Source organism: Rattus norvegicus, chromosome 6, assembly GCF_036323735.1.
Source record: "Rattus norvegicus strain BN/NHsdMcwi chromosome 6, GRCr8, whole genome shotgun sequence".
Lineage (NCBI taxonomy): Eukaryota > Metazoa > Chordata > Mammalia > Rodentia > Muridae > Rattus > Rattus norvegicus.
Genome location: NC_086024.1, coordinates 146,484,807 through 146,628,985, shown reverse-complemented (window position 1 = coordinate 146,628,985; position 144,179 = coordinate 146,484,807). Strand labels below are relative to the sequence as shown.

Sequence of the window (144,179 nt, the reverse complement as noted above, 5' to 3'; positions counted from 1 at the left end):
CCTCCAGTCACACAGCTTTCTGGCACCCACAGAAAGTAATCTATATATCAGACTTTGGTCACTGAGACAAGTCTGAAAATAGCGAATCTTTGCTTTGATCTACTTGGCTTTGTTCTCTAGAAAGCCTAGATGACTAACAGATTATAAGCTACATTTTAAAGAGAGATTATGTGAAAAGAAATTGAACAATTTTGAGAATGGCATCCAACTGCTGAGACAAGTGAGAGGAATTAAATAACACAAGTGTAAAGAAGCATCACTGTTGAAGTTTTCAGAAGCATTTACCAAAATGTAGCTTATGTTATGAGAAAATCGACTCAGAAAGGAGCAACCAGATACATTTGTACATTTTTACTACTCGGAACACTTTTATTTCTTTTTACTTTATACAAAATACAAAAAAAAAATGCCAATCCAAAGAGTACAGACCAGTAGTGACAGGCACGTGGCTTGACAGCAAATTGTGTCCAGCGAGACGTTAGTTTTCCAACTTTATTTTAGTGAACACATGCAGTATATAAAACAGCGATAGCAACAGCAACGGAAACAACACACGAAGAGGCTACAGCTTTTCTAGCTCCACCCCTCACCACCTCACCACCTTCCGGCCTTCGGGTGGAAGTGAGAGAAAAGGAATTAAAAAGGCAAATGATACTGTTTTCCATAAAAACATAAAAACTACTATAGTGAGATGGTTCCATTGACAGTCAGTTGCAATGAAAGGGCTAGCTTAAGGGTGCAAGCAGCACTAGGATTTGCCTGACTGATCAGCAAAGTGTTATACTCAGTTTTAGTTTCTCAGCTTGGATTTAATAGTTGTGTGACCTTGGACAGATGTTTATCAATGTATATCTCTAATTACTCATCTTTAAAATTGAATAACATCTTCCCGATGGCATTAATTGAAATGATATATAAATATACTTCTTTTTAAGTTAATTAATTATATTACAAATGGCCCCTCCTGGTCCCCTTTATAAATATACTTATTTAAAATTTAAATAAGTTTTATGTTAATGGTTTGTAATTATACCTGACAGTTAATACTGTGTTTTTACGAATAAATATAATTATTAATAAACAACCAATGCCAAAGAACTAAAGGGATGAACACTAGGCCAGCGTCCAAAATAAACAACAGGCAAATCTACAGGGAGGAAGTGTTTAAGAACAAGTAAGATAAAGTCAACACTGTGTGTGCTGTGTGTGCTTTGAACGGTCTTCTAGTTGCAGAAAATACAACAGTGGAATAAAGAACAATAGCAAGAAATTATCCTGTCAAGAACAAGAGTTCAGAGGAGGGCTTCAAAGCCTGCCTCCCTCCCTGTCTTTTTTCTCCCTCCTTTACCCCCTCCCTTCCTTCTTTCCTTCCTGTTTTAGTCTTTCCCCTTTCTGTTTTAGAAGGCTTTACTTTTAATGATGCGATATCTGACAACATTCTCTTTGTTTTAAGTTATGCATAGATGTATTGTGAACCTTTTTCTCTTCAGATTTTACTATACAGGGTATTTTCTTGGAAACTGCAGGAATGAATCCCTTAACAGCTGATTCTTTTGTAAAAGAATCATTTTGGGTTACCACACTCAGGATGATATTTTCTAATTCCATCCATTTGCCTAAGAATTTCATGAAGTCATTGTTTTTAATAGCTGAGCAATTCTCCATTGTGTAAATGTATCACAGTTTATGTATCCATTCCTCTGTTGAGGGACATCTGGGTTCTTTCCAGCTTCTGGCTATTATAAATAAAGCTGCCATGAACATAGTGGAGCATGTGTCTTTGTTGTATGTTGAAGCATCTTTTGGGTATATGCCCAGGAGTTACAGCCTAGCTGGTCCTCAGGTAACACTATGTCTAATTTTCTGAGGAAGCATCAAACTAATTTCCAGAGTGTTTGTACCAGCAATCCAACCAACAATGGAGGAATGTTCTTCTTTCTCCACATCCTTGCCAGTATCTACTGTCTCCTGAGTTTTTTGTCTTATCCATTCTGACCAGTATGAAGTAGAATCTCAGGGTTGTTTTGATTTGCATTTCCCTGATGACTAAGAATGTTGAACATTTCTTTAGGTGCTTCTCAGTCATTCGATATTCCTCAGCTGAGAATTCTTTGTTTAGCTGTGTACCCCATTTTTAAATAGGATTATTTGATTAAATGGAGTCTAATTTCTTGAGTTCTTTGTGTATATTAGATATTAGCCCTCTGTCAGATGTAGGATTACAGTGAGCCTCGGAAACAATAGTAGATTGGAATAGATCAATAAACTTGTAATATGATCAGAAATGCCTGTGTAGTTACAGCTAAAGAAGCTTCTGAAGAGCCTGTTACCATTAAGAAGAAACTATCTACTTTGATTTAAAACAATGGAAAATATGCCTTAGTATCATTCAGAAATTATTCATGCTTCAGCCAAGGTAGGCTCACAGGTACAAAAGAGTAAAGTCACTTAAAAGACTTTCCCTTGGGAAAAGAATACCTTAGGATACCTTGCTCCTGCAGATTTACCTACTAAGTCATTTCCCAGGCACTCATTTCCCTGTATTCAACCATTTAGGCACTGAAAAGCTAATGTGCCTACAGTTCATATGGATCCCGTAATTGCTCCAGCTGCCAGAAGACCATAACATTGTCTACACAATACTAGTTTTTCAGGAATATAGAATTTGAGAGTTGGATCATGAAGGTTTCCACTCACATCTCAGGGAACAGATAGGAAGATAGACAATATATGACAGGGTTGGAGTTCCTACAGACAGTTCTATGGGCTAGGTATGAAGCTTTGAGGTACATTCTAGGCTGCAGTGGAGGTCCCGAAATGATAGAGAAACTGTAAATGTGGATTACTGCCCACTAAAGGCACAGACAAGATGCTGAACCAAAATGGAACCTGAAATAGTAAGTTAAAACAAAACTCTTCTTCATTTCAGTTGTTTTGTGAGGGTGTTTCATCAGACCCAGAGAAACAAAACTAAGGAGGAAAGTAGGTTGATGTCCAAATGTGTGTGAGGGCTGGCACAAATTAGGTCAAGGCCCATGATTAAATAGTAAAAAGTAAGGCAGGAACAAAGATTTTGTAAGGCAGGAGAGAAGGGGAGGAAAATCAAGATGGAGACGGAAAAGGACAACCCAGATCCAGGTGGTCCTGAATGACCCTAGGTAGTTATGTATATTTCTTAAAGGATAGATTTCTATAGGTCAATTTATCTTATCTAGGTGGGGGGTTATATCCTTATCAACTGGTTGTGAGTTTATCGCGTGGATGTATTGTGGATTGAGAATTTAATATATAAATATGATTGTTGTGCTGCAGTTTGTTGAGTCTTGATTTTACCAGATAGCCGCCAGGAGAGATACTAACCAGAGATAAATTATGGTTAATAGTATATGGCCCCACAGGTGCTGAAACTAACTCTAGGGACCAGCGTGGCACCATGGCTTACAGATTGCCTGGGTCTGAGTACTTGGGGGCAGCGTGGAGCTGCTGAGATAAAAGTACCCCACAGTGCCATGTTGCTAGTGTAGAATAAAAAAGTTTAGCCATTTTTAAAAAATATTTACTGCAACAGAGGAAGTGGGTCATTGGGCCATGGCTTCCAAGATTATTCCTACTCTCTAGGTCTATACTCATTATTTCCTTATTTATCATGAGTTGAAGACTATTCTTCCATTAAATTCTCCTATACCATGGTTTTCTCAATGTTAATAGAGCTGAGAACTGTGAACTGAAATCTCTGAAGTCATGGGCCAAAATAAATTATTTCTCTCTATGTTGTTCTTATAGGGATGTTTGCCATAGCTATGCAGAAGTAACAGAAATAGTTAATAAGTGTTAGTCTTGTAATACAGAATTAAGCCTGTATGCTCTTAGGAGTGTATATCAGGAAGCCATTCTACATAGTGAGACCATCATTCCCAATTATTCCTTGGATGACCTTTGCCATGTTTCAAGGAACTTTACCTCAATGCATCTACTTGCATCGCCTCTCTTTTTCCCAAGCACCCATTCAGTACTCAGTTCAGTAAATGTTCAAGGGCACCCAGGTCTATTTTTACCTAAGGTTGAATGGATGTCAGTGAATCTGAAATCCTTCTCAGGAATTATGATCTTTTCAGGGGAGTCCTTTGATAGAAAGCACAATAAACTCTTCATAGAATTCCCAATCAGTGTCCGTATTCACCAGATCAGTTCAATGAAGTTCAAGGTTAACATTAACAAATAGAATTCCTTAGGTATAACATTCAATTTTCTCAGCATGGCATTTAAGACTTGCTATATTTTGCATATAGTTCAAATACCTCCTCTCAAGTTTCATGTATTATAATTCCAACTCATTGAAAAAGAAATTGGTATTCCAGTGCATATTAACAGAGATTAGGTTTTTTTCATAGTACAAATTGACTTAATTGTGTAAGAAAAAGGAAAAATTAAAAAAAATAACTCATAAAGAAACCAGACGTTAATTATTTTATATTTATCCTTCTTTCTCTGGACCACTACATATCCATAGGATGAGGTTAAGCTGTCATTTAGCTATTGCAGTGTCCCAAATTAATATGTACTAAATCCAGAGCTTCACTGTAGTTTCTCTATCCAGTTAATTTCTTGGTAATATCTATGAAATAAGCTAGGCGAACATGTAGTCTAAAAGAACAAAGTTGCACACTGACTTAATGAAAGGATTTCTTATAAAATAATTCCTTTTATTTCATATGAAGAATTGAAGACAAAAATACGTTTTAAGAAGATTATCTCAGTGGGTGGGACTCTTACTGCCAAGCCCAAGTACATGAGCTTGATCCCAGGGACCATATAATGGAAGGAAAGTACTAACTCCTACGGTTGTCCTCTGGCCTTTAGGCAAGCACCATAGAATTCTTGTGTTCATGAATATATAAGCAAATAAATGCTATGCATATATGTGTAAATTTTAAGAGGTGCTGAAGACACGGATCAGCAGTTAAGAGCATGAACTGCTTTTACAAAGGACCAGAGTTCAGTTCTTAGGACTCACATCATTCAGCTCACAAACGCCTATAATTCCACTTTCCATGAGAATTCAGCACCCTTCTCTGGCTTCTACAAAAAAGCATTGCACTTTCCTGTATAACCCACACTCAGGCACACATATAAACACATAATTTAAATTAATAATTGAAGATAATAATAAAGATTATTTGAAGAAGTTAAGAAGACTCAGTGGATAAGAGTGCTTGTTTTGTTAGCACAAGTACTAGAGTTTGAATCCACATAAATAGCAGAGCAGGGCTGCAGGTGCCTGTGATCCCAGCACTAAACATAGAGGTAGGTGCCAGCCCAGCCAAAATCTCCAGCTTGCATTTCAGTAAGAAACTGTCTCAGAGCTGAAAAGATGGTTCAGTGGTTAAAAGTGCTTACTGCTCTTGCAGAGGACTTAGGTTTAGGTTCCAGAATCCACATGGTGGCTCATGAGCTCCTTTTACTCCAGCTCTGGAATCTGTTGCCTTCCTCTGACTTTCAGACTCATACTCATAAATAAAAAAAATGAAATATAGATTATGAACATCCTGTTCTACCATTCACATGATGGCTCATGCCTTGCACTAATGTGTACACAATACACACACATTGGGGTGGGGGGAGAGGGGGAGAGGGAGAAGAAGAGGGGACTGTTGGGTGTTGTAGAATTTTTTTTCTACCCTACCTTTCACCACTCAGTTCCTGAATAAAAGACACACACAACCTCTATATTAACAATAGGCTTTAAACAGCACAAGAACTGGGCAGATATTGACCCTCTATGCTAGTAGAAACTACTTTCCTATCAATAACCCAGTGTTATTATTTACTATTTTTCATCTGGGATGCTCTTAACTCCAATTGGTCGGCTCTCAGAGCCATGTTTTCTTAAACTCACCTAAATTGTGGTGACTTCTTCATCCTCCTGGTTCTCCTCTGACCTTAAGTTGGGGAATTCTTAATCTCACCTATGTCTCTTCTGCTTAGCTATTGGCTGCTGGCATCTATATCTACCAATCAGAAATAACTTGGGGGCAAGGTCACATGTTGTCACTTGGGTCTACATGCTGACTCCAAATCTTGGGGGACTACACTTAGCATTACAATGCATAGCAAGACCAAACCTAAAGAGAGTGGGGAGAGGGAGAGAGAAAGATTGTTTGAATATCATTTCAGTAATAGATTATTATGTTCTTTTACATGTTGATACAAATAAGTGACTAGACTGTTATTCTGCTTTGTGTAATTCTGAAACAAAATGGTTCCACATGACATTTTAGCATGTTCTCCTATAAAATTATGTTTCTTTAATTCATTAAGTAATAAACACAGAATCTAGTGGTTAAACTGAATGTAAGTGTACCAAATTACAGCATCATCATAATAAAGTTTCTCTGAAAGGATATAACATACTTTATTAAACCTGGATGTATTGTGTCTATGGTTCACAACTGAACTGTCCAGTAATTCATAAAGACAGAATGTTCTCACTAACTTAACCTCATGTCCTTGACAATGAATACATTTAGTGTGCTATGTAGGTATGGATGGTACCATATTAGGCAAGAACTTTGAGCCAGTCACATTTTAAAGTGAACAAGTTTGCCACCCATAGTTATGTCAAGCTGAAGACGTGTTATGTGTGTGTGTATGTGTGTGTGTGTGTGTGTGTCTACACACATGTATATGTATATGTTACTAAAAAGAACCATAAGTGGTAAAACTGGAACTTTGGGGCAATTATGCTGCAGCCCTTACCTTAGCAGAATGGTATAAGCTTATAAGTTGGGAATATGAGAGACAGAAGACTTTGAGCAAAGAAATTGGGGATCTTCATGCACCCTTCAGAAACAAATATTGAAAGCTGACAGGTTCTAACCCATAGAATCCCTTCTCCTTGTACTGCCACTCTATTATAGCTAGATCCAGGAGAAGGGTAAATAGGCAAGTAACTAGTGTCAAACCTGCTTTGAAACTCAAAGAGCCGATGCCAACAATCTCTGGACAGGAAACAATATGCAAAATGCAAGCCTTTCCCCATCTCCTGTGAATGAGTAGTAGAAATAACTGTCCTCTTTCCCCTTTGGTTGATAAGAATAAATATAGAAGTGATCCAATTCCATGTCAATATCTATTAATAGAAAAATCCCACTCAGCACTCTGTTTTCATTGGCTTGAAATGGATGCTCAGAAACATATGGCTAGAATTAAAGTTCAGCTTCTCAGCTGTAAGTTTGGTAACTTTAAAATTATAATCAAAGGACTGAAGAAGTTAATTTATATCCATTTTTGTAGTCGAAGATGTGCATTTTAAAATGTATTTTATATTTATTACAAAGAAATATGCATGCATACATGTCATTTTGTTTGTAGCATATTGGAACACTTGTTTTTTATTCAGCATTTTGCCTTTGCAGATGGTTCCTAATTCACAATGGGAAGGGGGAAAAATTCATCTGTTTTCTTTTCAATTTGGCTTCTTTATATATCTTGAGGACACATAACATTTCCAAATGGCTCAGGATGAAGAATCAGTATTGTTGGCCTTTTTCTTTCTCAGCTGCTCATTTTATTTTTAATACCTCAGTTCTCAGTCATTGCATCTTCTTCAGTGGAACAGAACTTCCTTGCTTCACCTGCCTTGTCTGAAATATTTGAGTAAATGCAAAGTTGCTTCTTGAGGCAATATTGACTTTTTAAATTTTGAATGGTGGTGACCTTCCTTTCATAATCATAACTCACTGTTTCCCAAGTCATTCCATTTGAATGTTGAGCCATTCAGACTGTTGGGTCTTTATCAAGCCCAAACCCAGGTATCAAATTGTTGACCTCATTTTAATTTCTAAAACCAAATAGTAACAGTAAAATGTCTGGTCATGTACAAATTCAGTCTTGTGTTAACTAAGGTTTGTAAGAATGTTTTTATTTTATGTGTATATGTGTACCATGTAAGTGGTATGTGTCCCAGGAATAGAGTTATAGGTGTTTGTGACCTAACATGTGGGTGGTGGAGACTGAACCCAGTTCTTTTATAAGAACTTTTAATCAATGAACCATTTCCCTAGCACCTTGTATAACATTTTCATCAGTGATGGGTTATATACATGAAAGTGGATCTCACAAGGCTATAGCGATAAACCATCTTTGCTTGCATAAATATACTATAAATAAATGGCCTAGTCACATGTTTCTCAGAGTCTATCCATTTAATAAAATAATTTATGTTTTTATACAATCCTTCTGAATGTTAGAAGTTTTAAATTTACTAGTTTGATATTTTGACCTGGTTTATTAATTAAAATGTTTGGATAAAATAATGTTTCTTTGTATAGATAAAAATGCCAACTTTTTTCTAGTTTGTCATTGAATTATCTTTTGACTCAAGTTCTCCATTTGAAAAAAATAAGAATGTCTACTTATAATTCTGATCTTCAAAGATACATACAAAATAGGGTGCATATGCTTTAAAAACCAATTTAATTATTAATTAATTCTTTACCAAATGAAGAAGTTTATACATCAAGAAATCTTGTCAGTGAAAAAGAAATGATATGTATTATTCAAAAAATTAATGAACTTTTTTTCAGATTATAGGAAAAGAGAAGTTTAATTTATCTGGTTTTAATGAAAGTCTCCCCTCCCTCCAGCCTTAACCAACTTTTAGCTATCCTGCATGTTCCTATGTTTATCTAATGATAATACTTAAATTTTATGTTAAGATTTGATATGTACTGTTTGGCTTCCTATCAAGTAGGTTACCAGAATGTCTTAGTTGGGGTTTTACTACTGTGAACAAACACCATGACCCAGGCAGTTCTTATAAGGGCAACATTTTATTGGGGCTGGCTTACAGGTTCAGAAGTTGAGTCCATTATCAAGGAGGGAACATGGCAGCATCCGGCCAGATGTGAGGTAGGAAGAGCTGAGAGTTCCACCTCTTGTTCCAAAGACCACTAGGAAAAGACTGGCTCCCAGGGAGCTAGGATGAGGGTCTTAAAGCCCACACCATGACACACTTCCTTCAACAAGGCCACAACTACACCAACAAGGTCATATCCCCTAATAGTGCTACTGCCTGGGCCAAGCATATTCAAACTGTAACACAGAGGGAAATAAAGTTAGCCACTCCTGTCCCAAAAACATGGTGAAGGATCAATTCATACAGATTGACATGAATTAGAAAGTTGAATTAACTACATTTCCCAAAGATGATCTGAACAACCTCTATCGATTTGTTCCAGGTCATAGACAATGAAAATTTAGAATGAAGCTGATTCAGCGTTCTTGGTTTCCACTTGGAATGTTGCTTCTAAACATTCAGGCATCTTCTAAAAACATACTCCTAAGAAAATCTTACAAGTCTTCATATGCAGAGCATACGTAAGTCTTTCATGTTGCAGTTTTTAATATTGTGTGTACTGCTTTCTGAAGTAAGAGGATTTTTTTACCACCATTGTTCTCAGATGATTTCCATAGATATTCATTCATTTTTACTTTGAGTCATATTCTGTAGAATCTCAAACACAGCCTAACTATTTTGCAATTTTCAGAAAACATATTATTTAATTATCTATGTATTTTCAGGGGATGTTTTTATTAGTCCAGAAAAGAGCATACTCCAAGCTTATTAAAATAAAACAAGTTAATTCTGTTAGAAAAAAATAGTTCAATAATACACAGAAAGCAAGTTCCATTATTAACTAAAAATGAACAGGCTAATAAAAAAATACAGCTAAAAGAGAAAAAGTAGATATTTTTATATCAGATGACTGACCCCAACCCCAAAAAATCTGAGTCTAGGACATTGACACAGACCACTATTATTATAGAGTAATCAAACTTAAAGAACATCTGAGACTTGATGATACCTAGACAAATCATGATATCATCTACAGAAATACTTGGGAGAATGTAGATTGGTAGCACTGGGTAGTCCTGGGTGTTTGAACTGTGCCTTGTCATCATAATGGTGGAGCAGAAATAGAGTTGTTTTGCTGAAACTAGATTTTTTGCCCCTCTAAAGATGATTGATACTGCCTCACCTCAGCCTGCTTCTGTTGATATCAAAGAAGCAATCAACTTAGGAGTGAATGCCCGTGATATTGAAACACTTCAGTTCTACTTCATCTCACTGTCCCCATTTATTTAGGAACTGAGCTCCAAGAGCCTGGTTACTTTAAGAGTCCACTATATGAAAAATATGCTGAATTCTAAAGCACTGAATTCTAAGTGCACTCCATGTACATCCTTGCAACTCCATCAACATAAATTGATTTGACTTCAGAACTTCAGTTCCTTATCACTCACATTAAAAGTGTAGGATTAGGTATTTTCCTCAAGTTTTATAAATAGTTAACAGACTGAAATAAACATCTTATACTTCATCTTTCCTATACTTTGTTTACCAAGATTTATTAATGCTAGAAAACAGAGATGCAGAACTACTACTGAGGTATGAAAATCATAACTATCACCACCATCATTGGGGTTACAAAATATAGAAGAATCTGTCTCACAACAGGGTGTTTGGCATACTTGAGGTTAGTCTCTGACAGTCCTAAGGAAACAGCTCAACTCTGATGCTAAATTGATATGAATATCATTTGGTTTGAATTGGAAAATAGTCACCCATCTCCATCTGCATTGGTGTGGGTTTGAACAGTTGCTTGTGGGTTTGAACAGTTGGTTCACTGTTTAGAAAGACTACGGGACCTTTGAGGTGAGAAACATGGTGGGCAGAAGTGGGTCACTAGGTGTGCGCCTTTGGCAATTATAATTTGACCCCATTCTCCATCTAAATCTTCTGCTTCCTGTCTAAATTCAAGTGTGAGGAGCATCAGCGCAATGCTCTATAAGCATGTTATTGTGCACTGCGTACACAATTTTCCTTGTATTATTCTGATTTCTCTGTCCCCACGCCTGGTTGCAATCCAGACATGGCACTATAGTGCTTATTCTAAGTATCTTCTGCCTCAGTGTTGTGTAAACACTGTTCTCCATTTATTCTCTGATTTATAATAAAAGCAAGTCAGCCAATGGCTAAGCAGAGGAGAGAATAGGGCTGGACTTTGTAGGATGGTATCACAGGTGAGGTAGGCACAAGATAAAAGGAGGCCTGTCATTGGATGAGAAGGAAGGATGGGCAGGAGAAAAGTTTGAAGGAAGAGGAGGAGACTGGAACAGAGAAAGGTAGAGAGAGGAGAGAGGAGAGGGTGAGAAGCCATGGCAGGTGATGTTAAGATTCTGCTCTGTGTATTTACAGGTTGTTATTAATGTTCCTAAGGGATGGATGGTACCGGGCTTTGTATGTTTAAGTGGGCAATTATATCTTATCAATTGGGTCAAAGATTATTGTGTTGTGTGTTCTTTTATGTGATGGTTTGAGTGTAGGAAAGTGTGCTGCCACAGAGTCAGGATGTGATTCCGCCAAGATATCTAGCAGTGCGGACCTAGCGAAGTAAAAGACCACCATATTTTTATTTTTATATTTTTACAACAACAGACTTCCCTTCGTTTTCATTCTCAGTCAACATGGTAGCATGTTGTGAAGATCCCTGACCTGTCTCCAAGCTCTCCTGCTGTAGATAGCAGAGGACTCTAGAGTTGTCTGAAGAGGACATGGGTAATGCTTTTCTCTGTGTCCCATGTCAAAGATGAGCTATTATGGGCATATATGTGTTACAACTAATTGTCATTTTTCAGAGATAAAATGAGAAATCATATTCAAAAACTAAACAGACCCCATTTTTACTGTTTTTACCTTTGAAACTAATAAGATGGAGCATAAAAATGGGCTCCTTCTGGGTCTAGCATGTGAAAGTGGTGTGTAAAGAATGTTGCTTGCGAAGTACCTGTACCAGGAACACAAGTTTGATCACCATGTTCTGACTTCTAAGTGCCAACGACAATCTCCAGCTCAAAAACACCACAGAGTAAAATATAAGAGCTTTTGCTGTTTTCAGCTGCTTGTTATTGTACTCCTTAGACATTGAGGCTGTACCCCATCATCTTTTCTGTCTTCAGTTGAAGCCACAGTTTTGCCAATTGATTTGTGGTTTTCATGACACACTTCCTGTAACACCCATGCTTATTCCTATTCATGTTTCTTAGGTCATGTGAAAACCTCATCTCTACCTTTTCTCCTCTTCTACTTGCTCTTTCAAAATCAGAAGAGTTATGTCTGCAAATACCAACCATGAAGAATATTGACTGAAGAACAACTTGAAATATATCCCCCCAAAAACTAAAATCAATGTCACTAAAAAAGACTTAACTTACAGTTCATTGGCCCTAATTTGAGAACTATTATTTGATTTTTGTTTATTATAAATTAGAAAGAATGACTTAGGAAAAGGGTAGTTTGCTAGAGAAGCCCTGGTTGTCAGCGAGTGTTGAAAGAAGACACAACACAACAGGGAAGAGTCAAAACCATTTAAAACTTCAAAGAAAAGTTCAAACAACCTAAATTTTCAGAATTGGCTTTATTATGTGTAGAGCAAACATAGTATTCATAGGTAGGAAACTTTATAATATTTTCTTAAAGGCTGGGATAAAATGTTTAAACCATGAAAGGGATGATATATGAAAAGTAGGAAATGGTTTTTATTGGTTATTTTATTTATTTACATTTCAAATGTTGTCACCTTTCCTGGTTTCCTCTCCACAATGTTTTATTTGAACAGAACAAGCTTATATGAAACAATTGCACAATTCTAGACAAAACAATACTATTTTATTATATACGTATATATATATATGTGTGTGTGTGTGTGTGTGTGTGTGTGTGTGCTTTTTGCACCCATGAAATATTTTAAATAATACATCTCAATACAGTTCACCCTTACAATGCATTTTGACAATTTGTCAAAGAAAATATTTGGGTCATTTATAAATTCTGTACCTTAGCTGCACCCACTTATGAAATTTATGTTCAAAGAAAGCAGTTCTCCATACATAATAGCAGTTTATCTAACATATATTCTAAAATCTTCAGGTAAGTGTATAATGTGTTAAGAATATTTGTAATGTCATTAAGCAAGAACATCAGAAGCAAGGACTTTCCAGTGCCTGACGGTTCTACCATAGTCTATAGACCATTCTGTGTCCTGTCAAAACTCTTCAGCAAATTTAGAAAAAAGAACATTTGTTCTCACTATAAATACATTTCAGTTAAATACACAAACACATACACACATACACACACACACACACACACACACGCACGCGCACACACACACACATCGCCCTATATTGTCACAAGAAAAAGTATGCCCAACAATGAAGTCATGCTCTCCGTCCCCTATCACATCGGTGTTCACCTCCTTTGAGCTGAAAAAATGCTTTTTGTTTCACTACTTATTATTAAATAGTGATGGAAATTAGTTTTTCCTAGTACATCTGAATCACACTCTCTTTTTTAAGCTTATCCAATATGATCTACTTACCTACAACATATATCTCTGAATTAAGGCTTTACTTGTTCATCTTTAACACCAGAAACAAAGACAAGCATTTGTCTATATTTTCCACATACAATAAATCTATACATTAAAAACAATATAAAATACATACTTTCCATAGAAACTTGCTTTATCTTTTCCCAAACCTCTAAAAATTAAGAGAGCATTTCAGTAGCACACATTATCTAGCACAGGCTATGGAGATTCATAGTACATTAAGAGAATAATCTTATTGTGGTCCTTAGTCAAAAAATCTAACATTGACTGTGTTTTTTTCTAAAAGTCACTCCATCATTGTAAAGTATAAAGAATACTGAGATGATCAGTTATGCATTAGAACAAGTGAAGTGCTCAAAGCTAAGGCAATGATATACAAAAATGGAACCTATATCTTGTGTGTAGACCCTTTCCAGTCTATCCTGCTTACTGAGATGATCAGTTATGCATTAGAACAAGTGAAGTGCTCAAAGCTAAGGCAGTGATATACAAAAATGGAACCTATATCTTGTGTGTAGACCCTTTCCAATCTATCCTGCCTACATTCCCAGAAAATACCAACTAAAACTCACATTTTTAACAAAACCCATTTCCTCATTATTATACTCTCCAAGTGTGGTTCTGATGGTGTTTCACACATGCATTCAAAGTTGACCAAACACTTCACCTTACAAGCTATGTCACCATGAGCTATCTGCTTATAAAAGTTCTTGGTACAAAGAACCTGACTACAGATAATTTCAACAAACCAATTACTTCTCTGATTTTGTGTATGTAAGACAAGGCATGAGGAAAATGGAAAATCCCCATGGAATCTGTTCTCATTTCACTTAGCTGATAACAACAAATGGAGATCACATAATTACATCCCCTTTTTCCTTAGCTATATATGGTCTTGTCTGGGTCATTTTAGAAAGCAGTCCAGAAATTTGATGTTTTCTTAAGCCAAGTAAGGAAAAAAAGAAGAAGAAAATGCAGTTCCGGAAATGCCATCACTAACAGGAAAGCTATAGGGGTGCAGAGCTGTCTTGGAAAAGCTTTTTGCAGCCCTCTCTTCTCAGACTCACTGATGATATAGACAGATTCACAATGTAAAAACAGAGGTCATTGTTAGCCCCCTGCTGTGACTTACTTTCCGTCAAAAATAGCACTCTTTGTTTCTGATTGCTTATGAGACAACACACAAAGAGTTTCAATTATTTGATTGGTATTGTGATTAGAGATGCAGCTGAAGTGAGATAAAAGACAGTATGAACCAAAAAGGAACATGGTAACTCAGTATGGGTTCTGAATCTGATTTCTAAGATCACCTGATGCAACAGAAAAAAAAAAAGGTTCTACACTCAGAGAATCCTTTTACAACAATAACACAAGAAATTTGAATAAAAACAAAAGGCTGGTAGGGGATTAGCAGTTGGAAAATGTCCTATCTAGGGTTACAATTGTTGCCATAAAACACTATCACCAAAGCAATTTGTGTAAGAGAGGATTTATTTGGCTTACCATGAGTTGGGACCACTGAGGGAAGCCAAGATAGGAACTCAAACCAAGTGGGAACCTGGAATCTGGAACTGATGCAGAGGCCATGGAGTGATGCTGTTTACTGGTTTATTCCCCTGGTCTTGTTAAACCTACTTTCTTTTAGAATCCAGGACCAACTGCCGAGGGATGGTCCCACCTACAATGGGCTGGGCTGTCCCCCATACATCACTAATAAAAAAAATGCCCTACAGGCCTTCGTACAGTCCCATCTTAGAGAGGCATTTTTCTCGATCAAGTCTCCCTCTACTCAGATGACTCTAGCTTATGTCAAGTTGACATTAAACTAGTCAGAACAGAAGATGTGTTAGGGAAGCATGATCCACTCAGAGATGGAATATTGATAAATGAAATGATGGAGCCTGTGTTGGGTGTGGCTATGTAGAACCACTACTGAGCTCTTTGTGCAATGACTCCATTCTCTCATAATGAACTAGAGTCTTAGTGTCATTTCAATTGTTGAAGAGCCAAGTAACCTCTGTTATGTTTGGGAGACAGTAAAATGAAAGCATTAATATCATTATTTTAAAATGTTGTGGTTTTATGAAAAATGAAGAAAAGAAAACAGAGATGGGAACCAACAGAGATATATTCACTTCTGTGTCCCACACATGACTGCCCCATCTTTGAGTGGTTAATTTGCAAAGTATTTTTATTACTTTTACTTTTTTACAGTCCAATCATTATCCCTCTCCTGGTCCTCTCTCACACAGTTCCTCATCCCATTCCTCTTTCCCCCTGTCAGCAAGAGGATGTCCCCACACTCTCCATCCCCACCAGACCTCCCCACTCCCTGGGGCCTCAAGTCTCTCACTGAGGCCAGACCAGGCAGTCCTCTATTTGCAGAGTACTTTATATGAACTATTCTATTAACCTTCATAATAACTTGAAAAGGTCTGTTTGTTATTATCTGTAATTAATAAGGAAATGGTCCCAGAGAAGTTATATAATTTAGCAAAATAGTCTATGTCAGAGTTTAGTGGTCAACCAAGGTCTACTTGCCCTTAGGAAACTCCCTTCCCAAGGGGGAGGATCTCGGCATTCTAGAGAGTGGTGGGTACCAAGAGAATTTTAAATTCGATGAAGTGGAAATTTCTGGTTTCTTTGGAGACTCAGTAGTGTCATGTGATATTTTTCTGGAAACTGTCTTGTGAGAGGATGTCTTGCTGAGAACAGAAACGTGGTGTTTGTCAGGAAGCTGTCTTGTGAAAGGGCATGTGATGTTTTGCTGGAGCAGACACTTGAGAGGCCTCATGATGTTTAGAAGGAATATAAATATAACCCTACACTCAGTGAACCAACGCCGTCGCCTTAGTTAATCTTGCAACGCTTTATTGGTCTTTGCTGATCTTTGCTTGTCATGACTTCATGAAAAGAAAAGAGTCAAAGAACTTCTCATGCTATTCTGGATGCTTCTTGCTGCTTCTGCAGACTCATGACAATTCAGCAGAGCATCGAGGTTCCTTCTGGATTGATCCCCTGCTACTGATTTGTGTTTGGTGCTTGCAGTTGGACTGGAGTGCTGCTACTGATTCGTGTTTGGAATTGCCCCAAAGAACTACTTCTACACAGATCCACATCCCCATTTCCTGTTAACCTTTCTTCTTCCTTAACTTTAGTGAGTGGGTTAGAAGGGAGATTGAAGTGTTTAAGAACCCTTATTAAAGTACATTTTGAAAAATTAAGCCTACAGTTTGACTTTTTTACTTTAATTAGGCTGACTTGTCTTTCAAGCCTGAGTTGTTCTTCCTAAAAAGCAGACGAGTCTCACTGTTGCACTGAGTATTTGTAGAGGTTTCTGGCACAGAGAAATAAAGAATAACTAGCTTGTTTGGAAAGAATAGTTGAGCTTCAAAAATAAATGGAATTGATATTTTTAAATGCTTTAGGTGGTAAATAAATAAGTCAAATTCTTCTCATACCCAAGAACCCACCTTGTTAGTAAGGAAACCACTCATGCTTTTATTATTTCATCTTTTTAATTAATACTGACAATGTCTGAGAAGAGCCTAAGACAATAATAGCCCCTGAGATTTATCTGGGTTCCCATAGAGTTCACAGAATCATTTTGATGCAGCTACAAGCCCAGCTTGGCCATGCCTATCTTTGAATAAAAAGAGCTAAGACTATCATGTTGTCTTATCATCCAAGTGAGCATCATATCAGACCATGACTACCACTTCTCTCATACCTTCATCTGACTTTATAATAAAACTTCTTAATACTTTGTTGTTTTACATTGACAGAGTGGACTCACATGGAAAGTTTTCCTTTGACACTAAAGGGTTAAAGGGTTACAGACACAGAGAGACCATCTGCTTCACCACTAGTTAAAGTGAACTGAGTTAGAAGCCAGCTTTCCAATCCTTACTCCAGAATACTTTGACTGAATGTGCCTTCTTGTATGAGATAATCCCTCTTAAAAATTTAGTGCAATTTTTAATATTTTATAGAAAACCTATAGTGACTTCAATTTTCATTCCACACTATATTCTTGGCAAAAAGTCATCCTTTATAAAATATTTTACATGTAGCATGTTAAAAATGTTGTATCCTTGTAACTTAATATTAGGTGAAAAATATTTTCAACTACTAAACGGCGAGATTAGTTAGAAATTAGCAAATGATTTGACTTTTTCTTTTTTTTCATGAGGGATAAAATAGATGTGAACATTTCTAGTAGAATCAGAGTATAGACTCTTATGACATAACTTATTTATTCTTTTTAAAGCAAAGCATATTAAATATACAGGATATATTGTTCTTCCTAAGACTCATTTGCAAAAATATCACTAAACAAATAATAATATCTGGTGCAAATGTCTCTTCAATTTAGAAAAGAAATACAAAAACATTAGAAAGCTAGTAAATGCCCCACTATACCCTCCAAGAATATGAAGTTACAGTGTATTTATGGAACACATGTCTTTCATACCTTTGCAACATATGCATGCTGTGATCATTGGTAATATATAATTATTTTGAGTGCTCAAACAGATTCATGAAAGGTTATCATGTGACCATGTTCACTTGACATTCTTACTCTCCATTATGCTTTTGATGTAATTTTTAGTTATTAATTTCTGTCTTTGGGTACATTATTAGTTACATCTGTAGGCTGTTGAGGCCTGTGACAGTATAAGATACAAGAACAAAGGAGAATATAGGTAACAGACTTTTTAAGGCAGTCTTTTGTATATTTTAAGACACCTATTTTATCATCTTTAATGTAGATAATATATTTCTTAACAATGAAAAGCTGATAAAATGAGCTACAAACAATGTCATGTATTAGAAACTGAATACCAGGCTGTAGAATATTGGGAATCTGGAACAAGGGACAAGGCAAAGCTTTTGCTCATGCCCTTACTAGAGAAATAGAGAGCCCGAAACATCCTTATCCCTGATCCTGCTCAGTCAGTGTAACTGCACATTTTCTGCTTCATGTCCATGCTTATAAAACCTCATCTAAGACTCATAGCTCAGTCCCACTGGAGTTCTGGCAGAAGACACTGCCATCCTTTCTCTTGAAATGTTGCAGCCCAAGAAGTCTCTTTGAACCTCTATACCTACCTCAGAAGCTCTCTTGTGGAGCACTCTACCTTTAAAGACAAATGACTCTGCACTGTGGTTCGCTGAATTAAACATGCTGCTAGCTGAGAAAGTAGCTCCCAAGGCATCTAGGGCATGTTATTCCTTTTGACACAAAATTCTTATTCCTGTACTTTGTGTGTGTGTGCGTGTGTGTGCGTGTGTGTGTGTGTGTGTGTGTAGTGTGTAGTGTGTGTGTGTAGTGTGTAGTGTGTGTGTGTAGTGTGTGTGTGTGTAGTGTGTGTGTGTGTAGTGTGTGTGTGTAGTGTGTGTGTGTAGTGTGTAGTGTGTGTAGTGTATAGTCTGTGTATGTGCGTGTGTAGTGTATAGTGTGTGTGTAGTGTGTGTGTAGTGTGTAGTGTGTGTGTAGTGTGTAGTGTGTGTGTAGTGTGTAGTGTGTGTAGTGTGTGTGTGTAGTGTGTGTGTAGTGTGTAGTGTGTGTGTGCAGTGTGTAGTGTGTGTGTAGTGTGTAGTGTGTGTGTAGTGCGTAGTGTGTGTAGTGTGTAGTGTGTGTGTGTAGTGTGTGTGTGTGTGTGTGTGTGTGTGTGTGTGACTAGAACAAAAGCAATCATAAGTAATTCTAATAGCTCCTTAGCTTCTCTTGTGCTGTTTCTTCAGGTCTCTACCACCACTTCATATAAAAATGTCTGCTACTTGAATCTTTCAAATAGAAATACTAAGCCAAAGTCTAAGGTGGACCAGTAATGCTCCTGATCCCTAATTAAATTTCAGATGCTCCAACAGCACCTTTAGGACTAAGGACACTACAAAGGAATGGTCTGACTGTGTGTATCACATAATGGTTTTACAAATAACTTTTATTTACATTACATTAACTCTTTTGATATTCCTGAGAATGAAAAGATAAAAACAGCACCACATTTAAAGTTGCAGACTACTGTTCCTAATTTTGCTTCCATATTCACTAGCAGCATTCATTATTGAATACTGAGACAAAAAACCTAAACAGAAGCTAGCCTTTCATAGTGCCAAGTAAAAGAGTAAAACATCCTAAACACTCTGAGAGACAAAAGACCCATAGCTATAGCCTTCTCTCCAGGGAGATGTTCACCATCTAATGTGATCTAAGTGGCTAATGTTTTTATTAAATATTAAAATTAGGCTCAACCAACCCAGATATTTATAATGTTACCTAGAAAAACTTATAATTCAAAAGCATGTGGAATGAAAGAGGAGGTAAGTTTGTCATAAGCCATGCTTGGAGCTTGTAGTGCTGTGTCCTCTTTTGTTTGGCTTCACAGAGCATCAGAACAATCATTCTTGTCAATCATGCTTTATACCATGGACCTTGATAATAGATAAGAGCCTGGGAGCTTTAATTCTTGAATAGTGTAAAGAAATATCTGTATAGTCATGATGGTTAATATTGATGGTCAACTTGACAGGATCTAGAATCTTCTTAGAGACAAGCTTCAGGAACACCTATGAAGCATTATTTAAATTAGATTAGCTTTGGGCATCCTTGTGGGTGATTATCAAGATTAGATTAATTGAGGTAGGAAGACCCCCTTTAACTGTGGGCAGCACCATATCATGAGGTAGGAGTCCTATTTTTATGTTCTCTCCAGTCTTCTCTAACAATATTGACCAAAACCCAGAGACTATTATTTTGGGAATAGGGACACATGAAAGGGGTCTGAGGCACAGTACCTGGGAGGAGTGGGAGAAACAAGAAGGGAAAGGGGAAAGTGATGCAATTTTTTTTCTTTGTTTGTTTGTTTTTCTTTAGGGAAGAGGTTGCAAGGGCAGGGGGAGATGGGAAGATGGGATTAGAATACATGATGTGCAATTCACAAAAAATCTATAAAAATTAAGATATACATATATGTGTATATAAATTGCATATCATATATGTGATATATGATATATGATACCATATATATGGTATATAGTATTAGCATCTATCACTCACTGCCTTCTGACTATGGAATCAATGTGAGCGTCTGCCTGCTCAAGCTCCTGCAACTATGCCTTCCTCACATTGATGAGTTATACCTTGGAAGCCTTCTGGAACCCTTCCTTACATTGCTTTTGTTAGAATATTTTATCCCAACAACAGGAAAGTAACTCATGAGCATAATATTTAAAGGGTATTCAACCATTCAACATAAAATTTAGCTTCTCTTCTAACATTTTCAATGTTTCATTATGTACTGTGCTTATTATAAAGTACTGATTTATATGTTAGAACAGCTCCATGGAGTTATTAGAACTTTGACCCACAGCACATTTAAGTTGCAGTTTCTTCAAGAAGTTTGAGGCACTTTTCCCTATCACCCTCACAGGACCATAAAGTTCAATTTGACCAAGAAATATATACTTACAGCAAGTTTCTGAAATTACTCTGCCTTCAGTTCCACCTCACCACAGCACTGTAGAGAAGCAGGAAAGCTTTTATCTCAGTCGTCTCTCTATTGTCTTCCCTTGGTTTCTGTTTTCCACATCGCATTTACCCTGGTGATTGATCACTTCCCTAACTGGACCTTCTCAATCATTGCTTATGGAAGTTCCACAGAAAGTATCCAAGAACACTTAGCAATGGATCTTATAAGTACTTTTAATCATACAAAATAGGAAATATGCTTATTATCATTCTGGAAATGTCACCTGCCTATTTTATCAGACTGACAACACTGCTCACCAACCTGCACACCTGTGACTTTTATTCTATCATGGTAAGACTTCAGGGTCCCAATAAACTTCTACCAGGTAGAAACATTCTGAAATGATAGATGAGTTTAAATATGATCTCAGAGAGGTAGGGTTTATATTTAAAATATTTGATAACCAATAAAAAAAGTCATGGTAATGAAATACCTTCAAAATGAGCATGAACTAGACTCAAAAGAACACTGACATTCACCCAGTATCCTTCTGAAGCCCGGGCTTTCTCTTGCTAACTACTTGAGGCCAGAAGCACAACAGGCACAGTGGACAGATAAAGTACTGGACGTCCATCCTCTTACACTGTTGAAATTATCTTCCCATCAGATACTAGTGATTCATCTAACTACAATTATCCCAATCATCTTCCTGCCTGTGAAGCAATGAATAATCTAATCTATGGAGAAGTGAGATTAGTTGATTAGGCCCTGACCTATCTATTCATTCAACCTACAAAAGTTAATTCCAAGGGTAATCTAAGCACTAAATTTATTTCAGAAGCTTAATGAATATATAAAATGAGTAGATGTATGAGTAAGCAAATAGCTAAAGCTATTTCGATCATTAATTCCCTTTTGTATTAGTGCCTTTGTTTCTGTGATAACCTTGACCAAAAGAAGCTTCAGAAAGGAAGGATTTACTTTGGCTTAAGGTTCCAGCAGGATAAATTCCATTACCACAATGGAGAGATGTGTAGTGTCAGAAGCCAGAAGCTGGTGATAACATTGTCATTCCAACACAGAAACCAGAGGGAGAGAAGACAGCAAGTCAGGAGGGAAGCTATAAACCCCTAAAACTCCTTCAGTAATGCACTTTCACCAGCAAAGCTCTACCTCCTAAAGGCTCTATAGCCACCCAAGCAGTGCCATCAACAGGGGACAAAGTGTTGAAATATGTGAGCATATGGGGGAACTTTCCCATTTGAATTACACCTTTGTAGCAGAAATGTGAGCTGTTCTCAAAGTAAGATGCTCTAGCACAGAGCACAGGAGCGGACAGAGGCATCTCAGGTGAGATTAAAATGACAGAGAAGTGATGTTTGTTTCTAAGATGTTTTTGAGAGGACTGAGTCACAGTCACTGAAGCTGACACTTCTGAACTGAGGAGAAAGAAACAAAGCACTATTATTTCGTAAAGCTGACAACATGTAAACCACTTGCTTATGCCACACTTATTTTCACCTTTTCAATCTGATAGTGATTAGAAACATGGCAGTGTGCTCTAGCTCACCTCTGTCCTGTAATGGTTTGTGTTGCAAGCATCCTATATCTTCTGTTTGTTGCTTTTGTTGTTGTTTGTTTGGGTTTTAAGACAGGGACCCACTGCAGAGATCTAGTCCTGGAACTGCTATGTAGTTCAGGCTGGTCTCATAGCCACAGAGATCCACCTACCTTCACTTCCCACACGCTGAATTTAGAGGTGTGTGCCATCATGCCCAGCTCTATTTTCACATGTCTGAATACTGATTTTGCTGCCTCTTGTACTGCATTCATCACACAGTGCTTGCTTAGCTCAATAAACTTGCTATATTTGGCCTGTATCTGGAGCTACAAAACAGTTAAAATGTGAAGTTAAGTCACAAACCTTTAATGATCTATTTCCTTATTTTCAGAAGAAAAATGGAAGTATCTTACCACAATTAGGGAAGCAATTGTCATTCTGAAACTTCTCGTGGATCATAAACTTCTCAGTTCAGGTAGTATTGTGTTTGGTTTACATCAGAATGCCACAAAGACTTGTGTATTAAAGCTTTGGTTGCCAAGTGATAGGTTTTTCTGGAATGGTTGGGTCATGTGACTATGACTCCATCCAATCGTTTGATGGCATTGCTGGAAGGTGATAATGAAGCACCATGATGCTCAGCCTTACCATGAGCAGAGAGACAGTAGAATCTGATGATCATCATCCATAAACTCTGACATTGTGAGACACATCTTTCTTCTCTATAAACAATTTGTCTCAAGTATTTGTCACAGAAAAAAAAATCCTGGATTCATACATACCTGCACTCATACTTGTGTAACATGTAATAAAATTCTAAATAAGATTTCTAAGTAAATGCCTGAATGGATACATGTGCTCCAGATGATGCGGCATATGCTCAAGTTCTGAGCATATACCCAAGGAGTATGAACAAGCCGCAGGAAAGTCATGTATGCAGTGGAGAATCAGAAAATACATTTGAAATAAAGAGAAATTTAGAGCACAGCTTAATGAGAAAATGTTTAAATATTTGAGAGAATAGTTATCTTCAAACGTCTGAAGGAAGCACATTCAAAGGCAACTTCTTAGCAGCTTCAAAACCCATGAAAATGGAGGAGCTATCTTGTTGGATCATTTCTCCTCTAGGACATAAGGCACACATTATACATTTTATCAATATATTTTATTTTATTTATTTTTTTATTAACTTGAGTATTTCTTATATACGTTCCGAGTGTTATTCCGTTTCCCGGTTTCCGGGCAAACATCCCCCTCCCCCCTTCCCTTCTTTATGGGTGTTCCCCTCCCCATCCTCCCCCCATTGCCGCCCTCCCCCCATAGACTAGTTCACTGTGGGTTCAGTCTTAGCAGGACCCAGGGCTTCCCCTTCCACTGGTGCTCTTACTAGTATATTCATTGCTACCTATGAGGTCAGAGTCCAGTGTCAGTCCATGTATAGTCTTTAGGTAGTGGCTTAGTCCCTGGAAGCTCTGGTTGCTTGGCATTGTTGTTCATAAGGGGTCTCGAGCCCCTTCAAGCTCTTCCAGTTCTTTCTCTGATTCCTTCAATGGGGGTCCCATTCTCAGTTCAGTAGTTTGCTGCTGGCATACGCCTCTGTGTTTGCTGTATTCTGGCTGTGTCTCTCAGGAGAGATCTACATCTGGGTCCTGTCGGCCTGCACTTCTTTGCTTCATCCATCTTGTCTAATTGGATGGCTGTATATGTATGGGCCACAGGTGGGGCAGGCTCTGAATGGGTGTTCCTTCTGTGTCTGTTTTAATCTTTGCCTCTCTATTCCTTGCCAAGGGTATTCTTGTTCCCCTTTTAGAGAAGGAGTGAGGCATTCACATTTTGATCATCTGTCTTGAGTTTCATTTGTTCTAGGCGTCTAGAGTAATTCAAGCATTTGGGCTAATAGCCACTTATCAATGAGTGCATACCATGTGTGTTTTTCTGTGATTGGGTTACCTCACACAGGATGATATTTTCCAGTTCTGACCATTTGCCTACGAATTTCATAAAGTCATTGTTTTTGATAGCTGAGTAATATTTCATTGTGTAGATGTACCACGTTTTCTGTATCCATTCCTCTGTTGAAGGGCATCTGGGTTCTTTCCAGCTTCTGGCTATTATAAATAAGGCTGCGATGAACATAGTGGAGCACGTGTCTTCTTTATATGTTGGGGCATCTTTTGGGTATATACCCAAGAGAGGTATAGCTGGATCCTCAGGCATTTCAATGTCCAATTTTCTGAGGAACCTCCAGACTGATTTCCACAATGGTTGTACCAGTCTGCAATCCCACCAAGAATGGAGGAGTCTTCCTCTTTCTCCGCATCCTCGCCAGCATCTGCTGTCACCTGAGTTTTTGATCTTAGGCATTCTCACTGGTGTGAGGTGAAATCTCAGGGTTGTTTTGATTTGCATTTCCCTTATGACTAAAGATGTTGAACATTTCTTTAGGTGTTTCTCAGCCATTCTGCATTCCTCAGCTGTGAATTCTTTGTTTAGCTCTGAACCCCATTTTTAATAGGGTTATTTGTCTCCCTGCGGTCTAACTTCTTGAGTTCTTTGTATATTTTGGATATAAGGCCTCTATCTGTTGTAGGATTGGTAAAGATCTTTTCCCAATCTGTTGGTTACCGTTTTGTCCTAACCACAGTGTCCTTTGCCTTACAAAAGCTTTGCAGTTTTATGAGATCCCATTTGTCGATTCTTGATCTTAGAGCATAAGCCATTGGTGTTTTGTTCAGGAAATGTTTTCCAGTCCTCATGTGTTCCAGATGCTTCTCTAGTTTTTCTTCTGTTAGTTTGAGTGTATCTGGTTTGATGTGGAGGTCCTTGATCTACTTGGACTTAAGCTTTATACAGTGTGATGGGCATGGATCGATCTACATTCTTCGACATGTTGACCTCCAGTTGAACCAGCACATTTGCTGAAAATGCTATCTTTTTTCCATTGGATGATTTTGGCTCCTTTGTCAAAAATCAAGTACCCATAGGTGTGTGGGTTCATTTCTGGGTCTTCAATTCTGTTCCATTGGTCTATCTGTCTGTCTCTGTACCAATACCATGCAGTTTTTATCACTATTGCTCTGTAATACAGCTTGAGTTCAGGGATAGTGATTCCCCCTGACGTCCTTTTATTGTTGAGGAGAGTTTTAGCTCTCCTGGGTTTTTTGTTATTCCAGATGAATTTGCAAATTGTTCTGTCTCACTCTTTGAAGAATTGGATTGGTATTTTGATGGGGATTGCATTGAATCTGTAGATCACTTTTGGTAAAATGGCCATTTTTACTATATTAATCCTGCCAATCCATGAGCATGGGATACCTTTCCATCTTCTGAGGTCTTCTTCAACTTCTTTCTTCAGAGTCTTGAAGTTCTTATTGTGCAGATCTTTTACTTGCTTGGTTAAAGTCACACCGAGGTACTTTATATAATTTGGGTCTATTATGAAGGGTGTCGTTTCCCTAATTTCTTTCTCGGCTTGTTTCTCTTTTGTATAGAGGAAGGCAACTGATTTATTTGAGTTAATTTTATACCCAGCCACTTTGCTGAAGTTGTTTATCAGCTTTAGTAGTTCTCTGGTGGAACTTTTGGGATCACTTAAATATACTAGCATATCATCTGCAAATAGTGATATTTTGACTTCTTCTTTTCCGATCTGTATCCCCATGACCTCCTTTTGTTGTCTGATTGCTCTGGCTAGAACTTCAAGAACTATATTGAAGAAGTAGGGAGAGATTGGGCAGCCTTGTCTAGTCCCTGATTTTAGTGGGATTGCTTCAAGTTTCTCGCCATTTAGTTTAATGTTAGCAACTGGTTTGCTGTATATGGCTTTTACTATGTTTAGGTATGGGCCTTGAATTCCTATTCTTTCCAGGACTTTTATCATGAAGGGGTGTTGAATTTTGTCAAATGCTTTCTCAGCATCTAATGAAATGATCATGTGGTTTTGTTCTTTCAGTTTGTTTATATAATGGATCACGTTGATGGTTTTCTGTATATTAAACCATCCCTGCATGCCTGGGATGAAGCCTACTTGATCACGGTGGATGATTGTTTTGATGTGCTCTTGGATTCGTTTTGCCAGAATTTTATTGAGTATTTTTGCGTCGATATTCATAAGGGAAATTGGTCTGAAGTTCTCTTTCTTTGTTGGGTCTTTGTGTGGTTTAGGTATAAGAGTAATTGTGGCTTCATAGAAGGAATTTGGTAGTGCTCCATCTGTTTCAATTTTGTGGAATAGTTTGGATAATATTGGTATGAGGTCTTCTATGAAGGTCTGATAGAATTCTGAACTAAACCTGTCTGGACCTGGGCTCTTTTTGGTTGGGAGACCTTTAATGACGGCTTCTATTTCCTTAGGAGTTATGGGTTGTTTAACTGGTTTATCTGTTCCTGATTTAACTTCGGTACCTGGTATCTGTCTAGGAAATTGTCCATTTCCTGCAGATTTTCAAGTTTTGTTGATTATAGGCTTTTATACTAAGATCTGATGATTTTTTGAATTTCCTCTGAATCTGTAGTTATGTCTCCCTTTTAATTTCTGACTTTGTTAATTTGGACACACTCTCTGTGTCCTCTCGTTAGTCTGGCTAAGGGTTTATCTATCTTGTTGATTTTCTCAAAGAACCAACTTTTGGTTCTGTTGATTCTTTCTATGGTCCTTTTTGTTTCTACTTGGTTGATTTCAGCTCTGAGTTTGATTATTTCCTGCCTTCTACTCCTCCTGGGTGTATTTGCTTCTTTTTGTTCTAGAGCTTTTAGGTGTGCTGTCAAGCTGCTGACATATGCTCTTTCCTGTTTCTTTCTGCAGGCACTCAGCGCTATGAGTTTTCCTCTTAGCACAGCTTTCATTGTGTCCCATAAGTTTGGGTATGTTGTATCTTCATTTTCATTAAATTCTAAAAAGTTTTTAATTTCTTTCTTTATTTCTTCCTTGACCAGGTTATCATTGAGTAGAGCATTGTTCAATTTCCACGTATATGTGGGCATTCTTCCCTTATTGTTATTGAAGACCAGTTTTAGGCCGTGGTGGTCTGATAGCACGCATGGGATTATTTCTATCTTTCTGTACCTGTTGAGGCCTGTTTTTTGACCAATTATATGGTCAATTTTGGAGAAAGTACCATGAGGAGCTGAGAAGAAGGTATATCCTTTTGCTTTAGGATAGAATGTTCTGTAAATATCTGTTAAGTCCATTTGGCTCATGACTTCTCTTAGTCTGTCTACGTCTCTGTTTAATTTCTGTTTCCATGATCTGTCCATTGATGAGAGTGGAGTGTTGAAGTCTCCTACTATTATTGTGTGAGGTGCAATGTGTGTTTTGAGCTTTAGTAAGGTTTCTTTTACGTATGTAGGTGCCCTTGTATTTGGGGCATAGTTATTTAGGATTGAGAGTTCATCTTGGTGGATTTTTCCTTTGATGAATATGAAGTGTCCTTCCTTATCTTTTTCGATGAGTTTTAGTTGAACATTGATTTTATTTGATATTAGAATGGCTACTCCAGCTTGCTTCTTCTGACCATTTGCTTGTAAAGGTGTTTTCCAGCCTTTCACTCTGAGGTAGTGTCTGTCTTTGTCTCTGAGGTGTGTTTCCTGTAGGCAGCAGAATGCAGGGTCCTCGTTGCGTATCTAGTTTGTTAATCTATGTCTTTTTATTGGGGAGTTGAGGCCATTGATATTGAGAGATATTAATAAATAGTGATTATTGCTTCCTGTTATATTCATATTTGGATATGAGGTTATGTTTGTGTGCTTTTCTTCTCTTTGTTTTGTTGCCAAGACAATTAGTTTCTTGTTTCTTCTAGGGTATAGCTTGCCTCCCTATGTTGGGCTTTACCATTTATTATCCTTTGTAGTGCTGGATTTGTAGAAAGATATTGTGTAAATTTGGTTTTGTCATGGAATATCTTGGTTTCTCCATCAATGTTAATTGAGAGTTTTGCAGGATACAGTAACCTGGGGTGGCATTTGTGTTCTCTTATGGTCTGTATGACATCTGTCCAGGATCTTCTGGATCTCATAGTTTCTGGCGAAAAGTCTGGTGTGATTCTGATAGGTCTGCCTTCATATGTTACTTGACCTTTTTCCCTTACTGCTTTTAATATTCTTTCTTTATTTTGTGCATTTGGTGTTTTGACTATTATGTGACGGGAGGTGTTTCTTTTCTGGTCCAATCTATTTGGAGTTCTGTAAGCTTCTTGTATGCCTATGGGTATCTTTTTTTTAGGTTAGGGAAATTTTCTTCTATGATTTTGTTGAAGATATTTACTGTTCCTTTGAGCTGGGAGTCTTCACTCTCTTCTATACCTATTATCCTTAGGTTTGATCTTCTCATTGAGTCCCGGATTTCCTGTATGTTTTGGACCAATAGCTTTTTCTGCTTTACATTATCTTTGACAGTTGAGTCAATGATTTCTATGGAATCGTCTGCTCCTGAGATTCTCTCTGCCATCTCTTGTATTCTGTTGGTGAAGCTCGTATCTACAGCTCCTTGTCTCTTCTTTTGGTTTTCTATATCCAGGGTTGTTTTCATGTGTTCTTTCTTGATTGCTTCTATTTCCATTTTTAATTCTTCAACTGTTTGATTGTGTTTTCCTGGAATTGTTTCAGGGATTTTTGTGACTCCTCTCTATGGGCTTCTACTTGTTTATTTACATTTTCCTGGAATTCTTTCAGGGATTTTTGCGATTCCTCTCTGTAGGCTTCTACTTGTTTATTAATGTTTTCCTGTGTTTCTCTAAGGGAGTTCTTCAGGTCCTTCTTGAAGTCCTCCAGCATCATGATCAAATATGATTTTAAATCTAGGTCTTGCTTTTCTGGTGTGTTTGGATATTCCGTGTTTGGTTTGGTGGGAGAATTGGGCTCCGATGATGCCATGTAGTCTTGGTTTCTGTTGCTTGGGTTCCTGTGCTTGCCTCTTGCCATCAGATTATCTCTAGTGTTACTTTGTTCTGCTATTTCTGACAGTGGCTAGACTGTCCTATAAGCTTGTGTGTCAGGAGTGCTGTAGACCTGTTTTCCTGTTTTCTTTCAGCCAGTTATGGGGACAGAGTGTTCTGCTTTCGGGCGTGTAGTTTTTCCTATCTACAGGTCTTCAGCTGTTCCTGTGGGCCTGTGTCTGGAGTTCACCAGGCAGGTCACTTGCAGCAGAAACGTTGGTCTTACCTGTGGTCCCGAGGCTCAAGTTTGCTCGTGGTGTGTTGCTTTCGAGCTCTCCGCGGCGGCAGCAACCAGAAAGATCTGCACCGCCCTTTCTGGGAGCTTCCGTGCACCAGGGTTCCAGATGGCGTTTGGTGTTTTCCTCTGCGTCAGAGATGTGTGCAGAGTGCAGTCTCTTCTGGTTTCCCAGGCGTGTCTGCCTCTCTGAAGGTTTAGCTCTCCCTCCCACGGGATTTGGGTTTAGAGAACTGTTTATCCGGTAGATCCCTTCAGGTTCTGGCAGTGTCTCAGACGCAGAGGTCCTGCTGCTCTTGGGCCCTCCTCTACGGGAGCCCAGAGGCCTTATACAGTTTCCTCTTGGGCCAGGGATGTGGGCAGGGGTGGGCAGTGTTGGTGGTCTCTTCCGCTCTGCAGCCTCAGGAGTGCCCACCTGACCAGGCGGTGAGGTCTCCCTCCCACGGGGTTTGGAAGCAGAGACTTATCAATATATTTTAAATGATGAGTTCCTGAATGAATAGGTGAAAAAGCATGTTTAGGCTAAAGTACCAGCAGATTTGTATCATAGGAGAAATGTTTAAAATCTGTGTAATCTACATTTTTAGATAATGGGTTATGTAATATGTAAGTTGTTTTTGTTTGTCTGAATGTATGTTTGTTTATCAAGACAAGGTTTCTCTTTGTAGTTCTGGTTATCCTGGAATTCACTCTGTGGATCAGACTGGGCTCAAACTCAGAGATCTGCCTACCTTTGCCTATTGAGTGATGGGATTAAAGGAAAGGACCACCATCCATTGTCTGGTATTGTATAAGTTATTAAAATAAAATCTAGATAACTATCAGATGGGTTTCTTTGGGGAGGGTGTTTTATTTTGTTTTTTAAAATGGATTATTTATTTACATTTCAAATGTTATACCCCTTCCATGTCACCATGCCCCATAAGCCTCCCACCTAGTCCCACCCAGTCTCTCCCCCTTCTTCTATGAGGGTTCTACCCCACTCATCCACTTTAACCTCACCACCCTAGCATTCCCAGCCTTCACAGGACTAAGGGCCTCTCCTCTTACTGATGCCAGATAAGGCAATCCTCTGTTACATATGTGGTTGGAGCCATGGGTTCCTCCATGTGTACTCTTTGGTTGGTAGTTAGTCCCTAGGAGCTCTGGGAGTTCTGGTTGATTGATTTTGTTGTTCTTGCTATGAGGTTGCAAACCCCTTTAGTTCCTTCAGTACTTCCCCTGACTCCTCCATTGAAATCCCTGTGCTCAGTCTGATGGTTGGCTGCGAGCATCCACATTTATATTGGTCAGGCTCTGGTAAATTCCCTCAGGAAACAGCTGTACCAGGTTCTTGTCAGCAAACATTTCTTAGCATCATCGATAAATTCTGGGTTTGGTGTCTGCAGATAGGAAGGATCCCTTGGTGGGGCAGTCTAAGGATGGGCTTTCCTTCAGTCTCTACTCCACTGTCCCTGTATTTCCTTTAGACAGAAGCAATTCTGGGTTAATATTTTGGAGTTGAGTAAGTGGCCCCAACCCTCATCCAGGAGCTGTGCCTAATCACTGGATAAGGTCTCTACAGATTCTATCTCCACTTTGTTGGATATTTCAGCTAATGTCATTGGGTCCTAGGAACCTCTTGTTTCTCTGGCATCTGGGATTTCTAGTGGCTATCCCCAGTTCTCCATTCCCCATGGCTAAACACTTCTGTTTAATTTCCTGACCGGCTGTACTTCTCCTCCAAGTATACTCCCACACCTGATCCTACCCCCACTTTCCCCTCCCCCTCCTCTGTGCCTCCCGGATCCCACCCTCCCTTTAATCCTGTGATTATTTTGTTCCCCCTACTAAATAGGACTGAAGCATCCGTACTTTGGTCTTCCTTCCTCTTGAGCTTCATATGGCCTGTGAGTTGTATTGTGGGTATTCCGAGCTTTTGGCCTAATATCCATTTATCAGCAAGTGCATGACATGTGTGTTCTTTTGTGACTGGCTTATCTCACTCAGGATGATATTTTTAGTTCCATCCATTTGCCTAAGAATTTCATGAAGTCATTGTTTTTAGTAGCTGAGTAGTATTCCACTGTGTAAATGTACCACATTTTCTGTATACATTCCTCTGTTAAAGGAAATCTGGGTTATTTCCAGCTTCTGGCCATTATAAATAAGGCTACTATTAACACAGTGGAGCATACAGAATAGAATCTAAGGCCCAGAATTAAACCCACACACCAATGGCCACCTGATCTTTGACAAAGAAGCCAAAACCATCCAGTGGAAAAAAGACAGCATATTCAACAAATGGTGCCGGTTCAACTGGAGGTCAGCATGTAGAAGAATGCAAATTGATTCATGATTATCTCCTAGTATAAAGCTCAAGTCCAAGTGGATCAAGGACTGCCACATAAAATCAGACACACTGAATTTAATAGAAGAGAAAGTGGAAAATAGCTTTGAACATATCCACACAGGGGAAATTTTCCTTAACAGAACACCAATGACTCGGGTTCTTCTAAGATCAACTGTAGACAAATGGGATCTCATATCATTGCAAAGGACACTGTCAACAGGACAGACTGGGAAATGATCTTTACCAGCTAATACCTATTGTATACAAAGAACTAAAGAAGTTATACTCCAGAGAACCAAATAACCCTATTTAAAGTGGAGTACAGAACTAAACAAAGAATTCTCAACTGAGGAATCTTGAATGGCCGAGAAACACCTACGAAATGTTCAATGTCCTTAATCATCAGGGAAATGCAAATCAAAACAATACTGAGATTCCACTTCACACTAGTCAGAATGGCTAAGATAAAAAACTCAGGTGACAGCAGATGCTGGTGAGGATGTGGAGAAAGAGGAACATTGTCGGTGGAATTGCAATCTCATACAAACACTCTGGAAATCAGTCTGGTGGTTCCTCCAAAAATCAGAAATAGTTCTACCTGAGGACCCAGCTATACCACTCCTGGGCATATACCCAAAAGAAACTCCAGCATATAACCGATGGGTTTCTTAATAGTAAGATATTTTGATTACAGAATGGAGTCGTGAGGAATTTCTATTTGATGTGCCATTTAGTTCTAAAAGTATATATCTGACATGAATGTGACATATTGCTTCACCAAAAAATTATCTAACTCTCTTGGTAATAAGTATAGGACCACCAGAAAAGAAAAAAAGATAGGCTATATCTGTCATTACTGTCAAAAACAAGTCACAATGACCACAACAGGACTCACAATAGGTATTCTATTACAAGTTAAATAAAGTACCTTTAAGGATATTTTCTTTGTTTCACACAAGACCTTTATAAAAAATAAAACATTAAAAATTCTTGTATTTTAAATTTTTCTTTAGAAATCTTGTAGTTAATGGATTGATTGAAATGGACTCTTCTATATCAAGATTCTCTTATAAATCTAATTTTAGGTAACATTTTTCATAGATTTGTCTTGATACTCTACAGATTTATGCATTGGTATGTTTTTAGGAGATGAAATTCTGCTGAAATCTTTGATGCTCCAATATGTTTCCCCATCATCTTATCTAATATCTAGATTTTTTTTATCTCCAGTCATTGAAACATTTATTATTTTAATAGCACCAAAGCAGTCTTGTCAAAGTCATATCTTCACAAATAGTCCTAATTGGGCCTCTTTCAACACCTTTTATAGCTTTAAGTACTCAGTGGTTGAGTATTGTTTAGTCAAGATTAGAGGTATTCTAAGGACTCCCTCAAACACAGGAATGCTGTGGAAATACAATCTCTTTTATTAATATAAAAGCCCAGCCCATAAACGAGCTAATTTTGTTGAGTCAGGACTTACTAATAGATTCTTGAATTTATACAGAGCTTAAATATTGTGTTCCAAGTGCCCTTTGATCCCAGGGAAATCAAGGAGTGAGCTAATGTAGTCCTTTCTGTAATATTTAATAAGGAAACTTGCATAGGATTTCAGAAACTTTCCATTTGAAGGTGTATCATGATCCTAAGTAATACAGAAGATATCAATAAACAAATAGGGGTCAGAAGACAGTAAAGCTTATAAATTGTGCTTATGCTGCATTCCCAGGAAATAGGAAAATAGAATTTAAGAAGTCCAGAGAGGAGAAACATCAGTTTTACTCTGTACTGACTGCAGACTATAGCAGTTGAACCTAACTGTCAAATGAGGTTTTAATCTACCTAAATGCAAATACGCACACACACACACACACACACACACACACACACACACACACACACCCCTCCTATTTGCCTTCAGAACAAGATGTAGAACTTATGACTCCTTTAGCCCCACATCTGCTGGATGCTACCATGCTTGCCACCTTGATGATAATGGACTGAACTACTGAACCTGTAAGCCAGTCCCAGTTAAATGTCCTTTATAAAAGCTGCCTTGGTCAAGGTATCTTTTCAGGACAAAGTAAACCCTAAGATATAACCCAGCTTACCTGTAACCTGAACATATCTACTGTTATACCACAAGGCCACAGGGCAGAAACAGAACTGAGCCACATTATGATAGCAGGTCTCAAGGCATTTCATGGTTAGTGTGTTTTATGAAGACTTGGAGATGGAACATGGATTCAGGGCCTCTCTATATATAAATTAAACCAGTCCTGAGCAATTCCTCTTTCTGTCATATCTATAATTACTTATTCAATTGTTAGTGTCTCTACTAGACTGAAGATAACTTAAAAACATAATATGTAAAATGGTCTTAAACCATGCATTGTTCTTCAAATAAGTCTAAAGAAAGTTTTTGCTCATGAGAAATAATTTCAAGTGATAATAACTTCTAATGATAATAGGTCTACCTTAGGTTTTATACTACCAACAAACAAGTAAAGGAAGGAGTAGAGGAATAGAAATGGTGGGTGCTGGGGAAGAAAACAAAAGCTGAGGTACACAGCACTCTGGAGACCAATGTAATTAAGAGGGTCTATCTTCTATCTATCTATCTATCTATCTATCTATCTATCTATCTATCTATCTATCTATCTACCTACCTATCTGCCTATCTATCTACCTACCTACTTATCTATCTATCTATCTATCTATCTATCTATCTATCTACCTACCTATCTGCCTATCTATCTATCCATCTATCTATCTATCTATCTATCTATCTATCTATCTATCTATCTATCTATCTATCTATCTACCTACCTATCTGCCTATCTATCTATCCATCCATCTATCTATCTATCTATCTATCTATCTATCTATCTATCTATCTATCTATCTATCTACTTATCTATCTATCTTCTATCTATCATCTATCAACCTACTTATCTATTGTCTATCAACTATCATCTATCTCTCACGCATGCATGCACACATGTAATACCTTACTGCACTTGATATTTCTGTTTATTTGCCTCACTACTTGCACATATGGTGACTAACTTGGCACAGTCATATTCCACAGATGGTAACAAAAGCATTTGTCATCTTAGTTTACCTTTTCTGCTTCTGTGATAAAATCTTCTGATAGAGCAACATATTTTAGCTCACAGCTCCAGGTACAGACTCTGTTGGAGAAGCTAATACATTAGGAGGCTAAAGCAGCTGGTCATGTCATATCCACAACCAGGAAACAGGAGAGGGATAAATACAAGCTAAACTGGCTTTCTTCATTTTAATTAGCCCAAGATCCCTGCCAGGGAGTGTTAGCCTTACATTGGGTGTGTCTTCTCACCTTAATGAGCAGAATCAAGTTAATAACCCACAAGCTGTTCAGAGCTTCATCTCGAAGGTTATTCTAGATTCTGTCAAATTGACAATTAAAACACTAACTAACCACCAGTTAGTGAAAGTAAAATGCATGTTAAGACACTATCAAATTTATATAATCCTGAAAAGAATTTCTTAATGCCATTTATAAATCTCTCTCTCTCTCTCTCGCTCTCTCGCTCTCTCGCTCTCTCGCTCTCTCGCTCTCTCGCTCTCTCGCTCTCACTCTCACTCTTGCTCTCTTGCTTTCAGGTGTCTCACACCGTCATCACCATTCTTTCCCCCATCATGAGCTATATCAATTCAAGTGAGAAAAAGAATATACTTTCTACTCTTTAAAATTTTCATATGCTAAAGATTATGTTTAATACTGTTTTTACAAATCAAAATAACATACTAATAATGCCCTTTCTTACTGCTAACGATGCCTTACCTTACTGTTAAGCTTATATGGAGTCATGAACTGTCTTCACAGATATGTTTGTGTGTTATTTTACTTAGTTGATAACTCTGTGTTGTATAGTCATACAAATGGGTAATTAAGCAATAAAGTCATGCTCTCTTTCTAATAAATAGCCACCTGGAAAGGCCAGATTTTCTTCACCTACAAAGACACCTCAAGCCCTTTATTCCACCAGGGGTTACTATAGTGATTATTTGGAAGTAGTGCTAGGATTTTAAGGTAACAATTTTTCCAGGTGCTCTTTGACTTCTATAATTTTGTCAGCTTGGTTTATTTGGGACTTTGGTGGTTTTCCCACAGAAAACCTCATGTTTCAAGAAACCTTTCTGTCAGCTTTCATAAAAACCCATGACTAAAAGCAACTTGGGGAGGAAAGGGTTTTATTTGGATTACATAACTTGGGCCATAATCCATTGTGGAAAGTCGAAGCAGAAACTCCAAGAAGGAAATTGGAAGAAAAAACTGAAGCAGAGGCCTTGGAGGAATACTCTTTGGTAGCTTGCTTCTAGTGGTATTCTTACCCCGCCTTCTTACACACTCAGAACACCTGCTCAGAAGTAGCACTATTCCCAGTGAACTGGGACCCTCCTGTATCAAGAAAATGCCCAACAGTTTTGCCTATAGGTCAACTTCATGGAGGCATTTTCTCAGTTACAATTCCCTCTTCTCAGATATATCTATGTTTGTGTCAAGTTGACAGACAGGACTCCCTCATTTTTTCAGGTTTTTTTACACCAATCCTATTATTAGGAGTCTACTGTGAGGGGATGCAATCTATCTCTCACATCAAAGTCCTCAGTTTGGACCTGTGCTACACCCTCTATCAAATACCTGTTCAGCTTGATCTACTAACTTCTTCTAAGACCAGTATGTCCTTTCATTGTTCATTGTGCTAAGAGATTTAAACACTCTTTACCCCATGGGCTCATTTTGCTCTAGAGATATTTTCTCCAATCTCAGTATTCACTAATTAAAAAATATATTCAAAGGGGTCCATATTCAAGTCTTAGTTTATACCCATGATACCCAGACAGTCTCTTCTCAAACTATATTCTTCCTTCTCTACTTGCCAAAACAATACTCTACATTGATGTCTGAGGTTTGAGTACAGCCTGGGCAGCATAGCAATGCCATCTTAAAACAAAGCAAAAAAAAAAAAAAGTCAATAAGACACTGTTTTTCCGTAGTACTCAGATTTTATCAGAATAATAAAGCCATTGGATATCACCTATAAACATACATTGTATTGTCTACATATATGTCTGTGGCCTGCCATTAGCTCTAATAAACAGAGTCTGACTTGACAGGATGCTGGAGGTCAAAAAATTATGCAGAAACAGTTCCAGCTGTTGCTATCATCAATCTGTGTCATCCTCGGGCTCTGAGTAACCCTTCATTCTTTAGTCCTTGTTGACTTTCATCATCATCACCATCACCATCATCATCACCATCATCATTATTATTGAGGTCATCACCATCATCACCACCACCACCACTATCATCATGCTTACTTGCAGCAAAATTCATTTGACCAAAGTAGTTAATTGCAGTAATTAAAACAAACAAATGAACAAAAGTCCTGCCAAGTCATTTTTGTTGAGCCTGAATTGTACTCTGTATTACTCATGTGGTACATTTGACTTGATTATAGGAATGTCATAGTCTCAGAGATAGATGACAGACTTTGATTAGATAATTTGATCAGGATATACAGAGTGTCAACCCAAATCCAGCACAATGGTTTCCTTTTAAAAGGAGGTCATGGCACATGCAAGGAGCAAAGGTCATAGAAAGGCATCTGAGAACGGCCCTGAGCAAATTCTTCTCTCAATCCACCACAAAAAACAAGTGTTTACACAACCTTCACTTTACTTCTCATTACTGGAATATGGGAGACATTCATTTCTGTTGTTCGATGGCCTAGTTCATGGTACTTTTGTATGATAGTTTTACCAAACTAACTCAATATTTGTATAAATGTACATAGAATTTACTAATTGGCAGAAAGAATAGATTTAGAACCTAGCTTGAGGCAGAAAACATGAATGAGAAGAGTTTCTACTTTCAGTGGAACTATAGCCCTGGGCTCAGAACTTGATTTTAGCTCACAGTAATTTATCTGAAATCCAAATGAAAAGGAATACTAAGGTTGTCTAGAGTGTAAGTTACTTGAAAATACCTTTCAAAATACAGTAGAAGTGTCTACTCCTCTTCCTCTCATGAATGACTTTGTTCACCTATTCTATTATTTTATAACATTCCACTCAACCTTGAAAAGTATAACCTTTCCTTCCTCAACAGCATTAATTTATGCACATAATATTAAACATGCACTATATAGTTAAACAAACATCCAATGGGTACTAAATGCAAAGAAAAATGACTGTGGGATTTTTAATAAGTGAATAGATGGTGGATTAAATATATAAATTATATCTTAAAGCTGGCATGCACTTAAAAGTAAACAGCACCTTTGCCTGTAATATTCCCTTCATTTTATTCTATTCTTCAATGATGTCTTAAAGCCATCTAATTCATTTCAGTCTTTATTGCTACTTGGGTGTCATTTAGGGTTATATTCATAAGAGGTGAAAAGCATCTCCAGTGAAACCTCGGAGGCTGAGAATGGTGGAAAAAACAATTGGCCTTGAACCTGCTTCCTAATTTCCTTCAGAAACTGTTCTGTGTGATCTGCGAGATGTTGCAACTTTTGTCAAGACATTTGGTCCTAAGTTTGCACTTTTCTGAAATGATCTGGGAGTCCATCCTCTCTGTGTGCTCAGCAGTTTCTTTATAACAGCAGGTGAAGTGTGTCTACATGGCGATAGGATTGAGAGGTAATATATCTACTTCTAGTCTCCTAAGGCAAAGATACCTGTAGCCTTCAAGAAGTTGCAGGTGACTGTCCTATAGTGGGTGGTTAATAAATTGGCATACAGAAGGCAGAAATAGTCTGTGGAATTCTGTTTTGTTAGCATTGATTTTCTGCAGGAGTTGACAGAAACAGGCTCATCGCCCAGTCTCAGGTACAGAACTCAGAGTATGAGTTTCTAATTTAAGAACTAAAGATTTGAAAGATAAAGTTTGCCAAGGTTAATCTCACATCACACTTTTAGAAAAAATTTTAGTTTCTAAGAAATGATCCTGTTTCCACCTTGTGAGAATGATTTCTACTCTCTGAACTGGTAGTGTAAATGGGGGACCAATGAATTAGCAGGTGATTGGGGGCAGGCCTATTACAAAAGAAAACAAAACTCCCCACTAATTGCAGCTCCCAGAGACTGGCTGAAGGATGGGTTCTAAGCCTAAAAGACCCACTGGCTCTTTGTTTCAGCTTCAGCCACAGGTCAGATTGAAGGGAAGAATGTTCTGGGATTCCTTGAGCACTGACACCAAAGCTAGTCTCCCCTTACAATAACTTTGCCGCTACGATGGGTTCACAGAAGATATATGTTAACTATATAACAGCACTCACTCCTGAATGAGGTTTGAGGAATGGGAATGTGGGATCCTGGGAAACTATTGCTGCAGGTTATTCACCCACTCCTAGTCAGCAAGCTAAAGCAGAGACTGGAATACAGCTTGACCGGTATCTACTCCCTAGGGTACAATATTTGGGGCACTACTATTACTTTACATTTAAATCTAAACCTGATTTCTATTTAAATCTAAACCTGGTTTCTAAACCAATCAGAGCAAATGAATCTGGAAAACACTCTACAGTATAGCCAAGCTATCACACTTCAAGGCCAGAGCACCTTGAAATTGAAATTTACGTTCTAGAGTACTGTTCACGTAAAGGCAATATAGAATGAGTACAGAAGTGTTGAGCAGGTTTTGGGAGCCCAAGAGTGAAACCTGTATAATAAAAACAAAGGAGGAAAAACAAATAAAAAAAACAAAAAACAAAAACAATTAAGACCAGAGTACCTGAATCATACATTGTAAGTTCAAAATGACTAGCAGACTGAAAGTTCTGGGGAAATACTTTATTTATGCTACACCAATTTGAATAAACATTTTAAGAACATTACAAGAGGAAGCATTTAATTAGGGGCTTGCTTACAGTTTCTAAGGTTTAGTCTACTATCATCATGGTGGGGAGCATGGAGGCTTGCAGGTAGGTGTTAGAGCAATAGCTGAAAGCTACATCCTGATTAGCAGGCAAAGAAAGACTCTGAGCTTGACGTGGGCTTTTGAAACCCTAAAGCCCAGCCACAGTGGCATACTTCATCTAACAAAGCCACATCATCTAATTCTTCTAATCCTTTTAGATAGTGCCACTTGCTGGTGACTCAACATTATAATGCATAAACCTTTGGGGTTCATTTATATTCAAACCATCACATAAAGTTACTTTACAATTCACAAAAGCAGTCTTAGTTGGTATCGAGTTTATCCTTGAGAAATCCAAATACTAAGTTTCTCTTTCTGAAACAAATTTTAAGTGTGAGGATGTATTGGAATTTATTAGAATGACTTGCATGTTGCAATCCATCTAATCCAACAATGTCTTGGTGATGAAAGAAAAGTCCAGAAATCTAGTAGTTGCTCAGTTCACAAAGCTGGATGTCACTGCTAGTATGTGCTAGAATCCCAAACAAATAGGCTCTAATGCCAGTGAAGAGATGGTTGTGCTAGCAAGGTGAGGAAAGGCAAGCAGACAAAGAGCAAAAGTTTCCTTCTTTCATATATTTAAAAGGCTTTCAGCAGAAGTTGTGGCTCACATTAAAGGTGTGTCTTCTGACTTCAAGATCCAGATAAAAGGTATGTGTCTTCCTAACTCACAGGTCCAGAATAGAAGTGGATTCACACATTTCAAACCAATCACAAATAATTTCTCACACGTGTTTCATCCATTTCTGGATTACAGTTCATTCCAGATAATGACAAGTTGACATCCAAGAATAGCCATCACACAAGTACAATGACTACAGGTCAAATTTACCTAATATGCATTAGATGACACAAAATTTTTAATTATCTTAAATAGTTCAATAATTAAAATTGATTTTCATGTTTTTATTAATTCAAACTATAGTTCATTTTCTGTAAATATCTGGGACTACTCCATAAAATGATTTTAGTTTTCTTCTAATATTTTGCAAAAAATTGAGAATATCCCTACACATATGCCCAGACATCTACAGCCACCTGACTTTGGTCAAATAGGCTAACAATGTATATTATAGAAAAGACAGCATCTTTAATAAACAGTGCTGGCTAAACTGGACGATACTTGCAGAAGAATGTTAGATCTTTTTCTCTTACCCTTCACAAAATTCAACTCCAAATTGATTAAAGACCTCAACAGAAGACCTGATACCCTATATCTTAGTTACTTTTCTATTGCTGTAAAGAGATACCATGACCAAGGCAGCTTATAAGAGAAATCATTAGATTTGGGACTTGCTTACAATTTCAGAGAGTGGGCCCATGACCTTTATGATAACGTTAACAGATGGGCATGCTCTATCAAGGTACTAGAGCCTAGCAGGTGATAGTTTACATCTGATCAGCAAGTTGATGGCGGGAATTGGGGGTACTGAGACTGATGAGGGATTTTGAAACCTGAAAACCCACCTGAAATGGTACACTTTCTCCAACATGGTCCCTACTTCTATTCCTTCCCAAAAAGTTCCAACAACTAGGGTCTAGGCCTTCAATTGTAAGAGCCTCTGGAAGTCATTCTCATTTAAACCAGCATGCCCTGATTCTGATAGAGGAGAAGTTAGGTAACATTCATAAATTCACAACACAGGAAAGGACTTTTGAACAGGACTCTAATAGTGTAAGCATTGGGGGGAGGGCGGCAATGGGTGGAGAATTGAGAGGGGAACACCCATAAAGAAGGGGAGTGGGAGGGGCAGGGGGATGTTGGCCCGGAAACTGGGAAAGGGAATAACACTCGAAATGTAAATACGAAATACTTACGTTAATAAAAAAAAAGACCAACAATTAGTAAATGAGACTTTGTGAAACTAAAAATTTTTTGTACAGAAAAGGCTGCCCTCATTTCCAGTGAAGAGGTAACCTAAGGAATGGGGAAAACTATCTTTATTAGCTATACATCTGATGAATAGAGAGGATTAGTATCTAGAATATACAAATAAAAAAACTAACCATAAATATATGGGAACATAGAACTAAACAGAGTTCTCAAAAGATGAAATACAAATGACTGAAATAATTTTCAAAAGCACTCAACACCCTTAACCATCAGAGAAATATACAGACTTAATGTCTGAACTACCAGGGTTCTGTTTAGAAAAGCATTTCCCTTGCCAGTCAGTTTCAGTATAATTAGTTTGAGAATCCATCTTACCTCAGTCAGAATAACAAAGATTGGGAAAAAATACTGGTCTAGATGTGGAAAAAAAGAACACATTAATTGCTTGAGGGAGTACAAACTGGTACAGACCACTATGGAAATCAATCTGGAGGCTCCTCATAAGGCTAGAAATATATCTACCAGCTTGTCCAGTTATAACACTGTTGAGCATATACTCAAAGGGATTTATTTGCTACTATAGAAATATGTACTCATTCATGTTCACTATTTCTCTATTCATAATAGCCAGAAAATGAAATGATATAGATGTCCATCAGCTGCTGTATAGATAATGAAAATGTGGTAAAATTACATAATAAAATATTGATCATCTGTTAAGAAAAATGAAACTTACAGGTAAGTGGATAGAACTAGAGACAATCATTCTGAGTGAGATAGCACAAATCCAGAAACACAAACCTATTTTTTTTTTAATTTGAGGATGTTAGCTTTAAATCTTCAAAATTGTGTATTTCACTTGAAATACAATGGAGCTGTGGTGATTTGGGTGAAAATGGCCCTTATAAGCTCATATATTTGAATGCTTAGGCCCCACTTGGTAGAAACTTTTAAGATTTAGAAGACATAACTTTATTGGAGGAGGTGTGTCACTGGGAGATATATAGACTTTGAAGTTTCAAAAGCCCAAGACAGATCCATTCTTGCTCTCTCTTTGCTTGCTTCCTATTCTTGGGTTTGGGAAGAAGCTGAGAAAATACACTTCTAAGACAGAAGCTTGAAATGAAAACTTTATTTTCAGCATGGACAGGGAATTGGTCATTTTGGGATCTGAACTGCATTCCAGAAGGGAGATTGTACAACAGTTTTAAAGGATAGGACCACAAAGTGAGGAGGGCAGGCTGTAGTATTGTCCAATCATATTTTAACACGAAGATTAAGGAGGAAGTAAACATTGGTAAATGTGCTTTATTCAGATTTCAGGATCCTTGACTCAGCTTCTACAGTTAGGTCCCCTTCTGGACATCTGGCCCAGAATTCAAAATGATAAAGGAATCATTCAAAATGATAGTGGGTAAATCCAATATAGATACTTGTGTGCCCTAGTTTATATAACACCAACTTTCCTCTTTATATTTTTTTACTGGGTAAGAGACAAACATAAAACACCTGGAGAAACAGGATAGACCTTGGTTCCTGGGTCTAAAGACAAGACCTCAGTTTTGAGCCTGATGGTAAGGTAGAGGTCATTTCTGACCTCTCAAGCTACTGTCTCCTAACACAAGAAAGATCAGAAAGTGAGCTCTTAGCTAGCTACTGCTTCAGTGCCATGCCTGCTTGCCAGCACCCACACTCCCCACTATGCGAATCAGACTAACACTTTGAAACTGTAAGCAAGCATCCCAATTAAGTGCCTTCTTTTGTAGGCTGCTTTGGTTATGGTGTCTTTTCACAGCAATAGAACAGTAAAATATGACAAAAGTTGGTACCAGGAACTGGAGTTTTGTTGTGACAGGTCTAATCATGCTGTTGTTTGGAGAAATATGGAAGTCTTTGGAACTTTTAACCAAAAAACTGGTTGAATGCTATAAGCAGGGCTTGATGTATGTTAATATGGACATGGAAGACAGTAATGCTGAGAACAGCGTAACAGTGGAGGCCCAGGTGAAGTGTTTTTAGAGAGGGAAAAATATTAGAGTCTTATGACATTTTGGCAAAGAATATGGCTGCTTTCTGCCCTGGACTTTTTTTTTTTTTTATATATATTTTTTATTAACTTGAGTATTTCTTATTTACATTTCAAGTGTTATTCCCTTTCCCAGTTTCCGGGCCAACATCCCCCTAACCCCTCCCCCTCCCCTTCTTTATGGGTGTTCCCCTCCCCATCCTCCCCCCATTACCACCCTCCCCCCAACAATCACGTTCACTGGGGGTTCAGTCTTAGCAGGACCCAGGGCTTCCCCTTCCACTGGTGCTCTTACTAGGATATTCATTGCTACCTATGAGGTCAGAGTCCAGGGTCAGTCCATGTATAGTCTTTAGGTAGTGGCTTAGTCCCTGGAAGCTCTGGTTGCTTGGCATTGTTGTACATATGGGGTCTCGAGCCCCTTCAAGCTCTTTCAGTCCTTTCTCTGATTCCTTCAATGGGGGTCCCGTTCTCAGTTCAGTGGTTTGCTGCTGGCATTCGCCTCTGTATTTGCTGTATTCTGGCTGTGTCTCTCAGGAGAGATCTACATCCGGCTCCTGTCGGCCTGCACTTCTTTGCTTCATCCATCTTGTCTAATTGGGTGGCTGTATATGTATGGGCCACAGGTGGGACAGGCTCTGAATGGGTGTTCCTTCTGTCAAGAGAAGGTCTTCTTTTTTTTTTTTTTTCTTTTTTTTTTGTATTTTTTTTTGTTTTTTGTTTTTTTTTTTTTATTAACTTGAGTATTTCTTATATACATTTCGAGTGTTACTCCCTTTCCCGGTTTCCGGGCAAACATCCCCCTCCCCCCTCCCCTTCCTTATGGGTGTTCCCCTCCCAACCCTCCCCCCATTGCCGCCCTCCCCCCATAGACTAGTTCACTGGGGGTTCAGTCTTAGCAGGACCCAGGGCTTCCCCTTCCACTGGTGCTCTTACTAGGATATTCATTGCTACCTATGGGGTCAGAGTCCAGGGTCAGTCCATGTATAGTCTTTAGGTAGTGGCTTAGTCCCTGGAAGCTCTGGTTGCTTGGCATTGTTGTACTTTTGGGGTCTCGAGCCCCTTCAAGCTCTTCCAGTTCTTTCTCTGATTCCTTCAATAGGGGACCTATTCTCAGTTCAGTGGTTTGCTGCTGGCATTCGCCTCTATATTTGCTGTATTCTGGCTGTGTCTCTCAGGAGCGATCTACATCCGGCTCCTGTCGGTCTGCACTTCTTTGCTTCATCCATCTTGTCTAATTGGGTGGCTGTATATGTATGGGCCACATGTGGGGCAGGCTCTGAATGGGTGTTCCTTCAGTCTCTGTTTTAATCTTTGCCTCTCCCTTCCCTGCCAAGGGTATTCTTTTTCCTCATTTAAAGAAGGAGTGAAGCATTCACATTTTGATCATCCGTCTTGAGTTTCGTTTGTTCTAGGGATCTAGGGTAATTCAAGCATTCGGGCTAATAGCCACTTATCAATGAGTGCATACCATGTATGTCTTTCTGTGATTGGGTTAGCTCACTCAGGATGATATTTTCCAGTTCCAACCATTTGCCTACGAATTTCATAAACTCGTTGTTTTTGATAGCTGAGTAATATTCCATTGTGTAGATGTACCACATTTTCTGTATCCATTCCTCTGTTGAAGGGCATCTGGGTTCTTTCCAGTTTCTGGCTATTATAAATAAGGCTGCGATGAACATAGTGGAGCACATGTCTCTTTTATATGTTGAGGCATCTTTTGGGTATATGCCCAAGAGAGGTATAGCTGGATCCTCAGGCAGTTCAAAGTCCAATTTTCTGAGGATCCTCCAGACTGATTTCCAGAATGGTTTTACCAGTCTGCAATCCCACCAACAATGGAGGAGTGTTCCTCTTTCTCCACATCCTCGCCAGCATCTGCTGTCACCTGAGTTTTTGATCTTAGCCAATCGCACTGGTGTGAGGTGAAATCTCAGGGTTGTTTTGATTTGCATTTCCCTTATGACTAAAGATGTTGAACATTTCTTTAGGTGTTTCTCAGCCATTCGGCATTCCTCAGCTGTGAATTCTTTGTTTAGCTCTGAACCCCATTTTTTAATAGGGTTATTTGTTTCCCTGCGGTCTAACTTCTTGAGTTCTTTGTATATTTTGGATATAAGGCCTCTATCTGTTGTAGGATTGGTAAAGATCTTTTCCCAATCTGTTGGTTGTCGTTTTGTCCTAACCACAGTGTCCTTTGCCTTACAGAAGCTTTGCAGTTTTATGAGATCCCATTTGTCGATTCTTGATCTTAGAGCATAAGCCATTGGTGTTTTGTTCAGGAAATTTTTTCCAGTGCCCATGTGTTCCAGATGCTTCCCTAGTTTTTCTTCTATTAGTTTGAGTGTGTCTGATTTGATGTGGAGGTCCTTGATCCACTTGGACTTAAGCTTTGTACAGGGTGATAAGCATGGATCGATCTGCATTCTTCTACATGTTGCCCTCCAGTTGAACCAGCACCATTTGCTGAAAATGCTATCTTTTTTCCATTGGATGGTTTTGGCTCCTTTGTCAAAAATCAAGTGACCATAGGTGTGTGGGTTCATTTCTGGGTCTTCAATTCTATTCCATTGGTCTATCTGTCTGTCTCTGTACCAATACCATGCAGTTTTTATCACTATTGCTCTGTAATACTGCTTGAGTTCAGGGATAGTGATTCCCCCTGACGTCCTTTTATTGTTGAGGATAGCTTTAGCTATCCTGGGTTTTTTGTTATTCCAGATGAATTTGCAAATTGTTCTGTCTAACTCTTTGAAGAATTGGATTGGTATTTTGATGGGGATTGCATTGAATCTGTAGATTGCTTTTGGTAAAATGGCCATTTTTACTATATTAATCCTGCCAATCCATGAGCATGGGAGATCTTTCCATCTTCTGAGGTCTTCTTCAATTTCTTTCCTCAGTGTCTTGAAATTCTTATTGTACAGATCTTTTACTTGCTTGGTTAAAGTCACACCGAGGTACTTTATATTATTTGGGTCTATTATGAAGGGTGTCGTTTCCCTAATTTCTTTCTCGGCTTGTTTCTCTTTTGTATAGAGGAAGGCAACTGATTTATTTGAGTTAATTTTATACCCAGCCACTTTGCTGAAGTTGTTTATCAGCTTTAGTAGTTCTCTGGTGGAACTTTTGGGATCACTTAAATATACTATCATGTCATCTGCAAATAGTGATATTTTGACCTCTTCTTTTCCGATCTGTATCCCTTTGATCTCCTTTTGTTGTCTGATTGCTCTGGCTAGAACTTCAAGAACTATATTGAATAAGTAGGGAGAGAGTGGGCAGCCTTGTCTAGTCCCTGATTTTAGTGGGATTGCTTCAAGTTTCTCGCCATTTAGTTTAATGTTAGCAACTGGTTTGCTGTACATGGCTTTTACTATGTTTAGGTATGGGCCTTGAATTCCTATTCTTTCCAGGACTTTTATCATGAAGGGGTGTTGAATTTTGTCAAATGCTTTCTCAGCATCTAATGAAATGATCATGTGGTTCTGTTCTTTCAGTTTGTTTATATAATGGATCACGTTGATGGTTTTCCGTATATTAAACCATCCCTGCATGCCTGGGATGAAGCCTACTTGATCATGGTGGATGATTGTTTTGATGTGCTCTTGAATTCGGTTTGCCAGAATTTTATTGAGTATTTTTGCGTCGATATTCATAAGGGAAATTGGTCTGAAGTTCTCTTTCTTTGTTTTGTCTTTGTGTGGTTTAGGTATAAGAGTAATTGTGGCTTCGTAGAAGGAATTCGGTAGGGCTCCATCTGTTTCAATTTTGTGGAATAGTTTGGATAATATTGGTATGAGGTCTTCTATGAAGGTTTGATAGAATTCTGCACTAAACCCGTCTGGACCTGGGCTCTTTTTGGTTGGGAGACCTTTAATGACTGCTTCTATTTCCTTAGGAGTTATGGGGTTGTTTAACTGGTTTATCTGTTCCTGATTTAACTTCGATACCTGGTATTTGTCTAGGAAATTGTCCATTTCCTGAAGATTTTCAAATTTTGTTGAATATAGGTTTTTATAGTAAGATCTGATGATTTTTTGAATTTCCTCCGAATCTGTAGTTATGTCTCCCTTTTCATTTCTGATTTTGTTAATTTGGACACACTCTCTGTGTCCTCTCGTTAGTCTGGCTAAGGGTTTATCTATCTTGTTGATTTTCTCAAAGAACCAACTTTTGGTTCTGTTGATTCTTTCTATGGTCCTTTTTGTCTCTACTTGGTTGATTTCAGCTCTGAGTTTGATTATTTCCTGCCTTCTACTCCTCCTGGGTGTATTTGCTTCTTTTTGTTCTACAGCTTTTAGGTGTGCTGTCAAGCTGCTGACATATGCTCTTTCCTGTTTCTTTCTGCAGGCACTCAGCGCTATGAGTTTTCCTCTTAGCACAGCTTTCATTGTGTCCCATAAGTTTGAGTATGTTGTATCTTCATTTTCATTAAATTCTAAAAAGTTTTTAATTTCTTTCTTTATTTCTTCCTTGACCAGGTTATCATTGAGTAGAGCATTGTTCAATTTCCACGTATATGTGGGCATTCTTCCCTTATTGTTATTGAAGACCAGTTTTAGGCCGTGGTGGTCCGATAGCACGCATGGGATTATTTCTATCTTTCTGTACCTGTTGAGGCCCGTTTTTTGACCAATTATATGGTCAATTTTGGAGAAAGTACCATGAGGAGCTGAGAAGAAGGTATATCCTTTTGCTTTAGGATAGAATGTTCTATAAATATCCGTTAAGTCCATTTGGCTCATGACTTCTCTTAGTCTGTCTACATCACTGTTTAATTTCTGTTTCCATGATCTGTCCATTGATGAGAGTGGGGTGTTGAAATCTCCCACTATTATTGTGTGAGGTGCAATGTGTGTTTTGAGCTTTAGTAAGGTTTCTTTTACGTATGTAGGTGCCCTTGTATTTGGGGCATAGATATTTAGGATTGAGAGTTCATCTTGGTTGATTTTTCCTTTGATGAATATGAAGTGTCCTTCCTTAACTTTTTTGATGACTTTTAGTTGGAAATTGATTTTATTTGATATTAGAATGGCTACTCCAGCTTGCTTCTTCTGACCATTTGCTTGGAAAGTTGTTTTCCAGCCTTTCACTCTGAGGTAGTGTCTGTCTTTGTCTCTGAGGTGTGTTTCCTGTAGGCAGCAGAATGCAGGGTCCTCGTTGCATATCCAGTTTGTTAATCTATGTCTTTTTATTGGGGAGTTGAGGCCATTGATATTGAGAGATATTAAGGAATAGTGATTATTGCTTCCCGTTATATTCATATTTGGATGTGAGGTTATGTTTGTGTGCTTTCATTCTCTTTGTTTTGTTGCCAAGACGATTAGTTTCTTGCTTCTTCTAGGGTATAGCTTGCCTCCTTATGTTGGGCTTTACCATTTATTATCCTTTGTAGTGCTGGATTTGTAGAAAGATATTGTGTAAATTTGGTTTTGTCATGGAATATCTTGGTTTCTCCATCAATGTTAATTGAGAGTTTTGCTGGATACAGTAACCTGGGCTGGCATTTGTGTTCTCTTAGGGTCTGTATGACATTAGTCCAGGATCTTCTGGCCTTCATAGTTTCTGGCGAGAAGTCTGGTGTGATTCTGATAGGTCTCCCTTTATATGTTACTTGACCTTTTTCCCTTACTGCTTTTAATATTCTTTCTTTATTTTGTGCGTTTGGTGTTTTGACAATTATGTGACGGGAGGTGTTTCTTTTCTGGTCCAATCTATTTGGAGTTCTGTAGGCTTCTTGTATGTCTATGGGTATCTCTTTTTTTAGGTTAGGGAAGTTTTCTTCTATGATTTTGTTGAAGATATTTACTGGTCCTTTGAGCTGGGAGTCTTCACTCTCTTCTATACCTATTATCCTTAGGTTTGATCTTCTCATTGAGTCCTGGATTTCCTGTATGTTTTGGACCAGTAGCTTTTTCCACTTTACATTATCTTTGACAGTTGAGTCAATGATTTCTATGGAATCTTCTGCTCCCGAGATTCTCTCTTCCATCTCTTGTATTCTGTTGGTGAAGCTTGTATCTACAGCTCCTTGTCTCTTCTTTTGGTTTTCTATATCCAGGGTTGTTTCCATGTGTTCTTTCTTGATTGCTTCTATTTCCATTTTTAATTCCTTCAACTGTTTGATTGTGTTTTCCTGGAATTCTTTCAGGGATTTTTGCGATTCCTCTCTGTAGGCTTTTACTTGTTTATTAATGTTTTCCTGTGCTTCCCTAAGTGTGTTCATGTCTTTCCTGAAGTCCTCCAGCATCATGATCAAATATGATTTTGAAACTAGATCTTGCTCTTCTGGTGTGTTTGGATATTCCATGTTTGTTTTGGTGGGAGAATTGGGCTCCGATGATGGCATGTAGTCTTGGTTTCTGTTGCTTGGGTTCCTGCGCTTGCCTCTCGCCATCAGATTATCTCTAGTGTTACTTTGTTCTGCTATTTCTGACAGTGGCTAGACTGTCCTATAAGCCTGTGTGTCAGGAGTGCTGTAGACCTGTTTTCCTCTCTTTCAGTCAGTTATGGGGACAGAGTGTTCCGCTTTCGGGTGTGTAGTTTTTCCTCTCTACAGGTCTTCAGCTGTTCCTGTGGGCCTGTCTTGAGTTCACCAGGCAGCTTTCTTGCAGCAGAAAATTTGGTCTTACCTGTGGTCCCGAGGCTCAGGTTCGCTCGTGGGGTGCTGCCCAGGGGCTCTCTGCAGCGGCAGCAACCAGGAAGACCTGTGCCGCCCCTTCCGGGAGCTTCAGTGCACCAGGGTTCCAGATGGTCTTTGGCTTTTTCCTCTGGCGTCCGAGATGTGTGTGCAGGGAGCAGTCTCTTCTGGTTTCCCAGGCTTGTCTGCCTCTCTGAAGGTTTAGCTCTCCCTCCCACGGGATTTGGGTGCAGATAACTGTTTATCCGGTCTGTTTCCTTCAGGGTCCGGCGGTGTCTCTGGCAGGGGTCCTGCCGCTCCCCCACGGGAGCCCAGAGGCCTTATACAGTTTCCTCTTGGGCCAGGGATGTGGGCAGGGGTGAGCAGTGTTGGTGGTCTCTTCCGCTCTGCAGCCTCAGGAGTGCCCACCTGACCAGGCGGTTGGGTCTCTCTCTCACCGGGTCTGGGAGCAGAGAGCTCTGCCCTGGACTTTTGTACTAATACCATTGGCAGAGGAAATTCCAAGATAGCCTAGTATTGACTGTGTCATAAAGTTGTTAGTGATTACTCATATGTAGATCTACAATGCAAAAGAGCAACAAGTGAAAAACAAATCAAAATGTACAGCTCGAGAAAAGGATAACCAGTGAGTGTAATGTTGGAGCAAGTCCTGTGCTCAAGGAGAGGGGAAGCTTAAAGAAAAGCCAGATGCTAGACAGAATAAAGAGAGTGGTACTCTCTGGGCAAGACCCTACCCAGTAACAAAGGAAATTACGAATAAGTCAAAGCTCATGCAAATGTAAGTCAGTGGGCAGCATAATTTGGCAGTTTTAGCCACAGGGTTCTGGCTTTATCAAGAAAGGTATAGAGGCGCTGTAAAATCTTCCTCCAGGATTATGGAAAGTTGCTAAGATCAACTGTGTAACAAAGTCATCCTTTCATGGAAGCCTCAAAGGCTACTGAGTGAAGCTGTGAAAATGGGAGTCCCATATCTCTATCCCCAGGCAGCAGAAGGATGGCCTAAATTCAACACTAGGTGGAGCTTGAGCATAAGAAACCTCAAAGCTCAGCCCAACACTGTATTTCCTTCTACTAGGCTACACCTCCTAAAAGTCCCATTCCCTGTGGACCAAGCATCCAAACACTGAGTCATAGACACCAAACCTATTGAAACCACCAGAGTCAGTGAGGTGCCATAGACCACAAATATTACAGGCTATTTTACCAATGTTATAGGTTACTCTCCAGAGCTTGAGGCAAGACCCTATTACTAAAGACACCACATACTGCTGTAATGAGTCATAGATTTCAAGACTCATACTGACCTGGGAGTTTCATCCCTCGTAGGTAGCTACCATAATGCTAATAGGTACCCAGGCACACTACCAGGGAAGAAAATTAATCATGAGTCTTAACTAGAGGCAAATCCATGTCAAACTAGTATAATAGTGGCATAAGCATCATGGAAGTAAACAATCACTTTCTGGTTGTATTTAAGTCCCATTTCATAAGAGGAAACCCATATGTAGATCACTGTTATTCCAAGAACCTGTGGATAAACAAGTCCTTGGAGCAAAACTTTTATTATTGTTATTGTACTAAAGAAACATAATGTTAAATTGGCTTTTAATGACTCATTATTATTCCCATAGGTAAGTATATTCCTCAAATCCCATGAGAGAAAAGTTTCTTTTTTAAAGTAAATGGTAATTTACACAGAAACCTAAACTCAGTCAAGGTGCAGAGAATAAGAGAATATAGAATATTTAGCTCAAAAAAAGAGCACCTATAAAATAAGACATGGTGGACTATACAAAATAAATAATTATGAGAAATTCATTTTGTGGTACTGAGGAATAATCCCAGGAACTTAATACATGGAGGAAGTGAGCTACTAGCTCTGTACCTTTGAAGGTTATACCTGGTCTCCATGCTCTACTTCTCTCTCATCTAGCATTTAGTGAAGGGCTTTCCTCCTCTACATTCACCCACCTTGATGCTCTACCTCAACACAGGAGTAATAACACAAAGCCAAGGAATGCTGGACTAAAAATTATGAACTGTGAGCCAAAGTATAATTTTCCTTTTTCTGGGTTTTCTTACTATTTTCTTCAATGATACAAAGTCCAATTCAGTATGCTATATATATGCTACCCATCATCCATACTGGTTATCATTTTGATATGGATGTTTTATATTCAAATTAATGTTTTTCAAATTCTCCCTCTTAACAAAATAAATAAAACCACACTGTGCTCAGCTGGTTATACACTTTTAAACACTTAGCTGCAAGGAGAGCTTTCACAGTTACCTGGTTTTAGATTCTTTTACTACTGAGAAACCAAAGTCTAGAAGGCTGAGTGACTGTCAACCTTGTTTAGATAAATGGGTAAAGATTAGAAGCCACAGCCCTCTACTTCTGGACTGTCAAGGAAGAGGAAGATTTCCATGACAAAGTTTTCTCTTTGGTTTTACTAATTATTATTCAGTGCTGATCTCCAACCTATTCCCCGCTCTATAAACTAACACAATTATTAAACATTGAAAAACTATTATTAAATGTAATATATATATTTATACACAAAATCAATGTAAATTGTATTGTGTGTGTGTTCTGCAGCAATATCCAGTGAATGAAATTGATATATATGTATATATATATATATAGTTTTGTATATATAAATAGTCACTTCATATTCTGTAAACCAGTTAAACACGCATGTAAGGAACCAGACTTTGGTGTTATTTTATTCTGAAAACTGTCTATGAATTTTCTTACTCAGCATGACAGCGATATGTAGTCTTTGTCTTATGGCTATACATCCCTTCCCAATGTTCTATACACCAGCACATGAGTACATGGTTCATATGCGAAGAGGATCTAATTGTATTTGTAAAAACAGTAGAAAATCCATTTTAATTTCAAAAACCTGCATTGATGTAAGTTTTGACTTTTATATTACCTCAAATATTCCTTAGGCATTAAAAAGTCACCAACTATTTTATGTACAATAATATGACCTAAGAATTCAATTTCAAAACTCCTGTCACATATTTAAAGTTGTTTACCATCAGCTGTGTACAAGTTCATAACTTATGCAGTGCTATGTCTGTGATTGGTATAAACAGTTAGTTGTACATTTGAAGGAATCCTCCGGTGGAATCATGTGAAGCCCTTTGAAGAAAGAAGCCAAGAATTTGGAAATTTCAACGAACAATTGCCACATTCCAAGATAGGGACTGAATTAACTTGTGCATTGTTAAATTAAAAGGCTTAGGAACTAAAAGGACCATCTAATCTCTTTCCATTTTGTAATGCTTGGAGAAGTTTTAGATTAATAGTTTTTGATGCCTTAATGATGTCAAAGAGAGGCTGTGAGTGCCTTAATAATTCCATCGACTTCCTGCCAAGGAGGAAAGTCGGTTTGTGATTACTGAATTAATCTATTCTGATTAAATGCATCACAGCAAGGATATTATAAAATGCAGAAAAGAAGGAACAATTTATTAAAACATATAAAAATAAATTTGAAAAGACAACACATTTTTAAAATTCCCCTGAAAAATAAAATAAAAGATCATGAGGTTTTTCTTTTCCCCATTTATTTATGTATTCACTTTGCATCCTGATCATAGCTTCCCACTCACCCCATGTGAGGGGCAGGAAGGGGAGATCATGAGTTTTATCTATGTGTTGATATTTCAACCAACATTCCATCCTAGAATAATTGAGATGGTTTTTATTTTTGTAAACTGCTTAAAATTCCCAACCACAACCTTCTGGTGTCATGAGGTATAAATCAAAAATGTTTGGTTGATGGTGAGTTTTTCTGTTTGTTTGTTTGATCGATCTTCTCTTACTACACTGATCAGCTAACAAGCTCTCTGAGTTCTTAGATATTGCAGCCTGGAAAAACCCAGATACTAAATCCTTGCTATCTCTTCCTAAAATTATCAAGTTTGCTGACAAATTATTAAGATTCTAACAATGTTCTAAAGGAAGCAAAGTCACCACTTCAAGTCACTGTGCCCTGGGCTAACAAATTGACTTATTTTTTTTCTCTTTCAACTAAAATAAATTCTGTCCTTGAACATGTGCTTATAAACCCTTGGTGAGACTGTGTCATCATCAAATATATAGTGAATGTCATTAAGATTGTTCTAAACACTAGTTGAAAATAACTTTTCCAACATACCAGATACTTTACAGTGTGAGTATTAAAATCTCTAAAATGGTTATGATTTTAGTTTTTACAAAAAAAGACATAATTGTGTTCAGAAATCCACAAACAATAATTTATTCAGCTTATCCAAGTTATGTTTGAAATATCATTCCTTCCAAAGTGCTAAAGGATTTAGTGACCTGAAAGTAGCTTCCTTCCCAACTACCTTCAGTCTCATCCTTTTATCCTTACATCTTTATCATCTTACCCCGCCCCTCTATCCCCTTCAACCCTGAGGTCTCTGTCCACTGTCTGAAGGATCCGATGATTTCTAGCTCCCACCCTTCCTACTATGCCAACATCGATGCTTAAGCCACTTAAGGGTTATCATTTGCTTCTCAGAAAATCCTGCTGAACCCGCTCTTTTTCCCTCTTCATATGATAGCCTCTACTCCAGGCTCACAGCTTCTCCATTGAAGCTGTCATTGTATATGCCATTTTACATTTAATAGTGTCATTTTTTATTGCCCATCCCTATCATTAATATCACTGAAGCCAGAAATCATACATTCTTCCACATTATATCTTATTTCTCAAGTACCTGTATGGCTATTGTTAGATTCACTACAATAAGTAAAGGAAGGGCCAAATACAAAGACATTGGCAGACCATTTTTGTCAACTCTGCCAACTATTAACACCTATACTGACTCAAGGTCTCACATTAGCCTTGTTTTCTACAAGTTTTATAATATACTTTGAGATATGTTCACACACACACACACACACACATACACACACACACACACACCATGTCTTCATGTGAGCACACACACGAAAACATCAGTATCATATCATAGGATTGAAAGTGTTTTGGTGATATTGTTTTATTAAGTATCCTGATCATTAAAGAAAAAATATTTTTAAATTCTTATCATGGGAGAAAACTTCAAATTATGTATAGTCCCAAGATACAGAAGGTAGCTGACAAAAATTCTTAGTGCATATTTGAAGACAGTTTTTTCTGATGGTGTCATATTTTCCTTCTGGTAATTACTTGAGAGATGTTCAAAAGGAGGAACATTCTTTGTTTCTCAGTATGCATTTTTATTATTTGTCCTCTTTACTATTCCGCTTTGTGGTATGGTTTTTCAAAAATTAGAACCAGCTTTTTAAGGCAGAAAACCTACTTTACACTAGACTCGTGGGTAGTCTTCCACATTTGATTTCTGCACTTAGTTTTCCAAATGTAAGACATCTCTATGAGTTCATTCTCCTTCTTTGTTATGTGCGGATACACACACACACACACACACACACACACATACACACCCTTTTCCCTTTACCATTCTTTCTCCCCAAATTTGCTTCATTCTATATTTCCTGAGAAGTAGAGAAAGCAGTTACTCTCAAAATCTCTAAAGAATTTACAAGTATTAAGATTCCAGTTAAATCTCTCCACCGTTTAGTGACAGGGTTTTTCATTCTGTCCAAAGCTGATTGAAGGTCTTGTAACACATCTCTGTAGCTATTTCCATAGTGATAACTCCACGCATAGAGAAAATCATAGGCAGGTTTCCACATTGTCTGTAAAGAAAAGAAAATAGATGTAATTGAATAACAGACAAGTAGCAGAGAGGTGGGGGGGAGTTAAGGAGAAGGAAAGGGAGAGATGGGGGAAGGAAGGAAAGGAGGGAAAAACAGAAAGAGACTATTTTCTAAGACTTAGAATGGTATGCCTATTATGTGAACTTTTGATGCTGTAAAAAATAACTATTTTCTATATCCCTGTGTTTCTTAAACTAGGGTGTTATTTTTTAATATAATGGCTGTAAGTGTGAAATTATTCTCTTGACCCACTATCTAGTATACATGTTAATATAAAATTCCTTGCATGATTAAAATTTTATTATGTATGTTGTGTGTGTGTGTGTGTGTGTGTGTGTGTGTGTGTGTGTGTATGTGTGTGTATGTGGTGGTTGTTGGTGTGGTGGTAGTGGTGGTAGTGGTAGTGGTGAATTCATGCCACAGATGCATATGGAAGTCAGAGGATAATTTGCTGGAGTCAGTTCTCTTCTACCATGTGAGTCCCAGGGGTCAAACTCAGTTATCAAACTTCATGTCAAACCTTTACAACTACTAAGCTATTGTATCAACACCACAATTATTTTTATAATAACAAATACAATTGAAATAAACTTTTAACTCTATGACATTTAAGGTTAAAGTTTGTTACATATATGTACTTGTGTTGAGTTTAATGGTATTACATATTATGACAATGTGCTATCAAATATGCTTTGTACTTTTAATTGATTCCATTTTAGCAAATCTATACACAAGCAAAACTGTAGCCTGATGATTAAATCAAAATAAAGACAAAATTACAGTTCATTAGCTTGAAAACTTACTTTCATGGTACATTTATGACCCAAAGAAAGACCAACATTCTATCTTTCCTTACTTTGCTTCTCCTGAGCACCTGCCCACACCAATGACATCACTGTTTCCATAGAAATAAATGTACGTCAAAGGAAAGCTTCGCATGCAAGCACATAGTGATGGTTACCAAGGCAACAGGCTCAGAGGGAATGAAGACAAAGGCAAACCAAATAAGACAAATAGAAGAATACGCATACACAAGTTAATATGAATTCATTTTTTAAAAAATAACAAGCCATACACATGTAAGTAGAATATTTGGAATGTAAACTTTAGTACTCACTATTTATTTGGGCTCATCAAATTGACTTATTTGTAATTCTACCACTTATAAAATGTTAAGAGTACTAACTTGGAGCTAAATATGGCATAAGATTGCTTCCTTAAAATGTTACCTCCATTACCATCAATAGTCCATGTAATTAGATATAATTTTTCACTATCACCCATATAGTCTATAATTGAAAAGTAAGTAAATCCCTACAAGATTCCATTTGTTTTGTTCCAGTCCGTATTTTTTTTAAAAAGCTCAAAGGGGGTAATTTGATGTTATTTGGTCAAGTTGGCATTTCTGAAGAGACATGAACACCCATTCCCTCACCTCTCTTGTAAAGGATAATTCTGAATAATAGAGAATGAAATGTAATTCTTGAGGTCATCTCATGGTAAGATATAAGAGACCGAAGTCACCTTAGAGCACTGGTTCTCAACATGTGGATCACTACCCCTAAAAGACCACCAGAAAACACTGATATTTACATTATTTATGCTTTGGTGTCACCACAACATGAGGAACTGTATTAAAGGGCTTCAGCATTAGAAAGGTTGAGAACCACTACCTCAGAGTTTTGTATAAAAGCTTTTTCCTCAACAATCCTGCTTATGGGAATTTGTATCTCCTGCCACTTAAATGAGGCCAATGCAGTATCCCCTTTTCTAAAAGTTTTTGTTGAACACAAACTACCTACACTACTGTTACTATTAGGTCACCAAGAAAGACAAATTAAGCCATATTAATAGAAGGTTATGTCAGGCTCTATCTCAACTGTCACTGCTTAAATGAGAGATGCACTAAACAGGGGATTAATCTCTGTCGATTTATCCTGTCTATGCATGCTCTGAACTTATATTCTGCATTGAATCCACTCAGTCACTAATACTCAATTAGTTGGGATAATACTTTTCAACTTTTCATGTATCGTTTAACATAATGGTATGCATATTTAATGGTCTCTCAAGGGACTCCTCCAAGTCCCTTTGTGACCGAATTAATGTATTTGGAAATATTTACAACAGGCAGTGTCTGGCAGTGGTGAGTAAAAGGTGATGGCACAGATTAGCATAGAACACTATAGAAAGTAGGTATCTAATGGGGATTTCAAATGGGTAATTTTGACATTGTTTGCTATGATGCACAAACAAGTGCCTTTATGCTCATGGGTAGTTAAACAACATACTGACTTTCTGAGGCAGGCAAGCTCTGCATGCCATGCCTTGCTCCAACACAGCATATTAGTACATACAGAAAAGCCCTGAGGTACATATGAATCAACACATAAGTAAGATGACACATAAATTAGAAGCTACATCTCTCTATATGTTTTACAGAGTTCTACATAACTCCCTCCTCACATTAGCCAGTTTGTACAGAGCACAAAATAGGGCAGCCAGCCCTAGAAATTCAGAGAAACATGGATTGATTATTGAAGTCTGATCTCTATGTAAGTCTTTTGAAAGCACAAAGAAAGCTCACAGGAGTACCTAAATTAATGAGAAATGTAAGAGAGGGTATTGTCTTAAACTTATCTGAGAGCCCCTGAAGTCTAAATCATACTCAGACAGAAATATAAGAGTCTTAGGATGGAAGCAACAGGCATAGATAACCTTCCTGATTTGAACTAAAATATGAATGTGATTTTTCCATGCAGGATGCTAAGCCTGCATATGTCTTCAGCATAAAATCTGATATGCTATACTTAAAATCATCAGTGGCTTTAAACCCAGATGGTAGAAACATACTATTATATACAGTGTAAATATGGTAAATACATCATTGTCCACTAATTGTTTTGCTTGCTAAGTCAAGATTCACCAAGTACACGTTCTTTCAAGAATTTTTGTTATAGCAAGGCATAAAATGACGAATAATCATGTTTCTTTTTTTCTTTTTTGTTTGTTTTATTGGATTTTTTTATTTACATTTCAAATGCTGTTCCCTTTCCTGGTTTCCTGTACATAAGTCTCCCCATCCCATCTCCCTCCTTCTTCTTCTAAAACCCTAACCCTAACCCTAACCTCCTCCTCAACCACCGCCCCTTCTTGCCTCCCTGCCCTGACATTCTCCTACACTTCAGGGGGAAAGGGGTGTTCCAGCCTTGGCAGGACCAAGGGCTTCTCCTCCCATTGGTGCCCAAAAGACCATCCTCTGCTACAAATGCAGCTGGAGCCATGGGTCCGTCCATGTGTACTCTTTGGTTATTGGTTTAGTCCCTGAGAGTTCTGGTTGGTTGGTGTTGTTGTTCTTATGGGGTTGCAAGTTCCTTCAGCTCCTTCAATCCTTTCTCTAATTCCTCCAACAGAGACCCTGTTCTCAGTTCAATGGTTTGTTGCTAGCATTTGCTTCTGTATTTGTCACGCTCTGGCTGAGCTTCTCAGGAGACATTTATATCAGGCTCCAGTCAACATGCACTTCTTGGCTTCATCAATATTGTCTAGTTTTGGTGGAGATATATATATATATATATATATATATATATATATATATATATATATATACTTCATTTGTCATCCATGTGCTCCCTTCTTTCTCAGAGCAGCATCAAAGGGTATAGCCTATTAAATTAAGTGGTTTTACAAAGCCCTAGTGTGTGTGTGTGTGTGTGTGTGTGTGTGAGAGAGAGAGAGAGAGAGAGAGAGAGAGAGAGAGAGAGAGAGAGAGAAATAATGTCTTTCCCTTAGTTTATCTTCTCAGTATTAGTGGATACAGTAAAAGTAAGGGAGCAATGATGACATAATATGTGGGATGCCAGGCTAAATGAAACAGAAATAGAGACAAGAACAATACAGCTACTTATTCCTGGATCTTACTGCGACTCATTAGATAATGCACCAGATGACAAAACTGCAGCAAGAACAGGAGCAATTCAGAACAGAGCATTCCAGTCTGTCTTTTTAGCTCATAAAATAGAAATAACATAAAGAATGGAAAGGATTTTAATTACCTTTGGATAATTGCATTTTGCCACACTAGAGGATTAATAATCCACCTACAACTCATACCTCATAAAATTATAGGAGCAGCATTTCATTTTAAGTACTATTAGCTGCAGGAGTATTTGAGGCATGTTTGCCTTTCTAATGAGTATTATGTGTTCTGTGCTCAACACATCATTTACAATATCCAGGTAGGCTTTACACCATCTCTGATTAGGAAATATGTAAATACTGTTAAAAATAGGTGGCTGTTTTCTTTGAAAAAAAAAAAAAAGAAAGCTAACTACTCTGGGGTAATCTACTTTTTCAAGAGAGACACCATTTAACATCTGAACTAATTCTCTTGGAATGCAGAAAAATATTGGTCTGGGGGTAGCCATCTATGTTTGCAGTAAAGAATACCCTTTTAGGACTTCTTGGATTAATCATGAACTAGACAATGATGAAGGATCCATGTCTTGCAAGTCGTTTGCTCAAATTATTCTATCATGAGATAAGAAAACCTGCTGGGCAAGCCATTCTCATGAAATTCCTCATTGGGGGACAACCTATTGCCCTTTTCCTAATAGGTACTATCCCACCTTGAAGACACATCTGAGTGTCAAAGTTTGGAAAAATTAAATTTCTCTAATCCGATCTTTCCTATGTAAATAGTAAAACAGGTTCTGGGAAATGCGATGGCAAGGGTTTAACAGTGCACATGCTGTGTTGGAAGCTGGCCTCTTGGTTGTGTAGCCCCAGCATCTTTGCTAAGCTATTATAAATTTACCTCTGAGTAAAATTTCTACTTTTTCCTGTTGTCAAAGAAACTGTACCTTACGAGATGGCCATAAAAGCATCACTAAGCACCTAAAGCAAAGGACGTAAAATTTTCTCACATATACTAGGTACTTGATCACAGGTAATTACTGTTGAGTTTGAGGCTTAGTAACAAAATCAGAGTCACACATCCAGGCAAGAATCCAGGTCCCTGAGTTATAAATCATAAATCCAGCTCCATTTCACTAAAGGATCACCACAAATTCATTTTATTACCAAGTGGTTTTTAAAAACATTTCTGTTGAGTCTTACACTTAGCTGGGTTTGGTTTTCTAAAACCACAGAACCCTTTCATTGTAATAACAGACTTGATAAAGAAAACTTGAAATTAGACCTGGGGAATGTAGCTTAATTGATAGAATGCTTGGCTATCAACCTCTGAGTTCAGTCTTTACTATCACATAAACATGTATGGGGCTCATGCCTACAGTAGAAAGCTGGGAAAAAATAAGTCCAAAGTCATTTTTAGCTGCATAATGTGTTCCTGACCAACCTCTTTGTGACACCCTATCTCAAAAAAATGTATATAATAAAAAATTTGACTGTGCCAAGTCTCTAATTCAAACACCAAAGGTCTGAGAGAATATTCTATATGCTCTGTCACTTTCCATAAAATATTTCCCCCTTTAAGAAAGAATAAATGTGTATCTAACTGCAAAACAGCAAAGATTTACATAGCAAGGCTGCAACAGCTCCAGGCCTAGATAAATAAGGAGAGAACAGAGTATCCAAATAAACAAACCTGGAGTTATGTGAAAACCAGATAGTTCCAATGGTCCAAGGACATCCACTGTATCTTTTGTCAGAGATTTTTTCCAAGGAAAATTAAATGTTAAGTCCATAAGGAAAAGCAAATCGGCTAAAACTTTTCCTCATTTTTTTCCCCATATGTTAGCAACCTGCCAATTTCTTAGCACTGAGACCCTGAAATCACTCTGACATTTCCTTACCTACATTCTTTTTTAGTCATGTCACTAAAAGTGACTGCATTTGATTCCCTTTTCCATAAAAATCACTCAAGTTTATAGATTTGTCAAACCCATCTCTTTCTCTTCAAGAAAACAATAGATACTCTGTGTTTCATGATGACAAATGTCATCAAATATCACAAATATTTTACATGTATTATATCATATGGCCATCTAAATACCTGAAGAGATGGTGCTATATGACTCAGTTAAAATTTCTGAGAAAAACCAAGTAATTTGTTCAAAGTCAGGGGCTAATGAACAGACTGACTAATGGGCCAGGAATCCAGGATAAGGTGCTTTACCAGAAAGAATGTTGACTGTAAATCCCTGCAGGAAAAATGCACATCTCTTTCCTCCATACATGACTTGTCTTGTCAGTGCATTCCTAGAGCTTTCTGCTAACAGGTCTCCAGGTCCTCTCAGTAACTGAAATGCTACTGGTTCTTTGGTATCAGGAGGTGTCTCCTGACTTCTCCTGATCAGTTTGAGCTTGGCTTAGTCAGTCAACTCTGTAAAAGTTCGTCTTATCTAGATTAGTGGATGGGACCATGAGAGGCAGACAGGGTTCAAACGCTAGCTCTGTCACACTCATGATGGCACTCTGAATGTTGCATAAATGTACTAATACTCAGGGTACATGTGTGTAAGAAAGAGGATGATTCTAATGTCTTACTTGCTGTTTGCAGAGATTAATGAAGTAGGTAAAGAAGATTCTCATATAACTAATGCAGTTATTTTCATTTTTATGACATCATGTACTTCCCAGTGGAGATGTAGCTCTATAGTGGAGCTTCTTTAATTTTTTCTATTTAAAAATTAGCAGTTTATCCTAAAACGATAAAACAGTCTTATTTTACTTCTGTCTGTGTGCTTTGTAGCTTCTGAGCCAATGGTAAGTAAGAAATGATTGACTCAGAAAGTCTATTAAGAGAGTGTAAACGAGTAAAGCACTAATGAAAATCATAAATAGGAAAGATACAAAACAGAGGTGAATTCTACATAAAACCTTCATTCACGTATAAAAAACTGATTTTTTTCATATAGACAGACAACTGTCTGTCTGTCCATTAGTTTATAACATTTGGAAGGTGAGGCTGTGTGCCCTTAGACATTCTTCTACTTACTCCCTTAAGAGAAAGTCTTTCACTACACCAGGAGCTTGACTGACAGTCAGTCAGTATCAATGATTCTCCTGTCTCTTCACCTCACTGCTCTGGTATTACAGATGGAGCTGCCTGTCCATATTTGGCTTTTCATATGAGTGCTGAGATCTGAGTTCAGAGTCTCACAATTCTACAGTAATCACTCTTAACACACTGAACCATCTCTCCAATCCTTAATCTTGGTTTTTTTTTTTTAGAAAGGGTCTGTCATTGGTTGAACACACACACCAACTAGGCTTGGGTCAACTGTCCCAGAGACTCTAGAGATCTACCTATCTCCATATCCATGCTTGACTTTTTAAAAAGGGCTACAGAAACCTAACGAGGGTTCTTATGTTGCATAAGAAGTATTTAAACTAACAAGAAATCACAACAATTTCAACAGTCTCATTTTTAGTCAGCATATAGGATAAAATATTTTGAGTACTCTAGGTATCAGAAAGGGAGGGAAAACACAGACTCCTTCTAGAAAATACAAGAGGGAATTAAACTTGCACTAAGAAGTGACTGCAAAAAGAATTGTACCTGGCTGGCTCTGCTGTTCTCCATGTGAATAGTTTCGGAGATGAAAAACAGATGGTGATTAAAAAATCTTAGCTTTACTGAGTCTCCATGGAGACAGTGGTCCGGTGTGACCTGCCAAAGGAACTACCCCTCCAAAGGCCTACTGGTGCCTGTATAGAGAAGAAGTGAGTGGGCAGAGGTAATTTAAAGTGCAAAATGAACCTTCAGGGTTTTTAGTGAAAAGTAAAGGAGGTTCCTGCTGTTTATTGTTAGAGAAAGATTCTGTGGAAGAGAGTTACAGTGAATTAATTGTCACACTTGTTAATAATAACCAGAAGGCTAGCTGAGGATCTTCCTCGGGCTTTTGAACGTATGAGTTTTGAAATCCATTGATCTTCTTCCTGTAAAATCAGACCTTTTAAATTGTGCTATTTTTTCTAGTATTTTAAAATTAAAATTTAAATATCCTCAGAAAAACTACAAGGAATTTATTTATTATGTAATTTATTCTTTCATGTATTACAACCTGATCCGAGTTTCCCCTCCCTTCTCTCTTTGCAGACCCACCCCTCTTTCTTCTCTAAGATTTTCCTTCAGAAGATGTCAGGCCTCCCTTGAATATCAACCAAATATGGCAAATCAAGTTGCAGTAAAATCAGACACCTCTCCTCATATTAAAGCTGGATGAGAAAGCCCAGTAGGAGGATAAGGATCCCAAAAGCAGGCAATACTGACTAGTTAATACTAACTTTCATAGAAAAAAAAGTTGGCATTACTTACATCTTTGTATAGTATAAACATATTTTCTGAAAGAAACATTTTCTTTAAAATGTGTTTTCCATGGGCTAAAAAGAGGGCTCAGCAGTTAAGATCACTGACTTCTCTTACAGAGGATGCAGGTTCAATTCCCAGCACCCACATGGAGATTGTAACATTCTGTAAGGTCAGTTACCAAATACGGCTTCCGTAGGCATCAGACATGCATTTGGTGCATAGACACATATGCAGGCAAAGCATCCACCCATGTGCTTAAGATAAAACTAAGTCTTTTAAAAACCTACAAAATCATTTTTAAGATGTTTTGCTTATATGCGTTTGATTGGTTCTAAATATTATGGTTTTGCTTTAATAAAGTAGTTGTAGTTTAGAAGATAATTTGAGTTTTTGCTTATTTGAAAAAGTGACATCCTCAGAATTTTCCAAAGAAAGACTTTTCCTTCACGTAGAAAGGAACACTAAGTGGTCAAAAGTATTAAAATACGTGTGAAAGGCACATTCAGCATCCCCATTCTTCAATCAGCTTGACACTTGATGAAAACGACCAAGTAAATTTTGGAAACAGCATAATGCCATTATTGCCTAACCGAGTCCTTGGAGAACCAACTGAGATTTTCAGGTCCATTGCAGAGGAAAGAACTGTACGAGGGGCACAGGCATAGGGGTAGAAATAGAGATTACTAAGAAGAGAAGTAGGCCAGAGGGCTGGGGAACGTTAGAGCCGAAGGTCATGAGAGTCAGTGAACAGCACTTTCCTTCCAGTTCTGATGACTGTGTTTTTCCCCTCACACAGATTCTGTGGCCAGGAGGAGAAGCTTCCAGTAGTTCTATCAACTGGTTTCTTTTGTATGCTAATTTTGTGAGTTTCTAAATTAATCCCTTGCCACAACAGTCTCTTGAAAAGAGGAAAATAAAAAAGGAAAGAGGAAGTGAGTAGCCTAAACCTCCAGCCCTGAACACTAGGAGTTGGATTCTGGGTGGTGTGCAGAGTTGAGTGCTCAGTCTTGAAGTAATTTTAGTAGTCATTCTTACATGCTAGGTGAAATTTTTGTGGTCCTCATATGTTTTGTTACTTTAAATACCATACTTTCGATATTATTCCTAAAAGAGTGAGTAGTCCTTATAAGTACCAAGTAATTACGGAACATATTAAAAGTAAACAAAAAGAAGAAAAACAAGTTGAAAAAGAGGGAAAACAGGCAAGTGTGGGTATTGACCTCTCAGGAGATCTGCTGGAGTGAATGACAGGAAAGAAACAAAGTAGGAAGGAACACTAAAGTGGTGTTTCCTCACCCCAAAGCCAGTTCACCCACAGCACTTTCACTCAGAACTATTTATAAAACAGCTCTCTGACTTGTCAAATTGATAATGTTTAAGATCCATCTTTTTTCAAGGAGTATAAAACTCAAGGACATTTTAAAATATGGAAATTAGCATACATTGTCCCTTTAAGTGGCTTAACTGGTGAAATTAACTATAGGACATTTAGAATGGCTTCAGGCCAAAATGCCTTGGAATTTTACCTAGGTGATAACATGGGTCAGATTCTAGCTGTTAGTATTACAAGGAATTGAACTGTTGTCTTTAGAAAACATCTAGGGGCTTTTTCTTATGCTTCTGAGATTTTATCAGTCTCAGACATAGACATAGGCACTTATGATTCGGGCTGTGTGAAAGTAAATAATGGAAAATAGGCCTGCATCAAGATTTTAGGAAGATAGACAATAAACACAGAGAGAATCCAGATGCTTAGGAGGGCTGGCAGGGTAAACAGCTCTCCAGTAAGTCTAAACAAAATTCTTAAAAAATAAGGCTCTATGCAGGCAAAACAAGTGAAGCTTTCAATTAGATAGCTTTGTAATTGGTATGTAACTGAAATGCCAGGACCACAGCAGCACAATTTTCATGATACTCTTTTCTCAGCCTGCGTTTTCATCTTGTGTGTTATGCTCACACTAGAGTCTGCTCATTAATAGGCTGTAATTCCCTTCTAGGTTTACAGACATACATGTAGCTGATAAGTAGGACATATGTGTCCAGTCTGTGGCTGCTCCTGTATAGAATTTTGTTTACGAGTCCTTGCCTGTGGGCTGGGTTTCAGGGATTCAGCAGCTGACACCTGCTGGAAGGCGTTAACTGACTTGATTGAACACCTCCTAGAACGCCTGCAACCTGCTCACTGAACAGAATTGTTGCTTCACAGTAAGAAGAGAAATCTCACCAGTAAATATCCACCTGTAAGACTCAAAATGACAAAGAACACGTATATAGCTGGTGCTTCTAACATCATCATCTCAAAACAGGGAATATCGGCCTTAAGTGAAATATCTTGAAAAAGTTTTAACATTTTAAAAAATACTTTAACTTTAAAAAAATATTTCATCACTGTACATATTTTTAATCAGATCACATTGCTTTTATGGAAATCTGAAGAAATGTGTATAAGCTATGTGCATAGCAGAATCCATGTAATAATACTGCTGGCACAAGTGGGTTTTCTGATGAATATCTTTGCATTCAATGCTTTTGTTCTGTGTATGATATTTATATTCTTACTGTGCATAGATTTCCAGGAGATGACACACTTCTTTGATATTTCTTGTCAGTTATTTCCAGCAACCCCACATCAGCCACTCTCCTCATATTCATCATCAAGCATTTATTGTTTGTCATAAATGATTAAGTGTGTATACTGATATTGATTAGTGTATCTTGTGTGGGTTGACTTGATTGATATTATTGCTTGACTCCAAAATATACCTCATCTATGACTTCCATTCTTGTGGCCTTGTATCCTCACTGTTTCGATGTAATGGATTAATTTGATCAAAAGCCATGTTAATATGAAATCCAACAGGAGAAGTACAAATGTGCTTTTTATAAGTGGGGACCATATATTTCAGACACTTCCAACAGAATTACTTCCAGGTGGTAACTTCAGTTAGTAGGTCTCCCTCAATATTCTTTTAATTAATTCACGAATATGGAGAAGACTAACTCTCATTTTTTTTTACTTGCCTGTAGTCTGACACCATTAAATGGAATATATGAAAGGCTTACCTCTGCTGAAACTTCTCCAGATTTTCCTCTGTGAGGATTTTCATATGCCTGCATCTGATGCTTAGTGAGTCCTGCAGACTTCTCAGCAAGTTCCCTCCAGCCTCTTCCAAGCTTTACAGCTGACGTCAAAATAACAGCCTCTTGGATAAGACGTGCCACTAATCCTTGGCAGTCCATTTTTAGCAGAGCCTGGGGCAGCAAGTATGTATCATACTTAGAAACAACTCATTGATTTTTCCTTCTAAACTATAATTTGCATTATGTGTTCTAGAAGTTGGAATTCCTTTCCCCACCACACATATAGTTGAGATTTTAAAACTCAGAATGCTGATTCACATTTAAGAAAATTCAACAAGCAACTACAGTGGTCATAACTATACTAGAATTAGGGGGATGTTAGTATAGTTTCAGTAGCTAAGCATGGGATCATGGATACGCCACTTTAAATATATGTCTTAATTCCTTTAACTGATAATGGAACAATATCCACCTTTTTACTAATACTGATGACTCTGGCAATTAATAATTTCTGAATCTAGAGGTAATTACTCATTTTCAAAAAAAAACCTTATTCCTTGTCTTACCAGAGGATTAATACAGAATCTATTTCATCAAGATGTAATTTAAAATTTTCTAGAATTATGTTTATTGAATAGACATATGATACCCTTCTAATTTTGAACAAAGCTACAGAAGTTTCTGAATGTAAATCACTCCTAATGTGATTCTGTTAACATAAACCAAAAGGTAATAAAGGTGAACACTCTTATACAATGGGAAAGAGGAATGCTATCAGACTATTTCTTCATTTATTGCTCACAGTTCTTCCTTGTTTTAGGCAAATCTAAGAGTTTTTTATGCTTTGAGGATATTTTAAATGTGTGTGTGTGAGTGTGTGTGCATGTGTGTGTGTGTGTGTGCGTGCGTGTGTGTGTAAGTCAGTAAACATGCTTGGTCATTCCTCATTATGCAAGGGTACCTAGGGGTTTTATCTACCTATATGAAAGAAAAAAGTTGAATTAAAAAAGAAAGCACCAATTAAAATGCACTGTGTACATCCCCATGAGATCTATATTTAGAAGTACAGCTCATGGACTATAGACATAAGTTCTATTGACCCCTCTATTTTTACTGATCAGTGGTGGTTCAAGTAAGAAGCAATACCAGGTCAGCAGGCCTCCAAAGTACATGACAGTTTTCCTGGCATGGCTTTTCCATGGCAAAATACAATTTCATAAGAAATATTTGCTGCATCTTTGCAGTGATTTTTATAATGGATATGGTGACAATACAATTCTGCCTAGTCTTCTAGAATTAAGATAAAAATCACATTCTAAAGGACTTTCAGAAATGTCATATATTAGGTAGAAAAGGGCAATCACTCTTAACTTCTCAACTTGGCCCATCAAGATACAGAGCAAGAAAAACTTACACTGACACAAAGAATGTTTGAATATTTAACTCTATTCCACAGAAGGATCAATTGCTTTGTTAACAGATGGCCAGGCCTAACTCTCCTTCAGAAGGGTGTCTTAATGGCACCACTGAGGCTTAGCATTAATTGAATGGGTCTTCACCAGATTGTTTAATCAGGGCATTCTATGATTTATTACTCCCTCTCCAAACTTCTGGTATGATCAGACCTAAACGTTCAGGTCGTTAAGCCAAGATAACTTATTTTCAGCTGCTAAGAAAAAAAAAAGAAAACTTTTTTTTGTTTGTTTTTAGTTCTGTAGTCTGTGCTCAACATCCAAGTTACAAAAAGAAGGAATTAGAAAATGAACATGTGGCTTGATACTGGGCAGAGCAGTTTCTAGTATTCAGTCACTTGGCCCATAGTCACTAAGAACACAGCATACTATAATAAAACTGTCTACTAGCCAACTAGACGGTAAAACTCTACTCTTGGTTGTTTGTATATTTCTTTAACATGAAAATTATTATTAATGTCACACATTGAATTCATCCACTATTTTTCATCTGCTGTTTTCTGATTTATTAGAATTTACTTTTTTACATGTCTCTGCCAACTGCCCATTTTTGTACTTATGAGCACTGTTTTGATAGTTATGATATTCAAACCAGAAACTAACATGTACTTACAAAGCATTTAAGCACCACCAAACACATATACAACACACTATTTGAAGAATGTATTAGCATTTAGCATTTAGAAATTATTGGCTGCATGCATACAGCCTTGCTTTAATGTTCTTTGGAAATATCATTTTGATATTTTATTACTATAACTTTGAATTTCTGTTTTAAAACCAATGTTTTTTTATAACTCTCCATGAGGTTTTTAATTGGGCTCAATACATTCTGGAAAGAGTTTACCCTTGAGAATTCTATTAGAACATTAAATAAAGTATTAGCGGAATCATTACTGGAGTCATGAAGTAATACATATAAAAGAACATTAAACTAATAAATAGTTAATGTTTATGTGTTCAAAGAAAATGAACACTCAAAAATTAGTCTCAGGTAAGTCTGGGTAGTTTTGGTTTTTTTTCTTCTTTACTTTCATGTTATGGAGCTCCTGTGATATATGAAGGTCCATCCAAATATTTCATAAAAGAAGAAATAATTTCTTGAGTTCAAAAGAAAAGGCCCAACTCAAACGTGATCTTTAGATTATCCTTACAGACCAATTTTCTGAGAAAAAAGATCACAATTAACTCTTAGATCATGAATCTAAAGCTAAGACCTTGCAGGAAAAGTTCCCTATTTGCTGTCCAATAGCTTTAATGTATTTGAGACCTCTAGTTGTTCATTTCACCTCTCATTTTTGTTATAAATATCTTCAAGTTTATCAAATTCTCTAAAATGAATTCTTATGATCAACCAATACTCACCACAATCAGTTCATAAAGAAACTTCCTGGTATTTTTATCTTCATGGCAATCTTCCTTTAACTTCTTGACAATGTAAGAAACCCTTTCTGGTTCCTTGTCAGCTTGAATTCTATCAAAATCTTCCTGTGCCAGATTTGAGTAACCCAGGACATTAGCTAAAACTTGCCAGTCATCAACTTTTTCTGACACCAAAGTCAATACAACGGAGTATACGTAAGTCAGATTTTTAAATGGCAAGGCAATTTGTTCCAGAAGATTCTTGGTTGTCAAAATGCCATCAGACATAGACATCACTTGTTCTTTGGAAATCACCTTGACATTTTTGCAATGCACAAGTCCGATCTTACCTCGGAGGACTCCTACGTACCATTCTTTCACTTTGGACTGTCCGATGGCCCTTACCGTACCTTCGCCAAGGAGGGCAATTGTGTCCCCCTTTAAATACTCAAGTAAATAGTCAATCTTACTTTGCCTCAGTACTGTCTTCAGTGTGACCCCATAACTGGTAAAGTTCAAGTTTTTATTTTGGAATGTGGGATACTTAACAAGTCCTGATGACAATAAAGACGCTCTCCTATCTTCTCTCTTCTTCTGGAAAATGTCTGGCAGATATGAGAAACTTTTTAGATTTGGGGCTGGATCAGGTGAAGTGACAAAGAACTGTGTGACTGGTTTTCCGCTGGGGGCCTTTACCTGAACCCGGAAAACAAACAAGTGCATCTCTCTGTGGCCAACTGAAGAAAAGAAAACTTGTTGATGGACTACCGCACCTGCTTCCAATTGCCCTTGAGCAATTACTTTTCTTTCTCCCTCTTCCTTTACGTCAGGATCACATGAAAAAGCTGAAATAATTAAATCTTGTGGCTTGTCAAGTGAAAACGAATGCTTCCCCCAGAGGTGAAATACGACTGGAGATGTGTTTTTTCCACCCTTCCTAATGTCGGAGACTGTAAACTTTCCTGGCACATAGTTGTGTCCACAAACAGTGAAAACAGCAGTAAAGCTTGGATGGAGATGTTTTGGTCCATAAATTCCAATGGAGGTGGTTTTGTGGAGATAATCCCAAATAGTAGCAGCTGGTGGCTGAATGATCGTAGCTTGTGCAGCTATGACTATATACATTACGTGGCTCAGATCAAGAAGCTTAGCTTGGATGGTATCTTTGTAGACATAGCAGTTGTTTAGCTCTTGGAAAGGGCCTTCTCTGTCCAGGCTGTGTAAACACACTATTTTTGTCATGACTTGGCTCAGAGGATCTGTTTTCACTTCTGTTCCAGTTTTCATCTCCAACAAAATAGCTTCCATGGTATTCAGGTTGCTTAACCTGATTTCCAAGAGAGGGCTTATAGTACAGGAGAGATCATGGTTCAGCTTTGGTGGAGGATCCAGGAATGCTCTCAGAGATACCTCCTGGAATTCTCCGATAGCTACGTGTCCTTGAGGTACATGAACAGTGATGTCTGAGTCAGGTAACTGAACTGACCCTCCTTGGTGATTTAATGTACAAACTGCAATGGTCTCTGCAGTTTGTGTTTGAGCCCACCCAGGACTCTGATTAATTGTATTCAGATCTAAGCAAGAGCGAGCCAGCTGACGTTGACTTAGCCAAGCCATTTTATATGCCTCCCGGTCGTTTTGAAGCCATTCTAAGTCTTGTACTAGGATCTGATCAGAGCTTTGTATACTGTGGTGAGTGTGTGTTGTACCACCTAAGGCATCCAGGAGCTCTGAAACACTCTTAGACCTTCCTGACGTCCTTGAGGAAGATGACCTAAGCCCCTGATCCACATCTAGTTCATCACCAGAGGAATCAAAAGAATTTCCTATTTCTATTTGTCTTAAAAAAAGGAAAGGATCTTCCTTCAATATAGACATGTTATCTTTCTTTTTGTTATTTCTTAGCTGCGTGATGTCCTCCAGAAATGGGTTTGAGGCAGACAGTTCACTCCAGAATGGATTTGTAGCTTTGGCATCTCTATCACCATGGAGAGTAGAAGCATCTGGCCAGTTGTAAGGCAAGCCTCGCCCTTGCCACGCTTGTTATTTAAACAAAACCAAAACAAAGATAAAATGAAGTAAGAGTCTAAGATACAACTATGATTAATTTCTTCATACCTTAAAAACTCAAAACTTACTTTGGGCTGATGTCTACTACAAGCTCAGGAATAAATCATAGCATTTTTTTATAATGAGGAAAGGGGCATTTTATATAGAGTCATTTTGAGTAGAGGTATATTAATTTTATCTTAAGGTATCATAAAATATAAAGTAAATAAATGTTGATAGTTACATATAACAATACATTAATAATGCATTTAATACATTTAGTTATGCTAGCATAAAATTATACCTTATTATCTTATGTTTCATTTACCCAAAGTAAACTCCTGAAAAAACAGGCAATATCAAGTTTTCCTAAACATTGAGCTGTTAATCACATTATATACTAAATTGATGTGTTTCTTTTCAAATGATATCTAAGAAATGTCAAACATGTCCATACACAATTGAAATAGTTTTGAAAATAGTCTTCTGAGCTATCATCATTATTTATTCATTTTCTGGTCACATTGTATTGATAGATTTAACAATATATTTTGTATGTGTATAGAAGACATGCTGAGAAAACAGATTTCCCATGAATTTATTGCCTGAAGTAATTTACTGGACTTTTGAGAGATGGTAATTGGTAAAGAATGGGATGTTATCCTTGGAAAGGGATAGAATAACACAGAAAACATTCCTAATGCATCCTGTAGCATCAGGATCATTTCATGTTTAGAGTAGAATTTGTTTGACTCTTTCATAAAAGTACTAGTCACAAACTTGAGGACTTTGTACATTTGATATTGCTTTAGGGGCAATGAAAAACATCATAGACAATTGAGTTATCTGAAGTTCTCTAGAAAAAAAAAGTTTCAGAAAATTGTTACATTTTTCCTACTATTTGTAGAACTTTTATCTTGACCTAAATGAGTTATGCTACTTATGAAAAGGGTTTGGAAAACGGAAATAGTATTTTCCTTATTACTACAAATCCCCAACTCTCTCAAAACTCATTTTTTTCTCTTTTAATATCAGGTCAATTAGATTTTGCTCCACGAAGATTAGGCTTCTCCGTCCCTATTTATCTTCATCACCAGCCTCCCAAGTTTACAATATTTGCAGGATATACTATTCATTTGTCAATTTGTGTCTCTTTTTGATATCTGTTTTAATCTGTGAGTGTGCTTTCTTTATTTGTGTATGTGTGTTTGTGTGTGTGTGTGTTGTATATGTGAATGTACAGGGGGTGTGCACACAATTATATCTACATATGGAGGCCAGAAGTCAACATATTCCTCTATGACACTTCACCTCATTTCGAGATAGCATTGAAGCTGGAGTTCACTGATTAGTTATAGTTGCTGGGCAGTAAGCTTCAGGTATCTGTCAGTCTCTGATCCCTAGTGCTGGGATTTCAAATACATACCCATGCATGGCTTTTAATGCATACTGGAAAAACGAATCCTTGTCCTCTTGCTTACGTGGCAATCATACCCAGTGAGGCATCTCTCTAGCCCCTATTAATGTATTTTCTTAAGAAGAAATTTATTTTTAATGATATTCTATTCTGTGATAGAACTTGTACTTGATAATTTTGCAAATCTTCCATTGTACTTTATAGAGGCAAACATTCCATACATAACAGAAATTATTTGATTTATTTACAGAGAAACATTGTCATATTACAAATTCCTGTACCTGTAATATTGTGATGTTTTGAGAGTTTCGAGGCTTCCATGTCAATCAAATTCCCTTCAGATCTACTTCGACCAATTCCTTGTGGCCAATAATAGGCTCTTTCACTGATTAGCATTTTGCCACCTACAAAGCAAATAGAGGCATATTTATTGTAAGTACATATAAGCAAGTTGGCAGAGGAAACATCTAAAAATGCTTGTTCATATTTAAACAGAAAACTTCATGTAATAATATCTACATATGTCTCTTATTCTGGTAGATATCCTCAAATGTGTGTTAGCAGTTTCTTTAATAATCACAAAGAATTTACCCTGGTAAAGCATTCATTTGTGAGTCAGTGTAAAATAATCAGTGAATGTGCCAAAAATAAGACATAGAATAGTATTTTGACACTTTCATAAAGTATATCTGACTACTAGAAAATTATATATAAAATATGAATTTTTCTTTCAAATTCTTCTATACACCAATGCAATCCCAAGAAAATTTACATATATATACGTGTGTGTGTATATATATATATATATATATATATGTAACTTTTCCATTTTATTTTTAGTTGAAAAATCAAAATTGTTATAGCTAATGTTGGCAATCAGGCACATCCATGGACAGCTAGAAGCGATTTCATGAAAATTAGGCATCTTTACAAACATCTCTCAAGGGATCCAGCAACAAGACACATCTTTAGCAGCCCAAGAGGCAACAGCGGTTCTCCTGTGTCTGTCCCTTTCTTTGCACATGTGCCACAACCCCTGTTGCATGCCCCTTTGCTCATGCACCACGGGCCCAGTAAAAGTTTTGTTCTCCCTGAGCCCCCCTTCTCTCCTTCCTCTCCCAAAGGCTGCCTCTATTTCCTCCTCCCAATAAACCTCCCATGTGAGACCTGCTGCACAGTGTGATTTGTTTGGGACTCACCGCTTAGTTCTAACAGCTATCATACACAATATGCTGTTTTTGAAGCATGCCATTTTAAAACAAGTTTTTGTCTCCTCAAAGACTTAAGAAGAATGTTAACAATAAACCAAAAGAGGACCACGATAATGCTCACTGCCTACCAACTAACAGCATTTATTATAAATGTGTCCTAATTAATACAATGTGAAATCAGAACAGAAATAAACCAAGGATGCAGAATTGAGACCCCAAAAGGAATTGCACACCTATGATATCTTCATATCCACCTGACTGAGGCAGCCATGAAGAGCAATGTAGAAGTCATGAATTGTTGGTTGTTCATGTCAAAAAACATTAAAACCCCCTCCACCTCATCAGTGTTTCCCAGTGTAACCCTATCTGAACTAAAACTCACTAAACTAAATAAAGAATGTAAACAAGAATGGCCTTGTACTCAAAGAGATCCACCTACCTCTACCTTTCAATCACTGGGATTAAAGGTATGCACCACAGATGCTGTGGTAGGAAATGGGCAAAAGACAGAAGTTGTGGGGGAAATACCTGACCTGGGGAGAGGGACGGGAATACAGAGGATGGAGGGATAAATAATACTAAAGCTGTTTGAAAAGACCATAGGGAATCATATTATTTTATGTTTACTTAAAATTTTGTATGTAAATTATATATGTACTTGGTTTAAATGAAGTTATGCCACTCAAAGCCATAAACTAGCTAGCGAAATCCCAGTGATAAGCATGGAAAACCTTCTTTTAAGTTGCTGGTCAGATGAGACCAAAGACACAATATAAACTACTGCTGTTGCCCTTGGCTGCCTCCAAGAAATAGAAGGTAAGATCCTATTGTAAAGACATCAGACACTTCGGAGAGAGGAAAAATTGACCTGGAAGCCTCCTCCCTAAGTATTAGGTCTCTGAGTGCTGCAAGGAGCTGTGCAAGATGCCAAGGGGAAAAAAAGCAATCAACTGTCTTTCCAAGAAGAACACCTATGTAACACAGCAATCACTAGAAGTAGTATAGATATTCCAAAAGGTGCAATAGTGGCACTAAAAGTAACCAACAGTCATTCCACTGGACTTGAGGCCTGCTTAACAGAAGGGAATTCACGGCAGACACTGTAAACCTAGCCAACTGAGGAGACGTGATTGCTGCCACTTTCCTGAACAGGTATAATTTCTAACTGCATTCTAAATACTCAGCCTTGCACCCACAGATAGGTATAGCTCTTACCCTTCCTCAAAGATGCTTCTTTCTGCAGCACAAAGAGATAATTACAGAGAACAACTGACTCTGGGTACCCACTCTCCAATAGCTATATCTACAGCATAACTCCTACACCAGAGGCTCAGGAAACATTTCAGGGTGAAGATTGTAGAGCCAGAAGACCAGGAAATATGCTTTGAGATAGTGTCTTTTGTATATGACAGGAAAGCTTTACCTGTGAAATCTCACCAATATGGTATCCTAAACAGATAACCTAACAAAAAGGGAAATTGTATATACTCTAGAATATAAATCACAACCACTTGGAAATCCATCTGGCAAAATTTGTGAGAACATTCACAGCCTGGTACCCAGGGATTCCAATTTTACTCAGTTGCTTTTCTAAAGCTCTGTAGGTAACTAAAGAGTGCTGAGGTCTGAAGAAGTCTTGCCCAGGAGGAGCACTCCAACTGGTTATGGTTATCCAGTATCAAATGTTCAACCCTGAAAATATGCATGCAGTAGCATTATACAGACTTAGAATGATATATTGTTATACTTTAAATATATATGTATATGCATATATAGGTAAAAACAATTAATGAAAAACAGACACCATGAATTTGAAAATGAGCAAGGAGGGATATATATGAGAGCTTGAAGGGAGGAAAAGGAAGAGAGAAATGTTATTATATAGTAATCTCAAAAATAAAAAATAATTTTAAAAGGACATTATACATAATGTTCATTAATTATGTGAATACAAACTAAATTTAAACAAAGTATCTTTTACCATATAAATAGAGAAATAAATTATGGTATTTTAATGTAACAGAGTATTCTTCCACAGTTAACACAGATGAATTACAGTTAAAAGTGTAAACATTATGTTTAGGGTTCTCATTTCCTGAGTGAGATTCAGTTCGTGTTACATATAGATTTCTCTTTGCTCCTTAACAGCACTGAAAATGTGTAAAACTCTGATTTTCAGTGGAAATAAGCCTCAAGAGGCTGGAGAGACGGTTATATTTAAAACAGTTGCTGCTCTTCCAGAAGACACAGGTTCCATTCCCTTGTAATGGTTTCCCACTTTAGCACCAGCGCATCCAACACAGCGTTCTGGACTCTACTGTATAGAGCACATGGTTGGTGCAAAGACAGATGCGGGCAAGACACCCATACATACATATAAAAGAAAACTTTTTCAAGCCCAAGTAATAGGACATGACTAACTTGAAAAGGAAGTGAGAATGCCATAGAAAGACTTTCTAATGTTACAGCCAGCACATATACCTGGTTACACAAAATTCCTTCTCTGTCTTAAAGTTCCCAATGTTGCCTCCAAAAGCTGGCCAACATTCCTGCCAACATTTCAGCCATAGTCTTTCTTCTTCTTCCGTCTAATGTGCTGACTATAACTCCTTCAAGTTGACCGTCCTATTCAGCATAATCCTTTAAAGTTATGACTTCTTTTCAAAAGAAGTGTTTTTGGGTGGTGTTGTTTTTCCAGAAATAGTGATTCATGTCTTTAATTCCAGGTCTTGGAGTGTTGAGGCAGTGGGATTGCTGTGAGGTCAAGGCCAGCCTGAACTACACAGTGAGTTAGTTACAAGTCACAGTGAGGTACCAAAAAAAGATATCACTCACTGACAGAAAAAAAAATCTTTAAAAAGAAACTAAAAGCCTTTTCTGGCTTCAGAAAGAGAAAATTGAAAAAGAAAGGGGGAAGAAAAGAAGAGCACAAAACAAAGAAGGATTGGCATTTTTTTTAAGACACTGGCAAAAATAACTTTTTCTCTGATCGGGGAAATTACATTGAAAAATTGAGTTAAAAATTGAATTATGCAATATGCAAATTTCTTTGGTCCTCAAGTTTCCTGGCAGCCCTTTAAAAATTCCGTGGTTGGATTTTACCAAGTATGATGTCCAAAGTTAAAAGTCCTTAGCACACCACAGTCTGACAGAGCTCAAGTCCTCTAGAAAGAGATAACAAACGCTAATTAACAAAGAAAAACAGGTCTTTCTGTGGAAAAGCATTTTTCAGAGAGATAAAGTGCATTTTAAATGAAAAGCCAATTTAGCCATCTTCCTGAGCTCTTTCATTTCTTTTTTGAGGGAAAGAACAACACAGAACAATTTATGTTCCAAGATTCCTTTGACATGAATAACCTTCCAAGTTAAAAAATCTAACCCACTGAAATAAAAAAGAAACCCTTACTCACAGGGAGAGCACTCACAGGACTTTGGACAATTAATATTGTTATGGAAGCACCATGATGACACTTCAGGAAGGCCAGAGCAAGCCCCTTGATGACAGGTTATAGCATCTTGGGAACACAGGCACAGGGTTTGTACTTATAGTTCTTTATAAATTCACTCTTCAATACAGTTATTCCAGTCATCAGCTGTCCCTCAACCTGATTGTTTTAAAGCCCTGTAGCAGAGTCACCTGCTGGCCTAATCAAATACAGCCTGCTGGGCTCACCTAAGTGTTGCTGCTGTAAAAAGTCTGGAGTTGTAGCAAGGATTCTGAGACAAAAGTTATCAGATGATATTATGTTTGTGGGAGGCTCATGCTGAGAGACACACCGGAAAACTCCAGTGCTTTCCCATCTGGGCTCCAAACTGCTTCCAACAACCTCCTGAAATTCTTCCTATCCAAATCCTTCAGTACACAAAATTCATGGCAGTACTAGATTCTAAATCTGGATTAGAATTTGGACAAGGGCAGAGGTGGAATATGGCAAACAATATGGAGAGGTGGAGTGGCAAAGAGATGAGTGTGCCCATTTCACAGAACAAGTCTTGTTTATCCATGGTGGCAAACAACACAACCACACTTATCACCACCTTGTGTTTTCTTGCTGTTTTACTTAAGGCAGCTGCTATCCAAAGCAGCTTTGTCCTCAAATATTGTCTAAAGAATCATGAATCTGTGTTTTCTGGAATGGGCAGCTATCAAAAACTCTGTCCACTATCCTCTTTCTTTCTTTCTTTCTTCCTTTCTTTCTTTCTTTCTTTCTTTCTTTCTTTCTTTCTTTCTTTCTTTCCTTCTTTCTTTCTTTTGAACACAGGCTTTCTGATGTGCCTTTCATTTATTTATTCTGAATTTTTTCAACCCCAGCCTCCATGTTTTGCTTAAAAAGCTGAGGAGTAAAGTTTTGTCCTTGAAGTATTTTACTAATAGTATATCAGCCCTTAAGTAACTGGGTAAACTGGCCAAATATACAACTTAAATATTCCAAGAGCTTTTTGAGGGAGAAAAGAGTGGGGAGGGGGGTATACAATTTGGTAAACAATGAAAAAACAAAAACAACAACAAACCTGAAAAACAATGCACTTTAAAAGATTTCTTTCCTACCACCTGGGACACCCTGCAGAGGTGAGAGGGACTTGGTCCCTGGAGCCCCATTGTCTAGCTCTGGGCTTGCCTTTTGGTCTTTAAGAGTCTTGCAGGAACCCAAGAGAGTCCTGCCTCTCCATGGATACTTTTGGGGGCACCAAAACTGATCAGCTTGGAGCTCTGCCTGACCCATCTCGTCCTAGTTGGATCTGCCCGCCATCCCAGTTGGGCACATGCAGCTTGTGACACAGCCTGCATAGGTGAGTTGCTCACAGTCCCCTGAGACCTATTGTCCCATTGTCTTGTGGGACCCCAAGAACATCCTGTTTCCCAGTGGAAACCTTCAGGGAGCCCCAAGATTAACCAGTTTGGAACCCTGCTCCACCAATCCTATCCTAGTCAGATCTGCCTGTCATCCCAATTGGGTCTCACCGGGACACATTTTGCAGAATAGGGCCTGCCTGAGGCACAGCCAGCAAAATCCAGTACCCTGACCTCCATTGTCTGGCCCACTGCCCTTGCCACCTTCCCAAGAAGTCCTGCTGCCCCCAGGATTATCCAACCAACACCAGGGAAAAACAGAAGCCTAAAGGACAGAATAAGAACATAATCAATAAGACCCAGAGCAATATGGTGCCACCAGAGCCCAGCTATCCTGCTACAACAATCCCTGGATAGCCTAATGAAACCGAAGCACAAGAAGAGGATCTCAAATGCAATCTTATAAAGATGATAGAGGCCATTAAATAAGACATGAATAAATCTCTTAAGGAAATACAGAAAAATACATTCAAACAGGTAGAGGGATTAAAAGAAGAAGCAAACAAATATAAAGAATTACAAGAAAATACAATGAAACAGGTGAAGGATATAAATGAAACTGTTTAAGACCTGAAAAAAGAAATAGAAGCAATAAAGAAAACACAAACCAAGAATCATTCTTACTTCAAAAGTCTGTAATCCACAAAATTGGAAAATCTAAATGAAATGAATTATTTTCTAGGTAGATACAAATTACCAAAATTAAATCCAGATGAGGTGAACTAAATGGATAGTTCCTATAACCCCTAAGAAAAGAGAAGCAATCATTAAACGTTTCCCAACCAAAAAAGCCATGGGACAGACAGTTTTAGTGCAGAATTCTACCAGACTTTCAAAGAATAATTAATGCTAACACTCCTCAAATTATTCCACAAAACAGAAATAGAAAGAACCCTGCCAAATTCATTCTATGAGGCCCCAGTCAGCCAGATAAACCACACAAACAATAAACAAAGAAAGAGAATTTCAGACCAATTTCCTTTATGAACACTGATGCAAAATTATTAAATAAAATACAAACAGAATCCAAGAACACGTAAAAAACATTGTTCACCACCATCGAGTAGACTTCATAGCCCGGTATGCAGGGGTGGTTCAATATATGAAAATCCATTAACATAATCTACTGTATAAACAAACTGAAAGAACAAAACCACATGATCATCTCATTAGATGCCAAAAAAATGTACAAAATCCAACAGCCTTCAAGATAAAAAAGACTTGGAGAGAGCAAGGATACATGGCATCAGAGGTAGAAGGAAGGAGGGAACTAGGTAGAAGAAGAGGGGACAGAGAGAGGAGCAGGGGTGGGGTGGGGGAGGGAGAGGATTTGTAGGGAGAGCAGAAAAGAGAGAAGAGATATTGATCAGTGGTCAAGGGTTGGCAATTTCTAGGACTTGTCAGAGACCTGGGATGTGGAAAGGCATCAGAGGGTCTATGGGGGTGACTCTAACCGAGAATCCTAGCTGTAGCCAGTCAGCACTCCCAGTGGAGGGATAAGGACAGCAACCCACCCACAAAACCTTCCACCCAAGGTGTGTCCTGTCTACAAGATGTGCAGGGACAAAGAGCAGAGACTGAGGGAATGGGCAGCCAATTACTGCCCCTAATTGAGGGCAAGAACTGATCCCTGACACTTTTATTGATACTGTTATGCTTGCAGACAGAAGCCTAGCATAACTGTCCTCTGAGAGACTCCACCCAGCAGCCAATGGAAAGAGAGGCAGAGACTCACACCCAAACATTAGATGGAGCTCAGGGAATTTTACAGAAGAGTTGGGATTGAGGGACCCAAAGATGACAGGGACTCCATAGAAAGATCAACTGAGTCAAATAACCTAGACACTAGGGGGCACCCAAAGACTGAATCACCAACCACAAAGTGAGCACAAGGTGGGCCCAGGTCCCCTGTACATATGTAGCAGATGAACAGCTTGGTCTTCACGTAGGTCCTTCAACAACTGGAGCAGGGGCTGTTACTTGCCTGCCTGCCTGCCTGTGGACCTCAACCCCGTGCCTCTAAATGGACGGCTTGTCTGGCCTTAGTGGGAGAGGATGCGCCTAGTTCCAGAGCAACTTGATATGTGTTGGAGGGAAGTTGTTAGTGGGGGGCTGACACCCAGATTGGGCCTTCCCCTTTTAAAAGAAGATACTGGAGATGGAACATTCTAGACGTGCTCTTGCATTAAACTAACCCCAGCTCTTTGAAATGTTTACAGAGGTCTTTACATAGTGAAAATAATTATGTGGTCTTTTTATAGTGAAAATCGGTACTATAGGAACCAGAAGGCTCCAGATATCTTCAATAGTCTGAATATCTTAGGTCCCGTTGATTTCCAAAGACCTGTATTTTATTTAGTTCTTTCCATGGTGTGTTATGTGGTATTAAAATATAAATATGTCCATGTCAGCTACCACTTTTAAAAATAGCAACAAACTCTAAAATGTCAGGAAAGAACCTGATGGACTAATAGACTTCTTTTACTTTTAAAAGTCAAACCTGTCCAAATAATATTACATTACCATGCAAACACAAGTGGTAGAGAGGACCTGACAGGCACACAAAGGAATCACTGTCACTGAAGACACTCACTAGTATGTTAATGGTCTGTATGCTGATGAAAATGTGACCTTCTAAGATGTCACCCTTAGGGAACATTCCGGTGGATATGTATATACCCCAACACCAGCTATGGTGTAGCTCCAGTATTTGTTATCTCTGATCACTCTAAGCAAACATTTAATAGGCTGACAGCCTGACAGCAAATTCCAGCAGTCGCTTTAGATGATTATGTGGGGAGGGCTGCTGTTAATTGGTTTAATAAAAGAGAGTAATTTCTATGATGTCTCTAGCACTAGTAGCTCAAATCATTTCATCAATATATTATCTTGCTAATATCACTATGCCAGGTGCGGCACTGATCATTTGTTTATATTTTATTAAACTTTCGTCATTGGCATAACTTAAGTTCAGGGAAATTATAAAAATTCTGCAACATAATATCATATTTCCATATGTCAGATACAGAGAACCAATAGGCTGGAATCAGCTGTGCCTCCAGCTTCATGATATAACCAAGAAACAGCTCCATAATCTTCATTACTGAAGGTAAATTATCAAGAACAGATACGCAAAAGAAATACCTAAAAAATTTTAAACAGCGCTCATGGGCATGTGACCTCTTGTCCAGTTGCAGCAGACCCCGTTTTCACAAGGCCCTTTGCTTAATAGAAATATCTTCTAGAAGATGTATTATATTTTGGACAAGAGGTCATCAAAGTGACCAAACATATGGAAAACAACTTAAGGAAATACTTATTTTGAGCTCATAATTTTAGAGGCATCAACCCATGATTAGATGGTTTTGTTGCTCTTAGGCCTATGATAAGCAGAAGCATCATAGTGGAAGGGTATGGGGTAAGAAGCTCTCACATCATGGTAGCCAGGAAGCAGACAGAGATAGAGAGGAAAGATCCAAGATAAAATATAGTCTTCAAAGATACTCTCTTGATAACCTACTTCCTATTCCCATCCCCTAGTAGTCCAGCTTGGGTAAGACAGAACTCTCATGATCCAATCACGTGTTGGAAGTCCATCAGGTGGCAAACAAACCTTTATTAAACACATGAGCCTTTGGGGAGGTATTTGATATTCAGATCATAACAAGGCTCTATATGTTCCTAAAACATTGTCAACCATGAAATTATCCTGGTCCACAAGCCAGGAAGTGTTTATCCTTCAGAACCAGATATAGAGCTGAATTTACAAGTGGCCATGAAAAGGGAGAAGAAGCATTGCTATGAATGAAAAAAACATGTTTTACTATCAATGAAAGCAGTTGTAGAGAAGCCAAGTATGAGTGTATGGCTAAAGTTGATCACTAGCAGGTTTACTAGTAAAGCGACTACTGTCTGGCTGTGAATTGCACCAGAAGGAAAGAGTTGTGGAAACAATGCTACTTATTTCCATTAACTCCACCAGTGTAGAAAATTATTGTTATATACCAGCAAATATCATCATGGCTTAGAGTTTAAGATGAATAGCAAACATGGCAAAAAGATTTATTATGTAACGAGTCAGACATCAGCAGGTTTGGAAGCCACTGAGGTTTGCCTCCTCTTTCATTATGAGCTTTACAACATCTTAATATTTTAAAGTACCAAGGGGGAAATATCAAAGGTTTACTGAAGTAAATAAATAAATGCAAATTAATAAAACATGGCACATTTTAAAAGTTCAGAGCATGGTACATGAGTAGTCAATATAGTGTTGCAGACAACTGGTAAAATGTACATTGTAAAACAGTAATCTTATAACGTTAGGTTAAGGATATAATTGTCCACGGATATTTGTTATTTTAATTTTATCTACATTCAAGTAGGTTCATTTTACATGGCTATGCATATGTACATGTGCCCATACACAATTCTTTGGCTCAAAAGTATTTTGAGAATATTTACAAATATTCAAATAACAAAGTTTAAACATAGGAGTGTATATTATTCTAGGGTAAAAATATTAAAATAAAAACAAGTAAAAGGATAAATTAGAGGTGACATTTGCAGAAAGTTGGTCAAAAGATCAAAGTACAAATATTTTCAAACTCTGTGCTGTGGGTTCCAGTTTACTTAGCAGCAGTGATCTAGAAATGGGACTTTCCTTGTTAAAGTGACTACATTAGAAAAACACTATTATGTCCAAGGTTTCCAGTGAGCATGTGTTTCAAATCACTTTGCACAGCATTATTGGGAAGGAAGAGGAGTTAGAAGCATCATCTACTGACAACAGCTCCTCACAGCTATGTCAACAACATAACCACTTCCCTGAACTCTCTTGATACATGCCAATGCCATCATCTTACCCAGGGCCAGTTCTGTAGGGTAAACAGCTCTCTGCCTCCAATTCAAGGTATGCACACAATCAGTCCCAAAATGAGAAGAAATGCAATGTGCCTACCTAGTGAGCCCCAGAGGGCACAGCATTTCTCACCTGAATTTCTGTTGACAGGCTTCAGATTAAATAGAGAAATTCTGATTCATATGTCCTGAGCAGCTTTCTTCCGAGAATGTAAAAGTTACTCAATCACAAACTTGAACAGACGGTGTCTCTATATTTATATACCATCCTAGGAAATAGGCTGCAGAGTTAGCCACTGTGGAAAGTTGTTAATAGTTTGCTACCATTAACATAGGACACTTCCAACACCCTATTGCTCAAGACTACCTTTAAGTATTCGGTATTTCTAACAACCTCTTGGGAATGAATTAGTCCAGAACTGGGCTAGCTGAGATAAGGCTTGAGTTGACATAATTGTTGGTCTTAAGACATGACTCCTTTCTACTGCACCCCACCCCAACACATGCCACTCAAGAGAAATATTCTGGGTTGTATTTTTCTAAAGGTACACAGATCAACTCAAAAGGGCTGAACCCAAAGTGAGATTTACAATGTAACTAATGAAGCTTCAGGCCCTCAAATTCCAAGGAACTCAACCTGCGTCAGAGTTTGTTTTCTTATTTGCTTCAAAACATCCGTGCCAGTAAATCACAAGCCCTTCCTGGTTGTCCGTGAGCAATGTTTTTGCTGTTCTGTTTTGACACCCAAATAATCCATTTTGAAAAATCACAAAGGATTTGGAGTCAGAATTCTCCAGTTTCAGACCTTTGCATACACATTTGTGAAACAATAAACAGTTACAGTCTCCGTGTATTGTCTGTGGAAAGACAGACCACTACTTTTATTGTTTTTTTTTTTTAATGATTTCATAGTTTTGTCAGGTTACCTAAGGGATTAAATGAAATGTTACATTAAAGTAGCTAGGTTACAGGATCCATCTTCTTTTCTTCTACTTCTCTGAATTATTTAGGGGAAAAAGTTAGAAAGAACTTGGAGAAGTGGTTGGCTCCACAGTGGCTTCTGACAGAGGTGGCTTGAGAATCTGTCCTCCCTCCCTCCCTCTCTCCTTCCCTACTTCACTGAGAAACAGAAACACTTGCCAATTAGTAATGTCTTGGAACTCTATGTTATCTCTTCTCCATATTCACATACAGGTTTACCGTCTGCTGCCACTATTTCTGCCAAAAAGATGGCCTGGATTTAGGACAACAGAGGTTATATATATGACTGAAGTAGAAGGAACATTGCCATTGTAATTAAAGGTATAATTTTAAATGTAAATACATAAAATATCCAATAAAAATAAAATAAAATAAAGGTATAATTTTGAGTCAAAAATGAATGAGTTTGCTAGCCTCAGCACCAATTTTCTCATATAGAAAAGAAAGATAAAATACTTTAAATTGCAAATTAAAATTTTTAAATAAAAATTAAATATTATGAAGTTTCAATCAAAAAACCCAGGCACTGCTTAAAATGATTTTCTTTTTATTTTTAGCACATCTGTGCCAATTCTAATTGTGTTAGGAGTCCTGCAATCCAGGCAGGTCTGAAATTTGCCTGTAGAAAAGGATGACCTTTAACTCCTAGTACTCCTGCCTCTGTCACCCAAGTCTTAGAATTTCAGGTAAGTACCACCATACCTGGCCTTAAATGTGATGGTTTTAAACAAGAATGATAAGAGGTTAGAAACATTGTATTTAAAGAGCATTGGAAAGTAGGAGCCTGAACAGTAGCTCAGAGGTAAAGTGCTTACTGACATGATAAAGGCTCAGAGTCCTATCCCTACTGCTGTGAAAAAACACCAGAAAGTAGAAATAAGGAGAAACACTGTGTAGATTGTTAAATCTATTGTTCAATCTGACTGCAGCTCTTGCATCTCCTTGGAAAGGGTAATTTAAAATATTGTTATAATTAGAATTTATCAGTACTTTTACAATAAAATTTAATGGCTTTCAGCCTATTCTTGCTCCATTGTTAATGTATGAAATTAATCAGAGTCCCAGAAGCCACAGAAACATACTCTCAGATCAAAATTTTGTGTATACCCAGTTAAACATAATGTATTTTAAAATATACAAGTGTATAAATTATAACTAAATTAAATATATTTATAAGAGAAATGGAAAAGCAAATGCAAAGGAAATCCTCAGAACTCAATCATCATAATCATCCTCAATATTTCTCTTTCATAAAATCAACTTAAAACTTGAAGTTACTAAGCAGCCCAAAGCCATTATGAGCTTTTGTAAGCGGGAGCATCCATCTGTCCATACAATTTTCACTTCAAGGCAAAGGAACATTGTTCTCTGCTGAGATCCTTTGCTATTCTGTGGAGCTGGTAGTCAGGCACCATCAGAGGCTACTGGAGGGATGGCTAGAGTTTTGTGCACAGCACCACCTGGTGCCTGCTCAGGGTGTTTCTAGAGAGCAGTGCTAAGGTTCTACACCATTCTTGCTTGCTCCCTGGCCTCTCTGGATACCATTGTATAAAACACTGACTCTCAACCATTCCTCTGCATGAAAATCAAATTTGGAGCTTAAAAATTTACAGAAGGCTAAAAAACCACACACACACACACACACACACACACACACACACACACACACACACGCTCACACACACACGCTCACACACACACTCCCTCTGCCTGCCTGTCTGTCTCTCTCTCTCTCTCTCTCTCTCTCTCTCTCTCTCTCTCTCTCTCTCTCTCTCACACACACACACACACACACACATCTGTGGAGGTCCTGTTACACAAAGAATAATAAGAGCACTAAATCATAATATGAGGTGCTGAGAATATGGCTGTTTTATTTGTTTTGTCTTACATAAGCACATTGCTGGGTATATAAAATAAATGGCAGTTCAAATGGATATTCTTTCAAGACAATAGTTCGCTGGCCAAGAGACCTATTGGGAGCATGTTATAGACATAGCATTTAAATATTGTAAAGGAGAATCTTGATTCCTGTATGACATGAGCATCCGCCAAGATGCACATGATTTCTGCTCTAAGCTTTAGAGACAATTACTTTGTCCTTAAGAATGGTATTTTGAGATCCAGTATCTCCTTGTTTTCTCTCAGACTTAGAAATATAAAATCTAGACAGAAATATAAAGTGTGGTTTTTTTCATAAAACCTTAGTTCACAAAAATAATTAGGTAAAATTATTTCTTGTGGTTCAGGTGGAATTTTATAGTTCAGCACCAAAGTAAATTGATGATAAAGACTGAGATGAGCTACTCATATTTACCCACCATTACTCATTTCACAGGCCTCTGACACACAGGCGATCTGATTCATCCTAACATGCCATCGTAGCCCATCATTCAGGTCATACAAGAGACGCTGCTGTTAGCTTGCTTCAGGACTGACGAGGACAGCTGAGATTAGCACTTTCGGTTTAGTTGAAAATAGAAAATAGCCCTGAATGTGGGGCTAAATGAACTCTATTATTTTTTGAAGAGTAATTGTGTCACCTGAACATGTGTAAAATGGATAATTACTCCCTTTTAATAACAGGCGAATTTTAGAAACTGACAGACTCGAGGAATTGGACATGTGATCAGGTGAAGGAAAAAGAAGCACGGGCTGAGCACAGCAGTGTGACTTCTGCAAGCAGGGAGTGCCTGAGTCAGCTTTGGATCCTAATGCTCGCCAGGACTCATGAAGTAAGCTCTTAGCAACATTGATGGAATGGTTCAAAGTAAATAATGCACACTTGCAATGTATGTCAAAACATAGAAGACTATTAAACGGGACTTGCCAGAGAGCTAGATCTGTAATAATCATGGTGAGGCCTCTCCTATCTAAAATGAACAGAACTCGCTTCAAGGAAGAAATATAAGGAAATCATTCCAAATATTTTAAGTTAAAAGACAGTGAAACTCTCCTTCTTTAAAAGGGGAACAAGAATACACTTGGCAGGGAATAGGGAGGCAAAGATTAGAACAGAGGCAGAAGGAACACCCATTCAGAGCCTGCCCCACATGTGGCCCATACATATACAGCCATCCAATTAGACAAGATGGATGAAGCAAAGAAGTGCAGACCAACAGGAGCCTGATGTAGATCTCTCCTGAGAGACACAGCCAGAATACAGCAAAATACAGAGGAGAATGCCAGCAGCAAACCACTGAACTGAGTAAGGGACCCCCGTTGAAGGAATCAGAGAAAGGACTGAAAAAGCTGAAGGGGCTTGAGACCTCATATGTACAACAATGCCAAGCAACCAGAGCTTCCAGGGACTAAGCCACTACCTAAAGACTATACATGGACTGACCCTGGACTCTGACCTCATAGGTAGCAATGAATATCCTAGTAAGAGCACCAGTGGAAGGGGAAGCCCTTGGTCCTGCTAAGACTGAACCCCCAGTGAACTAGACTGTTGGGGGGAGGGCAGTAATGGGGGGAGGATGGGGAGGGGAACACTGATATAGAAGGGGAGGGGGAGGGGTTAGGGGGATTTGGCCCGGAAACCGGGAAAGGGAATAACATTTGAAATGTAAATAAGAAATACTCAAGTTAATAAAGAAAAAAAAAAAAAAGAAAGACAGTGAAACTACCTGATAGAACTCATGTGGGAGAAAGACATTTTAGAAGGTTATGTAATTTTTATATCATCAACAAAAACAAGGTTAGCAAATAAATAGTGGTATAAGAAATTACTAAAAAATATTATTTTTGTCCAAAAGGAAGATCTATTGTTTGGAGAGATGTAAAGCTCCTTCAGAAGATCTAAGTTTAATTCTCATTACCTATTTTAGGAAGTTCACAACTACCTCTAATACTGGCTCCAGAGGACTAAACACCTCTGGCCTTTGCTGGCATCTACAGTCTGGTGGAGATAGGTACATCCAGACATACATATATACATACATGCACGCATACCTACATACATACATATATGAATACCCATAATTAAAAACAATAAAATGAAATAAAAGCAAGATATGTATTATAATCTGATCTCATATATAATCATGATGTGCATGCAAATGTGTTTAATACAGAAAGGTACAACAATAAAATTCTCATCCTCCCAAAATACACTTTTTACATTTAACTTATATTATTCCAAATGCTGCTTTCTCGTTTATTTATATGAAATATTTTCATAAAAAATATAAATCATGCCTTAAAGGAATGTATATGGCTAGACACACTGATGGATGCTTGTGGTCCCAGCACTGAGGAGGCTAAAGCAGGACATTTGAGTTCCAAAATAAAGTTAAAATAAATTATGTACTGTATATCTCCATATGTGAGTTAATATTCACATTCTTTGGTGAACAATCAACCACAACTTCTGTATTAGTTACTTTTCTCTTGCTTCAATAAGACACCTTGAACAAAGCATCTTACAGAAGAGTTTATTTGGGTTTATGAATCCAAGGCAGTAAGATTCTGTCATGAAAGGGAGAGTTGGCACCAAACAAAAGGCGTCTGGAACAGAAAATGCTGCGAGCTCTCATCTTGAACCTTAACCACAAAGCAAAGAGAGCAAGTTAGCATTGGCAGGAGGTCTTTTAATCTTAAGGCTCACCCCCAGGGATGTGCTTCCTCTAGCAAGGCTAAACTTCCTAAACCTCCCCAGACAGCACTGCCAACTTGGGACCAAGTATTCAAATGTCCCAGACTACGGGGAACATCTCATTCAAACCACAATGGCTGTAAAGTCCACAGAATAGAATAAATGTTCTATTTATTCATTTAGGGCAGAGGGTCGTGCATGCCATGGTTCATTTTTTTTTTAGAAAAAAATCAAATGCTAAATATGGTAAACTATGAACAAGAAAATTATAAAGGTCTGGTGTCTTTTTTAGACCAAGGTTTATGTTTTTCACTTCTAGTTATATGGGGAGTATTGCCGTATTGTATAAAAGATCATGACTTCATTTCATCGTGCATTCATATATGAAAATAGATTATAAAGATTTAAGTATGAAGAATATTTGACAATTATACTTTAATAGAACTGGAGAAATACAAGTTAAATTTAAAAAGAAGAGTTATAGAAACCCATTTGAAATAAAACAGCATAGAATTATAGTGGGATTAAAGTAATTTGCCAAATCACACGATTAAGAATGGTAGTCCAGATTTAATACAATGTCCACTTATTTCCAAATCCCAAGCTGGAGCCACTATGATTTTTATTTATTACTTTCCAAATGTAGGCAATATAATTCTCTTTTATGAATTAATAATCCATTAAATTTCCTTTAGAACACTAAATATATACCTGCTATATAGCCCAATGCCAATATTCCTAGAGATTTATTCAAGACAAATGAAAATTTATCTTCATGTAAAATCCTTGGCACAATTGTTATACCAGGTTTGTTTTTAATAGCTAACTCAAACCGGAAATAACCAAAACACCCTTTTGTGAATAAATGGTAAAATTACAATGGACTATTACTGAGCAGTAAAGTACAACTTGTATATATCTTGAGTTATACTCAAGCAAGCTATATGTTCAAGGATACACACTATGATTTATTCCACAGAGCATACTCTAAATAACGAATTGGTGATTGTCAGGGGATAAAGGAGCTGGAGGGAAAAGAAGCAGATGGAGCTGTAATAGGCTAGATTTAAGAAGAGTTCTGTGATGATGTTTTGGGTCTTGGTACTTACACAAATCTGTGCATAGACTACAGTGACAGAGGCCATGTCCCCCTGTTATATAAATACCAACTTCCTGGTTTGGATATTTTGTAGTCATTCTTACATCATACCATAAAAGGCTGGATGAGACATCTGCTATCTTTGTAACTCACTGTGAATATTTCATTATTTTAATACAAAATGCTTTAAACATTAGAAAAATACAAACAGAATATCCAAAATGGAACAACCAATTATTAGCATATAGTAGGACAGTCCTGTCAATTGGTATCTTTAATATCTAATACATGTTTGTAAAGTATGCTATTCACTAGCACTCACTAGTTGTTTTATGTTTGTGTGATTTCTGTTTCTGTTAGAGGCAGAATAAATTTGTATCATGATTTTGAAATTGCTATCTTATTTTTGGCAGTATCATAACTGTATACAATGCACTGTGATCATTTCCACCGACTGCCCTCTCTCTTCCCTCCCACTTGCACTGACTCTCATCCTCCCACCCCTATTTCTCGCTTTTTTTTTCAGGCACCAATCAGGCAGGCAGAGAGGCTGTGTGATCATGACTGAACATATTGTGGGAGAAAAGCCATCAATGATCACATCCAACTGTGAGCCCTGACGCTGCAGTACTGAGCTGCATAGAAAGATGTGCCCTTTATGCAATAGTGGTGGGAAGGGTCTTATTTTGTTCTAGTCCTCTTTTTCTCTGACACGAATTTAAAGCAATTTATATTTATATTTATGCTGACACTAACATACCAATCTTGTTTGGATTGTCACACTTCATCATTTTGTGTACTTTCATTCTTATGGTTCATCTACTCTGAAAAAAAGAAGAGAAAACAAAAAGAACCCAGGCAATTGATTTCAGCATTTGGTATTGTCACTGTGCTGATCCATTCTCTCTCCCTCCCTCCCTTCCTTCCTTCCTTCCTTCCTTCCTTCCTTCCTTCCTTCCTTCCTTCCTCCCTCCCTTTCTTCCTTTCCTCCTTCCTTCCTTTCTTATTTTTTTTTTGTTCTTTTTTTTTCGGAGCTGGGGATTGAACCCAGGGCCTTGCGCTTCCTAGGCAAGCGCTCTACCACTGAGCTAAATCCCCAACCCCCCCTTCCTTCCTTTCTTATTTCCCTCTTTCTTTCATGTTTCTTCCTTCCTTCATTTCTTGCTTTCTTTGTGAGTGTGTGTGTGTGTGTGTGTGTGTGTGTGCGTGCGTGTACATGAATAATGGTATCTTAAATAGATTGTATCTTAAAGTATGTAAGATATTTATTAAGCATTATCTTATTTTAATTATATGACTGGCTGTTATCTACCCTACCATTAGCAGACAATGCTCAGATCCCTAATAAGTCACAGTGGCTAAGAGCGGTTGTGTTTAGATAATTGAGTTCTACTATTCTTATCATCTTTAAAATCATGGACTTTTACTTATTTTTACCACAAATTTTTGCCTGTTTACTTGCTTTTATTCATCTCTTTCTTTTACTTCATTAAGAAAAAATTCAATATCCTCTTTTGTTCTGTACTTTAGATTTCTAAATACCTCCTATTTTTATTCTTTGATACATTTAAATTACTGAGATTATAACAAATATTAATGTCTAAATAATTCTTACTACTCTAAAACCAGAAATGAATGTAAGAATATGTTCCTACTGAAAAGGTATATTATGATTGGCCTATATGCTAACTTTAGTTTAGAAACACATAGTCAAGATTGATTAAACTTATGTCAATGTTTTATAAACTCTGTGCTCACCCTTATTGTGCTGTGGACTTTTCTGTAATTCACTAGATTTATAGTTGAATAAACTATGATTAGAGCAAATTTTATTTATAAAGCCTCATGTAAATACTCCATATCATAAATAATTATTGCTCTTCTTAATAACTATTAAATGCACAATTACAGTGGAACTGAAATAAATATAAGGTTAAATATTATCCACAAAGTATAAACAAATGAGATCCATAAAACGCATTAGGTGAGTGATACATGATGATTCAGCCAGCTCCCATTTTTATAGCATATTAATAGCAATAGAATTAATTTAGTAGGTGAAAATTTCCCTTTCACTCCCTATTGAAAATCATTTTCTAAAAGTCTATTCTTTACATGCTACAAAATATATCAACGACCTGAGAACATGACTGGACATTTCTCTAATGTCCACTACCTGCCTCAAGCCTGTTCTGCACTCACAGTTATCAAAGTGTTAAAAAGCTCTGAGTCTAGAGGCACAAGTTAAGGAGATCATGTTGCTGTTGCTTTCTATCACAGTAGATTCTATAACCAAGGCAGTGAACAGGAAAGGGAAATTAAAATATGAGCGTTTGGAAAGAGAAAAATTATCTATAAAACTGCGATGATGCTTCCAACAATGGCAAGAGAGTAGATGGCATTATTAGAATTAATGAGAAGTCTGAGCAGCCAAATATAAAATAAATATATACTCATGAATCAAGTAACAATAAATTCATGGGGGAATTTCCATTAACAACTAAAAATACCCACAAAAGAGAGCAACTGTAAAACAAAATGATATGAATCTAGGAAACGATTTGCACAGAGCCATTATAAAGCTTGTATTTGGTGAAGTGGTCAGCTCCTCTACACTGGAGAAAAATACTTTAGCATGATGTGACTAGTGTAGGAGACCGAGTTCTAAGGTGATCCTATCCCAGTGACTTTCACCACTCTCTGATGTCTTTCCTTGACTGAGAGTTCATCTTTGTTCTGAGAAAATGCAAATGCATGACTATGTTACATTGTGTGGCAAATACAAATAGTTATGGGACATATGTAACTCAAATGAGTCACTAAAAAGCAGGAAGTTCTCTGGCTGGCATCAGAATCGAGGAGGAACTGTGTGTGGCCCTTGCCTATAAGTGGTTAATGCTCTTTCTTTTGTTTCTGAGTGTTTCACTTGTATACCCTGCACACATATACAATCACTCACTACTCTCCCACATCCATGCCAAAGCCATTGTTCCTCCCAACTAGTGCCCCATTTCCCTCATGCCTTTGGTTTCTCTTCCGCCTTTTTTCCAAGGCTCCATGCTGACAGTCAGAGCCACTGTGTATTCATGATTGCAACCATTATGTTATCCAGCTCAATCAAGTAAAGAGGCAGACTACAGAATGGAGAAAAATTTCCCTATGCTATTTAACAGAGAATCAGTGTAGGATGTCATACAGGTGAAGGCAGGATAGAATGAGATACTACAAGATAGAATGATACCTGTCATTGGATAAGAAGGAAGGATGGGCGGGAGAAAAGTTTTAGAGAGAGGAGGAGACTGGAGGAGGCAGGAGAAGCAGTGGAGAGAACATGGAGACAGATGTTAAGATTCCTCTCTGCATATTTACAGGTTGTTATGAATATTCTTAAGGGATGGATGTGTACAGGGCTTTGTATGTTTAGGTGGGCAATTATATATTATCAATTGGATCAGAGGTTATTGTGTTTGTTCTTTCATATAGTGATTTAAGTTCAAGAGGGTATGTGGCGGCTGGTGACACTAGGCCACCACAGAATTGGGATGTGTATGTCTGGCACGGTGGCAGCCTGCCTTGGGAACTAGATGGGTAGAGAAATTGCTGCCATCGGCAGTGTGATATGGGGTGGAGAAGAGTGGGTGAGACACGTTGCTAACTGAGATTAAGATGTCTATCAGATATCTTGGGGCACTACAGTGCCAGACCTTGTGGGGGTGAAAGTCTTATATATATATATATATATATATATATATATATATATATATATATATATATATATTTTACAGCAACAAATTAATATCTATAACACAAATAACTCAAAAAGCTAAACATCAAAAAAAAAACTATTTCGATCATCCCTTGATTTCTTCAAACTAAGTCTGTGCTGTACAGAATTTTTTTGGATCAAAACTCTCAGGAGAATTTAGTCCAAGGGATAATTTATCTAATTTTCAAAATACCTTTGAGAGAGAGGATCCACCTAATTGTGCTAGACTTGCTGTATAGAACAGTGAACTAACAAGTGGTTGTTCATTTCAAGCATCTAAGTTGATAATTTGTCTTGGAGTAATAAATGACTATAAAATTCATGCAAAGGAGAAATTCTCTGTGACTTCTTTTTAGCCTTCCTTCATCCTCACACTAACTCTGACTCCATGTAATATTCCAGTGCCAACAATTACTCAAGACTGAGGCTTTAAATACTTGGTTCCAACTTCCAGCACCACTTTCTATCCCCCAACTGTCCTCATTTGCACCCATCTCAGCTTTGATTTTATCATCCAGCACTGTACACATTTGCTTTTAAATCTCAAACTCACTTTTGCTCTAGTATATTGATCTAGTTTTTTTAAAAAAGAATTTGACAGGATGTAGCCCTTTACCTAATGCTAAAACTGACTACATCTTTGAGGCCATTATCTTTCATTATGCTCTAGGAAGAGCATATCAAACTTCACATCTTTCCACATAGTCATGTCCTCACTCTCTGAAGCACTTTTTACTTCTACTTCTCAGTACACTTATCACATCTTTCTTTTTATTTTTATTTCCTTTTATTACATTTATTTTTATTTTATGAACACTGTGTCCTGCCTGCTCATGTGTGTATGTGTGAGGGTTTCAGATTTCCTGGAATTGGAGTTACAGTTGTGAGCTCACATATGGGTGCTAGGAATTGAACCTGGGTCCTCTGGAAGAGCAGCCAGTGCTCTTACCCATGGAGCCATCTCTGCAGCCACCATTTTTCTTTTTCTACTCTTAAAGACCATGACACTTACTTTGTTTCAAAAGATATGATAGTAACAAGCAGAAAGTACTTATAAGCTTCTAACTCAATCTGCCTAGTTTATGGCAATCTGTCTGTATAATTCTGCCCATGCCCTTTCTCAAATAACTGTTTGTAAGAATAATTAGCACAGAGGGGAAAATAGACCTGTTCCTCACACATTAGAGATGTTTGAGGCATAGGAGACATCTGTGGCTTACAGCACAATATTTTTACAGGTTCATCAACATGCTTTCTCTTAACAAAAAAAATACTTTCCATATGGAATGTGGTTCCAGAAATATTGATTAAATTTTGAGAAAATAGCATTGCTTTCTTTCCTAAGGCAACAAATTACTTTGTGAATAACTACCAAGGTCAATCAAAGGAAACTTGTCAAACAAAATTAAGTATCTTAACTAATATTTCACCTTCTTTCTTATTCTCTTCCTATGATGATGAGCATTAATAATGATGTCCAATCTTTAGTTGCACATTTAGATATTAGTCTTGGGACCAGAATGCCATCAATCTTCAGTATGAAGCTCATCGGGGGGGAAGCCTTTCAAATATGATCAGTAGACATTGTCCTCCCTACTTTGAAATATACAACCCACATCATTCTTCAACCTGTCAAGATTTTGAAAGATCATTAATTAGAATTAGTATTAAGAAATAGAAAAGGCTAAATCTGAATCATGAAGAAACGAATTTTTGAGCAAAGTCTTACCATTTGTTATTGTAAGAACAGAAGTAAGTCACTCATTGCATTTCTATAAATATCCCAGGGAAATATCCATTAGTAACTTTAAAGGACATTACAAGTGTTATTTTCAAATATATAGCTTCCAGCATTTGAACCATATCCAAAAGAAACACCTCAAATTAAATTCAATGAAGGAGACATAAACTGAGTGAAAGTGGCATGAAACCATGAAAAAGGAGACAGAATTAAGAAAGGCCCCTCAACAAAGCTGGATTATCCTAGCTAAGTTCTTACAAAATTCTCAGAAGAAAGCAGAGAGTTTTTCCAGGCAGACTTTATGAAGAAATATGAAAGGAGTCCATCTTTATGTAAAGGGCATAGGATGAAAGTAGAGGATAAAGTAAAAACCAAAACCTTCAGCATTTTAAAGCATCTTTAGTAAAATAAGATAATGAAGATTAGACAGTAAATAAAAGAAATCCAAAAGAACTAAGGAGGAAGCTGTCTAAATCATGTTACTTCCAATCTGCAGCAGCCCATAGCAGCTCATAGCAGCCCATAGCAGCTCTGCTGGAAAGGGTTGGGTGCAGTTGTCTGTCATTTGTATTAACTCTTACTCTCTTATATTTTTGGGTTGTGAGCCTAGCCTTTAATGGCTGAGCCATCTCTACAGCCCTAACTCTTACTTTCACCACCAACTCTGTGGGACTAATTAGAGACATTGCTGTAAATATTCTCTAGTTGGGGAAAGTGTAGCAAACAAGGACCAAGTCTTACCCAACATCATACTGCTGAGAAAGAACAGCAATAGAGCCAAAGGCTAACTAATGCTCCTGTCCCCAGTCCACAATCACAACAGCACACATAGAGGTCACATGTTCAGTGAATCCTCAGACCCTCCTAGAGACAGTCCTGAGTTTGCCTGGAGAAGGGACACCTGAATTTCTTTCAAGTTGCTTCAGGCACTGTCATACCCAGCACTCAACTGTTATAGCTCAGTAAAAGCTTTGACATTTCACATCGTTTATTTTCCTTGTGTGGCCTTTCCATAAACTCTCATAAGCTAAGAACATTTCTGATTGATATGAGGTCAAAAAGAATGGCTCAGATGTTTTGTGAAAATTTTCAATAAAATAAAAATGATTTTACCACCAGTGACATCATAGAGAATCCAGGGAACCTTCAACAGAAAAAAAAAGGTCCAGAAAAATGTTTAGTAAGCTATACAAAGTAATTAAAATTTAAAATAAATTATTATTTAATCAACCCAACAATAGTCAGATCATGAAGTTATGGCTGTGGTCAGGAGAGACTACATATATAAAAACTGTAGCATCATATTTAAAAAAGTCTGGTAAAGTAATAAACTCAAAAGTCAAACATACTGAAAATTAAAGAAGAGTCTATTATTCTTAATTCCACTGGGAATATTATTTAAATACTATGTGGAAACTTTGGGAGAATTCATATGACAAAAACAAAAATGTCAAATTGGTTTGAGGAACTTAAATTTTTGTGTTTGAACAAAAAAAAGGAAGAATGAATTTAGTGAGGATTCCTTAGGGAAGATTTTTAAAGAATTTTTAAAAATTACATAAAGATGTAAACCTCCACATAATTTGTGTGTCTAAACTTGTGACAGTCACCCATGCCTTTTAGCAAGCATTCTCACCCCTTTGCCCTTTGAACACAGATAGAAGTTCTCCTTCTGCCCACTCTGGCGGTCAGGTAGGTCCTTGTCTAGTCACAGACATGTTAGTAGATGTGAGGTGCATTATTCTGATATATAATCTGCCTGGAAACAGGCTTGCTGGCTGATGTTTTGTCCTTGAATGGGTAATGTTTAAAATTCATGCTATTTGAGCATTCTAGGCTCTTATAGGTGACAAAGACAAGTTCTAAAACCACACTTTCCAATAAAACTAATTTTTAAAATGGAGCTAAGTAACAATAAACTAAGTCACAAGTTTATAGGGAACTGGTTTTAACTATACTGTAAATGGCTTAGTGACTCAATATTTACTCCATGGCCTGCCCTGGTTCTGAGATTTCTCAATTTGAAATTATATATAAATTTTGAAAGTATAAGTGGTAATGAGATTAAATGTATACAATTAAATATAGTTGCATTGTAAAATTTCCCTAAATTCAATATGCTTATGGCAACTTTCAGCAGGCAAAATTCTTAGCTTATAAGCTACAAATTAGCTTTCAAAATAAGCATATTAATTCAATGTCATGGAAAATATTGATTGATGGAACTAAACTACCACCAGATCACAAAGAGCACATCAACATAACTCCGTGTCCTTTGAGCCCAGTGAGCCCAGTGTATGAATAACTAACAAATGCCACATGAGTCATTTTGCCATATAATACTGCAATAAATCCCCTACAGATATGTCCCTTTTATAATACATTGTGACATGGTATAACATTTTAAATGACTCAAATGCATGAGTTTGTGACTGTGTGACCTGATCTTATTAGTTCGCCCTGAGACAGAGTGGTATTTGTCAATGCCCTCTAAGTTGTATGTATCTGCAAATCCTTAAAAGGTGGTTATCACGGATGACACAGGTAACATCACATCAAAATAAACGCATGGGAAGTTCAGTTACAATGCATATAGTGTCTAAAACTTGTGGCACTTAACTCTGGGTTAAATGTGATGTTTGTGTTGAAAGTGCTCAGGGTAGAAAACCACAGGCACTTTCTTGCTTTAATGATTTTGAGACTCGGTGTTTGGTAACTTCTGGTTTTCCAGTTCTTTTGCTTTCATAAGACCCACTCTAGAGATTATAATAATACATTATTAACCTAGCTTACAAATTAAATCCCAGCCCCTGACGTCAGCTTACAAAGGCAGTCACATGGAATAGCATTTTAAATCAGTCACAACTGACTTCAATGGACAAAGTTCTACTTCACTAAGACCGTCTTTCAAATTAAGTAAAACAAGGCTTACTTAATAATAAAAAGCATACTTAAGATATAAATGATTGACCCGCGGATCCCGGCCCGCAGCAGCTCTCTGCTCCCAGACCCGGTGAGAGAGAGACCCAACCGCCTGGTCAGGTGGGCACTCCTGAGGCTGCAGAGCGGAAGAGACCACCAACACTGCTCACCCCTGCCCACATCCCTGGCCCAAGAAGAAACTGTATAAGGCCTCTGGGCTCCCGTGGGGGAGGGCCCAGGATCGGCAGGACCCCTGCGCCTGAGACACCGCCGGACCCTGAAGGAAACAGACCGGATAAACAGTTCTCTGCACCCAAATCCCGTGGGAGGGAGAGCTAAACCTTCAGAGAGGCGGACAGGCCTGGGAAACCAGAAGAGACTGCTCCCTACACACACATCTCGGACGCCAGAGGAAAAAGCCAAAGACCATCTGGAACCCTGGTGCACTGAAGCTCCCGGAAGGGGCGGCACAGGTCTTCCTGGTTGCTGCCGCTGCAGAGAGCCCCTGGGCAGCACCCCACGAGCAAACCTGAGCCTCGGGACCACAGGTAAGACCAAATTTTCTGCTGCAAGAAAGCTGCCTGGTGAACTCAAGACACAGGCCCACGGGAACAGCTGAAGACCTGTAGAGAGGAAAAACTACACGCCCGAAAGCAGAACACTCTGTCCCCATAACTGACTGAAAGAGAGGAAAAGAGGTCTACAGCACTCCTGACACACAGGCTTATAGGACAGTCTAGCCACTGTCAGAAATAGCAAAACAAAGTAACACTAGAGATAATCTGATGGCGAGAGGCAAGCACAGGAACCCAAGCAACAGAAACCAAGACTACATGCCATCATCGGAGCCCAATTCTCCCACCAAAACAAACATGGAATATCCAAACACACCAGAAAAGCAAGATCTAGTTTCAAAATCATATTTGATCATGATGCTGGAGGACTTCAAGAAAGATTTGAACACACTTAGGGAAGCACAGGAAAACATTAATGAACAAGTAAAAGCCTACAGAGAGGAATCGCAAAAATCCCTGAAAGAATTCCAGGAAAACACAATCAAACAGTTGAAGGAATTAAAAATGGAAATAGAAGCAATCAAGAAAGAACACATGGAAACAACCCTGGATATAGAAAACCAAAAGAAGAGACAAGGAGCTGTAGATACAAGCTTCACCAACAGAATACAAGAGATGGAAGAGAGAATCTCAGGAGCAGAAGATTCCATAGAAATCATTGACTCAACTGTCAAAGATAATGTAAAGCGGAAAAAGCTACTGGTCCAAAACATACAGGAAATCCAGGACTCAATGAGAAGATCAAACCTAAGGATAATAGGTATAGAAGAGAGTGAAGACTCCCAGCTCAAAGGACCAGTAAATATCTTCAACAAAATCATAGAAGAAAACTTCCCTAACCTAAAAAAAGAGACACCTATAGACATACAAGAAGCCTACAGAACTCCAAATAGATTGGACCAGAAAAGAAACACCTCCCGTCACATAATTGTCAAAACACCAAACGCACAAAATAAAGAAAGAATATTAAAAGCAGTAAGGGAAAAAGGTCAAGTAACATATAAAGGGAGACCTATCAGAATCACACCAGACTTCTCGCCAGAAACTATGAAGGCCAGAAGATCCTGGACTGATGTTATACAGACCCTAAGAGAACACAAATGCCAGCCCAGATTACTGTATCCAGCAAAACTCTCAATTAACATTGATGGAGAAACCAAGATATTCCATGACAAAACCAAATTTACACAATATCTTTCTACAAATCCAGCACTACAAAGGATAATAAATGGTAAAGCCCAACATAAGGAGGCAAGCTATACCCTAGAAGAAGCAAGAAACTAATCGTCTTGGCAACAAAACAAAGAGAATGAAAGCACACAAACATAACCTCACATCCAAATATGAATATAACGGGAAGCAATAATCACTATTCCTTAATATCTCTCAATATCAATGGCCTCAACTCCCCAATAAAAAGACATAGATTAACAAACTGGATACGCAACGAGGACCCTGCATTCTGCTGCCTACAGGAAACACACCTCAGAGACAAAGACAGACACTACCTCAGAGTGAAAGGCTGGAAAACAACTTTCCAAGCAAATGGTCAGAAGAAGCAAGCTGGAGTAGCCATTCTAATATCAAATAAAATCAATTTCCAACTAAAAGTCATCAAAAAAGATAAGGAAGGACACTTCATATTCATCAAAGGAAAAATCAACCAAGATGAACTCTCAATCCTAAATATCTATGCCCCAAATAAAAGGGCACCTACATACGTAAAAGAAACCTTACTAAAGCTCAAAACACACATTGCACCTCACACAATAATAGTGGGAGATTTCAACACCCCACTCTCATCAATGGACAGATCATGGAAACAGAAATTAAACAGTGATGTAGACAGACTAAGAGAAGTCATGAGCCAAATGGACTTAACGGATATTTATAGAACATTCTATCCTAAAGCAAAAGGATATACCTTCTTCTCAGCTCCTCATGGTACTTTCTCCAAAATTGACCATATAATTGGTCAAAAAACGGGCCTCGACAGGTACAGAAAGATAGAAATAATCCCATGCGTGCTATCGGACCACCACGGCCTAAAACTGGTCTTCAATAACAATAAGGGAAGAATGCCCACATATACGTGGAAATTGAACAATGCTCTACTCAATGATAACCTGGTCAAGGAAGAAATAAAGAAAGAAATTAAAAACTTTTTAGAATTTAATGAAAATGAAGATACAACATACTCAAACTTATGGGACACAATGAAAGCTGTGCTAAGAGGAAAACTCATAGCGCTGAGTGCCTGCAGAAAGAAACAGGAAAGAGCATATGTCAGCAGCTTGACAGCACACCTAAAAGCTCTAGAACAAAAAGAAGCAAATACACCCAGGAGGAGTAGAAGGCAGGAAATAATCAAACTCAGAGCTGAAATCAACCAAGTAGAAACAAAAAGGACCATAGAAAGAATCAACAGAACCAAAAGTTGGTTCTTTGAGAAAATCAACAAGATAGATAAACCCTTAGCCAGACTAACGAGAGGACACAGAGAGTGTGTCCAAATTAACAAAATCAGAAATGAAAAGGGAGACATAACTACAGATTCGGAGGAAATTCAAAAAATCATCAGATCTTACTATAAAAACCTATATTCAACAAAATTTGAAAATCTTCAGGAAATGGACAATTTCCTAGACAGATACCAGGTATCGAAGTTAAATCAGGAACAGATAAACCAGTTAAACAACCCCATAACTCCTAAGGAAATAGAAGCAGTCATTAAAGGTCTCCCAACCAAAAAGAGCCCAGGTCCAGACGGGTTTAGTGCAGAATTCTATCAAACCTTCATAGAAGACCTCATACCAATATTATCCAAACTATTCCACAAAATTGAAACAGATGGAGCCCTACCGAATTCCTTCTACGAAGCCACAATTACTCTTATACCTAAACCACACAAAGACACAACAAAGAAAGAGAACTTCAGACCAATTTCCCTTATGAATATCGACGCAAAAATACTCAATAAAATTCTGGCAAACCGAATTCAAGAGCACATCAAAACAATCATCCACCATGATCAAGTAGGCTTCATCCCAGGCATGCAGGGATGGTTTAATATACGGAAAACCATCAACGTGATCCATTATATAAACAAACTGAAAGAACAGAACCACATGATCATTTCATTAGATGCTGAGAAAGCATTTGACAAAATTCAACAGCCCTTCATGAGAAAAGTCCTGGAAAGAATAGGAATTCAAGGCCCATACCTAAACATAGTAAAAGCCATATACAGCAAACCAGTTGCTAACATTAAACTAAATGGAGAGAAACTTGAAGCAATCCCACTAAAATCAGGGACTAGACAAGGCTGCCCACTCTCTCCCTACTTATTCAATATAGTTCTTGAAGTTCTAGCCAGAGCAATCAGACAACAAAAGGAGATCAAAGGGATACAGATCGGAAAAGAAGAGGTCAAAATATCACTATTTGCAGATGACATGATAGTATATTTAAGTGATCCCAAAAGTTCCACCAGAGAACTACTAAAGCTGATAAACAACTTCAGCAAAGTGGCTGGGTATAAAATTAACTCAAATAAATCAGTTGCCTTCCTCTATACAAAAGAGAAACAAGCCGAGAAAGAAATTAGGGAAACGACACCCTTCATAATAGACCCAAATAATATAAAGTACCTCGGTGTGACTTTAACCAAGCAAGTAAAAGATCTGTACAATAAGAACTTCAAGACACTGAGGAAAGAAATTGAAGAAGACCTCAGAAGATGGAAAGATCTCCCATGCTCATGGATTGGCAGGATTAATATGGTAAAAATGGCCATTTTACCAAAAGCAATCTACAGATTCAATGCAATCCCCATCAAAATACCAATCCAATTCTTCAAAGAGTTAGACAGAACAATTTGCAAATTCATCTGGAATAACAAAAAACCCAGGATAGCTAAAGCTATCCTCAACAATAAAAGGACTTCAGGGGGAATCACTATCCCTGAACTCAAGCAGTATTACAGAGCAATAGTGATAAAAACTGCATGGTATTGGTACAGAGACAGACAGATAGACCAATGGAATAGAATTGAAGACCCAGAAATGAACACACACACCTATGGTCACTTGATTTTTGACAAAGGAGCCAAAACCATCCAATGGAAAAAAGATAGCATTTTCAGCAAATGGTGCTGGTTCAACTGGAGGGCAACATGTAGAAGAATGCAGATCGATCCATCCTTATCACCCTGTACAAAGCTTAAGTCCAAGTGGATCAAGGACCTCCACATCAAACCAGACACACTCAAACTAATAGAAGAAAAACTAGGGAAGCATCTGGAACACATGGGCACTGGAAAAAATTTCCTGAACAAAACACCATTGGCTTATGCTCTAAGATCAAGAATCGACAAATGGGATCTCATAAAACTGCAAAGCTTCTGTAAGGCAAAGGACACTGTGGTTAGGACAAAACGGCAACCAACAGATTGGGAAAAGATCTTTACCAATCCTACAACAGATAGAGACCTTATTTCCAAAATATACAAAGAACTCAAGAAGTTAGACCGCAGGGAAACAAATAACCCTATTAAAAAATGGGGTTCAGAGCTAAACAAAGAATTCACAGCTGAGGAATGCCGAATGGCTGAGAAACACCTAAAGAAATGTTCAACATCTTTAGTCATAAGGGAAATGCAAATCAAAACAACCCTGAGATTTCACCTCACACCAGTGCGATTGGCTAAGATCAAAAACTCAGGTGACAGCAGATGCTGGCGAGGATGTGGAGAAAGAGGAACACTCCTCCATTGTTGGTGGGATTGCAGACTGGTAAAACCATTCTGGAAATCAGTCTGGAGGTTCCTCAGAAAATTGGGCATTGAACTGCCTGAGGATCCAGCTATACCTCTCTTGGGCATATACCCAAAAGATGCCTCAACATATAAAAGAGACACGTGCTCCACTATGTTCATAGCAGCCTTATTTATAATAGCCAGAAAATGGAAAGAACCCAGATGCCCTTCAACAGAGGAATGGATACAGAAAATGTGGTACATCTACACAATGGAATATTACTCAGCTATCAAAAACAACGAGTTTATGAAATTCGTAGGCAAATGGTTGGAACTGGAAAACATCATCCTGAGTGAGCTAACCCAATCACAGAAAGACATACATGGTATGCACTCATTGATAAGTGGCTATTAGCCCAAATGCTTGAATTACCCTAGATCCCTAGAACAAACGAAACTCAAGACGGATGATCAAAATGTGAATGCTTCACTCCTTCTTTAAATGAGGAAAAAGAATACTCTTGGCAGGGAAGGGAGAGGCAAAGATTAAAACAGAGACTGAAGGAACACCCATTCAGAGCCTGCCCCACATGTGGCCCATACATATACAGCCACCCAATTAGACAAGATGGATGAAGCAAAGAAGTGCAGACCGACAGGAGCCGGATGTAGATCGCTCCTGAGAGACACAGCCAGAATACAGCAAATATAGAGGCGAATGCCAGCAGCAAACCACTGAACTGAGAATAGGTCCCCTATTGAAGGAATCAGAGAAAGAACCGGAAGAGCTTGAAGGGGCTCGAGACCCCAAAAGTACAACAATGCCAAGCAACCAGAGCTTCCAGGGACTAAGCCACTACCTAAAGACTATACATGGACTGACCCTGGACTCTGACCCCATAGGTAGCAATGAATATCCTAGTAAGAGCACCAGTGGAAGGGGAAGCCCTGGGTCCTGCTAAGACTGAACCCCCAGTGAACTAGTCTATGGGGGGAGGGCGGCAATGGGGGGAGGGTTGGGAGGGGAACACCCATAAGGAAGGGGAGGGGGGAGGGGGATGTTTGCCCGGAAACCGGGAAAGGGAATAACACTCGAAATGTATATAAGAAATACTCAAGAATAAAAGAAAAAAAAAAAGATATAAATGATTACTTATAAGTAGTTCTACAATGGTAAAAAGATAATGATCAACTCTAATGTGAGAATATATCTATTAGAACCACAGTATTTGGCATAAAAATTAAAAAACAAACTAATTTTATATGTTTGTTCAAACACAGTATGCCATTTTATCTGTTCAACATTAAAATAATTATTGTTATTTTTCATAAATATCTAATTTTGAACAGTCTCTTCTTTAGTTAAAACATTTTTGTTTTAAATTACTTAGTATATTCATAATATTTGATGGCCAGATATTATCCAATAAACTATCATCTGATGATACTAAATACTTTTTCTCAGCATAAATTGCATAGAACTGGAAATTAATATAAGTGCTAAGGTATAATACAAAGATTCCTCTTTGCTAATTCCTTTGTTCAATGGAACCAGCCAGTACCTTTTGCCATTCTCCACAACTGCACAGATAATACTAAAGACTAGAAATTCTGGAGCAGTTCATGGCTTCAAAGGGACAACTCATGGAATTTTACTTCTATTTTTCAAATCAAGAAAAATGGAAGTGTTTTCACTGAAATGTCTTTTCCTAATAATAACCCACTTTTTGATGTGAAGGCATGCACATAACTGTCAATGACAGAATAATCAGTAGACATATTTCTATGACTTGAACTCCTACAAAATTGAATTTGGCATTGACAAGAAAAAATAAATAGTGCACCTAAGAATGTTTGCTTCCCTGAGAAGAACAATTGGTTCTCTGTACACAGAGCCCATAAATAAAGAATGACATAAAAAAGCATGGAAAATAATTCAACTGTATTTGATAAATGGCTTGCTCATATAATCATCTTTCTGCCGTTCCAGCTATACTAATATGTGTATTCTTTAATGGATATGCCACTCCTATCCATAAGTGACTGGCAGTAACACAGGACCTACCATATGGTCAAGAGTTTGGTAAGGAAAACAGAAATGGTATGAGATATTTCAAGCAAAGAGTATTAGTTTAAGATGTATTCAGAAGTCTTAAAGAGAAAAAAAACCAAAAAAAAAAAAAAACAGGATGTGAGCTAACCAAGATATATTAATTACAGAAAGCAGCTACTATCCCATAGCTTGAGAAACAAAAGGGAGGAGGTGGTGAGAAGCTCCTGGGCCTACTTATTGTGGCATTAACTCAAGACATCTTAGGAATAAAAAAAAGCATTGGAAGCACAGACTGAGGTGCCTGGAAGAGGTTCTGGAACAGCCAAGGGTGGGGTGTGTTTCATGCCAATATGAAACATAACCTGGCTGAACTGATATAGGGACTCTGCTTATAGGTCCCAGGTTAAGCCAGGGAAGCATCACTGGACAGAGAAGCATTAATGGCTACATACTAGTTCTAGAAGCAAGGAGAACTTAGGAGTTGTGGGCACTGGGGTCCATAGCTTCCTGCTGACACTCAAGGACCTCAGAAGCTGGGAATTGCAGGTGACTCACTTTTACTTTCTCAGTCTTTTTCCAGGACCTCTTCTGTGCAAAATCCAACTTAAATCCCGCAATAGAAACTTAGAAGGGTAAAACTAGAGGATCTCAGAAACTGATAATACATGGAACAATGCAAAGGAAGGAAGTGAATGCCCACAGCAATATGAAAAATTGTCTGTAGCAGTAACTTTTATATATGTTTTGTTTGTTTGTTTGTTTTTCCCATGATAACCATTTTTAAAATTTGATGTTATTTTTATTTCCTTGGAAAACAAGATGACAGAGCACAAAAAAAATGCTTGCTTTCAGGCCTGACAATAGGGATTCTATCCCAGAATCTCACATAATGAGATGAAAACTCAAAAGTTGTCATTTGACTTCCATGTGTGCACTGTACATGTGTACACACCCCATCACATACCAAATAAATTTAATTAAATTTTAATAGAAAAGACAAGCTACATAAATACACAATAAAGACAAAGCAATGTAAAACATAACAATAAACCAGTGATATTATTTAAGTTTAATATTAAAAAATTATTTTTATTTTTTCTCAAAAGCATATAATAGATTTATACATGTTAAAAAATTGATGCCAAATCTATTTCCCTTATTCTCATGAAAACATATAAAAATTGTGCTTGCATATTTTTCACTTCCACTTCTATTATGCGATGTTATGAAACTTAGACAAATTGTAAACATTTAGGGAAACATTATCAGCCTGTGCTAGGTTGTAGTTGGCTTTTGATTCTTTGCTCTTTTCATTGAGGTTTTCATCGTGTCTGGATTGGCCACAGAGACTAATAAAAGTATGTTAGTTACAAAGAAAGGATTCAGGGGTTTCCGAATCTAGAGGATTAAAATTTTCTGAATTTTCTGCCCAAAGATTTTTGAAACAGCTGCCCAAGAGCTACCAAGTAAGAAGCTAAATTGTTCTAAGACCACCATGTAGGAGAAACCTCATAAAGATGATCTTATGACCAGTTTTAACTGAATACTGTCTTCTATTCATTTCCCTCCAAATATTAGACATGACTGTGAAGACATCTTGTATCCTGCAGAAGATGGAGAGGATAGATTCAATCAGAGGTGAGGAGAACAAGGCAATCACCAAATTACAAAACACATTAAGGATTCTGTTTTGAGCTGTGAGCTTTGGAGTATTTTGCTATGCGGTAATAACAGCTAATGAAATATGCCACCCCAACAATCAAACAGTGCATGCTAAAACAGACCTTATGCTGAATATGAATGAATTAACTAACATTTAAATTACAAAGCAGAATATTCATGAAACTTTAAAGGTAAGAAATTCTCACTTCCTACTGATGAAGTAGAAGTATTATGGTACTCTGAAGCCTCTGTGACAATGCAAATGCATAGAGCTGGGCTTATGGCCTTTCTCTGTGGAGTCACTTCAAGATGGGAGGTTACCTAGAAGTCTGTGTTTATAATGTCTTTTTCTTCTTCCAAGAAGGCCGATTCACCAAAATCTGTATACATCTCAGACCATAGATAAAATTTATTCCTAAAGAATATACACTAGTAATCATAAAATCCTTTTGGGCATTCTCAGTAATCAGTCTTTTCTCCAAACACATACTTTAGAAGAGGGACAGCTGTGTTTTTATAAACCTCTTTTGTCAGAATATTTTATATATGATTGAAAAGTAAACTGAAAGTCCCAAATGTTCTACAACAGAGGAATAATTAAATATACTGTTAAGTTATTAATTCAGGACATAACGTCATGTTTTAAAAAGAAGTCACAAATTCCTTAACTACACAAAAGACTGTATAATGTCTAATAGAAAAGATTATGTTGAGAGGGTACATAATGCATACTTGCAAGTATGCAATGTACAAATTAAAGGTAGGAACTGGAAGGGGATTTTTGGAGAAGGGAAAACTGTTAGGTTGAGGTAATGGTCATGAGATTCAACTTTGAATTTTACTTCTTTCTAATTCTCACGCCTCATCCAGTTACAGCCTGTTATAGCCAGTAGAAAGTGATACAAACACTCAGTAACCAGTTTCTGATGTTTATATGATACATCCTGCAGCTAGACCAAGGGAACCATTTAATAGCCAGGCTAACGAGGCATGTCTGGCTGTAAAGTACCACTTCCTACTTTCTTATACGTAATGTTGTGTCTAATGTGGAAAAACCAAACTATCATTAGGAAGGTAAACTCAGAATCTGAGAGAAGTTTGGCGCCTTTCTGTTCCCCTTTTGCCTCATCGGGGGCAAAGTAAAACCGTTAGGAGCCAGGAAATAAAAAGCCAACAACTCTATCCTCTCCTCTTACCATCTTCACAGAAAGAGACACAAATTTATTTTCTCTCTCCCTCCCTCCCCTCTCCGTCTTCCCTCCCTCCATCTCTCCTTTCCTTTCCCTCCCCCTCCAATAAGTATTTTTAAAGAAAAAATACACTGGTTAAAACAAAATTTTGGATACTTGAGGAATGACAGGACAGCAGGATCAGAGTCTAGCTGGGTTTGTAAAAAGGGTTCCCAACACCTACAGCCACTCTTTGACTTCTGGCAGCCGCCATGTGACCAGCTGTGAAGTAAGAAGGTCCCATTTACACTTTCTATGCAGAAATTATGGTTCCATTTTTAAAACAAGAGAATACAGTTGCCAGGCATGGTCACTTATACTCTTAGTTACATAGGAGGCTGAGGCACTTGAGAGCTCCAGGCCAGCCTGAGCTACAGAGTGAGTGAGACCATGCCAAAAGAAAAGAATACTACATGTGGAATAACTCTTTCCTGAGTATTTTAAACCCCTTTATTCATGTTTATATTCCGATTATAAATCACTCCCAAGGGCTTAGAGGATAGCATTTTAAGTGAGAGAAATAAATTTCGATAAGAGAAAACAGTTGCTGGGTAAGCTAGATTCTGATGTATAGCTCAGTGATGCCAGGGAGAGAAAGCTGAGCTTTTATTCTCCTTACAAATGTTGACCGTAGCAGAGCAAAGTGGCAGTGATTTTTCATATTCCAGAGGATGGAGTTGCAGGACGTACAGCTAACATTAAGATGTTTGAAAACGCCATGTGAAAACCTACTATTTTATAAGCTTCATATAACATATATGTATACATGTGTATATATTATAAGCTTCATATAATATATTCATATACTATGTATAATACTATACACACAAACACACACATGTTCATATAAATGGCCTGATTCTGAATCCCCCTATAAAAGATATAATGCTCCTCTCAGAAGACATAGTTGTCAAATGAAAAGCCTAGTGCCAAGCATACGCTACCTGTTGTTTATTAGGGCTATGCCAAAGACCAATAACACAATACAGGCTATTGTCTTCATTCTTAGCTGCCCACCAGAACTCAGTAAGACAAATTGCTGAACACACCATACAATTTGCCATAGGGCATAAAGAAATCAAGTTGGTGCTGATCAGGAAGTTCTTCCCTGATGGCTAGCTTCCAAGGTACTGAAAGGTGTTATATGGGTTGCTTTGGGGGAAAGTCATCAATAACTAGGAACCCTGTGAACTATAGTAATATATCAGCATAGCAAGTTATGCCATAAATACAATTATGGGGGAAACAATTGCTTTATGAATATATTTATGATCTTCTCTGTTAGAGGAAGCATGCTTGTTACCAAAAATCCTGTCAATAACTCATGTTTGAAGAACTCACGGACCCTGGTGGTGAACCTACTACTATTATTTTGCTGAGTGAATACAGTATCAAGCTTCCCTCTATACTAAAAATCTCTATGACCATAGGTTAATATATCAGATAGCACTCATCAGAGAAATTTCTTTGTGCAGTGGAAGGTGATGAATACGGAAACTCATAATTGATCAAACTGCTACAAACAGAGCACCTGAATCATCATCGTCTGTCATGGTTTGAATGTGCTTGACTCAGGGAGTAGCACTATTTGGAGGTGTGACCTTTTTGGAATAGATGTGTCACTGTAGGTGTAGGCTTTAAGACCCTTAGCCTAGCTGCCTGAAAGTCCGTATTCTGCTAGCAGCCTTCAGATTAAGATCTAAAACTCTCAGCAACTCCTACACCATGCCTGCCTGGATGCTGTCATGTTCCTGCCTTGATAATAATGAACTAAACCTCTGAATGTATACTCCAGCCCCAATTAAATGTTGTCCTTGTAAGAGTTGCTTTGGTCATGGTGTCTGTTCACAGCAGTAAAACCCTAACTAAGACACCTTCCAAAAATCCAAAACCACCTTAGATGAGGAAATGGAAAGATTATAAGAGTGAGAGATCAGGGAGCACAAGAAAGAAGTTGTATCTTCTGGATATGAAGGAACTGCTGTAAAAGAAACCTTCATGTGTGTGATGTAAATGTCATCTCTGAGGCTTACTGCCTCTGTCTGCTAACCTAGGCCTAACCCTGGAAGCTTCTAGCAATGGAGGCCAAGAATGTTTTCAACCACTGAGACTGCTGAATAAGCTCACCATTTATTGTTCATTTTGTAATCTGGCTGGCTGGTTCAACTCAGCTTTCTGACTCAAAACTCTTCTCTAAACTGAGTGATTTAAACTAGCTTCTCTGTTTCTAACTGAATTGTTCTACTTGATTTCATACTAACTTTGGCAATGTGTTATAATCTTCTGGCTCCCTCTCATTTTCTGGTTTGTTCTGTCTTTTTCTGTGTGTAGCTTGTTTCTTCTTCAACCTGAGTCTCTGAGATTCTCAACAAACTACCTTCTTCTCCCTCTCTATGCTGCTGTCTCTCCTCTTTTTTCCTTTCTCTTCTTGTGTGGGTTGAGTATATCGTATTTTGTCAATATGGAATACAGAATATTTTGTCAAATGTTTCTTTAATTCATCACTTTGTCTGCCACTCAATTAAACATCATTTTCAAACGTTAAGTGCTTCTTTCTAAAACTAACTTTACATTCATTGTTTGGGATTAAGGGCATGTCTATATTCTAGCCAGAGGGATTAAAGGTGTGTGCTATTGTGTGTCTATATTCCAGGTAGAGAAGCCATGTTGCTGGATTAAAATCCTTCTACATTCAAAGAACTCAGCATCTATAGGTAAATGCATAAGAGCTGAACAAAATGAAGCCAGTCAACATTCTAGCATGGAGAAGAAAACGGCTCAAAAGAGCCCTTAAATGAGAAGCTGTTGAAAATTGATGACTTCTCAGGGGAAGCCAGGTCAGTTTTCTTTAAGGGTGTGGCTTCTGATATGTCATCCAAGTTTCAGGGGAAGGCATTGCATCCATGAGGAAATATGGGATCATAAATTAGACTTGGTTATTTTTTTAAAAAAATTAAAAATTGGGAGAGATTTGGAAATTTGGGGTTATCTAGGAGTTCTAGGGGGGAGTAGAAGATAAATATGATCAGAATATATTGTATCAAAATCCTGAGGAATTAATAAAAATATTACACTTTTAAAAATTGAATACAGAAGCTTTTAAATATTCAAAAATAAGGAGACTAAGAGAAAGCATTTATTTCTGCTCACATGGCAGGGTATGAAGAGCCTTACTTAAGTAGGCCTCATTGATTTCATTGTACCCTAACACATAAACTCATTCTGAAACAAAATTCAGCCTGATCTCAGGCCCTGTCTTGCGGAGGTCACATTTGCAACAAAAAACATGTCAAAGTTTTATTTTCATGCAAAATATCATGTTGTTATCTTCAGGCAGCAATAGCAGAGTCTACTTTTCTCATAAACACTCACAGTGTGAATTCAAAATGCTCACAGTGTGAATTCAAAGCTGTCTATACATACTTCCTAAAATCCTGATTACCATTCATGACATAGTAATTGCCAAGTCTTATTTAAGTCAATGTCAATAAAACATTCATTTGGAAAGTTTCAGAGTTTACTAGGTCTACGAAGGCAACTTAGTTTAGGTTTCTATCTACATAAGTAACTGTCTTTATACCTGATTTTTAAAAATACATATATAATTGCATTTCTCAGCCTGCCATCCTTTGTTCATATTGTATAAGGTTTGACTTTTGTTTATAATGAGACCTAGTTCTATTGGTTATATATTTTTGTGAATACATACATCAGGCCATATTGGGGAGAACAGTATATGCATGTAAACCAATGTAATTGATTTGTCACTTTGTCTGCCACTCAATTAAACACTTTCAAACATAAGTACTTCCTTCTAAAACTAACCATATCTTCACTATTTGGGACTAAAGGTATGTACTAATGGCATGTCTGTATTCCAGCTAGAGTAGCCATGTTGCTGAATTAAAATCCCTCTACAGACTGCTATATTCAAAGAACTCAGACATGTGAATTGAATTATACAAAATATACTATTGCTAATAGTCACAGAAATGTCTATCTTCAAGACTAAAAGACTTAACAATTTAAGTGAATTATTTAAACTTATATCTTAATATATGAAGAATATATTTCTTCAAATTTAAAATTTCCCCAAAATTAAAGAGTGCATTGAAAAGATAAACAAGTATGAAAAGTAGGAGAAAAGCTTATCCTCGTCACCTGGGGCCTCCCCTGTTTCGCTGCAGTGAGAGCTCTCAGGTCACCTAAAGTACTCAAACTTTCACCAAGGAAAAATCTGAATAATTGTTTAACTTCAGTCTCTTTCAGTATGAAAAATGAAGTACAGCATATCCATGACTTATCTGTGAGAACTCACCTACCCAATAACCAGGTCTTCTCCAAAGGTGCATCCCATGATACCCAAGTATGCGTTTTGTTAACATAGAAAGATCTACCCAAATATTGACCTAAAGTTATAACTGGCCCAAAAGATCATTATGTTGATGGTTTTTAATTCAGTGTTTAGTTAGTGTGGTTATAAGCAGAGTCTTTAGAACCAAATGGTCTTTGAATGAAATTTCCAGTTATTGTAGTACAACTGTGCATTTCTATTTTCAGTTTTGTTAGGGATTTTTACTTTTGCTTTTATACTTCCCCAGAATCCCTGGACTGTCTATTGCTCTACAACTGGGAGTTGGGCCTTGGAGCTGTTCATTTATCTAAGTTGTAATGTTGACTTTTAAATTATATATACATATGCATATATATATAATGTTCCTAAAGCTACCACTTATGTTTTCATTTTGCCTCTTTACAATATAGGTTTTGTTTGTTTGTTTGTTTGCTTCCCTCTGGAAACATACCTGCATCACTGGGGAAGGATTTATCTGAGTGATTTCAACAGCCTCAAAGACCACAAAAGGAAGATATCACCCTCTAGTGTGTGGGAGGAGAACCCTTAAGCTACAAAGTCCTGGGGCAACCTGCCTCCTGGCTGACCCAGATGAGGAAGAGAATAGGGAGAAGCCATGGTATTTAGATGTGACTTAGATACTTCATGAAGATCACAGCATCTGGATTTCCTGAGAAGAGAGGAGCCTCCAGGGAAGGATGAGAGTAGGAAGAACAGAAGTTAAAACACTGCTTTAGAAATACCTATCAGAGCAATGTCTGAGCCCTTTTTCTCTGAGGCTGGAGAAACTCTGCACTAATTAAACTAGTGTTTGAGTAAAGACCCATGAGCTTTCTGAACAGCATAAGGTATCAGATGCAAAGGCAGCATGAGACCTTCAGAAGGATAAAGAGCCAAGCCTATTATGCTTGCTCATAATGTAAACAATGAAGAGAGCAGTGCAGTCCAGAAAGAGAGCTTGAAGGTAATTGGTCACCTAGTGGGTGAAAGGGAAGAAAGGTGACACATGTGTCAATGTAGACATTTCAGATTTATCCAGATCAGTAAATATTCTGTACAGACTCTGCCCTTTGATTATCCAGTGTGTCTTGATAAGCCTCTAAAGCTGACTCAAAAATTAGATTTCACTCAACCTTCCCTACATGGTCCTCAATCCTAATTTTCTTTTAGGATATCAATGTATGTAGGCAAATTACTTTAATTCTATCCAATTAATTAAGTCAAAATAATAAATCCTATGAATCCTGATTGATTCAGCACAGGATGAAGTCTTTAAGTTGAAGACTCAATAAGGATAAAATAATAGTGTTTGAACAGGTAAAACAATGAAGAGTCATAGAAAAGGGAATACTACTGAGAGCATTTAACTAATCCTTTCTCCATATAAATGTGAAGTTGAGACTATGCAGAAAAAGAAGCTGTCTAAATGGCCAGGCATTGCAAAACACTTCTTCATTACAAAGCTCATTATCAATGCCAAATCCTTTGTCAGGGATACTGCTTGGATGAGTGTAGAAAGGAAGGGGGACTAATCATAGTAATTTGAATTGAAGGAGGGTGCATCAACTTACACTTGTGCTTATTAATCCTCAAGGGTATCTTAGAAGAGAAGCAGCCAGTGTTATTTGTACCGTGTGCACCTAAAACCTTGAGATGTTGAAATATTAGGCAGCTTGTATAAGGCTTGTACAAGAAAGCTGTAAGTAGAAGAGAAAATTATTAGTTTCTAAAGAAGAAAATAGGTTCACATATAAACAACTGGTAAAAGGTGACCTTCTCCTGGCTACGTCTCATGGAGAAAATAGGTACCATCAGAACAGTTATCAGAAACAAAAGACATGGATGTTGCCAGGGAGATTCCAGAAGGCCATCCTTGAACTTGTCTGGTAAAATGGACACTTTGGTATCCATTTAGTCTGATGTCAGCACTCCATTCCTGATCCACCTTGTTCTAACCACACATGTGACAACATCACAGAGTTCATTCCCTAATTATCAAGGATGAATTTCTTCATAGCTATTCATTGAAAAAAACAGAGTTAGTAAAATTCCTCAAATTAAGTAGGGGAGAAAAAAGACCTTTTAATACTGAGAACTGAACCCCAGCACTGATTAAGAGGCACTCATTCACACAGATGAGACGTAGCACAGAGATTCACTTCGAAATAATACCAGGGGATATGCTTTCAATCTGGTTCCTTGCCTTCTTTTAAAAAATTGAAATAGACATTTTTAAACTTTAAAAGACAAATATAAGTCAAACTAAATGTTCTAGAAGATGAATCAAGAGGAAAGTAATGAGTTGTACACATTTTCATAATAGAAAGAGACCCAGGCAAACTTAGCTTTAAAGATCCAATGAGTTTGCCTTGTGCAGTCATGAACAACAAAAGGAACGAAGAAAACCCAGTGTCCACATCCTACATATGCAAACACACATGCGGCTACACAAATTACATGTTCATCTAATAGCATTTAAGAAATAGCTAGAGAGGAAAATGCCTCTCCCATTAACAAACAGTGTGAAGTTAGAGTTCAAAGTAATAAACACTGAGGAAAACACCCCATGACATCTAAAGAAATGAGAGGTTACCGAGAGACCTTTTGTATTAGTCGCCTTGACCAACTTACAGCTCATAACGACAAATCCTGGAAGAGAAAGGAAATTGTTGTCAAATTGCAACAGGCAAAAGTGCATAGGTTAATTACAGGGAATTTTGAGTTTAGCAAACACCCAGATTCAGCCCAAGACGTAAGAAATCAAGCAGTGCGGTTGCATAAGAGGGGAGCTGAAGCAATGCATCAACACTCAGAAGTGAATTTTCTTTTTGCTTGATCCAGGGAAAACATTTCCATGAGTGCAGCATCAGACTCTTAAGCCATCTCTGGCCAATCCAACCTAGGAAACATGGGGGTACAATACAAGGTCCAGGAAATAATTTCCTGTCTCTCTTTTGTTTCCAGGTAAGATGAGGTCCAATAGGAGTAGTCATGTGGTATATTCTACCCAGCATCCATTCTTATCAGCCCAGTGGCCATTCCACATCACTGTATTTTCACTAATATTCTGCATCCAAAAAAGCTAACTTATGCCTACCTACCTAAGGGCCAAAGGCAACTTCCAATCATTCAAGTAGAATACGAATGTTCTCTTTTCCTCCATCTTCTTTATCCTCAGACTATGGAGCTATCAATACTCCAGCAGCTAGAGGTTGGGTGATGGGAGAGGTGTGGTACACACACACACACACACACACACACACACACACACACACACACACACACACACAACAAGAAGCAGGCAGTACCTTCAACTCCAAAAAAGTCTGTGGGCTCACAAGGTGGGGGAAATTGATATGGAAGACTCAACCTGTCTTCTTGGACAGGAAGCAGGTTTCACATCTCAAGTATAGTTTATTAACCACCGTTCCTTGTGAAAAAATCTCACCAACAAAGGAGAGCCTCGAATTCAACAAGTAGCCATGACTGGCACTCATTTTCTCTTACCTCAGCCTCTGTAGTGCTGGGATTTTAGTGCTGTATCCCTATGCCTGGCCTTTTACTTTCTTCCCACTGACTCCTATACTACTCTCCCTTACCCTTAAATGAAGAAGTTTACTTCATAGTGTGGGATTCTTAATATGAAGCAACGTTTTTCATGATGAATTTCATTTGTAAAGGGTAAGTGTCTCGATTCTTTTTCTGTTTCTGTGTTAAAGTACACTAACGAAAGTAACTTAAGGGGAATAGGGTTTATTTTATTTCACAGTTCTCTCTGAAAAAACAAAAACAAATCAGAAACAATACCTTTACAGACAACAGCAAAGGTTTACCTCACCAGCTCCCACAGGATTTCCAAAGCCAATCAAGTTGACATAGAAGATGGCCATGCCTACCTGCTTAGACATTGAGTTTATAGCATGTTTCTGAAATCAGAATTATTGGAAACTGGACAGGATAAAGGTCTATCTGATAAATATTTACCATCTGAAAAATATAAACAAGTTAGGAACTTCTAGACAAAAATATTTTCCTTTCCAATTTGCAAATAGACTATTTGTGGATTTTTTTTCACCTTAATGTGTCTGTCATTCAGGAAAGTTTCCATCAGTATACAAGATCCTGTTGTAGATCAGCCTCCCCATCATATGGGTCTATATCCTTTGGGGAGTTGGGAAGGGGGAGCAGCCTGTTTCTTCTCTTGCCTACCATACAGCTCTTATCACCCAGCCTCTAGCTGCTGGAGTGTTGATGGCTCCATTTCGAGGATAAGGAAGATGGAGAAGAAGCATAACAAAACATTTGTATTCTACTAGAATAATTCCAAATTGTCTTTGAGGCCAGACATAGTGGCAAATGCCTTTAATTCTGGCACAAGGCAGAAGCAGGTAGACTTTATAAGTTCAAGACCAGTCTGGTATCCATAGCAAGTTCCAGGACAGCCAGGACTAAGTAGAGAGACCCTGTTTCAATCAAATAACAAAGTTGCCTTTGGTTCTCTATTATGGACCTGGCTGATGCTTATCATTGCTAATGCTGCTGCTAATGTGATATTGTGATGTGCTGGTAATAGTAATGGTGATGGTGGTGGTGGTGGTGGTGGTGGTGGTGGTGGTGGTGTGTGTGTGTGTGTGTGTGTGTGTGTGTGTGTGTGTGTGTGTGTGTGTGTTCTATATGTCTCCATACCCACATTTTGGGAGATCCACAGAAACTTTACAGCCATGTTTGTGAAGTAGCTGAGGTATTCAGTTCTTAAGCCAGCTATATCTCCTGGAGCTCTGATTGCAAGCAGAGAAACACAGGAAGCCTCATCAACTTCTAAGTTGGCATGAGAGAATAGATTCCTTTATCTCTATCAGGACTGGAATAACCTTCTAAAATCACTCTCACAAATTCCTCATGTCTGTTCACACTTTTGGTTTAGTTGCAGGTAGAATTCAGTTTAAATGTTCACAGCTGGGATTTTTGCCAGATACCTTTAAGGTATCTGAAATCAGTTGTCCTTGACTCTGAGATAATCCCCACCCTACCCCCTTACATTGTGTTCCTGTGCAAAACTGATCATTGAGGATCAAAATTGACTCTCTGGTAATTTTCATTAGATACTAAAAAATGTATAATCACCATGGTTTAAGAAAGGTATACCTCATAGGCAATAGAATTCTATCACAAAATATAATGAGTAAAATGTTTGAAGTTAGATATGTTGTATTTGTATATTAAAACATAAACTATGAGCATGTATGTACTTCTACACTCTATGGAATTGCTTTGTTTGTAAGAATTACTTTATATTCAGGGATAAATGGTAGAGTTCCTGCCTGGTATGTGTAGGAGCTTGGGTTTGACTCCCAAGAGTACAAAACAAAATTGAACTTTTTTCACAGTTTATTTATTTAGTGTCTGTGCCTATGTGTTTATGATATATATATATATATATGTGTGTGTGTGTGTGTGTGTGTGTGTGTGTGTGTGTGTGTGTGTGTGTGTGTGTGTGTGAATGGATACATACCACTGCCCACATTCAGAACACAACTTACTGGAACTGATTCTCTCTCTCTACCATGTAGGTCTTGACAATTTAACTCAGGTTGTAAGGCTTAACAACTGTCCTTATCTACTGAGTCATCTCACTGGCCCAACAACATTCTTCTTATTGTCCTTACATGGATACTGGCAAATATATTGAAGCCTACATTTGCTTGCTGTGTTTTAGTGTGCTTTTTTTTAAAAGTCCTTATCTTTGCACAATATTTCCAGCATCTGTTTTTCAGTTTTGGCAGTCTAAGACATTGGAGCTTCAACCCAAGTCTAAGTAGAAAACACATAATCAGACAATTAGTTAATTATACCAACCTCCAAAACCCTGAGTAAATAAGAGAGTTGGTGTTTTCCAGTAAATAGATTATCTCTACTCTTTCCTTATACATGAGATAAAGAAAACAGGTTGGAACATGAGCAGTAATCTAACACATAAACTGTGTATCATATAACTTAATAAGTAACATGACAATAAGAAAGCTTAACCATTGTACTTAAAAATTAGATTGCATTATTTATATTAACAGCAAACAATAGTTGTTACTTTTGAAGAAATAAAGTTTCAAAGTTTCGTAGACATGAAAAACAAAGTTGTAAAAACAAGTTTTGAGAAATACATCTGGTGGTCAGGATGCCTATGACAAACTTGTGACCTTTCTGAGAGATACAGCTGATGTCAGGATGCCCAGTGATAGGATAAAGTTTTGGTGATCAAGATTCTAACTAAGCTAATTAAGACAAAACAAACAAACAAACAAAAAACTGTTCTTGGAAAGACCCCCTACCCTTCCCTTTGATAAATTCCGAGAACAACTGCAAGATTTCATTCTGACCCTGCCCAACCACCCAGTTCACCCTCCTCTAAGGTACATGCCAACTTGCCCTTTCGCAGTGATTCTCCAAGGCCAGGTGTAGGGCTGGATGAGGAAAGTGACTAATTGAGCCAAGAACAGCCTCTTGAGCAGGCCAGCCAATACCTGACCAGATCCTTTGTCCTGTGTACCACCAATGAGAATAGGCCAGCTAACCCTGTTACTGAAGTCTGCCCTCTGTAACGAATAAAAATTGTGTGATTTTTGGGTTCAGGGTTGCCTCTTCCTGAGTGGATGAACAACCCCATGTACGTTAATTAAAAACCTTACACCCTCATGCTATTGCAGCGGTCACTTTGTCAATTTGTGCTCTGTGGGTGGCGCTCCTGAGGTAGGGCCACTATGGGGTCTTACAACACTTTCTCCTGCTTCTTAAAATTATCCAAAGAGAGAATAACCAACTTAGTAAATCTGCAAGCACTGATGAATATTCCCTCTTAGTAATCATAGAAGGGTTAAAAGGTTCTCACCATCATTCTAATATATAGATTTAGAATTAAACTTATGCTAAGCTTATTAAGAGGTAATTTTCATCAAATACATTTTAATAGGTGTGTCAATAACACTTCTGACATCAATAAAGTTTATTTTCTTGAAAATTGCAAAAAATATATTAATAGAAGTACATAAGCATTACCTATCATAAATTTTCATGGTGTCAAAGCAGGTCATTTTTAGGCAACATATCCAAATCATAAAATATTTCCTATGGATTCATTTAATAAGAAATTTAAAGCCATTTACAGAATCGATGGTAAATATTTAATAGCATGTACGAAAAGGGGGATATTGAAAAAATTTACTTGGAGAAGATGTAAATCACAATATCACATAGCTTTCCCAAGAAGAGAGAAGAATTGGAAGAAGCCCAGATTATCTGCTTGGTTCTCTTCCTGTTTCTCTGGGATTGTTGTCTGATTTGGCCTTGACCTTGGCTGTCTATTGCTCTCTCCTCTTCTGCTTTCTGGGGCTAAAGTTCCCATGACTTTCCTGCTGTTACTTGATCATTCCTTCCCTGTTTCCTCCAGTGGGTTCTTCTCGATTACATATTTATTTAGCTATTTCTAAAGGCCGTCTTATTTCTTCTCTTCTGAATATCCTTGAAGAATTCCAGCCTTTTTTCCTCCCTAAAAATCTCAGCTTTTACAGGAAAAGTTTATTAATACTTGAATCTCACTTAAATCCTTTACCTGAGCTGCAGAACCTTCACATTCACCCGCACGATTTCTCTCTGAGACTGATGAACACCTTCAAATTGGTGTTCACCTTCAAATAAACTTCAAACCACAGCTCTCCCGATCAGCTTTCTACCTTCACTCTGCTTTTGTTGACTATTATACAATCTTCACGTTTTCCAACTAAAATCTTAGAGCACCCTTAACCTCAGCCTTCTTCCTCTGTATATCAAAGACATCAAGTCAACATATCCAGCTGCCTTAGTATCTATTGACATCTGCTTTGGGTTAGTTTTTATTGTCACCTTCCACTCCCCAAATGTAATTTTTTCTGAAACATAAGTCCCATGTTATCTGATACCTGTCCCTGAAACACTTAGAAATGGCTCTGGATAAGATTGGCAATGACACTTAATAGGGCATCATTCATTCTCCATTGACCCCTCTGTGACACACACCTCCATCTTCTCCGTTCTTGAAAAGTTCCCCTATTTTGTTCACTGCCTCTCTTCTAAGTGGGATTTCTCCCTATTTCTTTGGCCTTTCTTATTCATTCTTAACTTTGGCTGATACTTTGTCAGGTGCACCAAATGGAAAAGACAACCACAATAAATGACAGCAGCTATACCTAGGATCTGCTGATTCTATATCCACCTCTAACACATTTAGACTGCTGACACAAAGATCTGCCGAGTTACTTCCTTGTGTGAAAAACCACAGAGTGTCAAAGTCTACCACCCTTAACTCAAATCACCTATAGTCCTTCTCCAAAAACCTGTTGCTCCTGTCTTCCTATCTAAAGAATAAATGCACTGTTACCCACCCAGTAAGATACCAATATGACAAAGCATGAGGTCATGCAGAATCAATCTGACCCCTCCCTGCCTTTCTGCCATTATCTTCAATCTATTAATTTCTAAGTAGTTAGTATAACTCCCATCAGACTCCATCGCTAGTTTCACATCTTTTGTAAAGGTTCTATATTGTTCTCAAGAAATTGTTGCAATAAATCCTCCACTGACCTTCATCTGAATTTTGTTGTAGAATAATATGTAATGGTGATATAACAATTATTAATGTGTAGTAAAGTAAGAAGTAAAGACATAAAACCTTTTTGTCAATTAGCATTCTGAACATCTATTCTAGGTACAAATAGACTAAGATACAGACACACAGACTTAAAAGTAATATGAATACGATTCTTAAATTTGTTACCGTAACAGAAAATACCTTTAAATCAGAAAGAAAAAAAACCATATATTTTTATAAAATGCTAAATCTATCTTCTTTAAGAATATCCAATATGGTGGTCAAGGAAGTTTATTAGACCTCTAAAGTAATATAGACAATTACTGTTGCCTTTGGTTGCATCCCAGATGTTGAAGATAATCCCCGTTGATGAAGATACTGTATCCTTTGGACACAGGACTTGGAGAATCTGAGACAGATATGAACTGAAAACCTCTCCAAGGACTAGCTTTCATAGCACTTGAAGTACTCTCAAGGAAGGAAAAGAACCAACAGTTCTACCCAGGCCTGATACCTGTGAACCACAACACAGACCAGCATTGCCAGACAGATTTTATAGTGGTGCTCTTACCTTGATAGTAACCAACAGGTCTCTAATTGGATTTAAGACTCTCTTAACAGGAGGGAAATTATACCTGGTACTCTAGCCTACTCCCTAGGGATACTGAAGCCTGTTCTCTTAAAGGAGAACATGTTAACACCACTTGCTAAACCAGTATAATTCCTAATTGCATTCTAAATACTTATCCATATATCATCACTCATCAAAGAAACTTTTTTTTTTTGCTATAGAGACCATTTCAAAAAACACTACTACTACTGTCCAAAATGAAAAAAAAATTGATCAAGGAGTTCTGTACCCCATTTGGTACCTCTACAACAAAACTTTTGTACCTAAGGTTCAAAGAACATCTTAGAAGAGAAAGGAAAAATGGTAAGAGTCGAAGACCAGGGAATCTGCTGTGAAATTGTGCCTCCTAAAAATGACGGAGAATCTTCATCTACAGTACCTCAAAAATATGACTGTCTAAACTGTCTTGAACAAGTAGAATACCTATTAATATAGACGCATAGGAAATCTCACAAGGCCTCATCCACAAACAAAGAACTACAGAGAACTAGGGTATGCTGAGGGCTAAATAAAGTTTTGCCTAGGGATGAAGGACCCAATTGGTTAACCAATACCAAGTGGTCAGCCTGAAATCATACACATGCAAGGATCCAAAGGAACTACCTATATATTAAAATTTAAAAAATCTTAAAACACCAAACACCTCAAACACCTTGGTTTATCTCCTACCTGCTCTTTTCTTCACTGACCACAGCCAGAACTAGACATTTCTCTGAGGCAAACCTATGACTTCATTTTCTTTTTTCTTTTCTTTTCTTTTCTTTTCTTTTCTTTCCTTTCCTTTTCTTTTCTTTCTTTCTTTCTTTCTTTCTTTCTTTCTTTCTTTCTTTCTTTCTTTCTTTCTTTCTTTTGTGCATCTAACTAAGCTTCTCCCCTTAACTGTGAGGGTGGCTCCTCAGCTCTGTTGAGGACCTCAGTTGTGGGAAAACCTTACCATCCCATTGTGGAACCCTGAGTAACCACCATAGGCACACAGACCTCACATGGATTCAGAGCCTAGTCTGCGATCCTTTTCTGCATTATTTTTCTTTTTTTTTTTTCTTTATTAACTTGAGTATTTCTTATTTACATTTCGAATGTTATTCCCTTTCCCGGTTTCCGGGTCAACATTCCCCTAACCCCTTCCCCTCCCCTTCTATATGGGTGTTCCCCTCCCCATCCTCCCCCCATTACCGCCCTCCCCCCAACAATCTAGTTCACTGGGGGTTCAGTCTTAGCAGGACCAAGGACTTCCCTTTCCACTGGTGCTCTTACTAGGCTATTCATTGCTACCTATGAGGTTGGAGCCCAGGGTCAGTCCATGTATAGTCTTTGGGTAGTGGCTTAGTCCCTGGAAGCTCTGGTTGGTTGGCATTGTTGTTCATATGGGGTCTCAAGCCCCTTCAAGCTCTTCCAGTCCTTTCTCTGATTCCTTATGACTTCATTTTCATATTTCATTATAAATTTTACAGGTTGCCACTCCTATTCCATGATAAGTGCCTTGCTTCCTCCATCCTCAGTACTAAGCAAATTACAGGTAGAGTAAATATTAAATGAATAATAATGGTTGCCACTAGCCTCATAGTGACTTACAGTGATTCTTTGAGGCCTCGGTGAAAGGTGCACATCATGACTATGAAAAGCCTTCCCCCCACGCTCTTTTCTCACCAGATACTCCATCCCAAGCTTACTTATCAGTGAGTAGTGGTACCATATTTCTTAATAACTGTTCTATTTCAAAATAGCGCAGCTCTGATATAGCATATGCTTAAAAATTATTTGTTGAATTAATGTTCAAATAAATTACTTAACTTTTCCAGATAGAGATCCACTGTTCATATTTTTGAAAAGCTGTTCCCTCCAAGTTTTGCCCCTTTAATTTCCTCTCTCAAGTATACAAAGTTCTGCAAAGTTTGGTCAAACTGTAAACATAAGACCTGATATTTACCAGGCAAACTTTTTTTAATTAATGAATTTATTTACTCTCTTTACATCCTGATTGCTGCCCCCCTCACACAGCCCCTCCCCTCCTCCTCTGAGAAGGTGGCCCCTGTGGGTATCCACACACCCTGGCACATAAAGTCTCTGAAGGACTAGGCACATCCTCTTCCACCGAGACTTGGCCAGGCAGCTAAGTTAAGGGAGTATATTTCACAGACAGGCAACAGTTTTAGGGATAGCCTTTGCTCTAGTTGTTAGGGGATCTACATGAAGGCAAACTTAAACTCTATTTAGTTAAAAAAAGTTGCACTTATTTGAATCCTTCAAGAATGCCCTTTGATATTATCTAAATAAAACCTATCATCTGAACCTCAAAAATTCATGTAAGTAAACCATCCAATGGAAAAAAGATAGCATTTTCAGCAAATGGTGCTGGTTCAACTGGAGGGCAACATGTAGAAGAATGCAGATCGATCCATGCCTATCACCCTGTACAAAGCTTAAGTCCAAGTGGATCAAGGACCTCCACATCAAACCAGACACACTCAAACTAATAGAAGAAAAACTAGGGAAGCATCTGGAACACATGGGCACTGGAAAAAATTTCCTGAACAAAACACCAATGGCTTATGCTCTAAGATCAAGAATCGACAAATGGGATCTCATAAAACTGCAAAGCTTCTGTAAGGCAAAGGACACTGTGGTTAGGACAAAACGGCAACCAACAGATTGGGAAAAGATCTTTACCAATCCTACAACAGATAGAGGCCTTATATCCAAAATATACAAAGAACTCAAGAAGTTAGACCGCAGGGAAACAAATAACCCTATTAAAAAACGGGGTTCAGAGCTAAACAAAGAATTCACAGCTGAGGAATGCCGAATGGCTGAGAAACACCTAAAGAAATGTTCAACATCTTTAGTCATAAGGGAAATGCAAATCAAAACAACCCTGAGATTTCACCTCACACCAGTGCGATTGGCTAAGATCAAAAACTCAGGTGACAGCAGATGCTGGCGAGGATGTGGAGAAAGAGGAACACTCCTCCATTGTTGGTGGGATTGCAGACTGGTAAAACCATTCTGGAAGTCAGTCTGGAGGTTCCTCAGAAAATTGGACATTGAACTGCCTGAGGATCCAGCTATACCTCTCTTGGGCATATACCCAAAAGATGCCTCAACATATAAAAGAGACACGTGCTCCACTATGTTCATCGCAGCCTTATTTATAATAGCCAGAAAATGGAAAGAACCCAGATGCCCTTCAACAGAGGAATGGATACAGAAAATGTGGTACATCTACACAATGGAATATTACTCAGCTATCAAAAACAACGAGTTTATGAAATTCGTAGGCAAATGGTTGGAACTGGAAAATATCATCCTGAGTGAGCTAACCCAATCACAGAAAGACATACATGGTATGCACTCATTGTTAAGTGGCTATTAGCCCAAATGCTTGAATTACCCTAGATCCGTAGAACAAACGAAACTCAAGACGGATGATCAAAATGTGAATGCTTCACTCCTTCTTTTTTTTTTTTTTTTTTTTTTGGTTCTTTTTTTCAGAGCTGGGGACCGAACCCAGGGCCTTGCGCTTCCTAGGCAAGCGCTCTACCACTGAGCTAAATCCCCAACCCGCTTCACTCCTTCTTTAAATGAGGAAAAAGAATACCCTTGGCAGGGAAGGGAGAGGCAAAGATTAAAACAGAGACTGAAGGAACACCCATTCAGAGCCTGCCCCACATGTGGCCCATACATATACAGCCACCCAATTAGACAAGATGGATGAAGCAAAGAAGTGCAGACCGACAGGAGCCGGATGTAGATCGCTCCTGAGAGACACAGCCAGAATACAGCAAATATAGAGGCGAATGCCAGCAGCAAACTACTGAACTGAGAATAGGTCCCCTATTGAAGGAATCAGAGAAAGAACTGGAAGAGCTTGAAGGGGCTCGAGACCCCAAAAGTACAACAATGCCAAGCAACCAGAGCTTCCAGGGACTAAGCCACTACCTAAAGACTATACATGGACTGACCCTGGACTCTGACCCCATAGGTAGCAATGAATATCCTAGTAAGAGCACCAGTGGAAGGGGAAGCCCTGGGTCCTGCTAAGACTGAACCCCCAGTGAACTAGTCTATGGGGAGAGGGCGGCAATGGGGGGAGCGTTGGGAAGGGAACACCCATAAGGAAGGGGAGGGGGGAGGGGGATGTTTGCCCGGAAACTGGGAAAGGGAATAACACTCGAAATGTATATAAGAAATACTCAAGTTAATAAAAAAAAAATTTAAAAAAAAAATTCATGTAAGTGAAGTAAAGCATTTGACACATTATTTGGCAGGTGAAAATATTCTAGTACTCTTAGGCCTCATTATCAATATCATAATTGCTATTGACTGAATTATAACAAAACTAAGTGAAAGGGAAAATTAGACAATGCACCGTCAGCTAAGAAAGAAGCTAATTTAAAATAAAATAGTTCACCATATTTTAGAGATTGGAATGTTCCAAAAGTATCAGAATCTCCAAGATGACAGGAGTGCCTCACTTTTCTTTATATCCAGGAAGATGATTTGTTCCAATTTTACCAACAAACTTGTCCATAATGGGAATAAACAGGAAGTCTGATTTTGGCTGGGAGAATAGTATGGTATAAACATGTCAGAACAGTTTAGTATCTCATAAAAAGAAACAAATATACCTCCAGTGTAACAAATCCATTCCTAGAAACAGTATCTAGGCTAATTCTGAAGTTCATAAGAGAGTGTGGTAGAGTATCTTACAGTTTTATTCATTATAACAAAATGAAGTTGTGGGAATTAATAGGTCATTCTGTAAGAATCGACCTAGATTGATCTCATAATGTATAATGTTGAGGGCAAAGAGGAAGTTACATGTGAATTATGTATACTTTAATGTCTACTTACAATGCCCAAGCATCCAAGGCAATCTATACATCACCTATAGATATGCCCACAAGGCAGTGGAAAGAATAAAACTTTTTTAAATATAAGGTAAAATTACACTTTATACATATGTAACAGATATGTAGCTTGGACTTCAGGCAGGAACAAGAGGAGCATGGGCTGTTTCTAACTCTGTTTCCTACCTTTGGATCCCTTTCACCTAACTGGGATGCCTTGTCTAGCCATAATAAAAGAAGACGAAACTTGGTATGCCAAAGTGGATTGATACCTTTTCCTTCTATAAGGAAAAAAGGGAGGGGGAGATGGGAAGAGAAGATGGAGGGACTGAGAAGAAAGGAGGAAGGGAAGTTGCAATCTGGATGTAAAGTAAATAAATAAATTAACTAATAAAAAATGTATATGCATATATACTCTGCAGAGATCTACACACAGTATAATAAGATCCTAGAGTTTGAAGGAGACTAGGCTTAAGAAATACTTTCTTTTACCTTTAATGTTATTCTTTTCTGAGTATGGCACTTACATGGTCTTTGTGATGACTACCTTCAAATATCCTAAGTTTTATAAAAGCATTTGAATTAGTTCCTTTCTGTATTTGAAAAAGGGAAATATACAAAACTCCTCTATTGTTCCTTAAAAAAAGAAAGAAAGAAAGAACAAAAACAAAAAATACCAAAAATCCTACCACCATCACCACCAAAAAAACCCACCCCATCTCTTGGTTAGAAATTAAAACATTTCTATTTGTTCTGAAAAATAAATTGTTATTTTATCCTTGATATTGAAGCATCATATACCTCGGAGTAAGGTGGTCAGAGTAATCAAGAGAGAAACCCAGGAGAAAGTCAGTTATTAGACAAAGTTGTAACGTGTCTTTCCACTGGTTTCCTATATCCCTGTACACAAGGAGACTCTTTTTTTTTTCTTCAGTTTTCCTCCCCAAGATTCTGAGTGGGACAGAATGAAGCCTAGGCTAGGTCTCGTTCTTATAGATGGCACTCGCTATTCCTGCCATGCTCTGGCTGCCCCGTAACTACGTTTTCTCTTGCTGAACGTTGTACTTTCCCTCTCACCTTACAGATCCATTTCTCTCAATTTCCCATGTCCTACAGTGTGACTATCATTCTCTCTTAGGCTATCAAGCTTGAAAACTTTGTCATTATTGTTCAACATTCTTATGGAATAATTATATCCTCATGAGTGTGTGATGGGGAGAGATGGTGTGCACAGATACATGTATGTACCGATTTAGCCAGACTGTGTGGCCAATAAGCTTAGGGACCTGCATGTCTGTGCATCCCAGACAGGTCTTTACTGTGAAGTAGGTTTGTGTGCTTGTACATTAAGCACTTTACCAATTAGGCCCAAATCAGTGAACACCAGGTTCAGTAAGAAACTTAGTGTCAAAAAATAAAGCAGAAAGTGATACAGTCAGAAAACCCCCAATGCCTGGGTTTCACATCTATATACATCTCCACATACATGTTCCAACTCCTCTTTATCCTCTTTATCCATGCTTAAAGTATCAGTCTGTTTTCATGAGTTCCCTTATATCTCTGCTGTTTATTCCCCAGCTCACCTGCATGCTGTCTCCTGGATGCATCTTCTGAGGAGTGCAAGGCTCCTAAGTCACTGAGTCAGGACATTTTTGAACACTTGGTTATCTAGAAGTCCAAATCTATTTGAAGTTTCCATAGCCAATCCAATTTCAGAGCTGTCATCCAAAATCTCCCACTGCCCTCTCCATAGAATACTCGACATCCCTTCTTCCCAAAAATACATAGAAACTACCAGATTTTTATGTTCAACATTCTTCCTATTTCAGAATTCAACAAAATCTAGTATTCATTGTTCATGACTTCCTGCCAATTACCACACAAACAAAGTTTTCATTTAATATGTCTGTAAATGCACTACTATTTTTAATTCAGATAAATGCTTTAAAGGTTAATTTGCAACATTAAAATACTGTTTTGTTTTTAATATATGTGCAATAAATAATCAATACTTATAAATGATTATTATTTAAAAAGAGCAATTGAACTACTTTTTACCTGATAAAATCTATTGCTTATTCTTGTGGTGTTTTGAAAAAAAATCAAACAAGTAATAGAAGAATTTTCAAGTCAAAAATTTATCCTGGGGTAATATATGTTAGAAACTAGCAGCTTTCTAAGTATAATATTTCAATGGTGATGACTCTCTAGCCTGTATGTTGCCTAAGATGATTTCATGTATACAAAATCTGGAAACTGCTGCTGTGCATGCAATAGTCTCACCATCTTTCTCTGGAGAGACCAACTTTGTCCCTTCTTCCAGGCACAGCTAAAGGTTCACCACTTCCCTCAGTGCCCTCTGGAAATTTATTACTCTGTTGCTGCTACGGCCAATGCCATCCTGGATTCTGCTTTTGAATGACTCCGATATACATTCACTTTTCTAGCCTCTAGTGCCTTCAATTCAAACTAAAGACTAGAGAGGCTGCTTTGTAATCCTGGGATTCTCACCATCATGCTTTCTATGCTACGGAATCAGCAGCAGTGACTCCCTGAGTATGCCCGGGTAACCAGTAGGTGAGCCCCTTCTCCTACTCAGTATTTTGAGTAAAGTATTTTGGAATAAATGAAGCTTATCTAAGACATTCTTATGGTCTCCGGGCCTAGCCCTGTTGGAAATTACTGAAACAGTTCTAAATATATTTATTAAACAAATAAATAAGACTTTCCCAAGAAACCAGACCATAGGTCACTTCTATTAGTAACTGTGTACCATATATCTTCCATACTTCTGAAGTATCACCCCAGCTATATTCTCATTTTGCACTGTCTTAGGCCCTAAAGAGTTCACATTTATATGGCATACCTTATACAAAATACTAGTTGCTACCTTCAATGGTCACCAAATGCCCTAGGGAAATCTGTTTGCATATAGCAGGGTCTTTTAAGAAAGGACTTACTAAAAATTAAATAATCACATATTCTATTTCAATATAATTTCAAACTATATTTCATCTTTCAACTTAGCTGGCACATGTAACACGGGATGACTTTTAACAAGCTTTGGCTCAGTAGTCTTAATTATTTCTCAGGCACAGACAGGTAAAAATATCCTGCTTAAAAATTGGCTACAGGGAAGGTGAGAAACATAAATAAACAATGCATTTACTTTTAAGTGTTATGAATTATTTGTAACTATAGCTTCCAAGTCCATTATATTAATTAACAGAACTTCATAATTTGTAGGTTCTGTATACCACCTAGGAAAATTTATCCTTATGAGCTAAAGAAAATCATGTAGTTATGTAAAGGAGGGAATAAAAAGATCATCACTAAGATCCAGATAACTTTAAAAACGTGGCTAAAGTACATCACAATCAGCTCTTAATTATTCTGAGACACAATGCCCTAGCATCAACAACTCAATATTAACCTGAAATTGGACACAATGAGTACAGATTCAGATGCACTTTGAAGAAACAATGAACCTTAATAAATTAATAGCATTGTGATTTTTACTATATTCCTTTAGGTCATTTCATTGTGGAAAATCATAATGTAATAACACCACCCTAACTATTTATAAATATAAAGTACAGTAGCATTAAGTAAATTCCACAATGATAGAAACCGTCTCCAGAATGGTTCCATTGTGCAAAACTAATACTCTACACCCATAAAAGAACTACTGCTTCCTCTTTCTATCAGATCTTGGCAACCACCATTCTACTTTCTGGGTTTGTGAAACTGACTGATCTAGATATCTTATATGAGTGGAATAATATGTATTTGTCTCTTTGGTCAGTTTCTGAAGCTTAATTAACACAAGTTAGATAAGGTTAAGTCACCTCTGTCAGGTACTGCCTAGCATGTGTTAAGAACAATGTGATACTATGTGGTAGACTAAGTGTACTTTACAGATGAAGAACCTGAGGCCTCATACGGTGAAACAACCCTATTCCATTGGGTCAATGCAACCCCACCTTATTCCAAAGCTCAATCTTTTCAACACATCCAAATCAGATGCTCTTTAAAACAGTATTTTCAGAGGCTTTAACCAAGTGTTGATCTGGGTTAAAGTGAAATTTTTGTTGTTTGTTTTTGTTTTACAACTTGCTTTCCATGAACACACGTTCATTCTTTTAAAAACAAAACATTTTAAGCCATATTTCGAAGTGTGGTTCTAACTCTGTCCCACACGGTTTTTTAATAAGTTACCTCCCTTTTTTTTCAAGCAGAGCTTAGAAAAGAAGAACCAGTCTATTAGTTAATGCTTCTGAAAATCCTGAACTTCCTAATGTGTAGCACACATCAGCAATGAAAGGAACAGTATGTTTTAAAAGTAACACTTACATCTGTGGAAATGAGTCCCGGTTTCTTCAGCTTAGGCATATGCCTGTCTTGGTGATCCAGGAACACCAGCACTCCTCCTGAAAGAACTACCTGGGATTCAAATACTTACCAACGTGACAGGGATGCTGCCCAACCAGAAACCCTGGAAGGCAAGAGAACTACAATACCCACAATTCAGTCTCCATACCTGAAACTATCAAATCAGGGAGATGGCTACAGTTTCACTCAAAGAAAACAAAAGCTGTTTAAAAGGTCATGTGGGGTTGGGTGAGGATAGGGGTTGGGGTCGGGAAGAAGGTACATCTAGGACCAGACTAGACCTAAGGCCTTTTTACCATAAAAGGAAATTAAAGTGGGGTGATGTTTGCCAAAAACCTCAAGAACTCCTTTGGCAGGAAATGAAAATTCTTTCTGCAAACAAATGTTCTTGCAGCTGTGGAACCTGCCTGGCCAGATTCTCTTTTGGTGATTCAAGGTGTGGGCACCTCTGTGCCTGGGGAGGCAGGTGGATTGAAAAGCAGAGGTGAGGCCAGATAGTCTCAGTTTCTCCTACATCAGCACTTTGCTTTTCACTCAGCAATAAGGCAGAGGCAGACATGCGGGGGTGTTTCCTTTATTTTCAAAAACTATTACAAAAAAAGGAACCACTACACTTATAACTGGCTTTAAATAACTGTGAGTAAAATGATCCCCCCTTTCATTCCGGGTCTATTTTTTTCCTTCTGTAAATTACAGCATTATTTCTAGTTGTTTAGAATTTAGGAGAAAGAAAATGAACAGGAAAACTGTAAGTTAATAAAGCAGTGTATTAAATGTTATACTATGCAGTATTAGTAACAGGAAAGTTTTTAAGAATCTAAAACTAAGAAATGTGTTTTACCCAGTTTTTTTCCATATGGTCTCTCCATCTAAACCTTTATTTCCTGTGAAATATAACCCAGAAAGGAGTGAGCCTTGGCTTGGTCTGAGTTTAAAAGCATAACATGGGGATTTATCAAACCAAGTAGACAGTAAAGGGATGACCAAGAAGAGAGTCTTCCATTTCCTGCTTTCCTCTCTCTGTCCCAGAATTCTTCAGTCCTCTGTAACTGTACTGTCAAAGAGTCCTACTGAAGTTCCTCCTTGAGTCATCTCATAGCAATCCAACCATCCCTGAACTCCTGACTAGAACCTAACTTTGTTTCATTTATATTGCTTCCCTAAATAATGGCTCTCTTGCATCATCTGGCTTCATCTGAATTAGTCCCTCCCACTTAATCGGTTTTCTGATATGCTCTTATATCATGTGTTCTTATTGTAGATGTGTTTGTGTATAAAAAGCACCCCTATCTTTATTTGAAGGCAGAACTTTATTCCATCCCCACCTCATTGATTCAGTAATATACACATAGATATTTCTGAGAAGCAAATACTCAATGCAGAAAATGATAGCAATATTAACCTAAGTTAGATTTTAATGTTTACTGCCATCGCTATCCCACCCAGTGGACTTCTACAAGAAATACTGCTATCAGAGCCTGCTGCTTGCCAATATGTTCTGAGGCTCCCACACCTTTTACTTATATTTTTTCTTTCTCATAATGCTGGAGATCAAACCCAGACCATTGAGCTACAACCCCACTCTGTGTGTGTGTGTGTGTGTGTGTGTGTGTGTGTGTGTGTGTGTGCACAGAGGCCAGAAATCAATGTCGGCGTCTTTGTCTTGATGTTTTACTTGCTCTCCACCTTATTTTTAAGGCTGACCAGCAGCTCCAGAAATCCTTTTGTCTTATCTTCTAGTGTTAGGATTACAGTTACACATACCACAGCACCACAACTGGATCTTTACTTAGGAGTTTGAGATTGAATTCAGGTGCTCAAGCTTGTGTAGCACACACTTTTCCAACAAAATCACACCCACAGCCTCTAGTCTTTGTTTTTAAGATAAGATTCTTACTATATAATCTAGGTTGACTTGGCAACTTAATCCCTTTTAGTCTTTTGGGACAATAGGAGTGCACCATCATACCAGCCTCCACACCACTTATTTACAGAACGTCACAGTATTAAATAAAGAAATACTGCCTCTGATAGTACCTGAATTGACGGCTCTTGTGGATCACCATTCTTTCTCTATCTCTAGATCCTGAGTGTACTTACTTGACATTCTAAATCCTAAAGGCTAGTTTTCTAACCCATGGCTGCTTTCTTGAGCTCTGTTCTTGCCTTCATTTTTGATCTTTGATTCTTGGCTCCCACATTTCTGGCTTTCCTCCTCCCAAACCTAATCTCCTGGGTCTGAACCTAAAACATTATAGGCTCTTTAAAATAGTCCTTAATCACTGATCTCCCTCACTGAGAGAAAGGCATTCTCAGCACTTGTTAGTTTTGCACATCAGTCTCAGAGCTATTCTCTGAGTCTTCACCTGCTCAGCTGTCTTCTGGCTGTCAACAGTGGTGGAGGAAGTGAGTCAGATCCTGCTGCTGCTGACTCACACAGTGACATTTCTGTAGGCCATCAGACATAAAGGCAATCTGATAAAGGTGAGTGCTGTCTGGCTGTAATGAAAGCATTCACCTCCCTGTGTCTAATAGCGTTGTACACTTGTTGACTCCATAGGCTGCCTGTATGGCAATAATTAAAACTGCCTAAGTTAGGCCCACCACCCATCCTCCACACACGGATTAGGGTTGCTTTTTTAAGGAAATCACTTTTGACATTTTACTTCTTCTGTGCTTCCTTCCCAATTCCTTGTACTGACATGGATGGTGAGTTGATTGATGCCTTGTTCATGCTTCTCCAAGGTGATAGCAGTTTTCTACAAAATCATGACCACGTTCAACCTTGGAATGTATTGTCTTTAAGAAAAGTTAAAATATCCACAAATGTTACTTCTTGATGTATTCACAGGTTTGTTGAGAAGTCAGTCCCTTCTCATCCCAGTGGGTAGGAGGAGGAAATCAGAGATTGGAAGAACTTTAACTGGTTCGTTTTCTTGGAAACACATCAGGATACACAGATTAGTATGTGTCAAGTATAGGCCTTCTGTGGTTAGCTACACAGTTGGACCTATGCTTTGCAGGGGCATTTGGAAGGACCAATAAAAGACTAACATCCCATATTCTTCAGTGGCAGGGGTCAAGAGGAGGACAAAGAGATTGCAGTTTCTTCAGCACCCAAAATAAGTGGTGAGAATCACTCAACAAAGGACATCATGCTATTTAGAGTTCAAAAGGCCTTCTGATCAACAACAAATCTAATTCATTACAGGGTGAGCCAGATATGATATACGACCACAACATGAACTTCAGGCCTCTTTCCCACACTATAGTGTGATGCTCATCCCCCAGAATATATATTCACTCACTAGATAAATCACTCAAAGAGTAATAATAAAACAAGAGTCCTTCAAAAGAACATTTCAGCCTAAAGACACTGATATACTCCATTAAAGTTTAAATTCTACTCTTTCCCTTTATCTATATACTCCAGTAATGAAAGTAAATTTCTGGTGACTTGCTATCTTATCTAGCCTTGTAGATAAGACAGAAACAAAGCTCTTAATATAGTGGATCAGATAGAGCTGTCTGAGATAAAATTAGCAACTGACAATACAAAGAAACAGGCACAGAAGACAATGAACACAGTGAACAAAGGCAGCTGTGCAAACAGCACCTCACTCTGGATGTGATTATGGTCACCATGAAGGGCAGAGCTAGGATTCATGATATTGGTGATTCATACAAACTGTGGTTTCTAGGACTTAGCAAAAATAAAAATCTATCAAGACAATATTGTTTGGGTTGCTTCTGCAGCTTCTTAAGCTACGTTCATAATTTCCAAGCCCTTTCAGAAACCTGGGACTGGAGTTGTGTATTCTGGTTTTAATTTAGATCAGCTTCAATTATTTACTCTTATCAGTCACATCTTATATCACATTGCCACAGGTATACACTTCTGCTCTGTGTATCCCACCATATTTAGATACTACTAATTAAAGACTAGATATTACTTACTGCTAAATAGTTAAAATTCTAAAAAGCTCCAAAGTGCTAGGTCATAGTTCATATTTGTTGACATAAAATGAAACACAAAGTAAATGAGGAAGACTTAATTTAAGGTCCTTCTAACTTAAAAATTGTCTAAATATATGGAGCTTGACAAGTTGCTTATTAATACACAGGTAATTTTTTTCCAGTCAAGGATGATAATGGCTACAAATTTGAATCTACTTCCCTCTCTGTGTCTAGAAAGTGGTGGCATTGACAATTTTCTATATCTCAGAGAAAAATAAAAGATGTGGAAAGGATTGTTGTGGAAAGAGGAGGGCAAATTTGGGGGCTTAGAAAAATGTTACCGGTGGAGTTTTCCTTCATCCTGTTTCAGTATGTATAAACTCTCAGACTTGGTTTGCTATAACTTCCATTCCTGGGTCACTTTGTCTTTGAGTCATGATCACACTGCAAATTTCCAAAAACAGTTCATGATAAGGCCAACTACCATTTAATGGTGGGGAATAGGTCAATTATCATAAAATGGTAGGGCTAGAGTTAATTTAGAAATAAATGGTCATATTTTCCCAGACTAAGAAAGTGAACCAAGTTCTCATAATTTCATATGTCCTTCATTACATCTTTCTGGGTCTAGGCTCTATCATAAGATGAATCATTTATAAACTGACCCCCAGCAAGTAGTAGGTTAGAAGTCATTACTGCTGCCTTTCATTTGCTTCCTGGATTACCCTCAAGGAAAGGTGTCAGGTCTTCACAGCATCACAAGATACTTGTAGGCTGCCCTTTGGCTACTAATCTTCAGGGGAAAAAAGTGCTCTGTGCAGTTTTTACCAGATGACCTATAGATTGCTTGTCTCATATGTTAGATGTAAAATTTATCCATGTGCTGATCATCCTCTATTTTATTGATATAATTGTCACTCTCAGATAAACATCACCATTCAAACCAAGTGCTTTGTGTTTATTTACATAAACTTGGAGTTTATGATTTTCATAGAACTTTCAAAGCATGGTTTTTGTCAATAAGATCTAGGAAGACACAAATTTGTACATTCCTTTAATAAAAGTAAGTACATATGCATGTGTTTTTCTCTCTCACTTTGTGTGTGTGTGTGTGTGTGTGTGTGTGTGTACGCAAGCACACACGTGCATGCATGCACATATATGTGTGTATTTGTACACAGAATATCAACTACATCAGCTATTAGGAGATATCAATGATAGGATTTTTAGATTTCTTTGAAATGAGAACATCATCTTAGAATTGTATTCTACAAAAATCACAATCTGAAAGTTGGGGGGAAGGGATTCAGACAGCCCTAACTTATATCTTTAGATAGTTTAGGTTGTATATGCCATTGTTTGGAGTGTAAATGCTTTCTGAAGGCTTGTTTTCTAATGTGGTGATCTTGAAACAAGTTAGAATCTAAGAAGTGAAATCCCATGGGAGGTTCTCAGCCCAGTGAAATATTCTCTTGAAGGGTACCCTTCTTCTTTTTCATTTCTGGTCCCCAAAGTGAGCAATCTGCTCACTGAGTACCCTGTCATAATATGCTGCCCATCTGTAGATACAAGAGTAGGAAGAACAACCTAGCATTTACTAAAATCTACAAAGCTATGAGTCACCATATGTCTTTTGTTTTTATAAGCTTATTACCTCTGATGTTTGTCAGACTAAATGGAAAGTAATACATCTATTTCTTGAAGATTTTTAAATCTTTCACATGATATAAAATATTTTTTAAGACATGAAGAAGTTCTCATTCCCTGAGAATGCTATCTTACATATTTCATGTTCCTAATTAGTATTACGTCACAATGAACTCTACAACATCATTTGAAGGCCCAAGATAGAACTCTACAGATACATATCCAAGTGTATCTCTCTATCTGAAACAAAATCTCAGAGCTTTGTAGAAGAGAAGACAATGAGTGCCATACACCAACCATCCAATACTCTATAAGGAGGATTTCTGTCCAGAATGCTTAACCTAGCAAGGCACCTTCTCCTAGTGCTAACATACTCATTGATAGCATATTCATTTTCAACTGTTATAATAAAAAAATTACTATAAAATTAGTGGCTTAAACTAAAAATTTTAATCTCTGGATGAGTGAGATGGCTCACAAGTAAAGTCATCTAACACTAAGCCAGAGGACCTGAGTTCAAACAACAAGACCATATGGTATGAGAATAACATGTCTAGCAAATTGTCCCCTGACCTCCAAATGCTTGTGCCCCCAATCATAATAAATTTAATTTTATAAAAATCTTTGTGTTCTGGATTTAAATAGACTGACACAAGTCTCACTGAGTCAAAGCCAAGGTGTCTGCATGGTCATATCCATCTATTGATATTATGAAGGTCCTTCTTCCCTTTCTCTTTTCTCCACTCATGAATTCACATTTCTTAAATGCCTTCTCCTCCCTTCAAGACCAGGAAAAGGAGGTGGAAGCATTTTATGGAGTCTCTCTGATCTATCTTCTGTCATCGAGTGTGACAACAAAGGAAAAGCTGCCTAACTTCAATGATCTATAATTGCATTCAAACCTGACTTATCTATCACCCCATCTCAAAGCACAGACCCACAAAGTCCCTCTTCCAATGTCAGAAACATATTTGTATATATAAGGCATGAGGACCAAGACTTCTAGGGGAGTCTTGCAGTACTCTCAACAACATTTCAATGGAGATAAGGTTATGGTAAGCAGAAAGCTGGAGGTGGTGGTGACTGGAACTAAATGGAGAAACAGAAGTTTTCCTGTACTTGAGAGTATATAAGAACTGTCTGTCACACCACAATTTCCTTATTTAAAAAAACCCTAGCCACAGGCAAAATTTTTCAGGACATGCAAAACATGACATTATTCCTCACATGACTGATGTGAGATAACTAGATTGAAATTACTTTTCAAAATGCATGGCATAAATGAATTTATTTTTTAATGAATTAAAATGGAACTGAAAGGACATGATGGAGGGAATAGCACAGGATCAACATTCATTGAAATAATGAAGTCTTGGTCCATGGACTCTTCATTTCAGAATACGTATACAAGTGTTGGCATGTGTATGTGTTACCCACTATGTATGCCGTGTTTGTGAATGATTCTTAGATCATTGTCCACTTATGTAAGTACTGGCTTTCCATGGGCAAACTGAAGAATTATATAGCTATATAGTAGCATCATATAGTTGAACATATGTGGACTCTGCCCTGTTAGCATGTTTCAATATTAAATGATAACCCACTATCATTTCTCTTTGGGATGTAAATGAAATATTTCAAATAGAGGTTTAGACACTGAATGCTGAAAAACCCTGACTAACATCTTGACAAGATGAAAGAAGCTACAAACTCACTAAAGGCTTTATTCAGAGACTATGGAGTAGAATGCAATAGGGTAGGAATAAGTGATTGGCAGCACCACAAAAAAGCAGTGGAGCAGAAAGAGAGCTAGGCTGGTCACGGAAATGGCAAAACCACAGAAAGGATTGCTGCACACCCATTCATAAGGACAAACATGCATTGAATGCAAGTGTTGAACACTTTTGTGTTCAGCAAATACTTCTTGGCTGTTGAGAGAGTACAAGGGATTGTTCTAAGAGCAGAGAATACTGCAGTAGAGAAAGCAAGCAAACAAGTGGCATTAAGGGTCATCCATTCTATAAGACTGTGTTGTTTCCTTAACCATAGGAAGTCCTTCCTGAGTGACTACACAAATATGGTGGGTAACATTCTGTGCTTTTACACTTTGACTGCTCTCTTTGACTTCTGATACATCTTCAACACTGTATTCCTATAGCATGAAAAACTTAAATGATGTCATCAAAAATAGACAGTTTGTCCCATGGAGTTTTGACTTGGTTCTCAGTGGAAAAAAGTCTTATCCTGATGGAAAGGAAGTAAGAGCTTATCTTTGTTTTCAGGTACCACTGGGACCATCAAAGAAAGATCATACAATAATTAAATACCATAAAAGCTTTATAAATTTTTCTTAATCCTTTCCTGTAAGGTTCATTTAAGTATCATTTATTCTCCAAATAAATTATCTTCAGAAAGAGACAAAGATCACAAGTAAGTCAAAATTCCCCAGCAAATTTGTTAGCAGTTCTCAGCTGTGTACTTCCTGACTTGTAAGAAATATTCAGTGTTCATTGTACATCTCCTTTTCATCCAAGGCCTCCTCAGCCACATATTTCTGCCTCCTCCACTGTATAGAAGCCAACTGTTATATTTCTCTCAAGGAAACTTTATTATCTATGCATCTCGTTCTTGTCCTCCTTTTTAAAAATTGGTTATTTAGTTTTTTAATTAGTCAGGGGTTTCTAAATTAGCAGAATCGATAGGGTTAATCTACATTTAATAAAGGGAATTTATTAGAGTTACTTACAACCTATGGTCTGGTTAGTCCCAATAATGGCTGTCTCTGGGTAGTTGTTCAGTGTACATGTCTCATCTTGTCTTTAGTCTATGTTGGGATCCCAAAGAAGTCGATTCTATTACCAGCAAAGGAATGCCTCAGCAGAAGGATAGATGAAGTTGCCTGTGAGAGTGAGGACAAGAAAGCAAAAACAAATGCAAAAGCAAAAGCTTCCTTCTTCTGCATCCTGTTTTGTTTTTGTTTTGTTTTTGTTTTTGTTTTTTTGTGGACAGACACCAGAAGATGTGGTCCAGGTTTAGCATGGGTCTCCCACCTCAAATGATCCAACCAAGAAAAATTCTTTACAGATGTGCCAAGATGCTTAAGGTTTAGTTAATTCCAGATGTAATCAAGTTGAAAATCAGATTCATCATAACAATTACCATGGAATGATTTTTATAAAATAATGAGTTTTATTATGACTTTTTATCCATGCGTATAAAATATGCTTTCATAATATTAACATATATTACATTAAAAAGAAAATCCATATTTTGTTTCATATACAAGATCTAAAAAGTGAAGCGGCATTAGCAAAAGGGAAATAGAGGTAAGTAAAAATAACCTGATTAGCTTTTTAAAGAAATAGGTATGAAATGGAAACTTCTGGGTTCTTTGAACTATCACGAGTGTCGGATGGTGTTTTGCTGGGGCAAACACTGGAAGGAAGGTTTCTCTGAAGCAGACACAGGTGAAAGAATGTTTTGCAAAAGAAAGCATTACAAAGGACACATGATGAAGAATTCTTCACTAACATGAATGAATTGGTCAGGCTTACTCTGCGTATTTGAGCTCCATTTGTCATGACTTCACAGAGAGAAATGCACCAAAAATGCTTCTGGTGGTGTGCTGTGGCTTCTAGCCACTTCCTCGGACTCAGGATGATTGGCATAGTGATGTCTTTGCTAACTCAGACTCATATGCTGAAGTAAGACCCACGGAGAACATGTGGTATTTGGAGAGAGTATAAATAGGACTCAATGGACTGTGAAAGTGGCTTGTTGATAGTTAGCTCTGCAATGCTTCTTGGTCTCATATTTGCAGATCTTTGCTTTGTTAAGAGAAGCAAATGGCAGAGCACTTCTAGCTTCTCATCTGATCCGAATTCCTCCTGCTGACTCAAGCCTATTCCTGACTGTTGCTGCTAGGCTGTGATACTACTGCTGTTATCCTGACACTAAAACTGGACTGCTGGTATGTCCTGAAGTATTTGTGAGTGAATTGAGCTGCTGCTGCTGACTTGTGGCCTGAACTCCTGATTTCCTGACAACGCAGCTGGGAGTTATCTAAACAGGTCCACCTCCCCATATCCTTTCTTTTCTTCTACATCTGATGGGTGGTGGCCTAGAAGGGAGATTAAAAAGTCTAAGAACCATCATTAAAAGTAGGTTTTGAAAAATTAAAGTTAAAATATAATTACATTATTTCTTCCCTTTCTCTCCTCCTTCAACTTTTCCCATGTTCCAAACCTCTCTCCCTCTCAAATTCAAATTCTCTCAAATTCTCTATATACATATATATATATATATATATATATATATATAGAGAGAGAGAGAGAGAGAGGGAGAGAGATAATAAATAGAGTAGATAGATGATAGATAGATTGATAAATAGAAGATAGATACCCAGACAGATAGATGATAGATACATAGATAGATACATAGAGAAAGATCTCAGATCGTGAAATCATACATATGATTTCAAAACTGGCCACTTGGTGCTAGATAACCAGTTAAGGGGCTCATCCCTGGGGAAGACCAATTCTCCCTTTCTCAGCTATTGCCTCTTATTTGGAGGTGGTGTCCCATGAGATTGTCACCGTCTGAGTTAACATGTCTATTGGTGTGGTCATTATTTGGGTCTTGTTTAGGCAGTCATATTGTTGAGATAATCATGATAGTGTCCCTGTCATTTCTAAGAGATGCAATTTCACAGCAGACTTCCAGATTCTCTGGCTCTTACTGTCTTTCCATACCACTTCTTGGGTGTTTCCTGATCTGTGGATGCAGGAGTTGTTTTAGTAGATTTATCCATTGAGGCTGAGCATCACACCTAATCAGCATTTTAGCAGCCTTATTCAGAAGTCATATAACTTCTGCCATATAGAGGTCACTAGGGTTAAGGGCAAATGCCCTTAACTATTGAACATTCTCCCCAGCCCGTCATCACCTCAAAAAATTTCTCCCTTAGCTATATCACTTTCCTCATCATAGTCTTCATGGTTTGCAGGACATGCTGATACCTCCTGATGACTTGCAAGTGACTCTCACTACCTCCCTGGCCCTTAGCCTGTTCCCCTCCTGTCTTTCAACATAACTGTGTCACTTGGTTGCTCTGGCCACTGTTGGCTCAATTCAAGACCTCGCCTCCTCCCTTGTCCTTAATTCCCTCATATCCAGATGAGTTTGGCCCCTGGAGCTTCTCCTAAACCACCTAACCTATAATCTGAGTTTCAAATTCCAGACTGGTATACCAAAAAGAATGAACTTCCTAAATCCAATGGTCTTGGTCCTATCACAAAATAACCGACAATAGATAAACCAAGACAATATGTGCACCCTACACACACAACAAACCCCACCAACTCCATAGTTGTATTCGCTAAGCAGTATAACAGGCTAAATTCAATATGAAGAATTTTTAAAATTTTTAAACAAGTTCAAGAATTTTTTAATTCATTGTATTAAATATAAAGGAAAGAAATAAAATAATTGAAGTCAAAGAAAATCCAAACAAATGACTGGGAAAATAAAGAGGATAATTTATGATATGAAAATAG

At 37.9% G+C, this 144,179-nt stretch overlaps 1 protein-coding gene across 2 annotated transcripts; it reads right to left on the bottom strand.

Moving 5' to 3' along the window:
* Nucleotides 1–54,731: 54,731 nt before the first annotated feature.
* Macc1 (MET transcriptional regulator MACC1) lies at nt 54,732–133,442 on the bottom strand. Of its 2 annotated transcripts, XM_006240694.5 has the most exons (5): nt 132,982–133,442; nt 74,160–74,282; nt 70,416–72,451; nt 67,561–67,749; nt 54,732–56,198 (listed from the first exon to the last, which is right to left on the bottom strand). In XM_006240694.5, the coding sequence occupies exons 2-5, from the start codon at nt 74,272–74,274 to the stop codon at nt 55,986–55,988; spliced, it is 2,553 nt and encodes an 850-aa protein (XP_006240756.1). In that variant the 5' UTR covers nt 74,275–74,282; nt 132,982–133,442; the 3' UTR covers nt 54,732–55,985. The 2 variants fall into 2 exon arrangements, with proteins under 2 accessions (XP_006240756.1, NP_001178704.1); NM_001191775.1 differs by lacking the exon at nt 132,982–133,442 and having other exon boundaries at nt 55,747–56,198; nt 74,160–74,274.
* Nucleotides 133,443–144,179: the final 10,737 nt, after the last annotated feature.

What these genes read in the sequence shown, in the direction of transcription:
- Macc1 (XM_006240694.5), bottom strand. Translation starts at nt 74,274, where the DNA reads ATGCTAATCAGTGAAAGAGCCTATTATTGGCCACAAGGAATTGGTCGA. An exon ending in TTCTTTATGAACTGATTGTG is followed by an intron (nt 67,750 to 70,415) that starts GTGAGTATTGGT and finishes TTGCTGCCCCAG; the next exon opens with GCTCTGCTAAAAATGGACTG. An exon ending in CTGGAGAAGTTTCAGCAGAG is followed by an intron (nt 56,199 to 67,560) that starts GTAAGCCTTTCA and finishes TTTTCTTTACAG; the next exon opens with ACAATGTGGAAACCTGCCTA.